Genomic DNA, 144,179 nt, shown 5'->3' on the forward strand with positions numbered 1-144,179 from the left:
GAGAAAAACAAGGTTGAATCATGATGATCACTGACATCATGATTCAGGTTGAAGCTCTAGAAAGAGGTCAGAGTTCCTGACTTGGAATTCCGAGTTGGATGACCAATCGAAATGTATTTTCCCAGTCGGAGTTCTTTTTTTTTAACGAGTTCTCAGTTGTCTTGAACTCACTGAACTCATTCCCCAGTATAATTTATGTCCTTTGGTCTGAGTCCAAATTTTAGATTTTTGGTTCCAAGCGCCGTGTCTTTGTGAGGCGCAGAGTAGGTGAACGGATGATCTTTGTGAAGCATGGAGGATGAGGTGTGATGGTGTGGGGGTGCTTGGCTGGTGAGTGTCAGTGATTTATTTACAATTCAAGGCACGCGTAACCATAATGGCTACCACAGCATTCTGCAACGATATGCCATCCCAACTGATTTGCGCTTAGCGGGACTCATTTGTTTTTCAACAAGACAATGACCCAACACACCTCCAGGCAGTGTAAGGGCTATTTGTGTAAGGGCTATAAGAAGGAGAGTGATGGAGTGCTGCATCACATGACCTGGTCTCCACAATCACCTGACCTCAACCCAATTGAGATGGTTTGGGATGAGTTGGACCGCAGAGTGAAGGAAAAGCAGCCAACAAGTGTTCAGCATATGTGGAAACTTCTTCAAGACTGTTAGAAAAGCATTCCAGGTGAAGTTGGTTGAGAGAATGCCAAGTGTGTAAAGCTGTCATCAAGGCAAAGGGTGGCTACTTTGAAGAATCTCAAATGTAACATATATTTTGATTTATGTAACACTTTCTTGGTTACTAAATGATTCCATATGTGATATTTCATAGTTTTGATGTATTCACTATTATTCTACAATGTAGAAAATAGTAAAAAATGAAGAAAAATGAGTAGGTGTGTCCAAACCTTTGACTGGTACTGTATAAGTAACAAAAAAGCTGTAGAAACAAAATAGCTATTTTTTTGTCCTCCAAAGAGGTGAATGGGTTAATTTAAAAAAAACAAGTAGGCTATTATTCCTCAAGTATAATTTCAGGTCAAAAAGTAAATTCCAGAGTTGGCCGATCTTGCTACCAAAATTCCTGATCCAGCCTGGCAATAGCACAGTTGATTATCAACTAATTGTGTGTTAGTGCTGGGCTGGAACAGAAGCCTGTACACTCAGCGCGATTGGCCTGCTCCAGTTGTAATAGGTTTATACATTGTGTGTGACTTTTAAACTGTATTTGTGTTCACAACATTTGCTAACATAAGTACACATATAAATCATGGTATACAAGGATGTACCCTTATTCTCTTGGGACAGTCATTGGGACCTCTTCATCTGAAGACAGAGTTTCACAAAAAAATTCACAATGAAAAAGGCTTCATTATACTTTAATTAGACAGCACTGAATGTTATGATGCTATATCTGTCCTCAGTTTTTTCTCGCTAGGGACCTGAACTGGAGAATATTTTCATAATTCCTCCCACAAAGGTACCTGCCCTTTCCAGAGTAGCCTACTCTCTCCCTTCTCTGACAGCTGGAGCTTCTAATTCTTTCACCCTCTTCCATGGCTGTTAGCTAGCTAGCTACAAATGCATTTCGAGTTTGTGTTTTTAATTTCTAATGATAAATACATTAGGATAGCTAGCTATAGCTAATATCAAGTTAGCTATCTGGTGATATTTAATTCTATGTAAGTTACGTTAGCAGCTCATGTCAACATTTTATCATATTACTCCAGTGCTAGCCTCTCTACACTGGCTTCCTATTAAGGCAAGGGCTGATTTCAAGGTTTTACTGCTAACCTACAAAGCATTGCATGGGCTTGCTACTACCTATCTTTCTGATTTGGTCCTGTCGTACATACCTACACGTACGCTACGGTCACAAGACGCAGGCCTCCTTACTCTCCCTAGAATTTCTAAGCAAACAGCTGGAGGCAGGGCTTTCTCCTATAGAGCTCCATTTTTATGGAATGGTCTGCCTACCCATGTGAGAGACACAGACTCGGTCTCAACCTTTAAGTCTTTATTGAAGACTCATCTCTTCAGTAGGTCCTATGATTGAGTGTAGTCTGGCCCAGGAGTGTGAAGGTGAACGGAAAGGCACTGGAGCAACGAACCGCCCTTGGGGCCTCCCGGGTGGCGCAGTGGTCTAGGGCACTGCATCGCAGTGCTAACTGCGCCACCAGAGTCTCTGGGTTCGCGCCCAGGCTCTGTCGCAGCCGGCCGCGACCGGGAGGTCCGTGGGGCGACGCACAATTGGCATAGAGTCGTCCGGGGTAGGGAGGGTTTGGCCGGTAGGGATATCCTTGTCTCATCGCGCTCCAGCGACTCCTGTGGCGGGCCGGGCGCACTGCGCGCCAGCCAAGGGGGCCAGGTACACGGTGTTTCCTCCGACACATTGGTGCAGCTGGCTTCCGGGTTGGAGGCGCGCTGTGTTAAGAAGCAGTACGGCTGGTTGGGTTGTGCTTCGGAGGACGCATGGCTTTCGACCTTCGTCTCTCCCGAGCCCGTACGGGAGTTGTAGCGATGAGACAAGGTAGTAATTACTAGCGTTTGGATACCACGAAAATTGGGGAGAAAATGGGAGAAAAATTTATTTAACAAAAAAAAAACAAAAAAAAAAAAAACGCCCTTGCTGTCTCTGCCTGGCTGGTTCCCCACTCTCCACTGGGATTCTCTGCCTCTAACCCTATTACAGGGGCTGAGTCACTGGCTTACTGGTGCTCTTCCATGCCGTCCCTAGGAGGGGTGCGTCACTTGAGTGGGTTGAGTCACTGACGTGATCTTCCTGTCTGGGTTGGCACCCCCCTTGGGTTGTGCCGTTGCGGAGATCTTTGTGTGCTATACTCGGCCTTGTCTCAGGATGGTAAGTTGGTGGTTGAAGATATCCCTCTAATGGTGTGGGACTGTGCTTTGGCAAAGTGGGTAGGGTTATATCCTGCCTGTTTGGCCCTGTCCGGGGCTATCGTTGGATGGGGCCACAGTGTCTCCCGACCCCTCCTGTCTCAGCCTCCAGTATTTATGCTGCAGTCGTTTATGTGTCGGGGGGCTAGGGTCAGTCTGTTATATCTGGAGTACTTCTCCTGTCTTATCCGGTGTCCTGTGTGAATTTAAGTATGCTCTCTCTAATTCTCTCTCTTTCTTTTTCTCACTTTCTTTCTTTCTTTCTTCAAGAAATTCCAGAAAATAATGTCATGGCTTTAGAAGCTTCTAATAGGCTAATTGACATAATTTTAGTCAATTGGAGGTGTACATGTGGATGTACTTCAAGGTCTACCTTCAAACTCAGTGCCTATTTGCTTGACATCATGGGAAACTCAAAAACAATCAGCCAAGACCTCAGAAAAATAATTGTAGACCTCCACAAGTCTGGTTCATCCTTGGGAACAATTTCCAAACGCCTGAAGGTACCACTTTAATCTGTACAAACAATAATACACATGTATAAACACCATGGGACCACGCAGCCATCATACCGCTTAGGAAGGAGACGAGTTCTGTCTCCTAGAGATGAACGTACTTTGGTGCGAAAAGTGCAAATCAATCCCAGAACAACAGCAAAGGACCTTGTGAACATGCTGGAGGAAACAGGTACAAAAGTATCTATATCCACAGTAAAACTAGTCCTTTTTCTACATAACCTGAAAGGAAGAAGTCACAGCTCCAAAACCGCCATAAAAAAGCCAGACTACGGTTTGCAACAGCACATGGGGACAAAGATCATACTTTTTGGAGAAATGTCCTCTGAAACGTTTGACCCAAGTTAAACAATTTAAAGGCAATGCTACCAAATACTAATTGAGTGTATGTAAACTTCTGACCCACTGGGAATGTGATGAAAGAAATTAAAGCTGAAATAAATCATTCACTATTATTCTGACATTTCACATTCTTAAAATAAAGTGGTGATCCTAACTGACCTAAGACAGGGAATTTTTACTAGGATTAAATGTAAGGAATTGTGGAAAAACGGAGTTTAAATGTATTTGGCTATGGTGTATGTAAACTTCCGACTTCAACTGTACCTCGTACCCCTGGACATCGACTCGGAACTGGTACCCCTTGTATATAGCCAAGCTATCTTGCTCATTGTGTATTTATTTATTCCTTATTATTATTTTGTAGTTTTTTAAAAAGTTTTTACATTGTTGAAGTAAGCATTTCACTGTTAGTCTACACGTGCTGTTTACAAGGCATGTGACAAATTTGATTTGATTTAACCCCCTCCATGTAGTCCAACTCACACCAGCACAAACATATATTTTTGTATTTACTGAGTATATCATGTACAAATAATAATTAGTATGCTTTGCTTATCTGATCGAGCATGCCTTTCTTGTACTTATATTGTATTTCTGTGGTGTGGTTTTCATATAAGCCCTTTTGGGTTTCCAACTCACCTGCACAACCTTTTTACCGGTTTGCATCTGTACTGTTGTAGGGCAGCCCCCCGAAGTGACTCTTACATGTATCTATACTCTATGCAAAAGGTTTGGTCTTTTCAGGAATTCAACCCAACCCCCATTGTCAAACCTCTGAGAAGCAAATGTTATTTTGCGATTTCATCATGTATGTCTGATATCTAATTAGAGATTAACTTTACAGTAAAACTATTGGTCAACAACTGAGATGCTTATAAAAAAGTTTTTTTTAGATTCATTGTTCTTTTCCTTATGTTCCTGCCTTGCTGTGGCCTGCCTCTCTCTCTCTCTCGCTCTCTGACCATGCTTAGAATAATGCCTTGTAATGCTTGTTAATGCTTTGTAACTTAAGCTTTATGCCTTGTATATTAATCCATTTATTTTACAATATAATTCCATTCTCAGACATTTCTTAATTGCCTATTACTGTAACTCATCTATAGTGTCCTTGCATATGGCTATTTATCTTATGGAGTCAGATAATTCCATTTAATGGGCTAATTGCTTACAGTACATGAGTCGTGAGAATCATATCACCTGACAAATAAAGCAAATAATTTATCTTAGACTTTAATCTTTAACGACACGTTTCATAAATATTCAAAGTAACAATAATACATTATTGCTTACCCTAATATCTATTTTCAGGTAATGTTAGTAGAGACTTGGTCATTGTGGCTTTGACTAAGGATAGTGCTTGCAGGACAGCGCACGAGACAGTATCTTGGGACCTTGTCAACAAAAAAAGCACATGTAATATCAATATAATATGAAGCTTATTTCTGTACTCAGTGTTTGACCTAGCAATAACAATTAAATAAGCAACATGATATTACGATCACAAAATGCAGAAAACACTTTTCTACTTGTTGACAGATAGTTTTCACAGGTCTATTGTAAGTAACATTGTATATTGTAACATTGGATGACTGAAGGACAACTTCTTACTAGGCGTTGTTAAAATAAACAAACATTCACAGTAAAAAAAAAAAGAAGCTGTGTGAACAAAATGTTCATTTAACACAAGACCATTTTCAATATTTCACTAACTTATATTTGTCAGCAAAACCAGAATGACCCTGGAGGCAAACAGTGAATCGAACAACACAGATCAATAAGTCAGGGAACATTAAGAGTCGTGCCGCTTATGGCTTCAGTAGGTAAAATAAAACCTCCGATGTACAGGACTAGGCGACTGTTGCACAAAGACAATTTCAAGAGAAAATTACATGAGTTTTTGGTAACACTTTAAATCAACTTTCATGAATAGGCATTCATAAACATTTGTATATATTTTTTTACCCCTTTGACTCCCCAATGTTGTGATATCCAATTGGTAGTTACAGTCTTGTCCCATCGCTGCAACTCCCGTAGAGACTTGGGAGAGGCGAAGGTGGAGAGCCGTGCATCTTCCGAAACATAACCCAGCCGAACAGCACTGCTTCTTGATACAATGCCTGCTTAGCTCGGAAGCCAGCCAGAAAGCGACTGTGTCAGCGTGCATTGCACCCAGCCCGCCATAGGAGTCGCTAGAGTGCAATGGGACAAGAACATCCCTGCCGGCCAAACCCTCCCCTAACCTGGCCAATGCTGGGCCAATTGTGTGCTGCCCCATGGGTCTCCCGGTCACAGCACTGTGCCACTCGGGAGGCCATGATTAACCATTTATAAACTTAAGTGTTATTTGTAAGCCTTTATAAGCATAATATTTTATAACATTTATAGTTTATAAAGCATTTGATGTTTTTTTTCATGAAAGATATTACAAAGTGTTACCAAGATTTGGAGGACAAACATGTACACCAGCTTTTGAGCAGAGTAACTATCCTAAATTAATCCATTCACAATGCCCATACCATAAGAATACACATGATTGGCGGGCAGAAAAAACTGTGTCTAGAGAATACACCACAGAAAGAGAAAAACAGGGGTGTATTCATTAGTGCATACCATTGAAAACGGTAGCGAAAATTAGTGTTTCTTATTGGACAAGTTCGTCCCTCCTCGTTTCGGCCCGTTGGATTCCTAGTGAATACACCCCATGCATGCATTTGTCAGGTTTATATTACCAGGGAAAGCATAACAGCAATAGGATTCAAAGTAGCCTGGTGGGCAGGTCAAAGTTCATGACCATCACTACCACCACAACTCTTTACTCCTCCCTTGTTCTTCACGGTGTGAGCTGAGACATCAAAGCTGGTTGGGTAAAAGGGAATCACTCCGCCTCACTCCTCCTTGAGACAGATCACAGTGTAGATAAGCATAAGAGGAGAAGAAAGAAAAAAACATGTTTTCTTCTGTGTGTATGTACAGTATGTATGACATTGACTTCTTTAGTGGACAAGGCAGTAGGCCTGCTGTGCTGTGGCAATATAGGCCTGCAGAAGCTGCCGTTTGGCAGTGGCTTGTTTCTGGGTTCCTTCCCCTCCCAGACACCACCCACAAATAACTTCCTCTTTTTATGAGAGTTCAGCTGTCTAGTTCTGACCAGCCCTGATGGCTGTGTCTCAATAGTCTAAAGCCTGTGTCGCACAAAGCAATTTGGACGCAATTTCTGTTGTAGACGTAAGTTGCAGGGTTGCATGGGGAGTAATTTATTACATGTAATCGAAAAGAAAAAAAAACATGTAACTTTGATCAGCGAGAAAGTAATCCGATTACATTACGGAGTTTGGGTAATCCAAAAGTTATTTTACCCGTACATTTTGGACAGGTAACTAGTAACTAACGGATTACATTTTGAAAGAAACCTACCCAACCCTGGTTGCAAGTGACATCTGAGTCCTGAACAGAACGATATGCCAAGTCTTGTAGCTCACTGGTTGGACATTGCATCCAGTCAGTTGGTGAAATAGGATCGATTTCTAGCACTTGCGATTGCAATGCAACTAAGTTGCTGGCCATTTTTGTGGGTTGACACACTGAGCAACCCAGACGCAGCTTTGTTGCAAGCATTAAAAAAAAATTCGTTCAGATTGCTTCGTGTGACTTCGGCTTAAAGTAACTTCCTGTCATTGTCTCCTTTCCTTCCTCTACACTAGGATTCAAGAGGTGACGGTCCAATGACGAGCTTTGTGCCACACTGCTTACTTACAACTGCCAAGTCTTCTCAGATCGGTGCAGAAAGGAAGGAGGGGACACAGTGAGAGGCAGTCATTAGGGCTGTGACGGTCATGTCATTTTGGGTGACGGTAATTAGTCAGCCAAATGACCGCGGTCATCGTTATATAACCATATGCAGAGCAAAACAAATTATATTTATATATCTTTTTTTTTAAGGGGCAATCTGCAGTTGCTACATTCATTTTGGGACTTGTGATTGAGTGATATGTACCCATTGATTCTTAAAGAATATAACTTACAAATGCCTCATTTAGTTCAAATGTTATACCTCATCAGAACCTAAAATATAAGCTTGTTTTACTCCAATGATTGTAAACAAAGTCAATCTAAACAAACACTTTACCCTAAAACATGGTTAAAACTATAATTCTGACATCATGGATGGTCAGTCTTTGCATCCATCGCTCTGTTTATGAATTTGAGAGGGGTTACATTTCTCTAGCCCCATCCCTTAGCTCTATACCAAAGCAGGGGCGCTTTTTTTATCGTTTCAACCGCAGATTGCCGCTTTAAAGACGCACATTGTCTTTCTCCTGACTGCTGCTGCAGGGAGGGGGGCGTTGCCTAGGCAACCAGATACTAGTTTGCTACAACATCCTGCTTGTTTCACCAAGGAGCAACAACGTTTCACCGTTGTCGAGTCCATGTTACAGCAGAAACCGACACAACGGCACAAATACCCAGCCGTCTCATCAGCTGTTCATTCCACCCCCCAAAAAAACATGATCATAATTTCAATGGTTATGAAGGTGATTTTATTTTCATGACAGTCTTCGTCCATAACCGTCAGTTACACGGTTATACGGTAATTGTGCCAGCCCTCGCAGTCACTCGACTCTGTTGAGGTCCTGCTACCCTGTGTACGTTGTGCATTCTGTGAATAAGGGTAAAACTCCATATCCCAGTGTCCTCAGCGGCGGTGGGGTTAGAGATCAACCCCCTTAATGAGGGCTGTCTCCAGGGTGATGGGGAACTCGTGGAGGGTATGGAGGATGCGAGAGAGGGAGTTGACGGCCGCGCGGTCCTGGACCAACGCCGACTCCTCGTAGAGACGTGCCGTCAGGTGGGACTCGGCCAACAAGGGGAGCCACTGGGGCAGCAGCTGGTCTCTGCCAACACAGAGGGTCAAAGGTCAAATCATAACTTTCTCCACAGGATTGTTCAGGAGGGCGCAATGCTACCTAACGTTCAGACAGAAATGCATTGTGTAAAACAAATCTGATTGCCTACCATGTGAAACAGAGGGATCAAGTCAGCTCTATTCATTACATTTCTATCTGCAATGTTCTGAATGTTTCGTCTTTCTAAATACATCCCATGATTACTCTGATTAGGACGAAGTTGCCCTAAGGCAACTGATCTAAGCAAAGTTTTGCATTTATGCTATAACGGTTAAGGATTGGAATTGGCGAGAGGAAGCTGATCCTAAATTGGTGCCTATAGAGGCAACTTGTACCTGGAGCTGTTAACTAGGTCCTCAGATCCAAGTTAGGCATTTTATTTCAAATTCAACAACATCAATTAAGTGAGCTCATTCGATATGGGTTTTATTTGATGCTTTTTCCAGTAGTGGTCAGTTACTAGCTAGGTGGTCCGTCTCAGGAAAATGTAGATACAATCTACAGAAGAGTACTATGTCAAAATAAAGCACCTCAGACCACTTACAGCCCAAACTCCTCGCCGAAATAACATCGTGTGATGTAAACGAGTCAGGTCGGTGACTGTGAGGCCTTGGTGGCTCCAGGAAGGGGCAAGACTGTGCTGAAGCCCCATCTAGAATAGTCCTTGCACATACACACATGTACCATATATTGCAAGCACTCGTATGCATGGACCAAGCTACTCCTTACCTGCCCCCAGTGAAAAATGTATAGTGCCGCCCCTGGGCCTTGGAGACCAGGGCCCGTATCCACAAAGCCTCTCAGAAAAGGTCCTAGGAATCCTGATAAAACCTGTTTTAAGACTAAAGAAAACTCCAAGCTCAGAGCTAGGTTATAGGATGATGTTAAGACTGCCCGGCCAAACTCTGAGCCAACTCATACAATGTGATATTGCGCTCCAAAGGGATAACTTGAAATAACAATGTAGGCAATGAAATAATCAAAATGTTGATTTATTAGCCTATTTGTTATAAGTATTTAGGTATAGCATGTGAAATCATTGTCAAAGGTTAGATTATTGATGTATTTAAAATTATGACATTTTAAAAATGTCGTATTCATTTAACCTTTATTTCACTAGGCAAGTCAGTTAAGAACAAATTTTTATTTACAATGAAGCCCTACCATATAGAATTATCAAACATTATTTTTAACAACTCCAAAGCAATTACATATGTTGCAGGAACCACTGACTCGCTGCATTTCTCTATTATCAAGACACGTGCTGGTAACTCTTAACTGGTTAGGACAGCTCATGAGGTGTGCTAAATATCTATCGACTAGGGGTGACTCTTATTAAAGAGGCTTCATGCATAGCTTTTATTTTACTCATAAGAGTAAAATGTTTATTCTCAGCACTTACGACCAATCTTCTACTTTGTGTGGATACGGGCCCGGTCCTGCTGTCTGAGGAGTGCTCAGGGGCTTCAGGGGGAGGGAAAGTGTGTAACTCTGACTGACACAATTAACACAACCACCAGAGGGCAGGGGTGACGTTCCGATTTTCATTAGAAGGCCCTGTTCAATGCATCTATCCAAGTCACACCTGCACAAGTGGGGTCTCAACTGGGGTTTACTCTGAAGGATGCAGCGTTCTGAACACGCAGATAGAAATATGATGATCAGAGCTGAAATGATTCCCTATTCTGCATGACAGTCATATCTGTTCTACTTGTTGGGTTCTGAGAATATGAAATATACTTATTCATGTCACTGAGGGAGAGAGGGTAATGTATAACGTTTACATGATATCAGGTATCCTATTGCAATATTGAGTGCTTAGGTTTACACCAGAAGTTTATAGTTATCTGTAGGAGGAAGGTATGTGGTGTGTGCAATTAAGCTTGGAATGTGCTGAGTGCAGGGAAAGCGATCCCATGCGGCAGGCATTGATAAGGGGAGAGAATCATGGATTAGTGATGAGGGGGGGGGGTGAGATCAGCTCAGGTCACGTTAAGGGAGAAAGAAAAGTTTATGGCCCGTATCACTTAGTGTCCTGCCTAGCAGTAAAGACAATGTTTGTACAGATGTGTAAGTGGACACTCAGCCTAGGAGGAAGGGTTAAATATCAGTGCTTGTGTGAAAAGGTTTTTGTCTAATGCAGCTGTATCGATCATCTGGGAAGAATAAACTTGGTTGAGCTTTCATAGTGTCCGTAGAGTTTGAACTCTGAAAATTTGAACCTAACAATGTAAAATATATTGACAGTATATCTGAATGTTTTGTGATGTGACGTTACATCCTCCTGGCCCCTAACATCTCCATTGCCGTTTGAACTTTCAACTTTGACCTCTCACCTGACTCCCAGGCAGACCAGCAGCTGGAACTTGCCCTCCTTGCCGATGTTCCGCGGCGAGGCGTTGATGGCGTTGGTATAGTGACACAGAGAGTCACACAGTTCCGTTGACCCCCGCAAGTCACCCATTTGATCCGCTGTCTCCATGGAAACCACCACCTTTTCTGTGGGGGAGAGATGCGGAGCAGGTAACACATTAGAACGACAGGGTTCATAGAAAAATAATGACTATTCCTACACTACAATTCTAGTAATTTTATTTCTATGGCAGGGATGACCTTTGGATAACTATGGAATAAGGATCTGAGCTAAGGAGTCGGCCAAATTGAGAAGTCGTTCTATGATTTCAGTAAGTGTAAGTACTGTTCTAGAAAAATAACTGTTTGAAGGCAAAGATGAGGCTGTTTACTGTACTGGATGAATCATGCTGTGCTGCACTAACAATGAATAATGTAAAAGTGAACTTGTACTAATCAGCCACTAGATTGAGACAAGTTATATGGACTTACATTACTACACTCCACAAAGTCTGTCCACGTCCACGTGCACACACACCCACACCCACTTACCCACAAAGTCCCATATGAACACACTCCTTTGGAATAAGCGGGAGGACTTGAAGCCATGTAGGAGGAACTGTTCCAGGGAGCGCACCAGCCCCTCCTCTCCACACAGCAGAGCAGTCAGGTTCCCCCTCTGAGGAGAGAGAGGTCTTGCATTCAGAAATGTTTGGGCATATCATCACAGAAATTGGAACGCAGGTTTAGTAAGCCAGGAGTCCACCACAATGATGACATCTGATGCACGAGTTCAATGGTATGAGAGTAGCTAATTTTCACATCCCATAAAGTGTCCTTGCAAATGAGGCACTATTGTCTCGCCTATGGTGTTGTACAATTGCCGGGCTGGAGTGTGGAGGAGTTGCATTATGGTTGCCAAGGTGACAAACCCCAACACAGGGCGATAGTATTTAGTACGCTTCAGTTCCAGAGGGCATTCAAAGTACCACGCTTCAGCTTTCCCTTCAGGTTCCAACGGCATATCAAGAATTAAAACAACCAAATCCAAAGCACTTGCTGTGACACAATCACCCAAAGCGGTGTGTTTTTATACATTATAATTGAATGGATTTTAAGGCACTTTCTTTCCAATTTTCTTTCATTTACAATTCACTGAGGGGCTGTGTAAATCTGCAAGGCTCCTCAGCTTCTGCTGTGCCAAGGAAAGGGTAATTTATTCAAGCTGATTGATAGAGGCGTTGTCCTGGTGGCAGGGGTTAAGTGGCATCCAATTAAAATGTTATTAAGGTGAGACACAGGCCCCATAGTAGAAATACTACCGTGATCCACCAACAGTCTCTACAGGGCTTGGTGTTTAAAGGGGAGGTCAGGGCCCGTATCCACTAAGCGTCTCAGAAAAGGTCCTAGGAATCCTGTTAAACCCCGTTTTAGGACAACAACAAAAAAACTCTTCGCTCAGAGTACGTTTTAGGATGATATTAAAACGCTGCTCAGAGAAAATCTGATCCAGGAGTAAAATCAACCCATAAAAGTTGAACTCGTAATCAGGACAGTTGGAGGTACGTAAAGGAAAGATTGTGGTGACGTTGTTGCAAATCATGGGGAATAACCAATCGCGAGGAGACATAGCCAGCTGTGAACTCTGTAGCACGCTACAGAAAACCAAGGTGAACCAAATGTCGCAATAGTAAAACATTTAACGGCCTATAATTTTCACCTGACACGAACACTTTGCCTACTTTTTATTTATTTTAATTTTTTTAAATAATGTGATGGGCCTATTGCACTGAATCATACAGTATTGCCTGTCTATGGTGCAGGACACACTGACTCTGAATCATCAAGACACCTGCTGGTAACATAATTGGTTAGGACAGCTCGAGCTCTCCTAAATATCTGTCGACTAGGTAGGACTCTTACGACTAAAAGGGCTTCATGAATAGCTTTTATTTTTAGCCATAAGAGTAGGAGTAAAACGTCAACTCTCAGACTTATGACCAATTCTCTACCCTGAGACACTGGGGATACGGCTCCAGAGCAGGCTTTTAAAAGGGGAGGTCAGAGCAGGCCATCGACTAGAGAGAAAAAAAAGGCAGTCTGCCTTTTAACTGTGAGAGATTCTGCCTTGCAGAGTGAAGGTCATGAATCGTGTAGAAGAAACACACTAGGGTTGGGCGGTATCCAGATGTTCATACAGTTCCTGTACCATACCGGCATACACGGTATTACCGGCAGTGGACACAAGGGATTTCTTTCCAAACGTAAAAAACACACAGAACAATTTAGGCAGCAGGGATCTTGATCCAGGAGGAGGTTGATTGTCTCTGTTGTAACCAAGAAGCTTGAGCTTGCAAACGAGCCACTTATCTAGCAAGTTAGCAAACAAAATGCAGAGCTGGAGCCCTGGGGGCTCATTTATAAACGTTGCTTACGTACAACATATACCCCAAAACATGGGTATGCCAGTTTTCACAAAAAAGTTGGAATTTATAAGAACTGAACTTGACGTGAGAATGTGCTTTTCTCCCCGCAAACTTTAGACCATGCGTACGCACAGCCAAGAAGCTAAAAATACACACTAAACAGTAGCCTGTTAGGCTTAAGCCTATATATAGCCTGCACGTTGTGTTGTTAAAATAATGCTGTACAAATAAAATGCATCATTATTTTGTATTATTCTTATTGTCACTTATTATTTGAGCTATTTTTACATTATAGGTTAAATATAATTTGTCACTTGGGCCTATGGCAATCCCTTATAGGCTAATCAATTCTCACTCATTAACATTTAACATTGATACATTTCACTGCACTGGTGCAAGCAATTACTCCAAATTGTCTCTGTTTATATAAATATACCCATGTCTGTTCTAGACTAGCCTCATCCAAAGACCAGGGCTGCGTTGGCAATCTTGGCATGGTTATTCTCCGCGAGCATCTTTTGAGATGAGCAGATTTTTTTTGGCCCACGATGATGACTGGCTTATGAGACAATACAGGTTTCCCAGAGCCATTCTGTTGGACCGATGTGCTGAATTTGGGTAAATGCTTACATGACCTACACGCCGCAATCAGGCAATACCTGTCCATGCACAGGTTTTGACCACTGTTGGGTTCCTAGCCACAGGGACCTTTAAGAGGGAATAGTGTGACAGATCGGGCATATCACAGCCCTCCCTCAGCCGCGTAATGCCAAGTGTTGGATGGCATCCTTCGTCTGTGTCCGAGGTACATACGGTTCCCCTACACAGCCAGTGAACAGGCAAACAAACTGCAATTTGTAGCAATGGAAGGTTTTCCAAATTGTGATCGCGGCGATCGACTGCCATCGTGTTGCAATATGGGCAACAGTGAGAACAAGTTTGTGTATGTGAACTGGAAAAACTTCCACTCCATCAATGTGCAAGTGATTTGTGATCTACAAATGGCACTCACCAATGTTGTTGACCATTCGCCCAGGTCAAGTCACGACTCGTTCATCCGGATGAACAGCAGTGTGGGCATCAGACTATATCTAAGCTAAATACAGTTGAAGTCGGAAGTTTACATACACTTAGGTTTGAGTCATTAAAACTAGTTTTTCAACCACTCCACGAAAGTGTTGCTACTACACTCAACAACATTGATGCCCTGAATTTAGCAGGCGCTATTGACAAAGATCAGTGGGAAAAAGTTACGATGGACTACTCTCTGCACACGATCAGTGTGAACCGGAGTGATTTGACACAACGCGGGCCAAACAAGCTGTACAAACAAAACAGACACGACACATAATGCCCTACTTAGTAACAGGGGTTCCAGTCTGCCGTAAAGCGATCATCCATGTATACGGGTAAGAGTCTAGCTACATTTTCAGTTATTATACGTTTCTAATTTTGTCAAAGTCATTTTCATTGCAAGTTAAAGCGTACTGTTAGCTATCCAGGGAACGTTAGCTTGCTGGCTCGCTAGCTAGCGTTACATGTATGATCTGTGTAATAATATTATTAGTATCTCAAATAGGTAAATAGGTGAATGCTGAATAGGTGTCAACAAAGGAGAGCTCTCCAGTAGGTGTACCAAAATATACAAGGGCCATTTTCTCAAAAGTGGAGTTTCAAATCAATCAACTTTCAAAGCAGAACTACTTTCCCATTGTTCCTCAACTGCAGGTTATGATATACCATTTTGTAGTGCGTAAAAATTTACTGGTCTCTATGTAAACTAAAAAACAAATATCCTGAGGCTGCATTTATTGTAGCTGGGGATTTTAACAAAGCTAATCTGAGAACAAGGCTTCCTAAATCCTATCAGCATATCAAATGCGCGACAGCGCTGGTAGCATTCTGGGCCATTGCTACTCTAAAGTCTGCGATGCATACAAAGCCCTCCCCACCCTCCCTTCGGCAAATCTGACCATGACTCCATTTTGTTGCTCCCAGCTGATAGACAGAAACTAAAACAGGAAACGCGCGTGCTCAGGTCTATCCAACGCTGGTCTGACCAATCAGATTCCACGCTTCAAGACTGCTTCAATCACGTGGACTGGGATATGTTCCGGTTAGCCTCAGACAACAACATTGACGTATACACTGACTCTGTGAGCAAGTTTATTAGCAAGTGCATCAATGATGTTGTACACACTGTGACTATTAAAACCTTCTCTAAAACATTTAAACGTGTTAACCCTCGCAAGGCTGCCGGCCCAGACGGGATCCCTAGCCGCGTCCTCAGAGCATGCGCAGACCAACTGGCTGGTGTGTCAACGAACATATTCAATCAATCCTTATCCCAGTCTGCTGTGCCCGCATGCTTCAAGATAGACACCATTGTTCCTGTTCCCAAGATAGCTAAGGTAACTGACCTAAATGACTATCGTCCCGTAGCACTCACTTCTGTCATCAGGAAGTTCTTTGAGAGACTAGTCAAGGATCATATCACCTCCACCCTACCTGATACACTAGACCCACTCCAATTTGCTTACCACCCCAATAGGTCCACAGACGACGCAATCGCCATCACACTGCGCACTGCCCTATTCCATCTGGACAAGAGGAATACCTATGTAAGAATGCTGTTCATTGACTACAGCTCAGCATTTAACACCATAGTACCCTCCAAACTCGTCATTAAGCTTGAGACCCTGGGTCTCGACCCTGCCCTATGCTACTGGGTACTGGACTTTCTGATGTGCCGCCCCCCAGGTGGTGAGGGTAGGAAACAACATCTCCACCCCTCTGGTCCTCAACACTGGGGTGAATTCTCAGCCCCCTCCAGTACTCCCTGTTCACCTATGCCTGTGTGGCCATGCACACCTTCAACTCAATCAGCAAGTTTGCAGACGACACTACAGTGGTAGGCTTGATTACCAACAACGACGAGACAGCCTACAGGGAGGAGGTGAGGGCCCTGGGAGTGTGGTGTCAGGAAAATAACCTCTCACTCAACGTCAACAAAACAAGGGAGATGATCTGACTTCAGGAAACAGCAGAGGGAGCATCCCCCCATCCACATCGACGGGGCAGTAGTGGAGAAGGTGGAAAGTTAAGTTCCTCAGCGTACACATCACAGACAAACTGAAATGGTCCACCCACACAGACAACGTGGTGAAGAAGGCGCTATCACCTTTACAGGAGGCTGAAGAAATTTGGCTTGTCACCAAAAACACTCACAAACTTTTACAGCTGCACAATCGAGAGCGTCCTGTCGGGCTGTATCACCGCCTGGTACGGCAACTGCTCCGCCCACAACCGCAAAGCTCTCCAGAGGGTAGTGCGTTCTGTACAACACATCACCGGAGTCAAACTACCTGCCCTCCAGGACACCTATAGCAACCGATGTCACAGGAAGGCCAAAAAGATGATTCCATTCCATACATTACAATGAGCCCTTTCTCCTATAGCTCTTCCCACCAGCCTCCACTCATCCAGGGGGTTTCAGACTGGTACAGAGCTGTTTATTTGGGGGGGGGGGGGGGGGGGGGTTGCGAGGGCATTTTTTAATGCTTGTGTACGAACATATCCTTCTTTAAGCCTAGGCATTGGGCTTGAGATTGTTTCTTTAGCAAACTCATACAAGGTAGAAAAGTGTGAGCGCGCATTAATAGAGGCCTGTTCTAATTGTGTTGTGTGTGTAGAAGGACCCCATGATGTCTGGGCGCTCAGTCAAGAATGACAGAAACTAACTGGTTCCTCTCAGCTTAACTGGAGACAGAGTAAAGTGTTATATTCTACACACCAGTGATAGAGCTGTTGTTCTGTTTGGAGCCTGTTTCTGGGCGAAAGGTTCATGTTTTGTGCGTATTTAGGGGTAGGACATACATCATTTGGGCCGACAGTCAAAGGCACTTGCTTTCCCAACTTGGGGGAACCGTTGAGCTGCTGTTAGAGGAAGTATGTCTGGAGTGACTTCCTGCCACTTTCGCACCTATTGTCCTCACTCAGTTGCGACAGACCGAGGCAACCATTTCAATCAGTCGTCACTGCCCCCACACACATAGATAGGGTCACGTGTTTTGCAGATGCTTGCATGAGATAACTTGACTATATAAGGCTTCTGTACTCTTTGTGTGCAGGCTCTCACTCCATTTCACCTGCGTGGGTGGTGCGACCAGCCTCCTTATTGTAATACGTTTTTAATAAAAGTAATACCTTGATTGATTATTGACTTTGCCTCTCCTCATTATTAGTTAAAAGGTAGAATTTCCACCACAGAGTACGGTATTGAAAATCATACTATAGGTACTTCTAAATTCCCCAAGCCTAGCGCACACACACCGGCCTGCGCAGACCAGCGCACACACACACACCGGCCTGCGCAGACCAGCGCACACACACACCCGCCTACGCAGACCAGCGCACACACACACACCGGCCTACGCAGACCAGCGCACACACACACACCGGCCTACGCAGACCAGCGCACACACACACCGGCCTGCGCAGACCAGCGCGCACACACACCGGCCTGCGCAGACCAGCGCACACACACACTATTCTCATCAGAGATTAGACCTCTCTGCTGTGCTCTCTCCATTTTCTGTTTTTGGAATCTCTCTCACACACACCTGCACACCTGCACACACCCACCCATACCTCCTGCTCTGCTTTGTGGAAGTGCTTGACGAGGTTGTTTACGGCCTCCCTCATTTCCTCCTGCACCTGGACAGAAGACAGTCCTGAATGAAGGAGAGAGAGAGAGCGAGGATAATGGAGAAGAGATGGAGGGATTGAGAGGAGGAAGAGACGTGAAGATGGACAATGGCATGAAAGACGATAAGGAGATCATTAAAAGTAAGGTATAGCAATGAGTGACTTAAAAAAAATGTTTTGCACATTTTACTCATGACAATAAAAAGAAAATATTATGGTTGACTGTTTATATAAAAAGTGAAATATCTGTTTTTGACTGTCGTTTTAACAATTACAGGTGCAAACTGTGTGTGTGTTTGTCCCCCATACATACTGTTGTTACTGTTGCTGCGCCCCAGTGACCCCAGACCCCCCATGTGTCCACTCTGAAGGGGCGAACCCTGCTCCGGGGGTGTCCCCGTCCACCTCCCAGACTCCTCCTCTCCTCTGGGAGACACCAGCTGACCAATCAGCACCCTCTCCAGGCTGCCGTCACCAACACCCTTCCCCAGCCAGCGGCCACACGGGAACCTGGAAGGAGAGCGTGGGTGTAGATAGATATAGATAATGGGGTCAGAGGTTAGATGTGAAATACGGCAAGCGAGAAGTCATTTGGGATTGGGCAATTCAGAATTTTGAAGGAGAGTCACATTCATTGCGCACCAAACAAAAAGGGAAGGACGATCTAAACTTGTCTAATAATAAACACTCATTTTCCTGTTGCAGAACGTTTTCAAACGTTTTCCGTTGCGCGCCCTGATGAACATGACCTAGGTGAGTGCAGAAATTAGAGCGACACTTTTCCGACTAACTTAGTCAAAAAGATGTGGAGCTCAATGCAGGTTTGACACACAACCAAAACAGTGTCCATACAGTATGTGTGTGTTACCTGTAGGTGTGTCCAGTGATCTCGTTGTACACAATCACACAGTCCACCAGACACTTAGCCAGTAGGCCAGAGTTCTCCTGCCCCAACTGCAGGGTGCTCAGCCTGCCCAGGTTCTGGCACTGACACAGAGACAGAGAGACCAAAGTGAGAACTGTGTGTGTGAGACAGTGATTTGTGAGAATGTGCGTACATGTAGATGTGTGCGTGTGTACATGCATGTGTTTGCACATGTGTTTGATGGAGAATTCCCGAAGCAGCCACCCAGCCCAGAGGAACGGAGCATCTCACCTGGAAGAAGATCTCCTGTGTGTTCTTGGGGATCTGCCTGACCCCAGAGTCACCCAGCTCTCCAGACACACACACCCAGGGGTTGGACATTGTCATGGCAATGCTCAGCTTCTTCATGGGTGTTATGACAACACGGTATGGAATGCCTGAAGGGACACAAGAGACAAGGACTTTTACATTTTGGTCATTTTGCAGATGCTCTTATCTAGAGCGAGGCAGTGAACACATTTCACATTTCAATGCAATGTTAGATGTTTACGGAGCTTGGCCTTACAGGTACCTCTAGTTCAGGGTTCCCCAACCTCACAGAATTTGTCCCGCGGGTGGTTTTATTTGCCCCCCCTCCCCCAAAATTGAACATAAAAAAAAATATATATAATCATTGTTGGACATAAGACTGTCGAAACCCCAGGAAATCATCTCCAAGTGATTTTATTTTAAGAAATCTGTAGTAATATTCTCACGCATAATTGAGCCACGGGATCGTCTACAAATATAAACAAGGTCTGAAATGATTATGGTTTTAGTCAAACATTATGTCTGTTTGGGCTTCTTGCGGTCAATTTGCAGTCTACACATTATTTATAATTATGTTCCAGACCCCTTATCATTTACTCAAGACAATTTTATTTATTTTAAAAACGGCCCGTGGCTGAATTTAGTTGATGATCCCTGCTCTAGTTTGAACCAGCTAACAATGTTCGGTTCCCTAGTGCGCTTGTGGTAACGTTCCACTATCCAGTGTTCTAAAAACATTCCTTCTTAAAACGTTTCAGGAACTGTCTAAGAACTGTTCTCAGAACTGCAGGTAGATGTTGACTTATGATATGAAGATAATGTTTCTGCAATATCATTCTAATAACTGTAACGCTCTAATAACATTAGGAAAACATTAAGGAACCCAATGAGAACACCCCCCGATATGTTCCAGGAACGTTTCTGGTTTCAGTATCTTGGAAGCTGGGATGTGTTCATTAGGACCCGCAACACATAAACACATTTAGCAGAAAACTAAATGGAACGCTTCTCATTGAACACAGCCCTGTGGAATCAGACTTACTGATGGAGGTGAATGTGCGTGTGAAGCAGAGGTAGTCCACAGTGTTGAGGGACAGCAGGTGGAACAGGAACTGCTCCCTCTCCTCCTCACACAGTAGGAACGCATGGGGCTTGTACAGCTGCCTGCAGGGAGGGGACAAGTGAACACACACACCTCACAGAGAGAAGAAAACGAAGCATACGTCTGAAGATTCATCTGTCATTGCCTTTTTCACCTCATGGTGACGACCCGAAATGTGCTGGCTCAAATATTTTCATTTTCACATGGTCCTTTCCAGCACGGTCCTAGCAACTATCGTGGATGTGCAAGCAAGCCAGCTCGGGACGGCTCGGCTTGGCTCTGCTCAGCTCAAGTTTCAACTTTCAATGGCACATGCACAAGTACAGTGAAATGCCTTTCTTGCAAACTCAAAACCCAACAATGCACTAATCAATAACAATTGAATAAAAAATGCGCAATAAAGTAAGTAAGTAAGCATACTATATACAGGAAAACAATTGTTAAGTCAGTTCCAATACAATATTTACAATGTGCAGGAATACTGGAGTGATAGAGGTAGAGTATATGGGGTAAGGTGACTAGACATCAGGATATATGATAAACAGTAGCAGCAGCTTTTATGTGAGTGGCTGTGCAGGTGTGTAGAGTCAGTATAAATGTCAGTATAAATGTATGTGCGTATGTGAGTGAGAAATTGATGGAGTGAGTGTTTGTGTGTATAGGGTGTTGGAGTGAGTGTGTATAGGGCCCTGTGAGTGTGCATAGAGACAGTGCACAAATAAAGGGTCAATAAAGATACAAGGTTAACGCAGACAGTCTGTGTAGCTATTTTGCTAGCTATTTATCAGTGGTATTGCTTGGGGATAGAAGCTGCTCAAGAGCCTGTTGGTGCCAGACTTGATGCACTGGCACCTCTTGCCGTGCGGCAGCAGAGAAAACAGTCTATGGCTTGGGTGGCTGGAGTCTTAAACGATTTTCCGGGCCTTCTTTTCAGACCGCTTAATATACAGGTCCTGGATGGCAGGTAGCTCAGCCCCAGTGATGTACTAGGCTTTCCGCACAACCCTCTGTAGCGCCATGCGGTCGAAGGGGGTGCTATTACCATACCAAGCAATGATGCAGCCAGTCAATATGCTCTCAGTGGTACAGCTGTAGAACCTTTCCAGGATTTGAGGGCCCATGCCAAACTTTTTCAACCTCCTGAGGGGGAAGAGATACTGTCGCGCCTTCTTCACGACCGTGCGTGTGTGTGTTTGGACCAGTGGTTTGGACACCGAGTAACTTGAAGGTGTCTACCTGCTCCACTGCCGCCCCGTCGATATGGATGGGGGCGTGCCCCCCCCCCCCTGTTTCCTGTAGGAGCTGGTGTAGTCCACCAGCTCCTTGGTCTTGCTGACGTCGAGGGACAGGTTGTTGCTCCGGCACCACACTGCCAAGTCCCTGACCTCCTCCCTGTATGCTGACTCATCGTCGCCGGTGATCAGGCCTGCCACCGTCGTGTCGTCAGCGAACTTGATGGTGCTGGAGTCATGCATGGCCACGCAGTCGTGGATAGAACAGGAAGTACAGGAGGGGACTAAGCACACACTCCTGTGGGGCCCCTGTGTTAAGGGTGGCGGATGTGATGTTGCCGACCCTCAGCACCTGGGGTCGGCCCGTCAGGAAATCCAGGATCTATTTGCAGAGGGAGGTGTTAATGCCCAGAGTCCTAAGCTTGGTGACGAGCTTGAAGGGGACAATGGTGTTGAATGCTGAGCTTTAGTCACTGAACATCATTCTCACATAGGTATTCCTCTTATCTAGGTGGTTGAGGGAAGTGTGGAGAGCAATTGCGATTGCATCGTCTATGGATCTGTTGGGGCGGTATGCAAATTGGAGTGGGTCTAGGGGGGCTGGGATGGCGGAGTTGATGGTGTGCCATAACACTCAAAGCACTTCATGATTACAGAAGTGAGTGCTTCAGGACGGTAGTCATTGGAGCATGGAGGTCGTAGGAACAGGAATGATGGTGGTCAGTAGTGTGAAGAGGGTATATGTGATATGTGTGTATACCTGATTAGGTTCTGGTTGGCCAGCAGCAGTTTGAGGTGTTGCGAGAGCACTTTCTTCTCCAGGGAAAGATGGATCCAGGCCCGTGCCTGACCCACCTCACTGAGACTCTCACTCATAGTCTGGACAAACCTAAAACAAACATTTTAAAAACGCTATCAGAAATTCAATGGTTTTCAAAGATAGCAGTGTTTTGGGTTGTGTTGCACTTTATTACCTCATATCCTGTACAAAGGAGCCCTTCGGGGGTGCAAGCCCCTCCTCTAGCCTCATGCTGTCCAGCCCATTGGACACTGTAACCAGAAAGAGAGAGTGATTGGCAGATGTGATCAGACTTGACAGAGTACACCTAACAGACAAACTATTATCTTGTTAATGACAGGTGACGCTAGCAGACCAGAACATAGAATGATTGAGGCATGATTAGATAGATAGATTACTGTACTACATTCCTAGTATGTGTCTAGCCTGGTCCCAGATCTGTTTGTGCTGTATATTAAATTCCAATGATCATTGTCATTGGCAGCACAAACAGGCTAGTATGTATCTGCTCTGACCTGGAGACTCGGCAGGTGATGGTGGCTCCATCTTCTCCCCATTGGCCTGGCAGTGGAGCAGGTGGGACCACAGAGCCGACCTTCCCTAGACGGTACAAACACTCAATCACACACTCAATCACGGCAAAACAGCAGTGTGTGATTACAGTTTGTATGAACGTGTGTTTGTGTATGTTTGTTACTAACCTGTTTGAGCAGCAGCCCGTGGCCCCAGGTCCTCTCCAGCAGGTCACAGAGGCTGTGGATCAGTGTGTTCTCCTGCAGGCCCGTGATGCTGGCCTCGCCCTGACCCAGCTCCACACTCTCCTTCCCCATCCTCTCCATCAACATACGCCTGGTCTGCACCACACAGAGACACACAACAAACACTAAATCTGGCCTAAATCCTTACTTCTTACTCTTAGGCTGCGTCCCAATTCTACACCCTTCTACCGAAGTGTGGACTTGATTTAAGGATTTTAAGTCTATGACGGGGGCTGTGCTAGGGCACACTTTAGGAGAAGTGTGGAGAATTGGGACGCATGTCAATACATGATTCATGCAAGGGTCAGAATTAAGCACCCGCAACTCAAGTTAGGAGGACTTGGGCCTCATTGAATGTAGTCTTGATTTATGTTATCATTTCAAGAATCAGAGGTCACAAAACTGACATTTTTCAGCTACAGATGCACTGCACACTCACACTGCATTTCTCCAAAAGTGGAGAACAATTTTTTTATTTTTTTATTTCACCTTTATTTTAACCAGGTAGGCAAATTGAGAACACATTCTCATTTACAATTGCGACCTGGCCAAGATAAAGCAAAGCAGTTCGACACATACAACAACACATGGTTACACATGGAGTAGAACAAACATACAGTCAATAATACAGTGAAAAATAAGTCTATATACAATGTGAGCAAGTGAGGTGAGATAAGGGAGGTGAAGACAAACAAAATATATATAAAAATAAATAAAAATATAAAAAGGCCATGGTGGCGAAGTAAATACAATATAGCAAGTAAAAAAAACACTGGAATGGTTGGTTTGCAGTGGAAGAAAGTGCAAAGTAGAGATAGAAATAATGGGGTGCAAAGGAGCAAAAATAAATAAATGAATACAGTAGATAAAGAGGTAGTTGTTTGGGCTAAATTATAGATTGGCTATGTACAGGTGCAGTAATCTATGAGCTGCTCTGACAGCTGGTGCTTAAAGCTAGTGAGGGAGATAAGTGTTTCCAGTTTCAGAGATTTTTGTAGTTCGTTCCAGTCATTGGCAGCAGAGAACTGGAAGGAGAGGCGGCCAAAGGAAGAATTGGTTTTGGGGGTGACCAGAGAGATATACCTGCTTGAGCGCGTGCTACAGGTAGGTGCTGCTATGGTGACCAGCGAGCTGAGATAAGGGGGGACTTTACCTAGCAGGGTCTTGTAGATGACCTGGAGCCAGTGGGTTTGGCGACGAGTATGAAGCGAGGGCCAGCCAACGAGAGTGTACAGGTCGCAGTGGTGGGTAGTGTATGGGGCTTTGGTGACAAAACGGATGGCACTGTGATAGACTGCATCCAATTTATTGAGTAGGGTATTGGAGGCTATTTTGTAAATGACATCACCAAAGTCGAGGATTGGTAGGATGGTCAGTTTTACAAGGGTATGTTTGGCAGCATGAGTGAAGGATGCTTTGTTGCGGAATAGGAAGCCAATCCTAGATTTAACTTTGGATTGGAGATGTTTGATGTGAGTCTGGAAGGAGAGTTTACAGTCTAACCAGACACCTAGGTATTTGTAGTTGTCCACATATTCTAAGTCAAAGCCGTCTATAGTGATGTTGGACAGGCGGGCAGGTGCAGGCAGCGATTGGTTGAAGAGCATGCATTTAGTTTTACTTGTATTTAAGAGCAATTGGAGGCCACGGAAGGAGAGTTGTATGGCATTGAAGCTCGCCTGGAGGGTTGTTAACACAGTGTCAAAAGAAGGGCCAGAAGTATACAGAATAGTGTTGTCTGCGTAGAGGTGGATCAGAGACTCACCAGCAGCAAGAGCGACATCATTGATGTATACAGAGAAGAGAGTCGGTCCAAGAATTGAACCCTGTGGCACCCCATAGAGACCGCCAGAGGCCCGGACAACAGACCCTCCGATTTGAAACACTGAACTCGATCAGAGAAGTAGTTGGTGAACCAGGCGAGGCAATCATTAGAGAAACCAAGGCTGTCGAGTCTGCCGATGAGGATGTGGTGATTGACAGAGTCAAAAGCCTTGGACAGGTCAATGAATACGGCTGCACAGTATTGTTTCCTATCGATGGCGGTTAAGATATCGTTTATGACCTTGAGCGTGGCTGAGGTGCACCCATGACCAGCTTTGAAACTAGATTGCATAGCGTAGAAGGTATGGTGGGATTCGAAATGGTCGGTAATCTGTTTGTTAACTTGGCTTTCGAAGACCTTAGAAAGGCAGGGTAGGATAGATATGGGTCTGTAGCTGTTTGGGTCAAGAGTGTCCCCCCCTTTGAAGAGGAGGATAACCGCAGCTGCTTTCCAATCTTTGGGAATCTCAGACGACACGAAAGAGAGGTTGAAAAGGCTAGTAATAGGGGTGGCAACAATTTCAGCAGATACTTTTAGAAAGAAAGGGTCCAAATTATCTAGCCCGACTGATTTGTAAGGGTCCAGATTTTGCAGCTCTTTCAGAACATCAGCTGACTGTATTTGGGAGAAAGAGAAATGGGGAAGGCTTGGGCGAGTTGCTGTGGGGGGTGCAGTGCTGTTGACCGGGGTAGGGGTAGCCAGGTGGAAAGCATGACCAGCCGTAGAAAAATGCTTATTGAAATTCTCAATTATAGTGGATTTGTCGGTGGTGACAGTGTTTCCTATCTTCAGTGCAGTTGGAAGCTGGGAGGAGGTGTTCTTATTCTCCATGGACTTTACAGTGTCACAGAACTTTTTTGAGTTTGTGTTGCAGGAAGCAAATTTCTGCTTGAAAAAGCTAGCCTTGGCTTTTCTAACTGCCTGTGTATATTGGTTCCTAGCTTCCCTGAAAAGTTGCATATCACGGGGGCTGTTCGATGCTAATGCAGAACGCCATAGGATGTTTTTCTGTTGGTTAAGGGCAGTCAGGTCAGGAGAGAACCAAGGGCTATATCTGTTCCTGGTTCTAAATTTCTTGAATGGGGCATGCTTATTCAAGATGGTGAGGAAGGCATTTAAAAAAAATATCTAGGCATCCTCTACTGACGGGATAAGATCAATATCCTTCCAGGATACCTCGGCCAGGTCGATTAGAAAGGCCTGCTCGCTGAAGTGTTTCAGGGAGCGTTTGACAGTGATGAGTGGAGGTCGTTTGACCGCTGACCCATTACGGATGCAGGCAATGAGGCAGTGATCGCTGAGATCTTGGTTGAAAACAGCAGAGGTGTATTTGGAGGGCAAGTCGGTTAGGATGATATCTATGAGGGTACCCGTGTTTACGGAATTGGGGTGGTACCTGGTAGGTTCATTGATAATTTGTGTGAGATTGAGGGCCTCAAGCTTAGATTGTAGGATGGCTGGGGTGTTAAGCATGTTCCAATTTAGGTCGCCTAGCAGCACGAGCTCTGAAGATAGATGGGGGGCAATCAGTTCACATATGGTGTCCAGAGCACAGCTGGGGGCAGAGGGTGGTCTATAGCAGGCGGCAACGGTGAGAGACTTGTTTTTAGAGAGGTGGATTTTTAAAAGTAGAAGTTCAAATTGTTTGGGAACAGACCTGGATAGTAAAACAGAACTCTGCAGGCAATCTTTGCAGTAGATTGCAACACCGCCCCCTTTGGCCGTTCTATCTTGTCTGAAAATGTTGTAATTAGGGATGAAAATGTCAGAATTTTTGGTGGTCTTCCTAAGCCAGGATTCAGACACGGCTAAAACATCCGGGTTGGCAGAGTGTGCTAAAGCAGTGAACAAAACAAACTTAGGGAGGAGGCTTCTAATGTTAACATGCATGAAGATAGCATAGGATGGAAGTCTATTTTTAGACACCTCGTGCGTTTCCGTCGGTAGATTAGTGGGGTTCCGTGTGGTAGAGGGGATCAATCCAATTGGCAAAATAGATATAGTGACCCAAGAAAAATTGTTCGATATACTTATTCAGATAGCAGCCGATAAGACAGCTAACGATTAGCGGGCCCCAGATGAGCGTTCAGGTAACGTTGCGATGGAGGTGCCAGTTGGATAACTCCCTCTGGCAGATAATGTCGGCAGTCAGTCGTGAAGGCCCGATGAGGCTCCGCATCTGCAGCAACAACAACAAAAAAAAAAAACGGGTCCGGATAGGTGACTGTAGCCCAGGAATGGCTGATGGAACTCCTCAGCTGGCTAGCTCCGGAATAATTTAAGTTTGCTCCGGGATCGACGTAAGCCAATAGTCACACGGTTTGCAGCTAGCTAGCTGCGAAATCAAGGTGCAAACGTCCAGAGCCTGCGGCTGAAATCCGGGGACACTGAGAAAAAAATAGGCCCGGTATGCTCCGGTCCGAGTCGCGTTGCACAAAAGTGCCGATAGATTATTGAGCTAAAGGAATAGCTGAAGACCACAAAACGTGGGCAGCTGAAACACCAACGCTAGCCAGCAAACCGGCTAACTTCTGGGCAGCTTCAGATCAGCTACTGGCTAGCTTCTAGTTAGCTTCTGGGTAGCTTCTGGCTAGCTTCTGGCTAGTTTCGGCCGGCTTCTGGTTAGCCTCTGGCTAGCTTCCACTGTGGATTTTCAGATTTGAGGTAAATAATACTTTTTTTTTTGTAATTGGTGAGGCGGGTTGCAGGAAAGCTTTTGTAGTTGAGTTCTTGGATAATAAAATATATAAAGATATGCGAAGAAAGGTGTAAATATATATGTATACAGGACACGACAATACGAGGACAAAAAAGACGTCTGAACTGCTATGCCATCTTGGAACGTATTTGGGAATAGGGTTCCATTTAGGACAATCACTCTGTATATCTACCTCTAATATGCTGTGTGATTAACTAGAGTCGATGCCCAACTGAAAGATGCTGTACCCCTGCTGTGGTGGGTCCGGAGACCCCTTACCTTCAGGCGACATTCACTCAGGAGCCCCTCCACGAACCCCCGCTGGATTTGAGTGACAGCTGAGGGGGAGGGGTCAAGAAGCTTGGACTGGTGTAGGCTCCTCCTCCCCGGGGAATACTTCTAACGGATAAACCCAGAGAGCACGAGCCAATCAGACACACAAAACAAAAAAAAATCTGAAAACAACCAATAACTCCTTTCCTAGCCCCTACCCATCCTGGGTTTGTAGATCGTACTAAAACAGAGAGGGACTACCTGGCTCATTTAATTTTTTCCACTTAATAATAAATAAATAAAAAGAATCCAGAATGATGGTCATGCGAAGAAATGGGAAGTCATCACCATATTGCTTACACCAGTTAAGGGAAAGGGCTAGTGGTTGATTTTGGACAGGGCAATAGGTAAAGCAGGTGTTTACCTCTCTCTGGTCATTGCCCAGGCCTGATGTCGTCTCAGTGGTCACTGGTCTCTTAATGTCGCTCCTGCGAGTGTTACGGCTTGACCACCTGCACACAGGGGCAACTGCATCAGACTCAATGTACATTGTGTCTTTGTGTGCATGCAGGTGATTTGTGTGCGTGTGTGCTTAGCTCATTCTTGTGTGTGTGTGTCGGTGTGTAGGTCATTCTTGTGTGTGTGTGTCGGTGTGTATGTTACTTACTTGTTGGTGTTATGTCCCTGTGCCAGTACATCAGCCTGCAGCCTGGGGAAGCAGCCCTGTTGGTGTCGACCCTGGCCGATCCTCATGTCCAACAGGTGGGGGTGGATGGCCGTGTGGTCAGCCTTCAGCAGTCTGCGTTCCATGGCCTGGGCTAGGGATCAGAGCAAAATAGAGGTGGGAGATGTGAGTAGGGCCTATTGGAGAATGCTGTAGGAAAGGCAGTGCCAATTAACCTTTTCACATTATAGTGCTGACCCAAACCGTACTGTGCTGTCTCTGGTATTATCCTTCCACATGGTCAATTCCAGAAACTATGGTAGATGTGTAACCAGGCTAGGGCAGTAAAATAATATGAATATATGCCATTTCAAAGTGACTTATAGACATGCGTGCATCGTTTTTTTGTATGGACGGTCGCAGCGGGGATCGAACCCACAATCCTGACATTGCAAGTGCCATGCTCTACCAACTGAGCCACACAGGGCAGCATTGTCACTTCTTCATTTCTAGCTTTTCATTCCTCCACATAGAAGTCTTACATTGAATGACCATTGTATAAGCCTGTTTTTCGAATAGAGAATTTCTGATCAGTGTCATACTGTATGTAAGTCTATGATCTGTAAAGCTCTTTGTACACCACGGTCATGTGTTGTTGTCACGATATGGAAGTGAACCCCATCTGGTTCCCTTTGAAAGTCACATTTCTGGGAAACCCAATGGAGAGATAAAGGGAGAAACAAACAGAGAGAATGAGAGTAAAACAGAGAGAGAGAGAGAGAGAGAGAGAGAGAGTAAAACAGAGAGAGAGAGAGAGTAAAACAGAGAGAGAGAGAGTAAAACAGAGAGAGAGAGAAAGAGAGAGAGAGTAAAACAGAGAGAGAGAGAGAGAGTAAAACAGAGAGAGAGAGAGTAAAACAGAGAGCGATAGAGAGAGAAAAACAGAGAGAGAGAGAGAAACAGAGAGAGAGAGAGAAAAACAGAGAGAGAGAGAGAAAAACAGAGAGAGAGAGAGAGAGAGAGAGAGAGAAAAAAAAACAGAGAGAGAGAGAGAAAAACATAGAGAGAGAGAGAGAGAAAAAAACAGAGAGAGAGAGAAAAAAACAGAGAGAGAGAGAGAGAGAGAGAGAGAGAGAGCTTGGCAGAGCACTTGGCAGTACTTCAAAGCCGCGAGTTTTGGGGCTCTCATTATAGGGAAAAAATGTACTGTTTTCTCCCTCCTCCTCTCATCATATTCTACTTATCCCCCCTCCCCATCCTCCACCGCTCTAAAGTATCCCCTTCTCAGTCTTACTCCCTTTCTCCCCCGCATATATCATCTTTTACCCTCCACTCCTCTTTTCTCTCCCCCCTCTTGTTTCTACCTTTTTTACAATTTGTTCTTCTCGCAGATTGATAGTGAACTTAATTTCCCCTCTAATTTCACCAGAACAAATATCCCCCATCCCTCACTCATCTTTTATTCTATGTCGCAGTCGCTCCATCTAAATCTTCCCTCTTTTGTTTCCCTCTTCGTTCAGTGGAACAGAGGGAATATAGGGAGTAGAAAGAAAAAAAGGCCAAGACGAATCCGCTAACCCATTCAATGCGAGTTGTATAATGGTTTGAAAGTCACATTCCGGGTTTTGGAGACGCTAGGATCTTTAGCTAATCCCTGCCTCTCAATATCCTCTAAGTATTGGACAGAGGACAACGCACGGACCGTGTTTATCAGGCCCCAGCAGACTACAAGAGTGAGGGACTATCTGAACTCATTTTCGTTTACTGTTGCAAAAGATTTTAAAATATTTTCCAATGCGTGCCCTAATGAACATAAACCAGAGATAGGTGGACTGGGGGGGTTCGCCCACCGGATGCAGTTAGCAATAATAATAATAATAATAATGGAAACGTGAGTACTACTGTAGCCCCCCTGGATCCAATTTCTACACCCTGCAGTCACCCACCCACCTGACTTGTGGAGCACGCTGCACTTCCTGTAGCGACGGTTGCCGGGGTCATCCTCGAACGTGTCGTAGAGGTGCTCCCTCTCCAGGCGGCCGTCGAACACACGCTGCAGCGGCTCCTGGTCGGCCCAGCGAGACAACACCTTGCTGTCCAAGAATGATGAGAACATGGCCGTCTCCAGGAACCAGGACAAGAAGTGCAGGTGCGGGGCAGGCTGCGCCGACAGGAAGGAGCCCTGGTGATACCACTAACCAGTTAAAGCAGTAACAGCGGGGGAATATTGCTTCCATCCTGAATGAGAGCTTCTTGTGAATGTATGTATGATTACTGACTGTGAAGGAGTAGCCTACGGATATAATGCGTGTCTATGGTATTCCTTCAGTGAGTGACTGTCAATCAATCTTCACCATTACCTTATCAAAGTTGCTCGTTCCGTCACGGTTGCCTAGCCAGGACTCCAGGTCAGGAGCGCTGTGGATCACAAACTCTTCGTACCTCCCGAAAATGGCGGCGAAACGCCCGGCGAACACCTCCCTCAGCTGCACGTTCATTTTGGCCGCATTCAGTTCCTCCTCTTCCTCCTGGAACGCCCGTCCAAGGGTCTTTCCCCCCTTCATCCCTCCCTCTCCACACCTCCTCGCCAGTGCCTGCAGTCGTTCCAGCACGGCCAACTCCTCCCCTCCCAGGTTCCCATTGCGCCTGTCTTCCATCAGGTCCTCCAGGACGAGGCTGCTGAGGCAGGGGGGAGCGGCAGGGGCGGGGTTGGTGGTGGCGCCACCATGTGGCTGGAGGCCGAAACGCAGCAGCACCTCATTCAGCTCCTGGATGAGCTCGGGCTGGTCTGGGAAGAGGGGCAGGTCCTCGGGTGGATCCACGCGGTGGTTGTCTATGTCCACAAAGCACAGGTTGGCCTGGAAGGGGGAGAGATCAAATAACATGTTATTCGTCATGTACACAATTTACAGCGGGTATAAAAAGGTGCAGCGAAATGCTTGTTTAAAATCCCTCTCTTCCCCAGATCACTCTTTTCCTCATTTCGCCTACGTCTCATCTCTCCTTTCACCTCCTCTCTCTCTTTCCTCTCTAAAAACCCTGTCTCTCTTGGCATTCTAGTTTCACGTAGCCTGGTCCCAGATCTCTTTGCGCTGTATAGTCAACCAGAACAATTGGAGTTGGCTAAACAGCAAAACAGATCTGGGACCAGGCCAAGTTCAAATCAAATTTTATTTGTCACATGCGCCGAATTCAACCGGTGTAGACCTTACAGTAAAATGCCTACTTACAAGCCCTTAACCAACAATGCAGTTTTAAGAAAATCCCTAAAACGTAAGAGATAAGAATAACAAATAATTAAAGAGCAGCAGTAAATAACAATAGCGGGGCTATACACAGGGGGTGCCGGTACAGAGTCAATGTGTCAATGTGCGGGGGCACCGGTGTCGATGTAGGTAGAGTTATTAAAGTGAATATGCATAGATAATAACAGAGAGTATCAGCAGCGTTGGGGGGGGGGGGGGTGTCTAGGTAGCAAATAGTCCAGGTAGCAATTTGATTAGCCGTTCAGGAGTCTTATGGCTTGGGGGTAGAAGCTGTTTAGAAGCCTCTTGGACCTAGATTTGGCGCTCCGGTACCGCTTGCCGTGCGGTAGCAGAGAGAACAGTCTATGACTAGGGTGGTTGGACTTTGACAATTTTTAGGGCCTTTCTCCGACACCGCCTGGTATAGAGGTCCTGGATGGCAGGAAGCTTGGCCCCGGTGATGTACTGGGCCGTACGCACTACCCTCTGTAGTGCCTTGATGCAACCAGTCAGGATGCTCTTGATGGTGCAGCTGTAAAACCTTTTGAGGATCTGAGGACCCATGCCAAACCATTTCAGTCTCCTGAGGGGGAATATGTTTTGTTGTGCCCTCTTCACAACTATCTTGGTGTGCTTGGACCATGTTAGTTTGTTGGTGATGTGGACGCCAAAGGAACTTGAAGCTCTAAACCTGCTCCACTACAGCCCCGTCGATGAGAATGGGGGTGTGCTCTGTTCTCTTTTTCTTGTAGTCCACAATAATCTCCTTTGTCTTGATCACGTTGAGGGAGAGGTTGCTGTCCTGGCACAAAACGGTCAGGTCTCTGAACTCCCTATAGGCTGTCTCGTCAGTGATCAGGCCTACCACTGTTGTGTCATCAGCAAACTTAACGATGGAGTTGGAGTCGTGCCTGGCCGTGCCATCATGAGTGAACAGGGAGTACAGGAGGGGACTGAGCACGCACCCCTGAGGGGCCCCGTGTTGAGGATCAGCATGGCAGATGTGTTGTTACCTACCCTTACCATCTAGGGGCGGCCCGTCAGGGAGTCCAGGATCCAACTGCAGAAGGAGGTGTTTAGTCCCAGGGTCCTTACCTTAGTGATGAGCTTTGATGGCACTACGGTGTTGAACGCTGAGCTGTAGTCAATGAATAGCTTTCTCGCATAGGTGTTCCTGTTGTCCAGGTGGGAAAGGGCAGTGTGGAGTGCAATAGAGATTGCATCATCTGTGGATCTATTGGTGCGGTATGCAAATTGGAGTGGGTCTAGGGTTTCTGGGATAATAGTGTTGATGTGAGCAATGACCAGACTTTCAAAGCATTTCATGGCAACAGACGTGTTCTTCAGCACAGGGACTATGGTGGTCTGCTTAAAACCTGTCTAGCCCCGGGGTGCCGCTAGCGGCACCCCCCCCCACCCCCACTGAAAAGGCAGAGCCGCGAAATTAAATTTTTTTTTTTTTTTTAAATATTTAACTTTCACACATTAAAGTCCAATACAGCTAATGAAAGACACAGATCTTGTGAATCCAGCCAACATGTCCGATTTTTAAAATGTTTTACAGGGAAGACACAATATGTAAAGATGTAAATCTATTAGCTAAACACATTAGCATAATCCACCATTTTTTCTTTGTCCACCAACACCAGTAGCTATCACCAATTCGGCTAAACTAAGATATTGATAGCCACCAACCAAGAAAAAACCTCCTCAGATGACAGTCTGATAACATATTTATGGTATAGGATAGGTTTTGTTAGAAAAATGTGCATATTTCAGGTAGATGTCATAGTTTACAATTGCACCCACCGTCACAAATGGACTAGAATAATTACAATGAGCAATGTGTTTACCTAACTACTAATCATCAAACATTTCGTAAAAATACACAGCATACACTAATCGAAAGACACCGACTGTGAATACAGACAATATTTCAGATTTTCTAAGTGTCTTACAGCGAAAACACAATAAATCGTTATATTAGCATAGCACATGTGCAAACATTACCCCAGCATTGATTCTAGCCAAAGAGAGCGATAACGTAAACATCGCCAAAATATATTAATTTTTTCACTAACCTTCTCAGAATTCTTCAGATGACACTCCTGTAACATCACATTACAACATACATATACAGTTTGTTCGAAAATGTGCATATTTAGCCACCAAAATCATGGTTAGACAATGAGAAAAGTAGCCCAGCTGGTCAGAAAATGTCGTGCGCCATATTAGACAGTGATCTAGTCGTATACATAAATACTCATAAACGTGACTAAAAAATATAGGGTGGACAGCGATTGATAGACAATTTAATTCTTAATACAATCGCGGAATTACATTTTTTAAATTATCCTTACTTTTCAATACAGTTTGCGCCAAGCGAAGCTAAGTCAAAAAAAATGGCGTCCTAAGCCACTAACATTTTTCGACAGAAACACGATTTATCATAATAAATTGTTCCTACTTTGAGCTGTTCTTCCATCAGAATCTTGGTCAAAGAATCCTTTCTTGGGTCTAATCGTCTTTTGGTCGAAAGCTGTCCTCTTGCCATGCAGAAATGCACATTGCGTTCGGCATGAACTGGAACGGTGCCCAGAGATTCACAGTGGCTCAGAAATAAATGTCCCAAAATCGCACTAAACGGATATAAATTGCTATAAAACGCTTTAAATTAACTACCTTATGATGTTTTTAACTCCTATAACGAGTAAAAATATGACCGGAGAAATATAACTGGCTACACTAATGCTTGGAAAAACAGTAGGTCGGTATCCTCCGTGCGCATGACGCACCTAGAAAAGAGTTCCTACCTACAGGATTTTTTCATTTATAGTGGCTGTGATTGGGCAATCGATACCATTCAAAGCGTCATCACGTAAAGGCATCCAGGGGAAGATGTAAGCAGTGTCCGTATACTCATAGGAATAACAGTGGCCTTAAAACTGACTCCAGAACAGGGGCCAAAATGTGTGAAATCTGACTCCATGTCAGGGAAATTGCTGTAGAATGAGTTCTGTTCCACTTAGAGACAACATTTCAACGGCTATAGAAACTATAGACTGTTTTCTATCCAATAATAATAATAATATGCATATTGTACGATCAAGAAGTTTGTAGGAAGCCGTTTCAAAAATTACACGATTTCCATAAATAGTGACAACAGCACCCCCTAGCCTTAACAGGTTAAAACATGTTGGTATTGCAGACTCGGACAAGGAGAGGTTGAAAATGTCAGTGAAGACACTTGCCAGTCGGTCAGCGCATGCTCGCAGTACACATCCTGGTAATCTGTCTGGCCCTGTGGCCTTGTGAATGTTGAACTGTTTAAAGGTCTTACATACATCGGCTGCAGAGAGCGTGATCACACAGTCTTCCGGAACAGCTGGTGCTCTCATGCATGTTTCAGTGTTATTTGCATCGAAGCGAGCATTGAAGTAGTTTAGCTCGTCTGGTAGGCTCGTGTCACTGGGCAGCTCTCGGCTGTGCTTCCCTTTGTAGTCTGTAATGGTTTGCAAGCCCTGCCACATCTGATGAGCGTCAGAGCCAGTGTAGTACGATTCGATCTTAGTCCTGTATTGACGCTTTGCCTGTTTGATGGTTTGTCGGAGGGCATAGCAGGATTTCTTATAAGCTTCCGGGTTAGAATCCCGCTCCTTGAAAGCGGCAGCTCTAGCCGTTAGCTCAGTGCGGATGTTGCCTGTAATCCATGGCTTCTGGTTAGGGTATGTACGCACAGTCACTGTGGGGACAATGTCCTCGATGCACTTATTGTAAAAGCCAGTGACTGATGTGGTTTACTCCTCAATGCCATCGGAAGAATCCCGGAACATATTCCAGTCTATGTTAGCAAAACAGTCCTGTAGCTTAGCATCTGCATCATCTGACCACTTTTTTTTAGACTGAGTCACTGGTGGTTCCTGCTTTAATTTTTGCTTGTAAACAGGAATCAGGAGGATAGAGTTATGGTCAGATTTGCCAAATGGAGGGTGAGGGAGAGCTTTGTACAGGTCTCTGTGTGTGGAGTAAAGGTGGTCTAGAATATTTTTCCCTCTGGTTGCACATTTAACACGCTGATAGAAATTAGGTGAAACTGTTTCACGCACCTCCCCTCGTTCACTGACAAAATGTTTGTCAATGCGGAAAACAGTCAGAGAAACGAGTCGACCTCTGGAGAGAAGCTTAGCAAGCACTGGCGTGACACAGACTATGTCAGAGAACGACACCATGAAATCCCATAACAGCATCAACAGTGAGCTCTGCTTAAGTGACACTCTGTTGGTCCAAATTCAGCACTGACATTATGCCATGGTCCAGTTTGTTTCCTAACTGCATGTGATGAGACAGATTCACACAGACCAACGTTTGTTAACAGTTCTAGTTTAAAGGCCCACTCCTCAACTTAAAAAAAAAGACAGTGATATTCGTCAAGAACGGGCATGAACAATGGGTATCATTCATTTAAATGATCAAACACGTCTGTAAATATCAAAGAATGTGCCTTTAAAAGTTCATAGGATTGAAGCATCGTCGCTCCACTTCTCACGGGAACGCTTGCAACGTAAACCACGCCCTCGCCTTCCCCCTCGGAGTATGTTGACCCAATTCACCATGACAAAATATGTTGACATCCCACTGTACTGTGACACATCAGCTAAATGCCATCAAAAGCTATGTGCTTTTTAAAAAGCCATGACTTTGGATAAGGATACAGATAAAAACGCACTTAATCCTGCTGGAAAAAAGGGGTTGTAGATAGATAGATATTTAATACACAGTATAGGGTCAGGATGCGTTCTACAATCTGCTAAGTGTGCATTCTATTGCTGCCTCCTGTACCCCCCCCCCCCCCCCCTACCCTCTCACATACATCCAGAAATAAACTGCAATTCTTAAACCTTAATTATTCACGTTGTCTGATTTCTTTAGAAATGTGTTGCTCGGTGCCTTCCTCCTCCCACCTCTCGCTCTCTCTACTGATGTCTCCTGCTCCCTCTCTCTGGGCCAGCTCTTCCACTTCAAAGAAAACTCCTCATCTCTGTGTCCCAAATTGCACCCTACTTAGGGAATAAGGTGCCATTTGGGACGTGTGCCCAGCGAAATGCTTATCACGGCGTGATCTTTCGTAGAGGGATGGAGAATTGGATTTGGGGAGAGAAGGTAGAAGCGGAGGAGCTCGCCAGAGGAGCTATGTGAATTTCTATGTTCTCCAGCACCAGAGAGCTCGGGGGGTTATAATGCAACTAGAATAGGATGGATTAGTGCAGGCACTGCAAGAATGCAGCAAATGTTACAAAGCTCTTTTCACTGCCTGTTACATTGCGTAATGGAATGCCTGTAATTAGAATGCACGTTACAGTGAACGTTACATTGTGTTCAAATGCTTGTTGGAATGTTTTTGCAAGGTCAGTGAATGCAGACCACATTTACACCCTCCACACTCTAATTGATAAACAAGTTAACCAAAACAAAGGCAAAATCTACTCGTGTTTTGTAGATTTCAAGAAAGCATTTGATTCAATTTGGCACGAAGGTCTTTTTTTATAAACTAATAGAAAGTGGTATTGGAGGGAAAACATGTGATTTTATTAAATCAATGTACACTAAAAACAAATGTGCGGTTAAAATTGGCAACAAGCAAACAGACTTCTTCTCTCTGGGGCGGGGAGTGAAACAGGGCTGCCCAATAAGTCCAACATTATTTAACATCTACATTAATGAATTGGCATAAACATTAGAAGAATCGGCAGCACCAGGTATCACCCTACACAACACTGAAATCAAGTGTCTGCTGTACGCAGATGACCTGGTGCTGCTGTCTCCCACTAAAGAGGGGTTACAGCAGCACCTAGATCGTCTTCACAGGTTCTGTCAGACCTGGGCTCTGACTGTTAACCTAAAAAAAACTAATATAATGATATTCCAAAAAAGGTCGGGAAATAAGGATGACAAATATAAATTCTATTTGGACACAGTTCTATCAGAACACACCAAAAACTACACATATCTAGGACTAAATATCAGCAACACAGGTAGCTTTCACATGGCTGTGAATGAGCTGAGAGACAAAGCAAGAAGAGCATTCTATGCCATTAAAAGGAACATCAAAATTGAAATTCCAATTAGAATCTGGCTCAAATTTTTTCAATCAGTTATAGAACCAATTGCTCTATATGGCAGTGAAGTATGGGGTCCACTCTCTAATAATGAATTTACTAAATGGGACAAACATCCAACTGAAATATTGCATGCAGAGTTTTGCAAGACTGTATTGCAAGTACAAAGAAAAACTCCAAATAACGCATGTAGGGCAGAATTGGGCCAATACCCCCTCCTCATTCGAATAGAAAAAAGAGCCATCAAATTTTACAACCATCTAAAAACAAGTGACCCTAAAACATTCCATCACACAGCTCTACAATGTCAAGAGATGAAACCAGAGAAGAGTCCCCTCAGCCAGCTGGTTCTGAGGCTCAGTTCACCAACCCAAACCAACCCCATAGAGCCTCGGGACAGCCCTCAGAAAATCTGGCCCAACCAAATCATCACAAAACAAAAAGAAAAATATATAACCTATTGGAAAGACACCACAAAAAATCAAAGTAAACTTCAATGCTATTTGGCTCTAAACAGACAGTACATGGTGGCAGACTATCTGACCACTGTGACTGATAGAAAACTGAGGAAAACATTGACTAGGTACAGACTCAGTGAGCACCGTCTGGCTATAAAGACCGGTCGTCACAGACAAACCTGGCTGCCCAGAGAGGACAGGCTGTGCTCACTCTGCTCCAGGGGAGAGGTAGAGACAGAGGTGCATTTCCTACTACACTGTGACAAATACTCAGACCTAAGAGCATATTTCTTTCCCAAAATTATAACTCAATACAAAGAATTTGAAACTATAAAAAATGAAGAAAAATCTAATATTTATTGGGTGAAAAGCCAAAATGTGCAGTTTTGGCAGCCAATATGTGTCCTCCTGCCACAACCTGAGGGTCAGCCAGTGATGTTGATAATATAGTAATGTAGTAACAGTATAACTTTACGTCCGTCTGCCTTATAACATTATCAAGTAATGTTGATAATATTTCCCATTTAGCTTAGTTTTGTTTTGTCTTTCATACCAGGTCATATGTCTTCTCAAGTCATATTGACACTGGTCTACAACCATTGATTTAATGTATTGTTGTTCTGATTAATATTGTTGTTGTAGTTGTTGTTAATGGTAATCCCATGTCCACTACTACTATTATTGCTGTTGGTCCCACCATTTATTTATATATAAATATATATATATTTTGTATATATATACATATATATTTGATTTTTATTTTTCGATATGTATACTTTGACAATGTAAGTAATAATGAACTTGCCATGTCAATAAAGTCAATTGAATTGAATTGAATGCCTGCTAGAATGCCAGACAGATTGTGTATCAAAATGCCTAGTAGAATGCCACAGAGAATGAACTATACTGAACAAAAATATAAACGCAAAGTGTTGGTCCCATGTTTCATGAGCTGAAATAAAAGATCCCAGAAATGTTCCATATGCACAAAAAGCTTAGTTCTCAAACTTTTGGGGACAAATTTGTTTACATCCCTGTTAGTGAGCATATCTCCATCCACCTGACAGGAGTGGCATATCAAGAAGATGATTAAACAGCATGATCATTACACAGGTGCACCTTGTGCTGGGGACAATAAAAGGCCACTCTAAAATGTGCCGTTTTTCACACAACACAATGCCACAGATGTCTCAAGTTTTGAGGGAGAGTGCAATTGGCATGCTGACAGCAGGGATGTCCACCAGAGCTGTTGCCAGATAATTTAATGTTCATTTCTCTACCATAAGCTGCCTCCAACACAGTTTTCGAGAATTTGGCATTATGTCCAACCAGCCTCACAACCGCAGACCACGTGTATGGCGTTGTGTGGGCAAGCGGTTTGCTGATGTCATCGCTGTGAACAGAGTGCCCCGTGGTGGTGGGTTTATGGTATGGGCAGGCATAAGCTACAGACAATGAAGACAATTGCATTTTATAGATAGGCAATAGGCAATTTGAAAGCACAGAGATGCCGTGTCGACATACTGAGGCTCGTTGTCGTGCCGTTCATCCGCCGCCATCCCCTCATGTTTCAGCATGATAATGCACGGCACCATGTCACAAGGAAATGTACACAATCCAGCAACTTCGCCCAGCCATTGAAGAGAAACGGGTCAACGTTCCACAGGCCACAATCAACAGCCTGTCAATCAACTCTATGCAAACTAGATGCGTCACGCTGCACGAGGCAAATGGTGGTCACACCAGATACCGACTGGTTTTCTGATTTTTAAAGGTATCTGTGACCAACAGATGCATTGTCTATATTCCCAGTCATGTGAAATCCATAGATTAGGACCTACTGAATTCAATTCAATTGACTGATTTCCTTTTATGAACTGTAATATCAGTAAAACCTTTGGAATAGTTGCATGTTGTGTTTCCATTTTTGTTCAGTATAGAACGCTTCAAAGTCTATGGTATAGCCAGGTGGTATAGCCAGTTGAATTGTAATTGAATAGTGGATTTAAAACTAACTAGGTGTTTGGATTCAGTAACCTCCCATTCTTATTAAAGAAATATGAACTTTGGACTACATGAGAACATCGTTTGTCCTACTGTACCTCCAGTTCTGGTCAACTTCAAAAGACTTTAAAATTGTTGCTCCCTCTTGGCCAGGTCGTACTTAAAGAAGAAATGTGTTCTCAATAACTTGACTGGTTCAATAAAGGCCTTTTGAGGGTCAAATTATTACTTGTTTTTTTAAAGCCTCCGTTACATGCCTACAGTTCCAAACACAAAGCACTAAGCAGGCACATACAATAGATAGGGCTCTACCTGTGCAGAGCTCATGCCCCTTTGCCCTTCCAGTCTCCAAAGTGCCCTTTTGGGTGGTGGTATAATGTCCCCCAAAATGATATTTTTTGTACAAATGTTTTGGTCATTGTTGTTCAGAACCCACTGCCCGTAAGTCGTGGTCATGTTCGCCATCCCCCATCCCGTCCGTTGGCTGCGCTACGTAGCTCTCGCACGCCCGGTTGCGCCCGTTCTCCCCCCAGTCTGCCCTGTACTGAGATTGCACATGCCCGGTAGTTTAAATATCAACAGTACTGCCACAGCGGCGTAACATTCGATTAACACTGCCTACATCGTCGTCAATATTAGGTCTGGTTGGCTGATACGCGCAGCAGCAGAGAGAGACAGAAACACAGAGGTAAATCTTAACCAGTCAAAGAAATGGAGCTAGCTAACTAGCAGGTTTACATCAATCATCAACAATCAGCTGATAGCCCACCCCTTTTCTCCGATGTCAATCATATCATGTGACGATGAGTGTGTTCTTGCAGAAATAAATAGGCCTATGCTTAAAAAAATGTAACAATGTTCACTACAGAGGAATTTGGTATGTTAGGAAGTATGGAAGTATAATTTTTGCTCAAAATGAACCCCCCCCCCCCCCCCGCCCCTGAAAAAATGATACTTTCCCCCTCTGAAAGGTCTGTTTATGGCCCTGGTACTAAGTACATATCATTCAAATACCTCATGGGACAGATCCAGAGTGGAGCATTGGGAGAAATCCTTCCGTTGGATGCCCATCAAGTAAGGCACGGGGGCATCCAGGAGATGGTGCAGGGGCACGGGCAAGATGGGCAGGTAGACGTGCTGCCACTGGAATGGAAACAGTAGGTTGGTGATGCCCTCTGCCACCGTCATCAACCGCTGGTAGTCTGGAGACAGAGAGACGCATGATGGGAAATTAACAAGTGCACACTTTTGGGTTACATTTGAAAAATGATCGAAATGATGGTCTTTTGGTCCTCACCCTGTGAGTAGAGCAGGACCTGGGTTTCCAGCAGCACGGAGGTGAGCAGCCTCACCATGTTCTCCACCCCCAGCAGGGAGAAGGCCTCTCCCAGGGGGTAGTCCCCCAGCGGGAGCTCCTCAGGGCCGGGCTGCTGGCACACGATAGGCCCCTGGACCCCGTGGAACCGGAGCGAACGACCGGGCGGCGGCACGGGCACCTCGTACAGGATGTTGTGGATGTAGCTCTCCAGCGGCAGCGGCGGGGCCGTGTGCGATGTCACCGCCTGGTGCAGCTGAGACAAGAAGTGGCGGGCGGCGTGCAGGAAGGGGAGGGGCGTGAGGAGGCAGAGGGCCTTGGAGGCGTACAGGGTGTCCCGGGCCGGCTGGAAGGAGCCCGCCACGCAGCCCAAACAAGCTGACAGGGGGCGCGCTGCCAGGGAGTCAGCATCCAACTCATCCAGGCTGCTCACCAGAGAGTCCGTGCTGGATGTGGAGGGGGAGGAGGCGGAGGAAGATGACGAAGAGGAGGTGGAGTAGTGCTCCACATGGTGCATCTGATGAAGGGTCTGCATCGCCGTGGTGATCTGGGCACTCGTCACCGCTTCGTAGTAGGTGTGCACGAAGCCGTAGGAGCGCGTGCCGTCGTCCAGGGCGACCGTGAAGGAGTGGAAGTGGTGCTCGCGGCCGTCCGCCTGACTACGGAACGACAGGCCGTGCGGCATGCAGAGCTGGGGATGAGAGAGAGAGAGAGAGAGAGAGAGAGAGAGAGAGAGAGAGAGAGAGATGAAGGAGGAAGATGGAGAACGAGAGATGAAGAAAGGAGAGAGAGGGTGAGGAGAGAGACATGAAGGGAGGAAGAGAGACATGGGAAGAGGAAGGAGGCGAGGATGGGAGAAAAAGAGCGAGAGAGATGATTGAGAGGATGGTGAATAGAATAGAGGTGGGAGAGATGTCGAAGGAAGAGCGAGTTGGGATGTTTTAGAGGACATAGCAGAGGAAAAAGGAAAATAAAGGGAGAGAGAGAGAGAGAGAGGAGAGGAAGACGAGGTAGGGGAAGGTACAGGAAGAGTGGCAAACAATCTCAACTGCCTTCAATAGCATGTTCTTAAATCAAACACACGTGACTATGGACAGGGATGAGAGGGCTCAAATCATTCTGAAGAGCTTTCATTCTGATAAACAACATTAAAGACTAGCGGATAAAAGGGCCCTTATTTGTGGAAAGAGCCAGAGTGTGGCTCCATGAAAAGACGCTCTGTCTGCTACAAAGTACTTTAGCGTCTGTAGGGAGACTACTCACAACAAGTTTGAACTTTTCACCAAAAACAACTCAAGTTTTTTTTGGGGGGGGGGGTTCATCTAAGTTAGTAGATTGTGTTGAGTTCCTGCCCTAACGCTTTTATCATCCAGACTTGTTAATACGAGAGTGTGCCATAAAAATAAACACTTAAAACCGGAAAATATTCTCTCATTCGCATTAAAGATAAATGCATTACGGTACCGGAGAACAGAACAAAGACGTGACGGCGCACAGCACTTAAGGCTGTTGCAGTGCCAAACAATCAAACATTTGCCCAACCACTTTCAAATGGTTCAATTAACGCTAGTTAGCATTGCGCTAACGCTAGTTAGCCACTTCCTTCGAACTGCACGCAGAGACATAATACTGGTCCACACCAGTTCATCTGACTCTGGGGAAGTATATGAAGGGCTTCACTGCCAAAATTCCAAACTATCCCATCAACAAAACAATAGTGCACATACAACAAATGTAAAGTCCTTTATTCTGTGTAAAATATGTGCACAACAGAAGCTATACTTTCTTGTGATGAATGCATGAAACGAGGCCATTTTCACATGTTGGCACAACAACCATCTTTCCATAAAGGGCTAAAACAGCCAAAATGACATAAAAGACTGACTTAACCTTTTGCTAAGTTCTCTAAATGTATCCTAGCCCCACTGTCTTACCATGTTGACTGCATCTCTGTTGAAGGGATTCCTGTCTGTGCTCTCAGGGTAGTGGGCCAGAACCTTGGACTTGAAGGACCTCCTTAGGGGGCTCTGCTCAAAGCTCTCACCTAGGAAAGACAGAAAGGGGTTGAAAATGAGTGGTGGGGGAGAGAGAGAGAGAGAGAGAGAGAGAGAGAGAGAGAGAGAGAGAGAGGGTAGAGACAGACAGATGGAGAGAACGAGTATGTCAGCATTGCAATACTGGCACAGACAAATTCAGAGGGACAAGTGACCTTCATTCCCGCACTGAATTCTTAATAAGGGGACAGGGCGGAGAGCAACCCTGCGGTTACCAGACAGAGTCAGGATTTAATATCTGAGACAGCAAAACTTTTTGCCCATCATCTGACATCAGCTAAAAACTCTATGTGTGTTGAATACCTTTAATGAGCCAGAGGTGAGATGGTAGAGGGGTGAGACAGACATGGTGAGACCAGAGATGGAAATTAAGTTAGCTAGAGGCTAGTAATTTTCAAACCGGGCTAGTAGAAAATGTAGGGAGGTGAGACAGAGTTGGGCAACAGCAGAGAGAAGAGATAGTAGAGAGGTGAGATATCAGTGAGACAGTAGTGATACAATAGATGTGACATTACTGAGACAGTAGAGCGGTAAAGGAGTAGAGAGGTAAGGCAGTAGAGAGGTAAGGCACTAGAGGGGTAAGGCAGTAGAGAGGTAAGGCAGTAGAGAGGTAAGGCAGTAGAGGGGTAAGGCAGTAGAGAGGTAAGGCAGTAGAGAGGTAAGGCACTAGAGGGGTAAGGCAGTAGAGAGGTAAGGCACTAGAGGGGTAAGGCAGTAGAGAGGTAAGGCAGTATAGGGGTAAGGCAGTAGAGAGGTAAGGCACTAGAGGGGTAAGGCAGTAGAGGGGTAAGGCAGTAGAGGGGTAAGGCAGTAGAGAGGTAAGGCAGTAGAGGGGTAAGGCAGTAGAGAGGTAAGGCAGTAGAGAGGTAAGGCACTAGAGGGGTAAGGCAGTAGAGAGGTAAGGCAGTAGAGAGGTAAGGCAGTAGAGGGGTAAGGCAGTAGAGAGGTAAGGCAGTAGAGAGGTAAGGCAGTAGAGGGGTAAGGCAGTAGAGAGGTAAGGCACTAGAGGGGTAAGGCACTAGATGGGTAAGGCAGTAGAGGGGTAAGGCAGTAGAGAGGTAAAGCAGTAGAGGGGTAAGGCAGTAGAGGGGTAAGGCACTAGATGGGTAAGGCAGTAGAGGGGTAAGGCAGTAGAGAGGTAAAGCAGTAGAGGGGTAAGGCAGTAGAGGGGTAAGGCAGTAGAGAGGTAAGGCAGTAGAGAGCTGAGACCGTTAGTGAGACAACAGAGAAGGGAGACAACAGGGGTGGTTCTGCTGTGAAGCCCCTCTTCACAGCAGAACCACCCCTGTTGTCTCCCTTCTCTGTTGTCTCACTAACGGTCTCAGCTCTCTACTGCCTTACCTCTCTACTGCCTTACCCCTCTACTGCCTTAAGCCCATAAGCCCTGCCAAGTCCAGACTTATGTAACGACCAACTCTGAGGAGCCTTCAAAGCAGCTACAGTGCCCTCATTTCCTCACACTGCACCATTGTCAGAAAGTCAGATAGAGAGAGAACAGGGGGACATGTAGGGTTGTCATGATCCCAGCCATACCATGAAGTATCGTGGCAAGGAGACAAAACATTAAGCTGACTTTCTGTTGTCACCCAGAGTCACTTTTGTTTATTTTTGAAAGCTATATCACACAGTATTTAACATAGAGCTGGTTTGTAAAAGACCATAAAGTTCAGTCTGCTTCATGAAAATCCAGTATTGTCGCGGTATAGCAATATTGGTATCGTGCCAACCCTAGGGGATAGGAGAGTTGATTTGGAGAGGGAGATACGTGAGGAAGGGCTAGAGGAGATGAGGGGGATTTGCTTCAAGAATGATTCAAGATGTTGTAGAAGCAGGAGCAATGCACGGAACGCATCCCAACCCTCTGCAGGGTGAACCTAACTGTTTACGGTACGCGGACACAAGATGAAACTGGGGCTTGATAGCAAAGAGGATCTTTGGTTTGGCTGGAAATAAGAAAACACACTACAGCGCACCATCCATGTCATAGTTTCAGCAAAGTGATTGGATGTTTTGTTGTTTGTGTAGCAGACTATCAAATGGAAAAAAAAGCCAACTACATCCACAACCGTACTACATTTTCTGACACACGTATGGTATGTGTACATGCACTGAAGGGAAGGAGAGAATTCAGTGACATACACTTCCCCTGACCTTGATGTATAACGTTGTCTGCCTGATGCATCTCCTGCCTCTCTCACTGTCCCCTGTGTCAACTGCCTGCTCCAATTACATACAGATAGCTCTCTCTTTGTGTGTGTGTGTGTGTGTGTGTGTGGTGTGTGGTGTGTGGTGTGTGGTGTGTGGTGTGTGGTGTGTGGTGTGTGTGTGTGTGTGTGTGTGTGTGTGTGTGTGTGTGTGTGTGTGTGTGTGTGTGTGTGTCATGCAAGTCACTGGTGTGTACCAGCGTTGTGCTCCATCCAGAATTTAGGAATTGACTCCCATTCAACTCATGAGTTGAAATTCATATTGGCCACACCCCACATGATGTAGAATTTGAGTGACAGGAAGTAGAATTTAAGTGCAATTCAAAGACATTCCACTCAGTCATAGAACATGAGTTTCATTGAGTCTGACAGGTCGCACTTCCAGATACCAAAGAATATAACACTTTTCTCTGCGAACAATGTTCATATACTCTTTTAACGTTTGTGCTTAGAATAGCCAATTATATGTCCACCGACCGTAATATTTGTGGTTCTCTTTTTGAAGGCTTTAGGGTCAACTTGAGGGTTAAACTTATGCATTCTGGGAAATGTTTTATTTTGATTAATGAAATAATGAAATAGTGATGAAATATAACAACTTGGAATATTTGCATGGAAGTTGTTTTTATTGATCATTCATTAAGAGTTTGTCCTGAAAATCAATTGTTTCAACAATATTTTACATGCATTTTTACATGTACAAGATGTATATTGTATGGACTAGACCTAATATAGAAGAGTCATTTACATTTGATTGAATTTGACTGAATTCAATTCCCTTTCATTCAAATTCGAATTGCAATTCTGCATCCTGTTCACTACTTCAATTCAAATTCAATTGGAATTGATCAGGCATTCTCAATTCAATTCAGAATTGAGCACAACCCTGGTATGTACACTCAAACTACCTCATTGTTGAAGGAACACCATCATTCCCTAGAGTGCATCACTAGGATCTGCCTGGGATTTGGATGCGCACATGCACACACACACACACACATCCCTGCACTGTCAAAACACCCATGGACAATAACATGGTGATAAAAGCAGGAAGAGTAACACTCGTGCTTAAAAACAACGCATTTTACAATCTAACGCTTGCTTTGACGCATATCCACTATCCACCCAGATTATAGTATTCCACGTACTTCTCCAATGACGCATGGAAAGCCGAGAACAGAAAGGATGCCGAAGGCAAGAAATGGATCACCCGAACTAAGAGGGTTGCTTTGCTTTGAAACAGGCTGGTGGGTGTGTAGTATGACTGCAGGCTGGTGGGTGTGTAGTATGACTGCAGGCTGGTGGGTAGTATGAAAGCAGGCTGGTGGGTGGGTAGTATGAATGCAGGCTGGTGGGTGTGTAGTATGACTGCAGGCTGGTGGGTAGTATGAAAGCAGGCTGATGGGTGGGTAGTATGAATGCAGGCTGGTGGGTGTGTAGTATGACTGCAGGCTGGTGGGTGGGTAGTATGAATGCAGGCTGGTGGGTGGGTAGTATGAATGCAGGCTGGTGGGTGTGTAGTATGACTGCAGGCTGGTGGGTAGTATGAAAGCAGGCTGGTGGGTGGGTAGTATGAATGCAGGCTGGTGGGTGTGTAGTATGACTGCAGGCTGGTTGGTAGTATGAAAGCAGGCTGGTGGGTGGGTAGTATGAATGCAGGCTGGTGGGTGGGTAGTATGAATGCAGGCTGGTGGGTGTGTAGTATGACTGCAGGCTGGTTGGTAGTATGAAAGCAGGCTGGTGGGTGGGTAGTATGAATGCAGGCTGGTGGGTGTGTAGTATGACTGCAGGCTGGTTGGTAGTATGAAAGCAGGCTGGTGGGTGGGTAGTATGAATGCAGGCTGGTGGGTGGGTAGTATGAATGCAGGCTGGTGGGTGTGTAGTATGAATGCAGGCTGGTGGGTGTGTAGTATGACTGCAGGCTGGTTGGTAGTATGAAAGCAGGCTGGTGGGTGGGTAGTATGAATGCAGGCTGGTGGGTGGGTAGTATGAATGCAGGCTGGTGGGTGTGTAGTATGACTGCAGGCTGGTGGGTAGTATGAAAGCAGGCTGGTGGGTGGGTAGTATGAATGCAGGCTGGTGGGTGGGTAGTATGAATGCAGGCTGGTGGGTGGGTAGTATGACTGCAGGCTGGTGGGTAGTATGACTGCAGGCTGGTGGGTGGGTAGTATGAATGCAGGCTGGTGGGTGGGTAGTATGAAAGCAGGCTGGTGGGTGGGTAGTATGAATGCAGGCTGGTGGGTGGGTAGTATGAATGCAGGCTGGTGGGTGGGTAGTATGACTGCAGGCTGGTGGGTAGTATGACTGCAGGCTGGTGGGTGGGTAGTATGAATGCAGGCTGGTGGGTGGGTGGGTAGTATGAATGCAGGCTGGTGGGTGGGTAGTATGAATGCAGGCTGGTGGGTGGGTAGTATGAATGCAGGCTGGTGGGTAGTATGACTGCAGGCTGGTGGGTGGGTAGTATGAAAGCAGGCTGGTGGGTGGGTAGTATGAAAGCAGGCTGGTGGGTGGGTAGTATGAAAGCAGGCTGGTGGGTGGGTAGTATGACTGCAGGCTGGTGGGTGGGTAGTATGAAAGCAGGCTGGTGGGTGGGTAGTATGACTGCAGGCTGGTGGGTGGGTAGTATGAAAGCAGGCTGGTGGGTGGGTAGTATGACTGCAGGCTGGTGGGTGGGTAGTATGACTGCAGACTGGTGGGTAGTATGAATGCAGGCCGGTGGGTGGGTAGTATGAAAGCAGGCTGGTGGGTGGGTAGTATGAATGCAGGCTGGTGGGTGGGTAGTATGAATGCAGGCTGGTGGGTAGTATGACTGCAGGCTGGTGGGTGGGTAGTATGAAAGCAGGCTGGTGGGTGGGTAGTATGAAAGCAGGCTGGTGGGTGGGTAGTATGAATGCAGGCTGGTGGGTGGGTAGTATGAAAGCAGGCTGGTGGGTGGGTAGTATGAATGCAGGCTGGTGGGTGGGTAGTATGAAAGCAGGCTGGTGGGTGGGTAGTATGAAAGCAGGCTGGGTCCTATTCACTAAAACATCCTGATCGTTCTTATTTCTCTCAGATATAGGACAGACACTTCAGAACAAACTTCCTTTAGATTTTTTTGAGGGGGGACTATCTGTTGTTCCATGTAATGAATATGTTATTGGGCTAATAGCAGTAAGGCCAAATCATTTTTTTGATATATATATATATATATACACTTCAAGGGGTCTTAACATTCCAAATCAAATAGCAAAATGATCCTTGGTATGATCTTAAAACAATTCCATATAGCTTAGTAGCTCGGCCCCAGTTATGTACTGGGCTGTCCACACTATCCTTTGCAGAGCTGTGCGGTCAAGGGCGGTGCAATTGCCAAACCAAGCGGTGATGTAGCCAGTCACATGCCAGATCTTTTCAGCCTCCTGCGGGGGAAACCCTCATTTACGTTTTGCTATGGTGTGCACTATTGAAAACGACCCTGGTGGGTGGGAGCCATTGTACGAATGCGATGTTATGAGAACAGGGCAGCTAATGTTGGATATCGGTGTGATAAGGAAGTGAATCAGAGCTGGTATCAAAAGAACTCAACAGTGACACTATCTTGCTGAGCGTTCTACCATACTGGTCCTCTATTTGTATTATAATCAAGGGACATGACATGCAGAGATAAAATCAAAATCTAATTTTATTTGTCACACACGCCGAATACAACAAGTGTAGACCTTACTGTGAAATGCCTACTTACAAGCCCTTAACCAACAGTGTAGCTCAAGAGATGTGACAAACACTAAGACCACACTGTGACGCGTTATCTACCAAGCCTTGATCTTCCTCAGGGCAACAAAAAAAAGGAAAGGGAGGGAGAAACCAGAAGACCCTTGAGCCTAGCCGTCGAGAAGAGAGGGACGTCTGGCTGCCATGGTCACCATTTCTGCCGGCATTAAGTTTGCCGGGGCCTTGGAGAGGAAGTCAGTCGCTACGTTTCATTAGCTGACCCAGTTAGGTAGGTTCACATTCTCACTACACACACACACACACACACACACACACACACACACACACACACACACACACAAAGGCAACATCAAACATCTGTGCGAAATTCACAGGAGGCTGGTGAGGGAAAGATGGCTCCAGAGCCCGTCCTACCCAATTAAGGTGCTGCCAGCCACCTGTGGTCAAATCTCTATTCACTCCGTGCCTGGGAATGGGTTTCACTGATCATGTCCATTCACTAAACAATAAGCACTTGAAATGAACAGTCCACTGGTGAATGAATGGTACACTGTTGTTTTTGAGCTGTTTAGTGTCAGAGATGGAAGTCAAATATTAGGAAGTTGCTGACCACATTAAAGACAAAAGGTAAAGAGAGAGATAATGGTAGGAGATGAAAGGGTTCAAGAGACAGAAAGGGAAGAGGGATAGGGAGATATGGGAAAAAAGAGAGGGAGCTAACAGGATGGTGAAGCAGGAAGGGGGAAGGGAGGTTGGCTTGTTTTGGTTCTGTGGATGAAAGATTAAAAATGGGGCCTCGGTTAGGCTGTGCGACTTTCATAATCATCATTGCCCTAGCTAGACATCTCCCACACAGCACTGTGTAATCAGCTCAGCTCACTCCAGAGACAACCACAACAGATCTGCTGGCCATGTTAAAACACTACAAACATGCATTTATCCTACCTAGAAGTAACACCATCGGATAGGTGAAAGCAACATTCTACTATGTACATGTATGCTAACACCAATTCTGCCATGACGGATCAGTGATTACTCAGAGGAAGGAGGGAGGAACAGTAGAAAGAATTAAGACGGCAGTTCCTTCGCATTGGAACAGGCCTTTAGTCTCACGGTTCCACTCCAGGGACTGAAACGTCTCTCTGTCTCTGAGACACTGCTGCAAATCTCAACATCACAGGATCCCTCTTCAAGCATGGCTAGATTTCGGGGAGTTCAGTCAGTCACATCAGTTCTCAGGACAGGAAGAGGACGATGCCATTTTATGCCACATATAACCCTTTCATTGTCAAACCTGAGTCTGGTTCAGTAGGCCCACTTACGGAAAGAAAACAATCAAAATGGGGAGGCACTACCAGACCTTGTCCAATAAGAAACTCTTGACTTGGTTTACTGTTGCGAAACATTTCAAAACATGTTGCTATGGGGTGCCCTAATGAACATTGCTGATTGGATCACAGGATGACATCTGGTTTTCATTGGTCTATAGCATTGGTGATGTTAAAGAAGAGTACAAACGCATACAATTTCATTGGATGCTAGTAGGCATTCTGTAAAAATCCCCCAATTTTCTCATACAGTAGATACGCAGACGAACAGAGGAGTGACCCGAAACCTAAAAGACAAAGAGGCCTATGATAAAGCAGCTGACATTTCATGATTGATCCATATTTAAAATGGGTGATTAACAGTCGTACGCAGAGTCCCATCCTTCAACACGGACAGATTGAAACAGGGATGACTGACTATATAAAGAGCGACGTAATTTCATCTTCGCCCAACTCAATTGCCCCACCACATTCAATTCATCACACGCTCGGACGGGGAGAGGAGAAGGAGAGAGACGGAGGTGGGTAGAGTGATAAAAAGACAGAATGACAACTGGCTTTCATTCAAGGAGCAGACACTCTGTCTCAATTATAAGAATCTCCTATGGTCTTCATCTCCTGAATAAATGTAGTGGTTTGCTGAACTATGCTTGGTGAAATGATATGCAACACTGCCCCCACACTGGAGAACTTGCATGAAGGATTTAGCTCAGAGGGATAACGCATTCACGAGAATGGACGACTCGGGTTTGATCATTGATTGGTTACAGAAGCAACCAAGAGTTCATGTGAGGTCAAAACCGACTGTACAAGCATAACCACCAGCTTTTCAATGTGACTGAATATAGCCTAATAGGACTTCAATAGGTCTTTTTACAATACAGCCAACAGGAGCTAAGTCCATCCTTGTCTTCCGTCACACAAACTAATCACAGGCTGCGTTCATGATCACTTTAAGCAAGGTTGTAATATGCTCTAAAAATCAAAACTTCCCTTAACACCTGTTCAATGTCTATTCTGCAAAAAGCCTTTTCCAATCCAGCAATATCACATGTTCCAAACCAGACGACAGTTCGGCGTCCCTGTACAGCCCACTGTGGGGTTCCCTCTCCGACACTAATGTCCTTCCGTGTGACAGTCAGCCGGCCGGGAGCAGCCGGGAGGTGAAACCACGGCGATCCGGCATTCCAGCTAGGAACGTCATGCGACATTTGATTAGGGCTACAGAAACACAAGTGGCATCTATTGAGAGGCCAACAAGAGCAGATTGTCTCTCTGCAGCCTCTCTCCAATTACACACATGACATCTCTCAAAAAACACATTCACCATCGACAGACACACACACCCCTCAAAGGAACACACATTTGTTCACCAACACAAACACACCTCTCAGAAAACACCATCCACAGACACACACACACACACACACACGCGAGGATGGCCTGCTGTTACATAAGCAGATTGGTGAAGGCCAGATTGCAGAACCCTGTCCCACCCAGCAGGGAGCAGAACCCTGTCTCACCCGGCAGGGAGCAGTACCCTGTCTCACCCGGCAGGGAGCAGAACCCTGTCCCACCCGGCAGGGAGCAGAACCCTGTCCCACCCGGCAGGGAGCAGAACCCTGTCTCACCCGGCAGGGAGCAGAACCGTGTCCCACCCGGCAGGGAGCAGAACCCTGTCCCACCAGGCAGGGAGCAGAACCCTGTCCCACCCGGCAGGGAGCAGAACCCTGTCTCACCCGGCAGGGAGCAGAACCATGTCCCACCCGGCAGGGAGCAGAACCCTGTCCCACCCGGCAGGGAGCAGAACCATGTCCCACCCAGCAGGGAGCAGAACCATGTCCCACCCAGCAGGGAGCAGAACCCTGTCCCACCCAGCAGGGAGCAGAACCCTGTCCCACCCAGCAGGGAGCAGAACCATGTCCCACCCAGCAGGGAGCAGAACCATGTCCCACCCAGCAGGGAGCAGAACCCTGTCCCACCCAGCAGGGAGCAGAACCATGTCCCACCCAGCAGGGAGCAGAACCCTGTCCCACCCAGCAGGGAGCAGAACCATGTCCCACCCAGCAGGGAGCAGAACCATGTCCCACCCAGCAGGGAGCAGAACCATCTCCCACCCAGCAGGGAGCAGAACCATGTCCCACCCAGCAGGGAGCAGAACCATGTCCCACCCAGCAGGGAGCAGAACCATGTCCCACCCAGCAGGGAGCAGAACCCTGTCCCACCCTGCAGGAAACCTGCTATCACTACTGTCCTTACTTGGAAACGCTACACCAAGACACACACACGCGCGCCTACCTCGAAAAAAACACAAGCATGCATAAAAAAAATATAATCTAAAACACATGCATGCCCACACATCCATTTATCGAAACACACACACACACACACACACACACACACACACACACACACACACACACACACACACACACACACACACACACACACACACACACACACACACACACACACACACACACACACACACACACACACACACTATAACTAATAACAGTAATACTGAGTTCTGTCCTTTCCTTTGCCTGCATGGTCTGGATAACGTGATCCTCAGTGAGTAGGGGGGCTGTTGTGAATGTGAAGGGGGGTAAGGATGGGGTTTTTCATTTTCATAGCCTGAGACAAAGCACTAGGCTATGACGACAGTCACAGAGGGATAAATGTGTCCGGTTACCACCCCGCAATGTTCCCTGTGGACGTATTCTACAGAGAATATTCTGCCTTTGATACTCCCTCCCCTGTCATTCCCCCCCAACTCCACAAGGCAAACAGAATACAGGGTGTGACTGTGTGTGTGTGTGTGTGTGTGTGTGTGTGTGTGTGTGTGTGTGTGTGTGTGTGTGTGTGTGTGTGTGTGTGTGTGTGTGTGTGTGTGTGTGTGTGTGTGTGTGTGTGTGTGTGTTTTTTCTCTGTGATTTAACAATGACAGAGAGGAAGTGGGAAGATGGTTCAAATTGTTTTATTCTAAATAGAACACACACACGGACACATGCATATGTGCACGCACGCACGCACGCACGCATGCACACACACTTCCTTGCCTCCTCCTCACCGGGGACATAGTATGGAGATTCCAATATACAAGAGCCGGCAATATACCAGTTACACACCATAGGCCAGGGACTCTCTGGAGGTGGCCACTCCCTCTCAGGTTTCAGGCAAGACAGCATCACTGTGGCTGACTGTCACGGTTGCCGTGGCAACGTGAAGCACGCCATCCACTGCATCCGAGTGACCTGACCAGGAAAGGATCTGGCCCCTAGGTAGGCTACGACAACCACAAAGGAGTTGGCTACAGAAGAAACAGGCCGTATCCACTACAAGGCACGAAACAGTAGGACCTTTTAGGAAGGCTTGTTTTTTTGTGTCGTGTTGCACAACATTTTGTAAACATTTTGTGCCATAATCAATGAACATGACCCACCACACCCATTACACCAGAGGATGGGACAGGGAGATGGTTGTCTGTGATAAGACAGGACTCATCAGTGGAGGAGATTATCCCTCGAGAACCGCCATGCACCACCTTTGACCTCACACGGCCAGAGATCTATCCTTGGCAGACGAGATACCGCGCACACCTGACAGTGCCATGTCTAATTTGGTACCAAGCACAGTCCAGCAAGACGGCTTTTGTTAATCTGGTTGAGTGTACATCCACCCTGTTCCAGCTACAGAAGAGTGCAGATCAGAATAAACATGTCTGAGATGTTAATTCACTTGTTTATCCCTGTGTGTAGGCTACTCTGCAGCAGCATCAACACGAGTGAGCGGGAGTGGAATAATATACATGATTGGTATCCGCCTTCCTCCGCTAATAAATGCAGAACATTTTTCACGTAAATAAAGTGATTTTGTGTCTTTTATAGCGATGGTGGTAAACGGCACTACACAAGTTGAAAAGAAGTCAAGAATTGATGGACGTCATTGTTTTTGCAGCGGAACTATTTCTGGGTCTAAAATATTTAACATCAGATGAACTACATGGAATACTGTATCGTGCAATTCCACCCTCTCAGGCCCCAGAGCCTGAGTAGGGTATTTGAGTTTTCAAATGACTGAAGTAATGGGAATATATGTTATTTATACAAATTGTGTTAATTATTTTTGTAGTTTGTGGAGTCTAATGTTCATTTCCCCTACTCCGTAACGTAAATACTTTTTTTGTGAGTTTTTTTACCACCGTTCGGTTGGTGGCGGCAATACGCCTTTTTGAGTGTATTTCGCCATAAAACCACAGCGAAGAAGAAGAAACTGTGTGTTGGCTGGGTCAGTGCTAACCTTAACCATAACCCTTACCTGGACTGTGATAAACCAGGGGTTTATTCATTACGTCTGGCAACGGAAAACGATTAAGAACCAAATGGAAGCAAACAGAGCAAACTGTCATTTAGACAATGACTAACCCAGTTAGCGCTAGTTTATGCTAACTTGCTAGCTAGCAATTTCACTAGCAGTAAATGCTAGCCAGCTAGCTAGTTAGCATAAGCTGCTAAGAGTGCTAGCTAGCAACCTTACTGTTTGATCGTCTGAGGTAAAATACATTAAAAAGATAACGTAACTTGATTGCAGTTGTAAATGTTTCCACTAGTTACTGATATCTTTACAGTTAATGTTACTTTATAGCCTTTGAGCTATTTTACACATTTTATGTCATATAGCTAGATAGCTAGCTACGTTTTTAAGCGAGCTTTTCAATTGGCATCTCTCCCCCTGTTTTCAGTCACAGGTGGGGACTGGATTAGGTGTGAGCAGTGCAAGAGGTGGGCTCATGAGTTGTACTCCAATTTTCCTGGGGATAGCTTTATTTGTGACCTATGTACAAATTATAATCGGGCAGTTGCAGAGCATAAGAGAGTTTCCACATCAATTTTACACTGAGTTTTAGTTTTATTAGTTATATTCCATTCCAATTCATATTTTTTTTATGAATTAAAGACAACTATTGAAAACCTTTCGCTGCTGAATGCAATTTTAAAGACTGCTGGGATTTAAAATCTTGCATTATGGCCTCCCGAGTGGTGCAGTGGTCTAAGGCAGTGCTAGCTGTGCCACTAGAGATCCTGGTTTGAGTCCAGGCTCTGTCGCAGCCAGCTGTGACTGGGAGGCCCATGGGGCAGCGCACAATTGGCCCAGCATCGTCTGGGTTAGGGGAGGGTTTGGCCGGCAGGGATGTCCTTGTCCCATTGCGCACTAGCGACTCCTGTGGCGGGCTGGGCGCAATGCACGCTGACACGGTAGCCAGGTGCATGGTGTTTCCTCTGACACATTGGTGCGGCTAGCTTCCAGGCTAAGCAGGCATTGTGTCAAGAAGCAGCTTGGCTGGGTTGTGTTTTGGAGGATGAATGGGCTCTCAATCTTCACCTCTCCCAAGTCCGTACGGGAGGTGCAAGACTGTAACTACCGATTGGATACCACGAAAAATATATATAAAATCTTGCATTATTCAAATAATTTTTTGTGCAATTGTACATAATGGATTGTAAGGAAAAGGATCAACAAAGAAAATGTATGTACAGGTGAGTTAAAAAGAGGGACTTAACATCAAATCCCCTCATAGTGTGGATATTAATGGTGACATGTGCAACACAATACCCCCCTCATATTTTATTAAAATGATTAAAATAAGATAATGAAAAAATAAGTCTAGTTATTACTTACAAAATCATTTCTAAATAAAACTCATTAAATTGATTTTAAGACACTTCTGTGAAACCCTATGGCATAATCTCCTACCGGGGTTACCCCGATACTTTAAAAAACACCCCTTTCCTAAAAACAACATTTCATAAAATAACCCCCAAAAAAGTGTAAACTGTAGCCATTTGTTTTCCTTTATAGTTTATTCATCTAAGTATGACCTTCATCCACATACCAATTTTCTTCCAAACATTGCTTTTTGCGTCAGAAATTAGACATTGTTGTTAGGGGGGGGGGGCTAGTTACCCCATAGTACCCAACTAGGGGCTTCATATGCACTCAGCTGTGACTGTGACAACAATAAACACCGCTCCCAGTCTCATCTGTTTCCCCGACGTTGTCTCACGAGATGGAACCGCACTTCTCACATGACACTGGACTTGCTGCCAGACACAAATAAAAAACCCTCGAATGTCACCCAAACACTTTGATAAATAAATTGATCAATCAATCAATTTAAGGTCTCTCGGCGTTTTCGCCTTTAATTGCGTAAGCTAATTCTTAAGTTTAAGATACATTTTTTATTCTATTAATTAGGCAATTATCAATCAACAACAGAATATTTACCTGCTAATTCTTCGGGTTCTAGACCAGTCTCCGTGTCCAATCCACACACCACGAAGTAGTGGGCAAGGCGGCACGAAACCGAGCCTGTGCCCGAAGTAACCCCGCTCATCATCGGTTTAGATATGCTACTCGGTTCGTCTCTAATTCATACTTTGGACCTCCATCCTGTAGCCTATACGCAGGGCAAATTAGGACACGCTGTAGTCTAGACAGTGTGCTAATGTCCGTTTTAATCAAACGAACACCGTGTATTCTTTTCGGGATGAAATTGTCCTTTCTGTATGTTCTCCGTCCACGGTCGGCAGTCAGCCTAGTGTCAGCCCGAAATGAATGTGTTGTGTAGGAGGCAGCCTACCTCATTGTGTGAGAACTGAGAGAGAGAGAGCGAGAGAGAGAGAGAGAGAAAATCTCATAAAATGTTCTCATCAGGTATATTCAGATTCACATTTAAGCTGGCCAGATGCTGACTAATGTTTGATGTGATCTAATTATGACAATGAAGCTCATTAAAATCCCCATACAATTAAAATAGGTAATTGTGCTGTGCAAAACAGGAGCAGAGTCATCGTCAGTGATGAGTAGTGCTCTTTAAAGGGCCTTGTTCGAATACTACAGACATACATCCTTACTTCCCTGAAGTTGGATTGGTGTTGGTTGAGTTCTATATGGAACCCTAAAGCTAGGCATACATTAGACTAGGACTAAAATCTTGACATCTTTGGAGCACTCACATTATGCAAAGTGTCTGCATAATCTGGGAACCGTGAAGTCTGCAACCTGTGTGCTCATATTACACGAGTTTGCTCCAATTTCGACCTGTCTAGACCCCTCTCTGGTCTTGCGATTTCCAGATGTGTCGTAGCGCTAAGTGTAATCATTACCCCTTCTTCTCTGTGGCTGTAACTGAGCGACTGCATACAAGTTGCACAAAGTCGCATGGTGGCACCCCCATTATGAGCGCAAGACCCATAATCGCATGTCTTTGACCTGCTCATTTTATGTGACCTACGCAGTGGCGATTTAGCATGTAAATCTTGGTGGGGCAAACTCCCCCCCCAAAATGTTTTAGAAGCATGCCAGCAAAGCCACAACACAACACGAAACAATATATTAATTGCACTATAACGGTGACAAACAATGCCCACAAACTGTTAGTGCCTACATAAAGCTGTCCCAACAACAGAGCTTTCTTTCCAGCACCACCCTGGACGTTTCCGACCTAGAATATGTGGACAACTATAAATACCTAGGTGTCTGGCTAGACTGCCAAACTTACCCTAGTAAAACTGACTATCCTACCGATCCTCGACTTCGGCGATGTCATCTACAAAATAGCTTCCAACACTCTACTCAGCAAACTGGATGCAGTCTATCACAGCGCCATCCGTTTTGTTACCAAATCACCTTATACCACCCACCACTGCGACCTGTATGCTCTAGTCAGCTGGCCCTCGCTACATATTCGTCGCAAGACCCACTGGCTCCAGGTCATCTATAAGTCCATGCTAGGTAAAGCTCCGCCTTATCTCAGTTCACTGGTCACGATAACAACACCCAACCATTCCAGCAGGTATATCTCACTGATCATCCCCAAAGCCAACACCTCATTTGGCCACCTTTCCTTACAGTTCTCTGCTGCCAGTGACTGGAATGAATTGCAAAAATCGCTAAAGTTGGAGACTTTTATTTCCATCACCAACTATCTGAGCAGCTAACCGATCGCTGCAGCTGTACATAGTCCATCTGTAAATAGCCCACCCAATCTATCTACCTCATCCCCATACTGTTTTTATTTTATTTACTTTTCTGCTCTTTTGCACACCAGTATCTCTACTTGCACATCATCATCTACTCATTTATCACTCCAGTGTTAATCTGCTAAATAGTAATTAGTTCTCCTATGGCCTATTTATTGCCTACCTCCTCATGATTTTTGCTCACACTGTATATAGACTTTATTTTTTCAACTGTGTCATTGACTTATTTACTGTGTTAATTGGCTTGTTTATTGCTTACTCCATGTGTAACTCTGTGTTGTTGTCTGTGTCACACTGCTTTGCTTTATCTTGGCCAGGTCGCAGTTGCAAATGAGAACTTGTTCTCAACTAGCCTACCTGGTTAAATAAAGGTTAAATAAATAAATAAAAAACCATGGAGTGAATCCTTACCACTGCTACAACTGGCTATCAGCGGAGCCTTGTCTGGCAGCGAAACAGTTCATTCAGCCTCATTTACTGCCTTTTAAAAACATAGCTGATATGGCTGACCATTTCTCCCTGGGATATTACATCATTTATGCAGCAGGTTGTTCAAGTTAAACTCTAGGGGGTTAAGACACCAATTGGAAGGTGTGCACTGCACATTGTTCTCCTTGTGTGAACTGTAATGTTTTCCAATGGTGCCTGGTTTTTCAGGTGTCTGGTTGATGCTGTGTTGACGGGCTCTAGCTCCCAGTTCCTGCCTCACTCCCAGGAGCACAGCTTAAAATCCAGCTGGGGGCCTTCAGATTCCAACAGCAGAATGCTGGCTCTTGAAGCAACAGAAACACATGGCAAGAAAAAATGGACCAGATCTATATAACCTGAGCACAAGGCCTGTTCCTTGGTCAACGGGTAAGTGTTTTTAATTTTTTCTACGCTGTGAGATATAGGTTGTGTTTATTAGAGCAAACTGTTTCAAATGTTTTTGCAATGGAAGCAGGCATTTCTTACTGGACCAGAAGGATGATACCTCAATGTTTTTAGTTTAATCTGTCCACAACTGTGATAAACCAAGTTTTGAGTCACTGCCTTGCCCATTGTAAACTAGACAGGGCTGGAGATGACAAGGTGTGTGGCTGCTGTGACTCCACCAACACTATGAGAAAGGCCAGAGATATCTCCATTGAGTCAGCTATATATATATATATATATATTGATATATATATATTGATTCAGGTATGACTTGAGTTTTCAAATTCACTGGTTTAACATTTTAGCTTCCTTAAAAGGTTCTTCAACACAATTGATCTGGCAAGTGGAGGCCTGTTGGGCTCATATCCTAACAACCCTTACCATTGTGCCCTTGAGCAAGGCACTTAATCCACAACTTGCGCTGCAAGTTGGCACTGCAGCTTGACCCTGTGCTCCTCAACTGTGTGATGTGTGCTATTCATAATTTAATTTGACGTAAGAACTTGCCCCTTGAGGGAATTTGTTTTGCACATTCAAAAGCATTGGTAATGTAAAAATGTGCTTTATATGATCATTCTACTCCCATTAGTTTACTTTTCTTTCTCCCAAATGTGCAGTGTGAAGGCGACGCTGTCCTCAGCCCCATATCCATCCAGGAGTAGCTTGAGAGTTGATATGATCTACCTAACTCATGACACTGAATAAGCTATACAAAATGCTTTAAATGAATGGACATGGGCTGCATGCTGCTGCTTTGTTTCCATGTCCGTATATAATTTTAGTAAAATTTTGGGAAATGGTAGTATTTGTATTTAAGTACTACTTAAGTAGTTTCTTGGGGTATCTGTACTTTACTATTTATATGTTTGACAAATTTTACTTCACTACATTCCTGAAGAAAATGATGTACCTTTTACTCCATACATTTTCCCTGACACCCAAAAGTACTCGTTACATTTTGTATGCTTAGCAGGACAAGAAAATTGTCCAATTCACGAACTTAAAGAGAAAATCCCTGGTCATCCCTATTGCATCTGATCTGGCAGACTCACTAAATAGAAATGCTTTGTTTGTAAATTATGTCTGAGTATTGGAGTGTGCCCCTGGCAATCCGTAAAAAAAATATACATACATACACACACAACTTGCCGTCTGGCTTGCTTAAAATATGGAGTTTGAAATTATTTATATTTTTACTTTTGATATTTTACTATATTTTAGACTTTTACTCAAGTATTTTACTGGGTGACTTTTACTTGAGTCATTTTCTATTAAGGTATCTTTCACTTTTACTCAAGTATGACAATCAGGTACTTTTTCCACCACTGAAAGTTTCTTGGAGGTTCTCAACTAAGAAGAAGAGAGCATTATGTGAATTAATATCACAAACAGAATTAGTTATAAGCTGTTTTAAGAGGACCCCCCCCCCCCCCCATCCCCCTCATTCACTGCCAGTCAGCCTGTCATGGCCCATCGAAACTCACCCTAGACTATATAGAAATTAATTTTACACATAATAGTTAGCCTAAAGACAACCTTAAATTGACAATAGTCTGATGGGTGACAATGATCAATTGTCAAACTGTACATGAAGAGACGGGCACAGCTTCGAATTGACAGAGGCAAGGGAACAGAGCGCCAAAAAGTCACTTTTACAAATACTCCCACAGTCACATGCAGGTAAGACATTTTGATTTCTATATAGTATCAGAAAGGGCAGATTCTGTAGTTTCTAAAACACCTTTTAAATAACTCAAATTGAAGAGGTGAGCTTTTTCAAAATATCACTTTTCCAAGAATAACCGCTGTTCCAAGCGTCCAACATGTGATCACTCGCAGCAGAATTGTTCAGGCTTGCACAGCTTAGTAACATAAAAGAATAGGCTATTCTGTTCTTTTGAAATGTTTACATAATGTTTCTTTGTAAAATGCCATTTTGATGGATTTCTTTAAAATAATTCAACTCTTGAATTGTTGCGTTTTTTGTTTTTTTTTACATATAGCCCACAGCAGGGGTAGACAACCATATTCCTAAAGTTCTGCAGGTACCAAACTGAGCTACTTGTGCTGGTCATACATTCAGTGTTGCCAACTAATTTTCAGGGTAAATTGCTAGAGGCAGGTTGATTTGTTGCTAAAAGTTGCTAAATGACGTTGTGATGTCATTGCGTGATAACGTAAAACTGCGTCATTACGTAGAACACAATAACGTTACTCAAATTGACTGGCCAGCTCGGCAAAAAATATGATTTGACATTTGTTCAGGTACAAGCTCCCACTCTTTTCTTTGATTGAGATATGTTGATTGACGTAAGTTTGTTCAAGATCAAACATTCATGACCACCTATATTCATTGGGTTTGGCTCGCCGAACCCGTACTACTGCTGCTGAAGTCAGCCAACAATGATTTGCAATTTGCTGAAATTGCTGCTGCCTGGGCACCGGCTGAGCGCCTGCTGCTGACGTCACGCACAATGCACTTTTGCAGCCAGGCACGTGTGTTGTGACTGAGTGTGTGACAGAGAAAATCGTTTTTGTGTCATTTAGACGGAAAATGCGTACATTTTAGCATTTGAGTCAGTTCCAAATACATTTTTAAAAGTTGCTAAATTTGTTGCTAGGTGCTGTTTGAAAAAAAAGTTGCCAGTGTAGTCTGAAAAGTTGCTAAATCTAGCAACAAAATGGCTAAATTGGCATCACTGCATACATTACACAATCGTAACAACTTGGACGTGCTCACGTTTCCTGATTTCCTTGTCACAAATCTTTAATTCAGTCCATTCTCAACCCTTGGATGTGGGCGCTCACATTACGCGATTATTCCCTAGTTGATCCTGCCCTGCGTTTTTCAGTTGTCGGGAGGAAGAAAAATCGGACACAAACAGCAAGCTGCTTCATTAGTGTGCATTACTATGTGCAGAAACAGAAAAAAGAGAATGGGGAGTAGAATATGGACCCACAGACATGGAGAATATGGACTGTCTCTCCTACGGCGGGAATTTGAGGCAAAATAAAACTTTTTTTAAATAAAGTTATAGCCTAAAGCCGGTATGTGTTGTTGCTTTCCTCCTTGCTGTCATTGTTTTGGTCTCACATGCTGAGTGCTCATTGACTACTGAAAAATGTTGTAGATATATTCCAATGAAGTTAGATCAATAATTGTCATTTAAATATACACGTAGGAAAGCCTTGAGAAAAAGAATCCACTTGTTTAGAGAAAAATTGTTAATTTTTGAGTAAAGTAGTAATATGTTGGATGAGTGTGTTGGGGGCAACTCGCCCCCCTCCGGGGGCTAGGTACCCCTTTATGGTAATGAGGGTGTTTAGACAATGACTAGCCCAGTGGCGCCCAGTTTATCCTAACTTGCTAGCTAGCAACTTCACTAGCAGTACGAGATATCACACAAAAGAAGCCATTAACGATAAGTAATAAACTAAAGACGTCAATTCAACAAGCATATTTCACACCACAGGCTGCTGAATTTAAGATAACTTTTCTTAAATTTTGATTTCGGCACAAATGAAAATGTGGCACCCCAATTTATTGATGTTTCAGCATTGTCTCAATATGAACAGTCCGTCGTTCAACTAGCCACGTGCGACACTCACACGCCGTTTTAAGCCTACTAGAGTTAGCGGCAAGCGGACAAGCAATATCCTCCGTCATAGTAAAGATGAAGCCTGAGCTGGATAGTTTTAGAAAAATGTATCTATACCTTATGTCATGCCTTATTGGAATGGATTTATTGATAATATCTGTTGGGGAAAAGTTTGGATGTTGCCACACACATACCTACTGGTCAACAAAATTAAGGAGGTTTCCTTTAAAATTATTCATAAATATTATCCTGCCAACCACTATATGAATAAGTTTAAGGAAAACATCAACTCAAATTGCTCCTTTTGTAATGACCACCCCGAAACAGTGTTGCATCTTTTTTGGCATTGTATACATGTAAGAAAATTGTGGCAAGACATCAGTAGATTTATAATTGAACACATTTATGAAGATTTTACACTATTGTGGAGAGATGTACTGCTTGATTCTTTACATAAGATAAAAAATAAGCTGAAACATGTAATTCATTTCATTATTCTTTTGGCCAAATTTCATATACACAAATGTAAATTTACTAACAAAAAAAACAAATTTTCTTACCCTACAAAAATAAATTGAACTGTATTAAGACTATTAAATACTCTAACAAAAAAAGCTGTTAGAATTGTAAGTGTAAGTATGTCACTTAAGGTCCTTGTGTAATTGTCATGTGATATTGTACCCCCTAGCTCGATCGTCCATTATATATAATCTATATGTACTTGTGTTCCCTTATGTACTTTCTGTATTGATTTGTTGTTAATAAAAAAAATGAAAAAAATAAAAAGATAGCTTTAGAAAACCCTAAGTAGATCTAGCTTCAATCCCAGTATACCTATCAGGGTAGCTTAACCATTGCCTACAGTAACAAACTAATAAAAATCCTATTATGTTCTTTAAAAAAAATCTGTATTCTGTTACCTAAAACCTAAATAAACAACCACATTTTTTCCACTAGCAAATATTACATTTATTTGACTTAAAATCTTGACATCCAAAAGACTCATCATTGGCTCGAAGTGGGGTACCTTGAGGCTAAGACCATAGTACATATAGTACATGCTGGAGTTCCGAAAACACCTCTAATCAGTTTAGAGGTCCCTGTCTTGACAAGACTGTCTCCAAGACCTATGTTAAAACTACACAATTGGAAAGACAACTGACCTTGAGTAGTTGTCGTTCCAAGTGTGCATTTTTTATATGCGCCTTGGATACTAAATTGCTCCTGCTGCCATCTTGAAAAGAGGTTGTGAACATGGCCTTTGCACAGGTATATTATGGCTATTCATCACCCCATACTGTTTGAAATCATAGCTCATTGCATTTTGGGGGGGATTTGTGCAGGAAATGTAAAACATGCTAACTTGGGTGATGATGACTTGCATGGGATTTTTAGGACAGAAAAGCCAGATGAACAAAACCAACGCATAGCTTGCCATCTCTCCTTGTCCAAAGCCTGCTTACCAGGTAAGCGGAAAAACATTTAAAGTTTGTAATTTGGATGAACTATCCCTTTAACGTTGAAAAAAAACGATCCACAAAGCAACACAAGCAGTGAGTGACATTTTACGAGCCATCATTCATCAACAGCGGGGTCTATGGGTGTCTGTGTGGAAAAGCCTCTTGAGGAAGAAGAGCTGCAGGTAGCCCACCATGATGATGACCACACTCTGTACCGCAGACCACCAGGTGACGTAGTTGTAGTTGAAGAGGAGAAGGTAATGGTCCGCACCTCTCCTCATGCGAGCGTAGTTGTAGTGCCGCCACATGTGTAAAATGTGACCTTGTATCTTGTTGGTACTCTCCTAGAAAAAGGTTAAACATAATTGATGACATGTTTTCTAATCTGTTCAAATTGACATTATCAACTATAAGCTATAAAGGCTCAGTGTACGCTCCGGTTGTACAACTGATGTAAAAGGCATTGGACACAATGGTTGTGATGCATTATATTTTTCAGGAATTGTCTGCACAACAAAATGTTTACACAAGCACTGTGGCGACACCACACGAGTAGTGTAAATATTTGTGTGCAGACAAACTGATCAGAAATATCCTTCAGATTAATTGTAAAAGTCCAGAACCCTCTAGTGCAAGGACAGCATGTACCTCAATGTTGGACAAAGTGTTGTTGAGGACTTTTTCTCCTTCCTTTGTCTCTCGCTGCATCTCCTCAGCACCCTCATAGTACACGCCGAAGTTGAGAAAGACTCGGACGCCACCAAAGTGGTTCTTATAGTTCCCCAAGCACATCTGATAAAAACCTAGAGATCGCAAATGGTTAATTCTCATCAACATGACAATTAGCTTATGAACATAATACAAATGAAAGATCACAGATGTCTGTGACTTTACCGGTCATTTCAGTTCGGAAGTTGATTTCGCCAATGGTGTTGTCTGTTGAGGCCATGAGGGCCCCTTCTGGGGAAATGACAGTCACGTAAAGATGGTTGTCACTGGCTAGTCCTGTCACCCACTGAACCTGCACACACACATGGGACATTGCACAGCCATAATTACCTGATGTCCCTTGATAAAATGTGTTATTTATGCACTACTTGGTCTTGGTAAAGCTACTGTTAAACACACACACACAGCTACCATTTTATCACAAAATGTATTTTTAGTCTTCCATTCAGTTATCTTAGTTCTACGTTGAAGCTAGGCAAAGATAAGAAGATAAGGAGTAAAATGTTTAGCTAGCTGATAAGTCCAAGGTCATGCAATACAAGCCAGGTTCTATAAAGTTACTGGGGTATTATTACATGATAGCTTGTTCCTATACTCTTCAACAACTAAAAGTTATCTTCAAACAATATTATTGTAGCACATTATATTGGCACAATACTGCGCAGATCATTTAGCAAAGGCAGGGAGTAGTCCCGAAAAGGGGGTTTGAACTTGGGACCTTGTAATTGTCAACCCAACACCAGCTGTTCCCCCAACCTCTTGATGAGGTCGCTAGATGTTGGGTTAAGACAGTATGGACGTTTGGGCTCCCGAGTGGCGCAGCGGTCTAAGGCACTGCATCTTAGTCACTACAGACCCTGGTTCGATTCCTGGCTGTATCACAACCGGCCATAATTGGGAGTCCCATAGGGTGGCGCACAATTGGCCCAGCGCCATCCGGGTTTGGCCGGGGTAGGCTGTCATTGTAAAAAATAATTTGTTCTTAACTGACTTGCCTAGTTAAATAAATGTTAACTTAAAAAAAAAATGTAAAATGTGCTTACCATGTAGGTTAGGTAGAAGTTCCCACTCTGGTGTGCAAAGTGCCAAAAGCACTCTAGCCCCGAGGCTGGCACCACGATGGCAAAGGCATATCGATCGGACCCTCGGAACAGGTTGTGGTCCTTCAGGCCTAAGCGGGGTTCTGTCTTTTGTCCGCCGCCCCCATGCCCCGTAAGGAGTATGACGAGAACAGAGTACCACACCTCAACTTGCATGGTCTGCATTCATACACTCACAAAACTCATACTGTTTGGGAGTGGTAAACTAGAGGTAGCTACTTTTTGTTTGAGCCAATTATACAATACTGTATCACGCCCAGGAGAATGATTAACCACAGTTGTGTTCATTAGGCACCAAACAGAAGAAAACTGAGTAAAACAGGGAGGAACTACCTGGACCAGTTCAAATAAGAATTGCTCATTTTCATTTTCCATTGCGTACTGTTAAGCTTGTCCCATAATGAACACGACCTAATTGTGTAAAATAAAAAGGTGCTCAACGGTAACGCGCTGCTAACCATCACTGAGTCAGAACACAGAAACTCAAATCCACACCAAATATATGCACTGGAATGACATTTGTCAAAATGTGTGCGACTTTAATCAATTCCAACATAGATATATAGGAAGCAGATCCCATTAGTAACACTTACATTAACAACAGGGTCGGGGTCAATTCGATTTTAATTCAGTCAATGTAATGGAATTTAAGGCTGCGATTTTATCCGATCAGTGGTAGATCAGCGTAACTGCGCACTTGAAATTCAAAGGTCATTAGAGATTGAGCCAACATATGCAGTATTTACCATGAATGCAGTCTCCACAAATGCAGGAACATTGCCTTTAAAAGGTGCATAGCCGAAAAGGGGCGATCGGATTGAATCCCGGCCTTAATTGTTGACGGCGTTGTTACTGGTTGACTGAATTAAAATGGAATTCATCCCAACCAGGGCACGGAATACCAAAAGCACCCAGGGACTCAGCAGCGAGATTTCTCTGGTGCTTCTGTAGTGGGCTTGGTGTTGAAGAGCCTCTTGAGGAAGAAGAGTTGCAGGTAGCCCGCCATGACGATGACCACACTCTGGACCGCAGACCACCAGGTGATGTATTTAGAGTTGGAGAGGAGGAGGTAGTAGTCGGCGCCTTTCCGCATGCGGCCAAAGTTGTAATGTCGAAACATGTGGAAGACGTAACCCTCCACGCGATGGGAAGTCTCCTAAAAGTGGTTTGGAGAGTAGTGTTGTTAAAACGTTATTATTATTTAACACCAACTGACATGGTTAATGCTGGAGATATTACTCAATGAATGTATTAGGCCTATATCCAGACATATATTACCGTCAATGACTAAGTCAAATTGTGTAAATGTAAAAATGACATTTTAGCAAGTAGTTACACTTACAAGTATTTTAACAGTATGTTGTCGTTTGTTTGGGCATGTTCACATTTTAGTAACGTATGATATTGTCACAGGTGTGACGAATGCCCTTATTACTTACTGTCCATGCCCATATATTGAGAGTAATGTGACTGGTTCTCTATGTGATTGTCTCTCTTCAGAACCCTTGTTTCCGTTGTTGGAGGTGTGGTCGCCCAGGTGCAGGGCTTAGTGGCTGAGGAGGTGTTGGATTTTCTATCATTAGTATTATGTTGATGGAATGATGACTAAAGATGTGTTATGCTTTCCCTGCACTGAAACAGGTTTTCTGTTTGATTGTTTTGTCTTATGTCCTCCCTCCATTTTGTTTGCAAACCTAAAGTTATCCTAAACCTAAAGTTACCTAAAGTTATTGTGCAAGCTGAAACTCGGAGGGGAAGGGAACTGTTACCTGCCTTGGGGTGTAGGCGGATCTATGGTACTGAACTGAGTTTAGTCACAGCCCTCAGTCACAGCCCTCAGGGTGTCACATTTAGCAGCAGTCGGCAGGGTTTGGGACTCAATGAGTGGCATAATATTGAACTGTGCTGGCCATGTAAGGTATAACCCCTGGGTAGTCTACTGCATGTTGTCGCCCTACAGGTTGTTGAAGCCTCAGGCTGGTGGAATTGGTTGCTCCCTCCCCCCTTTGCAACCACTCAGAGCATAAACAGGGGCCCTATGGGCAAGTTATTATACTAAGATACAACAAATCATGGAAACTATTTACTAAACTGAAATAAAATGATTACCAAAAAAATGTAGTAACCACAAAAGCTTGTTTTTTAAGCTTTTGGGGAGTAAATCTGCCGGGTAAATGAGGCCAGGATATGGCAACGATTCAGGAGATAGCTTGTCTATCAATAGCTAGCGGGGAAAATTTGTCTAGGTAGCCAACTTGATTCTTCGTACCTGTACTACTAAAGTTAAAAAGCATCCGTTTGGTGTAAACATGGGTGAGATTTCTTCCATCATATTTTTGTTGCACCAGTCTTGGCACTATTCCTTTTAAATCCATGTCACATTGAGATTGACTTTCTAATTTAAATCTAACCTATGGCCTGACCCATTACTTTATTTATTTCTGCCCACACCCCAGTTGCATGAACTGCCATCCCAAACAACAGCAGAAATGAACAGGGTTCACAGGATGACAAAGGACACAAGATCAGTTGGATAACAAAGCAAGCACCATCGTGTAAGAAATATCTTCCTTTGTGTACAATCAGTGAAAGCATTACCATGTTTCTCTCAATACCACAAGGATGACTCAAGTAGCAGTTGGTCTAGTGCTGTAGGTTGGTTCTTTGAATGCAGCAGGTAATCATTCTTAGTCATTACTTAATGTATTTGGTTTATTTATCAATTCTGGGATCAATTTCATTCATTGTTTATGTTAAGATTTGTGAAATTTTAAGCGTTACTGTATTTCTTATATTGCGCTGATCTTTGAATTCTGATACTTTGTCAATCTGTGTAAATTATTCAAATCTGATGGTACACCTCTTCAATACGTTCAGACCACATAATAGGTCAACAATATGTGATTATACAGGTATACTAAAATCGTGATTTCAACTGGTTATTCAGTACAGCACCGTAACGTAAAAACGCAGCCATCGTGTTCTGGAGTCGGGTCTGTAAGAGGAGTGGCCTGGAGGCTGGGCCAAGGAAAAGTGAGCAAGTGGAGCTAAAGCCATGCACCCAAGGTCTCAGACAACACAAGGAGGGGTGTTGCAGAGCTCCCAATCACATAAGGGAGAGAGCGAAAAATGAGCCTGTTACTGACTGAACCATAACGACTTTAAAAAGAGGACATTTGAAAGAAACGGACTGATTTAAATGTGATTTTGAGTAAGAACTTAAGCCAATTGCTTTGTACTTAATTGCCCTAAATTTATATTTACAAAAAAATGTGGAAACGTTAAATTTTTTATGGGCAAGTTTGTCACAGGTGTAACAATTAGCCTCCATTGCTTATCACACATGCATCTGCCTTCTTGATTGATTCTGTAATTTCATTGGCTGTTTCTTTAAATACCATCTTTTTTTGTTTGAGGTGTTGCTGTCTAAGTTGAGAGAATATATTTGATTTATCTTGATTTGAAGTTGAATTCATGTTTAGGTAGTGCTTCCCTCGAACTTGCAATAAAACCTGTTTTTGTTTGTATATTTCATGACGTTCTCCTGTGTTCCTTGTCCTTTGACCAGGCTTAAAAACGAGTAGTCTGAGGTTGGTGCAGAAGGAGAAAATGCAATGTGTAAACTTGCAAGTTGTTGTTGACCTTGATTTTGCCACTTAACCCAAACTTTTAAGCACAGCATTTGTAACATATTGTACGAATTGGATGATGTAATACACAAAAAACGGGGACCTGTTTTGGCTCGTGAGCACCACTTTCAAAACTACTGGCTGAAATTATACAAAAGTTCCTGAGCATCACTTTAAGAACCTGCATGATAGTCAGAGCTCCCCATGCTCTTCTTTAAACCTCACAATATATGATGCATGATATTGGACAATAAGATTTTGTTGTGTGTATGCTGACCTCATTAATTTCCATGTAAATGGACAAAAGTTATCATAACATATTGGATCGCACATGCAGTCAAACCCCAAATAGAGCATTACCTCTATGGTGGACAGAGTGTTGTTCAGGTCTTTTTGGACTTTCTTCTTCTCCTCCTCCTTCTGTTTCTGTTGGTCATCAGAACCATCGTAGTACACCCCAAAGTTGAGGAAGATCTGCATGCTGCCAAATCGGTTGTGGAAGTTGCTGAAGCACATTTGATAGAAACCTAGAATTCAAAATAAAAATAAGTTACATACTTCCACATTTCAAAGCGTGTACTACGTTTTTTTGTTATGCACCTCGTGTGTGTGTGTGTGTGTGTGTGCACGTTCAAAAGGAGTTACAATGTACCGGTCTCCTCGGCTACAAAGTTGATTTGACCGGTAGCTTCGTCAATTTTGGACAACAGCAAGCCTTTAGGAGAGTTGACAGTGACGGATAAGTGTCTGTCGTTGCCAACACCAGTCACCCACTGGACCTAAACGCAGACAGATGGCTCTCGTTCACTGTCATATGGGACGACCATGTGCTGCAAACCATATGTTGGGGGCTCTGTAGACTGCCTCAGTAAATGACAATGGAGTAAGCCCTGAACAGATTGACTTTTTATCTGAATATTATACATTTTAAAACTTTTAATAAAATGTTCAGGCCAAGCCAGGCAATAATTATTAGGCATAACTGTCCATGATACATATTTTGCACAAAAATATATCCGGTTATTGTACTACTAAACTGGAATAACGTCTTACCATGAAAGTCAAGTAGAAGCGCTCCCCTTGGTGTGCAAAGTGCCAGAAGCACTCCAGTCCGGAGGCACGCAGCACGACAGCAAAGTCATACTGGTCCGCTCCCCAGAACAAGTTCTTGTCCGCTGGTAGGTCCGGATGGGGGTCCGCCAAACCCTGACCCCCCAAACCCAATAGAGCCAGGAGCACAACTAAGGATACCCCACATAACATGGCTGGTCCTCTTGAAAGGATACGTATTTATAGCAATGAGGTGCAGGTTATTACTGTCTGCCAGTGTGGATGTGTCGTGGCTTGTGGGACAAGAAATGATTAACTACAACCCATACGTCTGCTTCACTAAAAAGGTGGGGCTCCGGGGTGAAGTTTCCCAAGGTACAGATCTAGGATCAGCCCCCCCTTTATACACAACCAATAGTGGGGGAAGTGCAAAACTGGCCCACGGTCAGCGTCTAGGGGCAACTTCATCCTACTCCCTATGATGGGTGGAGTTGTGTGGTATGGGAAAATACAGGTCCTTTCACATATGGCGTTGACTAAGCTGGTTCCAGTTCCCTCCCTAGCCTTTCCCCTCAGCCATAACCCTTTAGTGTTTGCAGATCTGAATCTGACAGGTATAAGCAGTGTAAAAGCTGAAGCTTCCATTATATTGCTTCCACCTTAGAGATCTGCCAACATTAAAGGGCTACAAGAAGGGGAAGGGAGCGAATTGGGACCAGTGCTTCACATACGGCTTTCTGTGTACAGCAAATCATTCACCAGTTCCAAGTGGGGCTTTTTGAAGTGCTGCATACTGGATTACCACTCTTATCTTCTATACAGTAATATTGACAAAGAAATCAGGATTTTACAGGTAGAAATTAAGTTCATTTAAAATGGGAGCCCGGTAAAAGTTAGCAAGAAAGGGTTCAAAACAGAAGTACATAACATACTCTATAATCTCATAACAAGAGCATTTAAAAACAGCCAAGTCCTCATACATTACTTTATCCAGTCCATCAAATGTCCAATGAAAAAATCATAACGGTTAATCAGAATTATTTTCAGATCAGTTAGATAGGAACTTCCCCTGTATACATAGGAGAGTATAACATAGGAGTGTATAGCATGGAATACTTGAGGGAGGCACATGCACATACTTTTGTGTGAAAGCTCATAAGGTTGTGTACAGTACTGTATTTAGACTTGATAAAGTAAATACCATACAGTACCATGTAAGCTTTTGACTGTTAAGAGATAATCATGGACTCTGCTGGAGTCACATAGTCCATTACACACAAATTACAATTTTAAAAAGGTAGACTCAGCGTTTTGACGTTGCCACGACCAGCACCGCAGACATTGAGATGAGTGTGATGCAAGACTTGGCTCTCAGAGACACACAGAGTATCTGCCAATATGCACGGGTGTGCTTCACGCTGCTAAAGTGGTAGCTACGACATCACCAAAACAGCAGAAAAGTTTAGACTCGCGCTGCAACGCTCTTAGTTGTTGCGGAAACTGGCCCAATATTGCTGTTCACTTCGTGCAACACTGAGTTTACCTTTAAATTAGAGCAGTTTAAGAAAATGATCATAGCATTCTTACTTCCTATTAAAAGAACCATGATGCTAACGTTTGGCTAATGAATCCAGTTCCTATGCCTTTAAAAATGGTCAACTTCACAGCAAATTTGTCAGACACATTAGTAAAAGTTGATGTGATTGCCTCATGCAGAATTCAAACTGCTGATTATAGTAGTTCTCTACCATCTTGCTGCCATTAATTATTCATATGCCTCCTTCCCCACCCCAACTCATCGAACTCCTACAAGTGGTAAACACACTTTTTTTGGTATGCAAAACCAGGATTCGCCAGCAATATATCCAGCAATATACTGTTTTCATAAAAAAAGTATGATATAGTAGTGGTTAACACCAATTCCAGCACATTGTTTTTCCAGAGGTGCAGCAATCTACGGCCAGGGAAGGACACTTAAGCCTAATTCATAACCCTACATACGGATGCAAGATCTCCAATTAGCTACGTAAAATGGCGAACCCTACATAGATCCGTAGCCAAAATACACAGACGTGTGCAGTCCAGCAATTTGTAACTCGATACAAGTACAAGATTGTCATTTTGAGTAGCTAATTGAGTTCTTCTGTTGCGTATGTAACGTGAGGTATAAATTAGGCTTTACTCACTCACCCCCCAGAGTGAGGAAGAGCAGAAAACAACAAGTGTCTTTAAAAGGAAGTCAATAACTAAACAACAGAACAGTCCTCTTGAGATACAGTGGATTCTCCCTTTAGGCGTCAATTCAGGAAATGTTTACTGTGTAGTATGTTGTGTTTCAGTCTGTTTTAGGACTACAGTACACTTTCATTTGATCTTTAAACAGTTTTCGATGGGTCTCTTGCTCTTTTGATTCCTGCTCCATGTCAGCTACAGGGAGACGTGATGTTCAGAAGCACCATTGTCCATGCGGATGTATAGAACTTGAGTCTTCCTGGTAGCTGGCTCGTGTTCATTAGGGCACGCAATGGAAAATATTTAGCAAAATAAAACTAAAATGTACGTTTCTTATTGGACAAGTCCGCATAGTCCCTTTCCTGTTTCAATCCGTTTTCGTCTGTTTGATGCCTAAATGAACAGGACCCTGGTGTCAGAGACCGGTTCCTTAGATTGTTCCTGACAGTTCCTGTACGAAGCTGCTCATAATGTGAGAGGTCAAACTGAAAACTCGGCGCCGGCTTTCCGGGAGCTAGTGGTGAGTAGCCGGCGCAGTCGGAGACCGGCAAACGGGTTGATCCACAGCAGTGACGGCTGGCCCCCAAACACGCTCCTCATGCCCTCCCAGCGAACTTGCCTCTCCCACGTGGGCTTCTCATTCTTCAGACGCTCAATCTCCTAGTAACACACACACACACACACACTTTTTCAACTTTTTCAATAAAAGTTCAGCTAATGGGCAAATAACCACAATGGTAAATTAGCTTGCCATAGGTCACGAGTCTCATCAACATCACCACCACTAAGTTTCTACTTTCTTACATTTTTAACAGTTTTATGAAGGAGGCTGATGTCTCATTTGTAAATAGGCCCCATTTCCCTCCTGATTCTATTGACAAATGGGACTTCACTACCATGGCCATGTGCTTGTTCAGAGGGGCAGGACACTTGGAAACAAATCCCAATCATGCAGAATAGAGAATCTTATTGCTGATAGAACTGGTCAATGTAGAATGGCGTTCTGTAATGCCGTTGCCCTACTGAATAAGCCCTGCATGTCTATCTATGGTTTGTCTATGTGGTTTGGCTCCTCACCGTCTTGTTGCAGATGGAGTGGACCTGAGAATGTAATGTATAACATGGAAACAATTCTTAATCATGCACAATACTCTATCTACATTGTATATCTAAGGTCGTGTGTTCAATTCCCACAAGAATCACATAACACAAATTGAAAACGTAGGCAATCACCGTGCAGAAACTTACTTAGGATAAAAAATGTAATTTAAAAAAAACATCTGCTAAGTGGCATATACTGTTAATCTCCTCACTGTCTCATCATTGCAGATGGAGTGGACCTGAGTGCCAAACATGATAGCTGTGAAGCTGAGGAAGAGGAGGCCCTCCAGGCAGAGGAAGATCATCAGCATCACCGTCACCGGAGGGGAAAAGTCACTGCACTCTGGAGGGGCAGAAACATCATCCAGCATAATGACATCAACACTGACCCTCAATGTAGTTATATTTGAAGCTGCAATCCTGAATTTGAAAATCAAAAAACGGCTGCCCCGCCACTTGGTTTGCTATAAAGCTGAGGGATGGGGCAAAAGAAAAATAACCACTATCAAATTCATAGATGGAGCTATGGATGCAAAGAATGATAGTCCACTAAATTAAAATGGTCATTTTAAGCATATTTTGAAGCTGTGACATTTTCTGAACAAAGACTTTGTTTACAAGCAATCTTACAATGCTTATCATAAATAGTCACCCACTTGGATTTCTTCACATTTTATTCTGTTACAAAGTGGGATTAAAATGGATGTAATTGCAATTTTTTGTCAACGATCTACACAAAATACTATGTAATGTATATATGTTATTACATTTTTTTTTTTTTAAATGTTATACATACAGTTGAAGTCAGAAGTTTACATACACCTTAGCCAAATACATTTAAACTCAGTTTTTCACAATTCCTTACATTCAATTCTAGTAAAAATGCCCCGTCTTAGGTCAGTTGGGATCACCACTATATTTTAATAATGTGAAATGTCAGAAAAATAGTAGAGAGAATTATTTCTTTCAGCTTTTTTTTCTTTCATCACATTCTCAGTGGGTCAGAAGTTTACATACACTCAATTAGTATTTGGTAGCATTGCCTTTAAATTGTTTAACTTGGGTCAAACATTTCAGGTAGCTTTCCACAAGCTTCCCACAATACATTGGGTGTATTTTGGCCCATTCCTCCAGACAGAGCTGGTGTAATGGAGTCAGGTTTGTAGGCCTGACTCGGAGTTTAAATGTATTTGGCTAAGGTGTATGTAAACTTCCGACTTCAACTGTACATACACACAGACACACACAACCAGTCAAAATTTGACACACCTGCTCATTATTTGTCATATTTTATACATTGTAGAATAATAGTGAAGACATCAAAACTATGAAATAACACACATGGAATCATGTAGTAACCAAAAAAGCGTTAAATCAAAATGTATTTTAGATTCTTCAATGTAGCCACCTTTAGCCTTGATGACAGCTTTGCACACTCTTGGCATTCCCTCAACCAGCTTAACCTTTCCAACATTCTTGAAGGAGTTCCCACATATGCTGATCACTTGTTGGCTACTTTTCCTTCACTCTGCGGTCTAACTCATCCCAAACCATCTCAATTGGGTTGAGGTCGTGTGATTGGGGAGCCCAGATCATCTGATGCAACACTCCATCAAAATCCTTCTTGGTCAAATAGTTTTTACACAGCCTGGATATGTTTCGGGTAATTGTTCTGTTGAAAAACAAATGATAGTCCCACTAAGCCCAAACCAGATGGGATGGCATATCGCTGCAGAATGCTGTGGTAGCCATGCTGGTTAAGTGTGCCTTGAATTGTAAATAAATAACTGACACTGTCACCAGCCAAGCACCCCCACACCATCACACCTCATCCTCCATGCTTCACGGAGATCATCCATTCACCTACTCTGCGTCTCACAAAGACACGACGGTTGGAACCAAAAATCTCAAATTTGGGCTCATCAGACCCAAGGACAGATTTCCACCGGTCCAATGTCCATTGCTCGTGATTCTTGGCCCAAGCAAGTCTCTTCATACTTTTGGTGTCCTTTAGTAGTGGTTTCTTTGTAGCAATTCAACCATGAAGGCCTGATTCACACAGTCTCCTCTGAACAGTTGATGTTGAGATGCGTCTGTTACTTGAACTCTGTGAAGCATTTATTTGAGCTGTAATTTCTCAGACTGATAAGTCTAATGAACTTATCTCTTGGTCTTTTTAGCATTCCAAGTGACGCTGGTTGAGAAAATGCCAAGAGTGTGCAAAGCTTTCACCAAGGTGGCTACTTTGAAGAATATAAAATATATTTTGATTTGTTTAACACTTTTTTGGTTACTACATGATTCCATAGTTGTTATTTCATAGGGCTCCCATTTTATGTGTTGTGTTGGATTTTCACCGAACTTAACACCTTGTATTTAGGACTTCACCATGCTCAAAGGGATATTCAGTGTGTACTTTTTATTTTGCCCTTCTGTGCGAAGCATTGGCGAGGCTCTCTGTTCTTTGTGGTTGAATATGTGCTTGAAATTCACTACTCGACTGAGGGACCTTACATATAATTGTGTGTGTGTGGTATACAGAGATGAAGTAGTCATTCAAAGATCACGTTAAACCCTATTATTGCACACAGAGTGAGTCAATGCAACTTGTTGTTTGATAATTATTTTAAATGTTTTATTCACAAACTTCTCTCATCGCTGCAACTCCCCAACGGGCTCGGGAGAGGAGAAGGTCGAGTCATGCGACGCTTCTTAACACCCGCCCGCTTAATGCGGAAGCCAGCTGCACCAATGTCCCCACCACAAGGAGCCGCTAGAGAGCGATGAGCCAAGTAAAGCCCCCCCAGGCCAAACCATCCCCTAACCCAGACGACGCTGGGCCAATTTTGCGCCGCCCTATGGGACTCCCGGTCACGGTCGGTTGTGACACAGCCTGGGATCGAACTGGGTCTGTAGTGACGCCTCAGACCGCTGCGCCACTCGGAGGGCCCATTGTGTGATTTGTTAAGCAAATTTGTGCACCTAAATTTATTTAGGCTTGCCATAAGAAAGGGGTTGAGATACTTGTACACCCATGACATTTGAGTTATTTATTTTTTATACATTTGTGAACATTTATATACATTTTCTTTTAACCTTGACATTATGGTGTATTTTATATAGATCCGTGACAAAATAATCACAATTAAATCAATTTCAATCCCACTTTGTTATGCAACAAAATACTTATGATGGGTACAGTATTTTGGCAAGTAAATCCCAGATTGTGTCTTTAAACAGGGCACATTGAAGTCAATGTAGTTGTATTTAAAAAGGAACAGTATATTTAGACAACGACTCATATAATGACACTCACCACTCCACTGGACTTTGACACAGGTTACGAACTGGTACCCACTCAGGGTGAGAGCGTGGGTGGAGATCATCGCTATGTACATCTGAAAAAAAGAGAAGGAATTATGATGTTTCCTTGTAGCAAACAGTTAACAGGGACTGTTTGGTTTACGGGCTTTTATGATAAGCAAGGGGAGAAGATGCCACAAATAAAGAGGACAGCCTAATAGTTGTCAAACCCATTGTTCCCATGCAAAACTACACAATAGCACAAAATAGGGATGTCAGTCGCAAAAAAAAATATATATTCATCATTTTGCCCTATTAGTTGATTAATTGGACTGATGTACTAGAAATGCATTTCACCATTTCCATTGTGCATCTGGACTTAAACAATGTGGATCTGAGATGGAACTCACAGTGAAGAGGACAAAGAAGCGCTGGTTGTTCTCTCCGACACAGTTGTTTACCCATGGACAGTGGTGATCCATCTTACGGATGCAGCGCTTACAAATACTACAGGAGAAGGAAACAAAACCATGGTCAAACGGAAGAAAATTGACTGAAACTGGCAGGGACTACTTGGACTGCTCCAATATGAAATTTTCCTTTTTGTTTTCCATTTCAAAAGTTTTTCTACAGTGTGGACTAATGAACAGGACCCAGCATATTGGTCCGAAATAGGGAATTTTGCCTAGTTACTCAACCAGGAAAAGACCCTGGCCCTAGATAACATAAAGCATAATACAGAAAGCACACAACGCATTTCTTTCTCACCTGCAGTGGTGGGCTCTCTCAGGTTTGATGCTGCAGCATTTGGGACATTTATAGATGACTTCTCCTGGTTTCAGCTTCAGGCTCTCCATGTATTTCTTGGTGGCGTTGCCTTTGGGCACAGCTCCCTAAAAAACAGACACAAGGATGGACAGAATGGAAACATGCAGACTGAGGGGGGCATGCTTGGACAGACTCATTCAAAACTTCAAGGAAACTCCTCGAAAGTCAGTTCTTTCATTGCTAATAGGACAACACACGGTTCCTATAATGTGCCCATGAACATCAGAGTGCTCTCATATGACATTCTTTCTGACTGCTTAGTTTACTGCTTATATGGTCCGTCTTGCCCTCCATTCAAAGTCACTCCCTTTTTCAAGTCACCCAACATTACAATGCATCCTCGCTTCTTTGTTACGGTGGGCCCTAATGAGCACGACCCTGCAGTGGTCAGTTCACTCACCGGGTCGGTGAGCATGGTGCGCAGGTGCGAGCTGAGTGCCAGCACGGCCAGGCAGTTGAAGACCACGCCGTTGACCACAGCGTACCAGAAGCTCTTGGAGGGCAGCAGCATGACAAAGGTGACCACAAAGTCGGCGTAGAGCACCAGGAACCAGGTGATGAAGGCACAGACCATGCCACAGCCGTCCTGGATGAACCACACCCGTTCCACTTCCCCTACTGCGGAACCCGCTGCAGCCTCCTCCCTGTCCAGCAGGGGGTGCTGTTGCTCTACATCTCGCAGCCGATGACCTGAAGACATGCTGCCCTGCAGGGAGAGACAGAAGAAGGGAATATGAAAGCGCAGAAAGAAAAATATAGTATTTGTTCAAATAAAACACTTTGGTCTAATTGTGGACATAGGCTATTAAGCCCTACTTCGTGCCCCTTGACTAATTAGGCATACTTTGTACTCACTTTTTGTTAGTGTCCTTTAGAGTGCCATTGTGTCCAATCTTCAGCACTACTGATGAGAGCATCCAGGGCCTGACTTCTCAGGCCACATAGTTGAAAGTGAAACAGCCTTGCTGTAACAGGGGTGTATTCATTACAGAAACCATTTACAGTTTAAGAATCAAAAGGAAGCAAACAGAGAAAATGGTTCGAAAGGGGGAGTGCCCTACCTGGGGTGTATTCATTACAGAAACTGTTGACCGTTAAAGAACCATACGGAAGTAAACAACAAAAATAGAGTTTCTATTGGACACATTCAGGTAGGTCCCTCCCCGTTTCGGTTGCTTCTGTTTAAGCGGAATGAATACACCCCTGAATTTGTCCAATATAAAAACTCTCGATTGCGTTTACATTTGTAATAATTTCTCCAAACAATTGCAAAACTAGCGTTTCTATTAGACAGATTCAGGTAGGTACCGGCCTGTTTGCGGAACCTGTCCAATAGAAACGGACATTTTGGTTCGTTTGGCAACTGTTTTGTGTAATGATTACGGTGACAGTTCAACAATCCATATCTATAAATCAGAGGTCAACATCTGATTCAGTAACAATGTTGTGTGCACAGCAGATGGAATACCATTTGCACATAATTTTTAAATAAAGACCTTTGAGAATATGGCATTATGCAGCTTGCTAGCTAACGACGTCGTAAACACATAAAAAGACAGCTAGCTAGCCCTCCGTGGTGGTTGATGTTAATAGGTTGTGCAGTAGCAAAGTTCATTCAACTACTTACGAAACAAACGATTGACATCCGACAGTAGTAAGCTAGTGGTGTCAAACTTATCTCCTTGACTGATAATGGTTAGCTAGGTAACGTTAGCACTTCTAGCCAGCTGTCGGCTAACATTTACAACTGTCTAACATTAGTGAGCAGCTGTAGGTATTTGCGCTAGCATTATTAACGTTAAATATTAAGTAACTAAATGCTTACCCTTAGACAGTTTACAAGTTTCCTTCTGATGGAATAAGGCTTCAATTTCATTCATGACAGAGCCCCACTCAAGGCAAGTAGCTAGGCTAACGCTAGCTACACAACAATGTTTGGGAAGGTGCATTTCCGGTATTGTAGAATATTTTGAGAACTGTCCAATTTTGTTATGATCAGATTTGTATACTTTTTAAAAATGTTTTAATCATTTAGCTACTTATTTAGTTGATTAAATCAGAAGTTTTTGTGCAACAGGCAAATATTTGCTTTTTGTAATTACAAAATGTATGTAAAGAGACTACTCAGTAAACCTACCTGTGTACTGTAGGGTTTAGCCACTGGGCCCCTCCCATATTTATGTTACCCATGTTACTGCATGTGGTGGGGTCCCAGGCAGTACTAAACAAGGTGCTATAAAATCTTGAATTAAGAACATGTTACATTTTGGAGGATCATTCCTGTAAGAATGTGAGAATGCATAAAGCAATAACACATTTTGAAACGGGCCCTGAAATAGTTTGAACATACATTCACATAATTTAATTACAATGTGGGACTTTAATTCAATCATTCCTTGGTTATGGAAACCTAGTTCTAAAAAAATGAAGGGATGAAATTATGTGGAAAATTCAGTTTTAGACCAATACCTTGACTCTGTGTATGTATTTTTCTAGTGTTTTTCTAGTCAGTAGACCCGTTATCACTGAATCTGATTGTGTGTCGAAACCTGCTTGGGATCTGCTTTTGTTTTGGTCAGGGGCATTGGTATAGCATACATTGTTCACTGACTGTAATTATTATTATCTTACATGATGTATGCTCTGGCAGTGAGCTAGCTCGAAGGACAAGATTAATGTCCTGACGCCAAGACTAATGTACTGCATGTATTGTAGCCTAATCTTCTTAGAAATTGTTAAACAAATATGTGGCATTTCCTGTCTGAAATGTGCTAGTTATTGTTTTCCCAAATTAGTGTCATCCCAAACTAATGCAATATGGTGTAATTACAGACCGCAATTCGGGGCATTTCTTGATGTGGTTGTTCCTTGGTATCAGGAAATGCCCATTGGTGCTTGCCATTGGTCAATTCCGGTGTTTTGAGAGTGATGGTTTCTCAACACTGATGATTTTTGTACATCGCAGGTTTGGATAATGAATGTGGCAGGTTAGGATAATTGACGTTGCAGGTTAGGATGGCGGGTTAGGAGAATGAGGTTAAGGTTAGGAAAAGGGTTAGGCGTAGCTACAACGATACAGTTGTCAACAACTGTTGTCCCCGACGCGAAAGCAATGACCACGGACCAATGGCGAGCATCAATGGGTGTAACTTGATATTAAGAAATGCCGATATCAGAAAACGCCCCCTAATTGCAGTCTGTAATTACATCCTTCTCAACTAATGTGCTAACTAGGTTTAAAAAAAATCACACCTGGGTTCAAATACTATTTGAAATAATTTCAAATACTTTAGCTGGGATAGTTTGAGCTTGCCTGGTGCAATGGAACCAATAGAATAGTCTTCCCATCTGGGACTCCAGGCAGGCTTAGGCAATCGCTAAAAGTATTAGAACATTTGTAAATACTATTTCAACCCAGATCTGTTAAACATAAATAGAAGGGAGTATGTCAATCACAGGAGGTTGGTGGCACCTTAATTGGGGAGGACGGGCTCATGGTAATGGCTGGAGCGGAATGGGTAGAATGGTATCAAGTATATTCAATTTGTATCATTCCGTCCGTTATTATGAGCCATCCTCCTCAGCAGCCTCCACTGAATTGTCAATGGGTAATATAAAAATCCTGATAAAATGGTAATAATTTCATAACATAATGGCATATGGTGACCACGCTGTTCTGTGTCAAAGGCCCAGCTATGTTGACTGACTAAAAATCACAGTCTCTATCTGTCATGTCTCTATTTGAAAGTCCCAAAATAAGATTTAAAGTTACAAAAATTATACTTAGCCAAATTCCAATAAACTGGTAACAGTCCTGCATAGTCAAAATCATGTTTTTCTTTAAATTGGATAATATTTGGATGAAACCAGATCAAAGTAGGATGACCAAAGTTTGAAAAATGACTATTTCTGGTACATTGATAAAGTTTGATCATAAAGTTACTGGTCCCCTCCCCCTGTTAAAAACTTGATTTCAGGAGGCGGGATTATAGGGACATCACATAAAACCTCTCATTTTAGTTCACAAATGGTAACGTCTTATTCTCATACATAATTTAAACAAGTACCGTCTTGTAACCAGAAGGCGTGTTGTAGGGGAAAACCTAGTTAACCCTGCATTTAACCCAACCCCTCTGAATCAAAGAGGTGCAGGGGGCTGACACATCCATGTCTTCAGCACCCGGGGAAAAGTGGGTTAACTGGGGAAGAGGACAGATTTTTACCTTGTCAGCTCAGGGATTCCATACAGCAACTTTTCAGTTACTGGCTCAACGCTCTAACCACGAGGCTACCTGCCGCACTGTGTTTACAGCAGGGTGCGGTTTACATAGCTAGGTAGCTAGTCTACTGGTTCCAAAAATGTACCTCAAAATATCAGCAATTAGAATTACAGATTTTTCCTATTAATTTAAGGCAAGGATACTTATAGGTCTCCCCTTTCATCTGTGTCTGGTGAGTTACTGTTTAGCTTGGTCTTCAGCCAGCATGGAACAAACGAGGGGGAAGGGTCGCTCAAAACTCAGATACAGTTATGTCAACACATGAAGAGATGCCAAATGGAAGTATAAAAGTTCTTGATATCATTGATAGTCATTGTTTATGAATATTGTCTGGCAGTCTATATACTACCCAGACCTCATCCTGTCCAATTCTTACTGAAAAAGTCCAAGATTAAACATAGCTGACAATTCCATTTGGGCAAGCTAGCTACTTTAAACAGACAACATTTTGTCTATATTGATGCTTTTATAATAACCAAACAATTGCATAAAACAACACAAATCATTTGTGAAACCATGATGTGATGTGGATTTTGCATACAATTTCAATGTGCTTGAGATGACCTCACTGTGTCCATGTGGCTTGTTGACATAGGTGTTTCAAAGAACTGTCAGTCAAAGTGAGCTCCCTGCACACTCAGCTATTAGCTCCCCTCCCACTCAGCCTGTCTTTTCAGACTTCCTGATAGTTAGACATGAGAGAAAATGTACATTTTCTCAAATTCATAGAATTTGTATTGGGAAAAATGTTATGGGGGATGTTTTGGTCACTCAAACGGCTATTTTACATAGAAATCAGGATGACTGTGCGGGACCTTTAAACCATATTAATAATCAATCAATGCAGATTATGTAAATGCATGCCGTCTCCAAAAACGTATTGTGATTGTCTCCAAGAGCTTGTTGTTTTTTAAAAGCAAAGATGGATGGTGGATTGATGGGGGTCAAGGTTTTTTCACAAAACACACAGGAACATGAGGATGGCTGAGAAGCGCATTTACATTACTGTACGTAGTCACAGAGGAAGATAGATGGCAGTAGAACACTTCTCAAAATCTCCCTTGCAAGCTACCTTCCCTCATGCTTTACTGTCAGATAGCTACATAACACAAATTAGCACCACAATTCCACTGGCTCCTAACCCAAAACTTCTGAGAACTGCCAAACAAAAAGGCTGCATTTACACAGGCAGCCCAATTCTAATATTTTTTTTTCCATTAATTGGTTCTTTGACTGGTATTTGATTGGTTGAGATCTTTTCACATCAGATCTTTTTTTTTTTTAGAGCTGATCTGATTGGTCAAAATACCAATTGTTGAAAAAAATATCAGAATTGGGCTGCCTGTGTAAACGCAGCCTAATTGACCCCTTCTCTCCACTTGCGTTTTCAGTAACCATGTTTAGATTTGGTCAGGCAAACAAATGTCTTGCCACTCTCCAAAAAGCATAACTTAAAATATTCATAACACCACTGAATGAAACCGCTGAAGCAAAGGGAAAAAATGTATATGACTTTAGGTGTATGGATATTTTAATGTTTGACCATGTTGCCTAGCTTCACATAAACGTGATACATGACCAAGTAGCTATTGACACATTAAACTGCAGTACTGCTAATCATACAAATCATACAAAGCCTTTATACTCTAATTCATATCATACACAGAAAATTGGCCAGTGTTACCTAGTGTTGATTTTTCAGTGTAACATTTCTCGTGTTAATTCAGGTGTTAAATTAACACCCATCATTATCATATTTCCCATCATTCAGGTAGCTATATTTTTTAGGATTTAATTAATTTTCAGTTTTTGCATGTACATGGTTTAATGATAAATCATATGCTATACACGATAAATAACATACATTTTTCTAAACTAATGCAATTTTCTAAACTAATGCAATCAATTCTGATAGTAATTCTAAATGCAGGTTGCAGGTAAATGTCTAGCTGTTGGATAGCTTAACTCTAGCTGGATTCTGATTGAAATTGCACATCACTTTGCAAGCCAAAATAATGTTGCTTGGCGGCCTGATGTAGCCTGTGAACAAGGAGTGTCAGGCCACTGTACTAGGGTAAAACTAGGCCTCAAAATAATGCCATATGAGATATGTAATGTACAGTGCATTCCGAAAGTATTCACATCCCTTGACTTTTTCCACATTTTCTTACATTACAGCCTGATTCTAAAATGTATGAAATATTTTTTCCCCTCATCAATCTACACACAATACCCCATAATGACAAAGTGAAACAAGTTTTATAAAAACCCGACAGAAATGCCTTATGGACATAAGTATTCAGACCCTTTGCTATGAGACTCGAAATTGAGCTCAGGTGCATCCTGTTTCCATTGATCATCCTTGAGATGTTTCTACAACTTGACTGGAGTCCACCTGTGGAGAAGGGTACCAAAAAAGTCTGTGGATCCAATAGGACTCTTCCTAGAGCTGGCCACCTGGCCAAACTGAGTAATCGGGGAAGAAGGACATTGGTCAGGGAGGTGACCAAGATCCCAATGGTGACTCTAACAGAGCTCCAGAGTTCCTCTGTGGAGATAGGAGAACCTTCCAGAAGGACAATCATCTCTGCAGGACTCCACCAATCAGGCCTTTATGTTAGAGTGGCCAGACAGAAGCCACTCCTCAGTAAAAGGCACATTACAACACCACTTGGAGTTTGCCAAAATGCACCTAAAGGACTCACACCATGAGAAACAAGATTATCTGGCCTGATGAAACCAAGATTGATCTCTTAACCTGTATGCCAAGCGTCATGTCTGGAGGAAACCTGGCACCATCCCTACGGTGAAGCATGGTGGTGGCAGCAGCATCATGCTGTGTGGTGATGTTTTTCAGCGGCAGGGACTGGGAGATTAGTCAGGATCAAGGGAAAGATGAACGGAGCAAAGTATAGAGATCCTTGATGAAAACCTGCTCTAGAGTGCTGAAGACCTCAGACAACGACCCAAAGCACACAGCCAAGACAATGCAGGAATGGCTTCGGGACAATACTCTGAATGTCCTTGAGTGGCCCAGCCAGAGCCCGGACTTGAATCCAATCGAACATCTCTGGAGAGACCTGAAAATAGCTGTGCCAACCTTGTAGCGTCATACCCAAGAAGACTCAAGGCTGTACTCGCTGCCAAAGGTGCTTCAACAAAGTAAAGGGTTTGAATAATTATGTAAATGTAATATTTCCATTTATTTTTAATACATTTGCAAAAATGTCTAAAATGTCTGTTTTTGCTTTGTCATTATGGGGTATTGTGTGTAGATTGGGGGGAAACAATTGAAACAATTTCAGAATAAAGCTGTAATTTAAAACATTTTGGAAAAAGTTAAGGGGTCTGAATACTTTCAAAGTATAAAAATAAATGGAAATAAATACAAGCATTACGTACTTGTATTTAAATTGCACTTCTCTCGATATGTACACAAACTCAAGTTCAAGTACAGTATCAATGAGCACAAAATACAGAATCTAAGGCCTTGATAACCAAACATTGTATATCTTTGTAGTCCCAAATACAGTATTTCTGGTACAATGCATCTCACCACCATTGATTTAGTTTTGAACTGATATTGGTGGTATATGTTGAATTTGTCAGTCAATAGCATTTATATAGGTCCTCTTTTCCTGTTAGGCTCTAGTCCCAGCCCAAGTCCCAGGGTAAGAGAGGCCACTCTTTTACAGTAGTTGACATTAACAGGCTGACTACTACGCTCTCATCACGTGCGCTGCAAAATAAATTTAGACATCTGTTACTCAATTATTGCACCCACTGCTCGCGCGCATCAGTCGAGCGTCTGCGTTGCCAAGGGCTAAAATAGAAGTCAGTTCTATTTCTGACACAGATCGCACTGCAAGTCCTACCTCTCCCATCTCATTGGTTTATAGAAGCAGGTACCCACGTGCCATCTCATTGGTTATACCCATGTGGGTGACTGAAAGATGAACAAAGTCAGTGGCGGTAATGCACCTAATTTATGAAAGTTGCCAATCGCAATATAAAGTCAAGAGAAGAACAAGCCTGGAAGGAGGAGAGATGACTAGAAACGATTTGGTTGACCGTCTGTGTTGATTAATTGGTGGAGTAGAGGACCTTGTGCATTTCAGGTAAAATAACACGATGTTTATATCCCAGGACAAATTAGCTAGCAACAGCAAGCTAGCTAAAAAGGACAAATTAGCTAGCTAGCCATAAATGTTTAATGCTTTTCGACCTGTCCCCAAATTAATATAATTGTTTCAGAGTTTGTTTTGAAATTTTAACCTGCATGTCATGATCGCGTTTGGTGTGGGGGGGACAAAATATTTATGCACGATGGCGCACAGCCAGTTTGGGTTCCGTGTAATTCCAATTGGAATCCAGCTAGTGGGAATATCCAGCATTTGGAATTTTTATTCACCTGCAACCTGAATTAAGAATGACAGCTGGGTTGGGAAGATAAACATATGAAACAAGGAACAACCATTTCAGTAACAGGTGCAATAAGACCAAGTAACAGATTGGATTAGAAAAATGTATGTTATTTATATTAGAGAAGCATAAGATTAAGTAATGTACATGCAAAAACATAGCTATTGAAACAAACAATTAAAAATCAACCTGCAATAGAGCATACTAGGAAATATGACAATGAGCGTGGTTTTGGTTTAACTCTGGTTATTAAAACCAACACTTGGTGTTTTACACCAATGAATGTTAAATTAACTCCGTAAGTGTTAAATTATGACCTGAATTAACACTAGAAATGTTGGACTGAAAAAATCCAGATACTTCTTATCGCTTCCCTCTGCCGCTGCTTTCTTTCATTCACAGTGGCATGAAATTCATTTCCTGCTCCATTGGCTTTGTCCATCCTTTCCCCTACACAGGAAGGGAATGCTCAGGAATAGCACCTCAGTAGATTCTCAGCCAGCCAGACACATAAAAAAAGTACCTGGCATTCACTAGATTGACACTCCTCTTCTCTGCCTTACTCAAGTTTGTCTGAGCAGGGTGGCCTGTAGATGGAGTCCTTAGCGGCTCTCCCTGCTTGGAGAGTTAGCAAAGCATAGAGCTGTGGGAGAGACCATGGAGACCTGCGGCGGCGGCGACCGTAACCCTGCGAGCTGATCTTATCCTCCGGGGCTCTGTTGACCTTTAACCTGTTGTTGAGGATGTGCAGCCGATGGACCAGGTTTTGCAGGGTGCATGTTCCCAGAGAACAGCCAGGTCTTTTCACTGAGGTCACAATGGATCTTTTGGACCTGAAAGAGATGAGACAAGAAATCAGAGATTTACGAAGATTTCTAAAGATTAACTGAAATGTAAATGGGCTTGACCAAAAAAAGTGAAATGTGACATTTATAGCAGTAAAACCAAAACAAGCGACAGTGACCATTATTTAAATATAATATAATTACCTGGAATTAAATACAGAGGAGTCTGTCTCCTGTCTCTGCCCTGGTCCACTGAGAATCCCTGAGTCTAAGGCAGAGCTGCTGTGGAGAGCTGCTCTCATGCGACTCGGTAGCCAGCCTCTAAATCTATCAAACGAGAAGGCATGGTTAATGCAGAACTAACCCAGTTCTCCCAAGACATATCAAAGACAGAGCACACACCCTATCCAATAATCCTGTACACTCTATTGAATTAGATGGTGGCCACTGGTCTTTGGTCAAGCAGCTTACCCCTTTTTCAAGTTGGAGTTGAGGCCAACTTTGGTGCCTTTCACCAGAGGTAAAATTGTGACTAGAACACACAAGCAGATGGTGGTTTGAAGCACCACTTTCATATTGGCTAGAACCTGTGAATAACAATGGAATGAATTAGCATGATTTTCAGAACAGTACAATTCTCACCTTTCCCCACGAGTAGTTGAGACAATCTCCTGGCTCCAAAAGCATACCTGGATTATACCATGCTTACATAAGAGGGTCCAAAAGGCAGGTTCCCTCCAGCCCCTGGTCATTCCTTTATTTCAGGGTTACATTTTGCCTAATGTAATAGCTGGACAAAAACTGTATTGGCTAGAATTCCTCTGTGTTCAGGAATACCATACATTCTAAATGGATGAGACTGGGCTATTTCCTTCAGTAAGAACAATATAGTAAGAAAGTTGCACCCCTGTATATACACACACAAAACTGCTTATCTTGGACAACAAAGACAGCACCCCTGTCTATACATTCCTGCCTTGACTTAAGAAAAAAATATGTTTTACCTAATACAAGTCAGAAACAAAAGATACATTCACAAGTTCAAATGACAGAGGTGACTTACCTCAGTCTCAAAACAATTTTACTTCACCGGGAGGTTGTGAGGAAAAAGAGTAATATGTATCCCAATGGCTCCCAGTTGCATACAATCGATCTATCCAGTTGGCTAGGTGTCTTTTTCAAGGCTATAGAGTTACCTATTAGTCTGAGTGTACACAGCCAAGTGAGAGGCTTTATAGGGGGGATGGGAGGGACTTATACCTGAGTGACAGTCAATGTGGGAGGGGCTTGTGTATGTGAAAGCTTTTCCCATCTCATTCTCCAGCAGACAGCGGGATAAACCATTGCCAGGCTCGTGAGGCCCATGTAATGTAGCACAGCTATACACTGAGTGCACAAAACATTAGGGACAACTGCTCTTTCCGCGACAGACTGACCAGGTGAAAGCTATGACCCCTTATTGATGTCACTTGTTGAATCCACTTTAATCAGTGTAGAGGTTAAAGAAAGATTTTTAAGCAGGTTAAAGAAGGATTTTTAAGCCTTGAGACAATTGAGACATGGATTGTGTATGTGTGCCATTCAGAGGGTGAATGGGCAAGAAAAAACATTGAAGTTCCTTTGAACGGGGTATGGTAGTAGGTGCCAGGCGCACCAGTTTGTGTCAAGAACTGCAATGCTGCTAAGTTTATCACGTCAACAGTTTCCTGTGTGTATCAAGAATGGTCCACCACCAAAAGGACATCCAGGCAACTTGACACAACTGTGGGGTGCATTGGAGTCAACAAGGGCCAGCATCCCTGTGGAATGCTTTCGACACCTTGTAGAGTCCTTGCCCCGACTAATTGAGACTGTTCTGAGCGCAAAAGAGAGAGGGGGGGAGTGATGAGTGATGAGAGTGACATTCATATTGACAGCCAAATGAGTAACAGTGTTGATGTGTGCCACTCGTTGTTCTCAGTTTTCTAAAACATTTTGTTACTGGTAACCTGTGCTGTGTCTAGACTTGACAGGTAGCCTACCCCTTTCCTGCAGTCAAATCACCCAATCGCTCTGTAGTGCCTCATTGGTGAAATGTTATAAATGTTTTTCATAATTAATAAACATTGTTTTTAAAAACCTGCTGAAAATCTGGTGTTTCTAAGTCAAATGGTTTTGTTATATTTCAGTCTTCTGTGAGGTATATGAAGTGTATTATTGGGATGCAAACTCAAAATGTAACACATTTCAACTCTATATCTGAGATGGTACAGGTGTCAATTTTTAAAAAAAGACCATAACCATGTGTGTGAAGTGTATACTCTTGTTTCAAAGTAGATTTGTTTAAGACCTCCAAGAAACACTCTGTGTGACCCTGATTTACAGTAGTACCCTGGAGGAAATTAGGGTTAAGTGCCTTTTCACCTTGTCGGCAAGGGTATACAAACCAGCGGTTTTTCGGTTACTGGCCCAAAGCTCTAACTGCTAGGCTACCTTCTGCCCAAGCATCAGCTGTAACTCATTGCTGATCAGACTCCACACTTGTCCCCACTCTCCTTAATCACCACTGCCACCCTACTTAAACCTGAACAAACTAACATTCCTCCTCTTTGTTCTGCAGTGCATGTCACGTTGCACAATGCTGCGGTGCTAGCCTTATCAAGTTTTACATCTCTCCTCCTATATAGTATCTCTAAGGTTCTTCCAAGGATCTCCTGAGGGGATTGCCATCACCACGGTAGCCTAACTACCACAGCCTGTGTCTACCTGTAACTCCAAGCCAAACTCTAGAGTCCACTCCCAGGAGCCTTCATCCGCGAGCCTTCATCCGCAGACCTTCGTTTCATCCGGTCCATTCCCATCCCGAATCCTCATTCTCAATGTATTGTCCTTAAAGTCGTGAAATATCAGGAAAGGCCATTTGTGCCTGACATTGGTCAGTTCCGGTGTTATAAGACTGATGGTTTCTCAACACAGACATGTTTACATCGCAGGTTAGGATAATTAATGTGGCAGGTTAGGAGAATGAGGTTAAGCTTAGGGAAAGGGTTAAGTTTAGCTACAATACTACAGTTGTCAACAACAGCCATGGACCAATTGGAGAATCAATCAAGAAATGCAGGTATCAGAAATGCCCCTAATTGCAGTCTGCAATTACACACTTCTCGATATCCCCACTCTGGCTGGATTCCAATAGGAATTACACATCACTTTGCAAGCCATCATAATGTGACTTGCATGCCTGAAAACAATGAGTTTCAGACCACTGTATTAGGGTACAACTAGGCCCTCAAAATAAGGCTTTATTAACTACTAATTTCACTTTGTGACAGCCACGGGACAACTTTTTATTTATTGCAACAACCATGTCCCTGTCCATAACACACACTATCATGGGTGGTAACTACAATTCTAATAAAAAGCATGAGCTGGCGCACACCCAGAGAAAATGATTTAGTGTAGAGGTGCTGACCAACGGCGAATAAACTGTAAGCTAGAAAAATAAAGTGAGTCGCACACTCTATATACAGTGGGGCAAAAAAGTATTTAGTCAGCCACCAATTGTGCAAGTTCTCCCACTTAAAAAGATGAGAGAGGCCTGTAATTTTCATCATAGTGGAGTTTGGAGGGTGACTGTTTGAGGTTGTGGACAGGTGTCTTTTATACTGATAACAAGTTCAAACAGGTGCCATTAATACAGGTAACGAGTGGAGGACAGAGGAGCCTCTTAAAGAAGAAGTTACAGGTCTGTGAGAGCCATTTTTTTTTCTCATTTTGTCTGTCATAGTTGAAGTGTACCTATGATGAAATTACAGGCCTCTCTCATCTTTTTAAGTGGGAGAACTTGCACAATTGGTGGCTGACTAAATACTTTTTTGCCCCACTGTAGATAAACTCCCAGTAATTTATTTTGGAAAAACACACATTTTTTGGTATCACAAGGCGTTCTTCAGGGTTACTGGTAACTACAATTCAACAGAAAGGCATGGCACTCTGGGAAATTTCCAGATAAGGCTTTACAACTAAGCAGTGTGTTAATTTAACACTGAGAAGTGTGGACCTATATAGAAACTAAACATGACGGTGTTCTCCTTAGCAATCTCACTGGAATAAAGACCTCCATTTCTGTTATTATTGAAATAGATTGTGATTATACCGCACGTATCAAAATATGACAACTTAATGTTAGATCCCTCACTTCCAAGGCAGTCATAGTCAATTAACTAATCACTGATCATAAACTTGTTGTGATTGGCCTGACTGAAACATGGCTTAAGCCTGCTGAATTTACTGTGTTAAATGGGGCCTCTACTCCTGGTTATACTAGTGACCATATCCCCTGTGCATCCCGCAAATGCAGGTGTTGCTAACATTTCTGACCAAAAAACGGACTGCATTTTCATATTTTGAGGTTCTAGTCATGAAATCTATGCAACCTACTCAATCACTTTTTATAGCTACTGTTTCAGGCCTCCTGGGCCAAATAGTGTTCCTCACTAAGTTCCCTGAATTCCTATCGGACCTCAAAGTCACAGGAGATCTCATGACAGACCCACTACAAAAGGCTTTGGGAGCCATCATCAACTCAGTGGGTTTTGTCCAACATGTCTCGGGACCTACGCATTGCCACAATCATATCCTGGATCTATACTGAACAAAAATATAAACACAACGGTTGTGAGGCCGGTTGGACGTACTGACAAATTCTCTAAAACGACTTTGGAGGCAGCTGTCAGCCTGCAAATTGCATGCTCCCTCAAAACTTGAGACGTCTGTGGCAATGTGTGGTGTGACAAAACTGCACATTTTAAAGTGTCTTTTATTGCACCTGTTCAATGATTTCTCAAATGAAAAATGCTCTCAAACAGGGATGTAAACAAATTTGTGCACAACATTTGAGAAACATTTTATTTTTGTGCATATGGATAAAAAAATAGTATTTTTTATGTCAGCTCATGAAACATGAGAGGAACATGAGAGTTTATATTTTTGTTCATTGTAGTTTTGTCCCGTGGAATAGATATTGTGGATCTACAGTTATTGTCTTTCCTCATGATCCTGGACTATGGGACCACCATCTTATTTCATTTGCAATCGCAAAATAAATGATTTGCTTAGATCCCAACCAAAAATTACCAAAGCCGCGCTATAAATTGTTGGACGACCCAAAGATTCCTTGATGCCCTTCCAGACACCCTCCGCCTAGCCAAGGATGTAGGCGTACCAAAATCAGTAAACCATCTAACCAAGGATCTAAACATACCTACACGTACGCTATGGTCACAGGACCGTGGAATGGTCTGCTGATCCACGCACAGCAAAATCAATGATGTACATTTAACTCTCAAAGTGTAACATTTTCAGTGCACATATGAGTCCGAACGAACTGGAGTTAAAATAACACCTTTGAAAGTGTCAAAGATTGAACTCTACAGTGTTCCTCATTTAACTCAGAAAGTGTAAAACTTACACTATTTTCAGGGAACATATGAGTCCCACTGAACTGGTGTTAAAATAACACTTTTGAAAGTGTTAAAGATTTAACTCTGTTGCAGTCTTCCCCATTCAACTCTTAGTGTTCAAATTAACTTGATTATGGCGTTTGTCACGATTGTCGTCGGGAGGAGAGGAGGACCAAGGTGCAGCGTGGTAAGTGTTCATATTTTTAATAAAACAACTGAATACTGAACAAAACAACAAAAACGACAAACGAACAGTCCTGTAAGGTGACGAAAAAACACTAAAACAGAAAATAATCACCCACAACTCAAAATGGGAAAACAGGCTACCTAAGTATGGCTCTCAATCAGAGACAACGATAGACAGCTGCCTCTGATTGAGAACCATACCAGGCCAAACACATAGAAATAGAAAACCTAGACCTACAACATAGAATACCCACCCACATCACACCCTGACCAAACTAAAAATAGAAACATACAAAGCAATCTACGGTCAGGGCGTGACAGTACCCCCTCACCCCAAAGGTGCGGACTCCGGCCGCAAAACCTGAACCAATAGGGGAGGGTCTGGGTGTGCATTTCACCGCGGTGGCGGCTCTGGTGCGGGACGTAGACCCCACTCCACCTTAGTCCTGGCCCACTTATGTGGCGCCTCTGGAGTGGCGACCCTCGCCGCCGACCCCGGACTGGGAACCCTTACAGCGGGCCCCGAATAGGCGGGAGGCTCTGGCAGCGCCGGACAGGCGGGAGGCTCTGGCAGCGCCTCCGGACTGACGTTCGGCTCTGGCAGCGCTTCCGGACTGACGGGCGTTCTGAGCCCTCTCCTGTACTCCCTGTTCACCCACGACTGCGTGGCCATGCACGCCTCCAACTCAATCATCAACTTTGCGGACGACACTACAGTGGTAGGCTTGATTACCAACAACAACGAGACGGCCTACAGGGAGGAGGTGAGGGCCATCGGAGTGTGGTGTCAGGAAAATAACCTCACACTCAACGTCAACAAAACAAAGGAGATGATTGTGGACTTCAGGAAACAGCAGAGGGAGCACCCCCCTATCCACATCGGACAGGACAGTAGTGGAGAGGGTCACAGGAAGGCCATAAAGATCATCAAGGACAACAACCACCCGAGCCACTGCCTGTTCACCCCGCTATCATCCAGAAGGCGAGATCAGTACAGGTGCATCAAAGCAGGGACCGAGAGACTGAAAAACAGCTTCTATCTCAAGGCCATCATACTGTTAAACAGCCACCACTAACATTGAGTGGCTGCTGCCAACATACTGACTCAACTCCAGCCACTTTAATAATGGAAATTGATGGAAATTGATGTAAAAATATATCACTAGCCACTTTAAACAATGCTACTTAATATAATGTTTACATACCCTACATTACTCATCTCATATGTATATGTATATACTGTACTCTATATAATCTACTGCATCTTTATGTAATACATGTATCACTAGCCACTTTAAACTATGCCACTTTGTTTACATACCCTACATTACTCATCTCATATGTATATACTGTACTCGATACCATCTACTGCATCTTGCCTAAGCCGTTCTGTACCATCACTCATTCATATATCTTTATGTACATATTCTTCATCCCTTTACACTTGTGTGTATAAGGTAGCTGTTGTGAAATTGTTAGGTTAGATTACTCGTTGGTTATTACTGCACGGTCGGAACTAGAAGCACAAGCATTTCGCTACACTCGCATTAACATCTGCTAACCATGTGTATGTGACAAATAACATTTAATTTGATTTGATTTGAACTGAAGTGTGTCTTCCGCATTTAACCCAACCCCTCTGAATCAAAGCTGCGGGGGGCTACCTTAATCAACATCCACGTCTTCGGCGCCCGGGGAACAGTGGGTTAACTGCTTTGCTCAGGGGCAGAACGACAGATGGGACATGGTTATTGAACTCTTTCCTTTTAAAGGCCTATGGCTTTTACCAAGTGAGCACTTAGGCGAATGCTATAATTAAAATTAAACACCATGAAAATACAAACATCAAAAGGCCTTACTTTGATAGCCTAGTTTTGTCCTGTGGTAAATTCAGTTGATTGGACATGATTTGGAAAGGCACACACCTGTCTATATAAGGTCCCACAGTTGACAGGGCATGTCAGTGCAAAAAACAAGGCATGAGGTCAAAGGAATTGTCCGTAGAGCTCCGAGACAGGATTGTGTCGAGGCACAGATCTGGGGAAAAAAATCTGAAGCATTGAAGGTACTCAAGAACACAGTGTCCTCCATCATTCATCATTCTCCTAGAGCTGGCCACCTGGCCAAACTGAACAATGGGGGGAGAAGGGCCTTGGTTAGGGAGGTGACCAAGAACCCGATGGTCATTCTGACAGTGCTCTAAAGTTCGTCTGTGGAGATGGGAGAACCTTCCAGGACGAAAACCATCTATGCAGCACTCCACTAATCAGGCCTTTATGGTAGAGTGGCCAGACGGAAGCCACTCCTCAGTAAAAGGCACATGACAGCCCACGTGGAGTTTGCCAAAAGGCACCTAAACACTCTCAGGATTTTATGATGTGATGAAACCAAGATTGAACTCTTTGGCCTGAATGCCAAGCGTCACGTCTGGAGGAAACCTGGCACCATCCCTAGGGTGAAGCATGGTGGTGGCTGCATGTTACCGGATTTTTGTGTTTAATGACTAAAATATGTATACATTTGACTTAGAATTATAACTCATAAATGTTGAATGTTATGTGTTCCTTGTTAAAAAGAATGGGTTTATCTTCAGACAGGCTAGAATGATGTCTCTACCCAGGGAGGGGAAAGACCTTGGGTTGGTTGTAGATAGTTTAACAGGTGGCAGACAGTAATGAGAACTCGAACTGTATTGCCATTGTATCCGAGAGGAGGTTGGACATTAAAACCTATGACATCATCTTTATTATATAACCTGATGTAAAATGTGTTATGATCAGTACTCTCGAGAATAAACGCTATTGATTGATTGATTTTAAGACTGGTTTCTGTCCATTTAATGCTGATAATTATCTTACAAATTCTTATTTATGGGCAGAGTGTTTTAATTGAATTGGTTGATAAACAGGAATTAAAATTCCTTAAACACTGCATCATGCTGTGGAGATGTTTTTCAGCGGCAGAAACTGGGAGACTAGTCAGGATGGAGGCAAAGATGAACGGAGCAAATTACAAAGAGATCCTTGATGAAGACCTGCTCCAGAGCGCTCAGGACCTCAGACTGGCGTGAAGGTTCACCTTCCAACTGGACAACGACCCTAAGCACACAGCCAAGACAACGCAGGAGTTGTTTTGAGACAAGTTCTTGAATGTCCTTGAGTGACCCAGCCTGTGCCCGGACTTGAACCCAATCGAACATCTCTGGAGAGAATTGAAAATAGCTGTGCCGCAATGCTCCCCATCCAACCTGACAGAGCTTGAGAGGATCAGCAGAGAAGAATGGGAGAAACTCCCCACATACAGTTGTGCCAAGCTTGTAGCATCATACCCAAGAAGACTCGATGCTGTAATCGCTGCCAAAGGTGCTTCAACAAAGTATTGAGTAAAGTGTCTGAATACTTATGTAAATGTGATATTTCAACAACAAAAAATTATCAAACATTTCTAAGAATCTGTTTTTGCTTTGTCTTGATGGGGTATTGTGTGTAGATTGATGAGGGGGGGGGGGACTATTTTATCAATTTTAGAATAAGGTTGTAACGTAACAAAATGTGGAAAAAGTCAAGAGGTCTGAATACTTTCCGAAGGCACTGTATACAGTGGTGGAACTAGAGTTTTCTACATGGGGTGGCCAGGGGGTGGTCGAGGCTACTTCAGGGGGTCCATAGACCATGACATAAAATGTGTGTGTAACCCTAACCTGGCATCTAAGGAGCATGAATTAATCCTATGATTGCTGATTAGAGGTCGAAGTGATAATTCACTGAACCCGGAGTTCTTCAATGTGGCAGATAATGTGGTCCAAAAGGGTTACTTTACTAGAATTCTTTAACATACTATGAATAGTCAGTGTCTCTGCCTCGGAACTGCAGCTCAATTTCTTTCTTTCTTTCTCAGGCACGCACGCCCACGCACACGCACACACACACACACACACACGGGTCACTCTGTTTTCATGAATATATAATCTGGTGTTGAGCATCCAAAATATTTTCTGAAAATGAAGCTCAAGCACAAAGGAGATAAGAGAGCATTTGTGTGTTACATAAATTGCATAGTTTATTTACAAAAAAAATGTATTTACAAAAAAACACTGCAATTTGACATATCAGGTATCAAGCAGAAATCGACTTGAAAAATAGAAATAATTTTGATGCCCATCAATATTACAAATTTACAGAATTATATTTATGCTCATATATATTATGTTTTGGAATTGGCCTAATCAAGACCAAATTAAATCTGTGTGGCATGATACCCTTTGGATTTATAATTTTAGAATGTCAGTGTACTAGTTAGTACACAGTGCAGGTTTTAATCACGACCAGAGGGAGCGCCTAAGTGCCAAATGATCCTAGGTCGATTTAAAACAGCATAATTCTGCGGTTCTGGTGAGAACTGGCAAAATGTTTCACAAACTCATCCATGTTGAAGGAGCGTGCCCACCTTGACTCAACACTGAGAATTCCGAGGTGACTTAACTTGTCATCAACCATTGTTGTCCTACGGTGGGTTTTAATCCGTTTTAAAGCTGAGAAGCTTCTCTCGCAAGAAGCACTGCTGACTGGTGTAACAACAGAATTCTTACAAAGTCGAAATAGCTCATGGAAGACCTCTTTATAAGGTTCTAGAAACACAACAAAGTCAAGGAGAGTATGCGGTCTGTTCCTTCCACTTTCCTATCTAGAAGCCGCTTGGTTTGATGAACCTCATGTTTGAGGTCCTCTAAATCTGACTCAAAGGTCTGAGCAAATGCCAACAGAGGCTCTTCGTTCAAGAATGTTGTACACTTTTTGTTGAGAGACTGGACCCTTTGCATTATCTCGCAATTCTTCTTTGAAAAACACCTCTGCAGCTCAGCTGTGAGACTGTCAAGCACCTGATAAAAGATAGCTCTTTGGAAGCTATCCCCATCACTTTGGTCACTATTTTTCTATCCTACAGTGCTCATCATCAATGAGTCGTGAAATCTTAAGCTTGTTTTAGGCTGTCTTTTACACACTGTTTGTACACTTATTTTGCAGTGCTCTGCAATCTCTTCAACCTCTTTCCATAGTTCTCCAAAGTAACCCCCACTCTGTAGTCCTGTAATGTGTCTGTAAGGGCACCTACTAGATCCACAGCCCTTGCTAGGTCAAGAGAGCTTGATTGGAGCATGTCAGGAAGACATTTGGCATCACCAAGCACTTTACGAAAGGTAACCAAAAGCCCTATGAAATGTAAATCTATCTGAGAAAGAAGGCCCCTTGCCTCCACTGATCTATCACTACTATTTTCAAGTGTGATATTCTGTAGCACTCTCAGACCTGCTGGAAGACTGTCCCTCAGATCACGGCATGCCATGTATCTGCATGTGTAACAGTATAACTTTAAACCGTCCCCTCGCCCCGACCCGGGCACGAACCAGGGACCCTCTGCACACATCAACAACGGTCGCCCACGAAGCATCGTTACCCATCGCTCCACAAAGGCCTCGGCCCTTGCAGAGCAAGGGGCAACACTACTTGTAGGTTTCAGAGCAAGTGACGTAACTGATTGAAACGCTAGTAGCACGTACCCGCTAACTAGCTAGCCATTTCACATCCGTTACACATGCCCACCTTACATCCGTAAGTCTCTGTAGTTCCCTGGGCTGCTGCTGTGGATACAGCTCTTTCTGAACTGCAAGCCACTTGAGATGAACGTACGAGCCAGATACAAAGTTGGAGCAGGAGACAAAAAAAGTTAACTGCCTCAGGCACTGATTTTACAGCATCGACAAGAACCAAATTTAAACAATGTGCATTACAGTGGACATAAAATCCAAATCTTGCACTGTTCTTAATCCGTGCAGACACACCAGAATGCTGTCCGCTCATGACGGATACACCGTCATAGCCTTGCCCCACAAGATTATTTCTGTAGTCCAGACCATGTTTTTCAAGGCAATCAATTATCATTTTTGTGAGACCTGTTGCATCTAAGCTTTCAGGCGGCGCTGGACAGACGGCGGCTCAGGCAGCGCTGGACAGACGGGAGCGCCTGGAGGAAGGAAACGGAGAGACAGCCTGGTGCGTGGGGCTGCCACCGGAGGTCTGGTACGTAGAGGCACCGGATAGACCGGACCGTGGAGGCTCACTGGAGGTCTCGAGAACCGAGCCTGCCCAACCCTACCTGGCTGAATGCTCCCCGTAGCCAGGCCAGTGCGGCGAGGTGGAATAGCCCGCACTGGGCTGTACTGGCGAACCGGGGACACCATGCGTAGGGCTGGTGCCATGTACCTCGGCCCGAGGAGACGCACTGGAGACCAGATGCGCTGAGTCGGCTTCATGGCACCTGGCTCGATGCCCACTCTAGCCCGGCCGATACGAGGCGCTGCTATGTACCGCACCAGGCTCTGCCTGCGCACTGGGGACACCGTGCGCCTCACGGCATAACACGGTGCCTGCCCGGTCCCTCTCTCTCCACGGTAAGCACGGGGAGTTGGCGCAGGTCTACTACCTGACTTCGCCACACTCCCCGTGTGCCCCCCCCCCCCAATAAATATTTGGGGCTGCCTCTCGGGCTAACAGCCGCGCTGCCGTGCTGCCTCCTCATACCGCCGCCTCTCCACTTTCGCTGCCTCCAGCTCAGCCTTAGGGCGGCGATATTCTCCAGCCTGTGCCCAGGGTCCTTCTCCGTCCAGAATCTCCTCCCAAGTCCAGGAGTCCTGCGATCGCTGCTGCTGCCTGTTATCACGCTACTTGGTCCTTTGTTGGTGGGTGTTTCTGTAATGCTCGTCGTTGGGAGAAAGAGAGGAGGACCAAGATGCAGCGCGGTGAGTATTCATAATGCCTTTTAATGAAAAAACGAATACTCGAACAAAACAACAAAACTAACGAAAAACGAGAATGACACGAAACGAAACAGTCCTGTCTGGTGAATTACACAAAGACAGAAAATAAACACCCACGAAACACAGGTGGAAAAAGGCTACCTAAGTATGATTCTCAATCAGAGACAACTAACGACACCTGCCTCTGATTGAGAATCATACCAGGCCAAACGCAAAAACCAACATAGAAAAACTAACATAGATAACCCACCCAACTCACGCCCTGACCATACTAAACAAAGAAATAACAAAAGAACTAAGGTCAGAACGTGACATATGCTTAGATATGCAGAAAAATTGACATATTTCTGGCATAGAGTTAAGCATAATGAATATGGCTCTAGATTGCAGGAACAAGTTGTTCCAGGTGTTTGAAAAACTCAAAATTATCCAAGACGGGAGGCCTAGTACCCCTCTGGACCACCCCCCAGCCATCCTCATGTACTTTGTGCCCCCTCAGATGTTTAGGGTGCATGACGCCCGTGCGAGAAAGTGTAGGCTATATAGAAATAATGACGCTCAAATAGAACAATTTTATCAGCCTAATCGGAGTGTTGATGACAATTCACATTCCAGTGTTTGACCTTCTAAACAAAGCTGCATGGGATTTATCTTAATGTGATTCCGTGCAGCCAATGGCAATGTCCTCTTTAGGTATAATGCCTGGAGCCGCTTGTGGATTTGACAGCTGTAACGCAGTCCCACCTCCGACACTGCCAAAACAACCACCATGCGGATGTCGGCTAAAGCTTGTCTGATTGAATAGAGCCCTTAATCTAGTTAGTCAAGAACTACATAGCCCAGAAATTAGTACTCTGAAGTCAATGTCTCAGAATTGTTTTATTTATTCTGAATTTATTAGAATTAGGCTGTCACAACTTCTACCGAAGTCGGTTCCTCTCTTTGTTCGTGCGGTGTTCGGCGTCACCGGTCTTCTAGCCATCACCGATCCATTTTTCATTTCCATTTGTTTTGTCTTGTTTTCCCACACACCTGGTTTTCATTCCCTCATTACGTGTTGTGTATTTAACCCTCTGTTCCCCCCATGTCTTGTGTGGTATTGTTTATTGTAAGTGCTTGTGCACATGTTGACTGGTGCGCAACGGATGTTGTACCCATGTCATGTTATTCTTGATGCCGTTGGTTTTGCTATTAAACTGCCTCCGGCTATTACCTAGTTCTGCTCTCCTGCGTCTGACTTCCCTGCCACCGGTTACACACCCCTTACATAAGCCTAGTCCTGATTTAATTTAAGCTCTGTCCAAGAAATTGCACCCATGTATACCCAGAAACATAATGATTTAGTTTAAAAGATGGCAAGGGACATTCACTGCAACATTGCAAATATGCAGTTAATTTTCTGTGGTTATGACAACGGCACTTTAAATGCTCCATTAAGTATTATGGATGTATTTTAAACAGGCGATAAGAAGCTGTGAACGTGCCAATTGAGATGCACTGCCAGTCTGCACAGTTTCCACTAAATAAAAACACTTTGAAACCAAATTGCATGCACTGCATTTCTACAGAATGGAGATGAAGGAACTTTGGGCAGGATAACCCCTGTGGCTTATTTCATTGGGTTGTATTGTATTCGTCAGGATTCGTAGCATGAAAAATTCAACTCACTTAATGAATCAATCAATCAATCAAATGTATTTATAAAGACCTTTGTACATCAGCAGTCACAAAGTACTCTTCAGTAACCCATCCCAGAATTCTTCTGTTGAACAGAGCAGTGTAAATTTAAAGCAAGCCAATGTGTTCACTAGAAAGTTGCCCAAAGTTGTTGAAAAGCATTGAGATGACAGATTATGATAGTTACGGAGAATTTTAAATTCTGCAAATGAGAAATATGGTCAAAGAAGCTGGTTGCCAACAGGTAATATGATCTGATATTGGAAGACAACTATCTGTGTTACAAAGCCGGAGAAAAAAAATCTAGATTAACTAGATAAGAAGTGTCAAACTCGATTTTCTTGGGGGCTTCAACGAGGTCCGGAGGGCCACACTGAAAATTGGTTATATTCCCCTGCTGTCAAAATTAGCAAAGAATAGTTGTCTATCCATCGTTTTGGGAATTTGAAATGCTCTCCGACTCTTTGGTGATCATTAGTAAGCTGGACAGTCAAGAAACTGAATGAATATAGATCCATTATAATTTCTAAACAGTTTTGATTTAGTAATTTGAAAGTATATTGAGTTAGTTTGTCCCCCCACAATTGTTTTATTATTATTTATTTTTTATCTATATTTTTTTACTCAAACCACCCTCGGGTCGGATTGGACCCCCGCGGTCCGCATGTTTGACACCCTTGAACTATGTACAGTTCCTTCAGAATGTCTTCACACCCCTTTTCCACATTTTGTTGTGTTACAGCCTGAATTTAAAATGGATTAAATTGAGATTTTTTTGCCACTGGCCTACACACAATACCCCATAATGTCAAAGTGGAATTATATTTTTCGAAATGTTTACAAATTTATAAAAACTTAAAAGCTGAAACGTCTTGAGTCAATAAGTATTCAACCTCTTTGTTATGGCAAGCCTAAATAAGGTCAATAGTAAAAATGTGCTAAACAAGTCACATACATTAGAAACTTATAGGACTCATTCTATGTGCAATAATAGTGGTTAACATGATTTTTGAATGACTACCTCATCTCTGTACCCCACACATACCATTATCTGTAAGGACCCTCAGTCGAGCAGTAAATCTCAAACACAGATTCCACCACAAATACCAGGGAGGTTTTCCAATGTCTTGCGAAGAAGGGAACCAATTGGTAGATGGGTGAAAATAACAGACATTGAATACTCCTTTGAGTATGGTGAAGTTATTAATAACACCCAGTGACTACAAAGATCTCAGTGGCCGGAGAGGAAGGAAACCACTCAGGGATTTCACTATGACGCCAATGGAGACTTTAAAAGAGTTACAAAGTTTAATGGCTGTGATAGGAGATAACTGAGTATGAATCAACAACATTCTTGTTACTCCACAATAATAACCTAAATGACAGAGTGAAAAGAAGGAAGCCTGTACAGAATAAAAATATTCCAAAACATTCATCCTGTTTGCAATAAGGCACTAAAGTAACTGCAGAAAATGGGGCAAAGAAATGTACTTTATGGCCTGAAAACAAAGTGTTATGTTTGGGGCAAATCCAACACATCACTGAGTACAACTCTATAATATGTTCAAGTATAGTGGTGGCTGCATCATGTTATGGGCATGCTTGTCATCGGAAATTACTTTTTGTAGGATAAAACTAAACAGAATCGAGCTAAGCATAGGCAAAATCCTAGAGAAAAACCGGGTCCAATCTGCTTTCCAACAGACACTGGGAGACAAATTCAATTTTCAGCAGGACAGCTAGTTTCCGTCCTCCTCTGGGTACATTGACTTCTATACAAAACCTAGGAGGCTCGTGGTTCTCACCTCTTTCCATAGACTTACACAGTAATTATGACAACTTCTTCCAACCTATCAGAGCTCTTGCAGCATGAACTGACATGTTGTCCACCCAATCAAAGGGTCAGATAATTAATCTAGTATTGAAAGCATAAGCTACAGCTAGCTAGCACTGCAGTGTGTAAAATGTTGTGAGTAGTTGACTCAACAAATTAGTACCTTAAAAATGAAAGAGAGATAGGGACAGAGAGAGCGAGAGATAGCTATATTTCGTTGTATTTTTTTCACTTTCACTTACATAGCTAGCGAATGCAGCTAGCTAGTTTAGACTACTCAAATACCTGGCTCAAACAGAGAGGGATGGTATGTTAGCTAGCTGGCTATGGCTATCCAACAATGGGAACTATTCCAAGTCAGGGTAAGCTTTTGGTTTTATGAATTTATTGCCACCAGGGCCCGCCGGTGGCAATAAACTGCTTGCTGACTGTACAATGTACTGCATGATTGTAGCAGGTTTACTAACGTGTTAGTTCTAGTAGTTATGTTGACTATGACGTTAGCTAATATGGTGACAAAGATGCAGGCTGTGTGTAGAGGTTAGCGGTATGAAACTTTGGTTTGGAAAGTTTTTTTCGCCTGGTCAGACAGCTGTGTTGTATCAACCTAGCCTATGATGGGTATAGGTAAAATTCAATTATCATGTAGTAGCCGAAAGCTGACAGTCATCCAATATGCTGTCATAGAAATCGTCTTGAATGGCACCGACCGCTCCTGCTGTGTATATTGACTGTCAGACCACGTTGATATATAATGACTATCAATGATGTCAAGAAGTTTGTATACATTTTTTGTTTGACATGTCTCTTGATGTAATGACATGACAACTGCTTCAGAGTTTAGGGCAACCTTTCCCTCTCTTTAGTTCCATACTGGCTGAAGACCTAGCTAGCCAGTTACTAGCTAACATCAGACACCGATAAAAGTGTAAACCTATAATTATCTTTGCCTTAGATGAATAGGGGAAACCTCTAAATAAACACACTGCAGTCATTTTGGCACCAGTAGACTACCTACCTATCTATGTAAACCACGTCCCTCTGCGAGCACGCCTTCTGCGATGTTGGTTACAAGGCGGTACTTATTTAAATTAGACAAGAGAATAAGACATTACCATTGGTGTATTCAAATGTAGCTTTTGTGATGTCACAAAAAAAACGTAATAATCCCGCCTCCTGAAACCAAGTGTTTGACATGGGGGGGAGCAGTAACTTTATGCTCAATCTCCATCAATGTAGAAGCAAAAGCCATTTTTCACACTTTGGTAGTCCTGGTGTCTTCCAAATATCATCCAATTTCATGACAAAGTTGATTTGACTGTTTGGGACTTTTAGCACAATACCCTACCTGTTTCCTAAGGCCTTATTTTGATGGCCTAGTCTTAAACCTATGCAGGGGCCTCAAACTCATACACATCACTTAGAACCAAAACCACACCAATCATTATTATATTTCCCAACATGCTCTATTGCAGGTTGATTTTGAGAAGCGTATGTTTGTGCATGTACATTGATTGTGCATGTACATCAATATGATTGATTAATTAATTAATATTGTGCTTCTCAAAATTAAACGTTTTTGTGGTGTCCAATAGGTAGTTACAGTCTTGTCTCATCGCTGCAACTCCCCTACAGATTCGGGAGAGGCGAAAGGTCGAGAGAGATGTGTCCTCCGAAACACAACCAGTGCCAAGCCGCACTGTTTCTTGACACTGCTCGCTTAATGTCCAATGTCCAATCGGCGAGTCAATTGCAGGGATGCTTGAATTGTATTACTGGAGTGAATTTGAAGAATCATCAGCTGACCTGAACAAGTTGACTAACGTAATATCTGGCTACATTGAATTCTGTGTTGATTTGGTGATCCCCAAAAAACATGTAAGATATTTCCTAACAACAAACTATGGGTGACCAAAGATTTGAAAATGGTGCTAAGCAAGAATAAACAAGTGTTTGCCTCCGGGAATCCACTCGAAAGAAAAGAGGTACAGAGAGAGGTGAACAAAGAGATAAAAAAGGCGAGATGCCAGTACAAGGATAAGGTGCAACAGACACAGCGAGACTCTCGGTCTGCCTGGTTGGGCATTAAGAATATGGCAAACACCCCCTTCAAAGGGAGGCAATGTATCGATCCCTACCTGGACGAGAGGGGGTGCCTTTCTACAACCATTTTGACTGTTTTGAAACAGGGGTGCCCCCGCTCCCCTGGCCTGTCTGGAGGAGGATGTCATGCCAACCGAGAGCGCGCTTGTCATCATTGAGGAAGTCGTACAACGAGTGTTCAAAAGCAGTGGAGCACAAAAGAGCCCGGGGCTTGATAACATAAGTGGTTGTGTCTTGAAACACTGTTCCACTCGGCTGAGCAGTGTCTTCTGCTCTGTCTTTCAGCGATCCCTGGATACATTGGAAATTCCATCTCTATGGAAAAAATATGTTGTTGTACCTGTCCCAAAAACCTCTCATCCATCTGCATCAAATGATTACAGACCTGTCGCTCTTACCTCTCTCTTGATTAAATCTCTTGAAAAGATCATCAAGGCAGAGATAATCAACACCACCAGACACCTTCTTGACCCCCTCCAATTTGCATACCGGTCAGAGAGAGGGGCAGATGATGCCATCCTCTCGCTCTTACATCTGGTGTACATGCATTTGGAGGGCAGTAAAACCCATGTATGTATCATGTTCGCAGATTTCTCCTCGGCATTTAACACAATCAATCCATTGGTCCTCGCGGACAGACTGAGAGGAGACTTCAGACTTGATGCTGTGCTTATCACATGGATCACCAACTTCCTAACTGATAGGTCTCAGCAGGTACGAGTTGGCAACACACTCTCTTGAGGTGCGCACTACTTCAGTTGGAACCCCCCAGGGCAGTGTTCTTTCACCAGTACTATGCATACTGTATACAGACAGCTGTCGGAGCCGGTTCCCAGAGCACCACCTGATCAAATACTGTATGCTGACGATACTGCTTTGGTCAGTCTCCTCGAAGGGGGTGAGACAGAGCATGGACCGGCTCTGAACGATTTTACTGTCTGGTGTGAGTTATCCCATCTAAAATTAAATACATCAAAAACGAAGGACCTGGTGATTATCATTCAAGGGAACACTACCATGCACACACCATCACTGATAAAAGGTGAGCCCATTGAAATAGCGGAGGAGTACAAATACCTTGGGCTAGTCATTGACAACAAGCTGTCCTGGGATCAGTGTACTGACGCTATTTTTAAGAAAGGCCAACAGAGACTGTACTTCCTACAGAAACTGATCTGACCATCATGGTTCTCTTTTACAAATCATTCATGGAGAGCATTCTGTCCTACTGCTTGACCTGCTGGTTTGGGAATATCAAGGTTGCACAGAAAAAGTGGTTGGGCAAGATAGTCAGGACTTGCGGAAAATATCTGTCATCTCTCTACTTGGGCAGAGCACTCCATAAGGCAAATAAAATAGCGGTTGACTCTTCCCATCCACTCCACCCTGAATTCCAGCTGTAACGGCTGACGCTCTCCTCATCCTCGGATGAGGTGAGGAGAGAAGGATCTTCAGACCAAAACGCAGCATTTGGGAAATAAGCCATCTTTATTATAAAATACGATGGCAACACGAAACGAAACAAAACACTTTCAAAACTACAAAACAAGAAAACGACGTTGACGAAACCTGAACATAAACTTACATAACTAAACATAAACTCACGTACAGGAAACAGACGACATCGAAACGAAACGAAACAAACAAACGCTACAGTCCCGTGTGGCACGAACATACATACTAACACAGGAGACAATCACCCACAACGAACACTGTGACAACGCCTACCTAAATATGACTCTTAATTAGAGGAACGCCAAACACCTGCCTCTAATTAAGAGCCATACCAGGCAACCCAAAACCAACACAGAAACAGAAAACATAGAATGCCCACCCAACCTCACGTCCTGACCAACTAACACACATAACAACTAACATAAATAGGTCAGGAACGTGACATTACCCCCCCCACAAGGTGCGAACTCCGGACGCACCAGCACAAAGTCTAGGGGAGGGTCTGGGTGGGCATCTAACCACGGTGGTGGCTCAGGCTCCGGGCGAGGTCCCCACCCCACCATAATCCATCCTAGCTTCCTCCCTCTAAGAATGTCCACCCTCTTTTTACCCCCACAAAATCCTCTTAATAACCTCACTAATAAGGACAGCACCGGGACAGAGAGATAACTCAAGACAGAGGGATAGATAAGAATATAGAGGTAGATCAAGATAGAGAGGGGAATCAGGATAGAGGGGCAACTCCGGACTGAAAGGCAGCTCCGGACAGAGAGACAGCTCTGGACTGATGGGCAGTTCTGGGTATCTAGCCGTTTCAGGCTAAAGGGCAGCTCATGGCTGACTGACGAATCTCGACGCTCATGGCTGGCTGACGGCTCTCGACGCTCATGGCAGGCTGACGGCTCTCGACGCTCATGGCAGGCTGACGGCTCTCGACGCTCATGGCAGGCTGACGGCTCTCGACGCTCATGGCAGGCTGACGGCTCTCGACGCTCATGGCAGGCTGACGGCTCTCGACGCTCATGGCAGGCTGACGGCTCTCGACGCTCATGGCAGGCTGACGGCTCTCGACGCTCATGGCTCTCTGACGGCTCTGGCTGCTCATGGCGCTCTGACGGCTCTGGCTGCTCATGGCTCTCTGACGGCTCTGGCTGCTCATGGCTCTCTGACGGCTCTGGCTGCTCATGGCTCTCTGACGGCTCTGGCTGCTCATGGCTCGCTGGCGGCTCTGGCAGATCCTGTCTGGTTGGCGGCTCTGGCAGATCCTGTCTGGTTGGCGGCTCTGGCAGATCCTGTCTGGTTGGCGGCTCTGGCAGATCCTGTCTGGTTGGCGGCTCTGGCAGATCCTGTCTGGCTGACGGCTCTAGCGGCTCCTGTCTGGCTGACGGCTCTAGCGGCTCCTGTCTGGCGGATGGCTCTGTAGGCTCATGGCAGACGGGCGGCTTTGCAGGCTCATGGCAGACGGGCGGCTTTGCAGGCTCCTGGCAGACGGATGGCTCAGACGGCGCTGGGGAGACGGATGGCTCAGATGGCGCTGGGGAGACGGATGGCTCAGATGGCGCTGGGGAGACGGATGGCTCAGATGGCGCTGGGGAGACGGATGGCTCTGGCCGGATACGGTGCACTGTAGACCTGGTGCGTGGTGCCTACTAGTGCGGGGAGCAGGGACAGGGCACACTGTATTCTCAAAGCCCACTCTATAACTGATGCGTGGTACCGGCACTGGTGACGCCGGGCTGAGGACAAGCACATCAGGATTAGTAGGGGGAGAAGATACAGTTTGTACAGGGCTCTGGAGACGCACTGGTAGCTTAGTGCGTGGGGCCGGAACTGGAGGCACCGGGCTAGATACACGCACTACAGGGAGAGTGCGTGGAGGAGGAACAGGGCTCAGGATACGCACTGGTAGCCTAGTGCGTAGTGTAGACACTGTAGGTACTAGGCTGGGGCGGGGAGGTGGTGCCGGAAATACCGGACCGTGGAGGCGTACTGGCTCTCTTGAGCATTGAGCCTGCCCAACCTTACCTGGTTGAATGCTCCCGGTTGCCCGACCAGTGCGGGGAGGTGGAATAACCCGCACCGGCCTATGTAGGCGAACCGGGGAAACCATGCGTAAGGCAGGTGCCATGTATGCCGGCCCGAGGAGACGCACTGGAGACCAGACGCGTTGAGCCGGCCTCATGACACCTGGCTCAATACTCAATCTAGCCCTACCAGTGCGGGGAGGTGGAATAACCCGCACTGGGCTATGCACTCGTACAGGAGACACCGTGCGCTCTACTGCGTAACACGGCGCCTGCCCGTACTCCCGCTCTCCACGGTAAGCCTGGGAAGTGGGCGCAGGTCTCCTACCTGCCCTTGGCCCACTACCTCTTAGCCTCCCCCCAAGAAATTTTTGGGAATTACTTACGGGCTTTTTTGGCTTCCGTGCCAGACGCGTTCCCTCATAACTCCGGTTCCTCTCTCCGGTAGCCTCTGCTCTCCTCAGTGCCTCCACCTGTTCCCATGGGAGGCGATCCCTACCAGCCAGGATCTCCTCCCAAGTGTAGCAACCCTTTCCGTCCAATACATCATCCCATGTCCATTGCTCCTTTCTCTCCTGTCCCTTACTCCGTTTAGTTTTCCCTTGCCGCTTGGTCTTAGCGTGGTGGGTGATTCTGTACGAGTGCATAGCCCAGTGCGGGTTATTCCACCTCCCCGCACTGGGAGGGCTAGATTGGGTATTGAGCCAGGTGTCATGAGGCCGGCTCAACGCGTCTGGTCTCCAGTGCGTCTCCTCGGGCCGGCATACATGGCACCTGCCTTACGCATGGTTTCTCCGGTTCGCCTACATAGCCCGGTGCGGGTTATTCCACCTCCCCGCACTGGTCGGGCAACCGGGAGCATTCAACCAGGTAAGGTTGGGCAGGCTCAATGCTCAAGAGAGCCAGTACGCCTCCACGGTCCGGTATTTCCGGCACCACCTCCCCGCCCCAGCCTAGTACCTACAGTGCCTACACTACGCACTAGGCTACCAGTGCGTATCCTGAGCCCTGTTCCTCCTCCACGCACTCTCCCTGTAGTGCGTGTATCTAGCCCGGTGCCTCCAGTTCCGGCACCACGCACTAAGCTCCCAGTGCGTCTCCAGAGCCCTGTACAAACTGTATCTTCTCCCCCTACTAATCCTGATGTGCTTGTCCTCAGCCCGGCGTCACCAGTGCCGGTACCACGCATCAGTTATAGAGTGGGCTTTGAGAATACAGTGTGCCCTGTCCCTGCTCCCCGCACTAGTAGGAAGGTGCTTATCCTTAGCCCGGTGCCTCCAGTTCCGGCACCACGCACCAGGTCTACAGTGCACCGTATCCGGCCAGAGCCATCCGTCTCCCCAGCGCCATCTGAGCCATCCGTCTCCCCAGCGCCATCTGAGCCATCCGTCTTCCCAGCGCCATCTGAGCCATCCGTCTCCCCAGCGCCATCTGAGCCATCCGTCTCCCCAGCGCCGTCTGAGCCATCCGTCTGCCAGGAGCCTGCAAAGCCGCCCGTCTGCCATGAGCCTGCAAAGCCGCCCGTCTGCCATGAGCCTACAGAGCCGTCAGCCAGACAGGAGCCGCTAGAGCCGTCAGCCAGACAGGAGCCGCTAGAGCCGTCAGCCAGACAGGATCTGCCAGAGCCGCCAACCAGACAGGATCTGCCAGAGCCGCCAACCAGACAGGATCTGCCAGAGCCGCCAACCAGACAGGATCTGCCAGAGCCGCCAACCAGACAGGATCTGCCAGAGCCGCCAGAGAGCCATGAGCAGCCAGAGCCGTCAGAGAGCCATGAGCAGCCAGAGCCGTCAGAGCGCCATGAGCAGCCAGAGCCGTCAGAGCGCCATGAGCAGCCAGAGCCGTCAGAGCGCCATGAGCAGCCAGAGCCGTCAGAGCGCCATGAGCGTCGAGAGCCGTCAGAGCGCCATGAGCGTCGAGAGCCGTCAGAGCGCCATGAGCGTCGAGAGCCGTCAGCCTGCCATGAGCGTCGAGAGCCGTCAGCCTGCCATGAGCGTCGAGAGCCGTCAGCCTGCCATGAGCGTCGAGAGCCGTCAGCCTGCCATGAGCGTCGAGAGCCGTCAGCCTGCCATGAGCGTCGAGAGCCGTCAGCCTGCCATGAGCGTCGAGAGCCGTCAGCCAGCCATGAGCGTCGAGATTCGTCAGTCAGCCATGAGCTGCCCTTCAGCCTGAAAAGGCTAGATACCCAGAACTGCCCATCAGTCCAGAGCTGTCTCTCTGTCCGGAGCTGCCTTTCAGTCCGGAGTTGCCCCTCTATCCTGATCTCCCTCTCTATCTTCATCTACCTCTATATTCTTATCTATCCCTCTGTCTTGATTTATCTCTCTGTCCCGGTGTTGTCCTTATTAGGTATGTTATTAAGAGGATTTTGTGGGGGAAAAAAGAGGGTGGACATTCTTGGAGGGAGGAAGCTAGGATGGATTATGGTGGGGTGGGAACCGCGCCCGGAGCCTGAGCCACCACCGTGGTTAGATGCCCACCCAGACCCTCCCCTAGACTTTGTGCTGGTGCGTCCGGAGTTCGCACCTTGTGGGGGGGGTAATGTCACGTTCCTGACCTATTTATGTTAGTTGTTATGTGTGTTAGTTGGTCAGGACGTGAGGTTGGGTGGGCATTCTATGTTTTCTGTTTCTGTGTTGGTTTTGGGTTACCTGGTATGGCTCTTAATTAGAGGCAGGTGTTTGGCGTTCCTCTAATTAAGAGTCATATTTAGGTAGGCGTTGTCACAGTGTTCGTTGTGGGTGATTGTCTCCTGTGTCAGTATGTATGTTCGTACCACACGGGACTGTAGCGTTTGTTTGTTTCGTTTCGTTTCGATGTCGTCTGATTCCTGTACGTGAGTTTATGTTTAGTTATGTAAGTTTATGTTCAGGTTTCGTTCTACGTCGTTTTCTTATTTTGTAAGCTTGTTAAAGTGTTTGTTTTCGTGTTGCCATCTTCATCGTTGTTATAAATAAAAAGATGGCTTATTTCCCGCAAGCTGCGTTTTGGTCTGAAGATCCTTCTCTCCTCACCTCATCCGAGGATGAGGAGAGCGTCAGCCGTTACACCAGCTCCTTCCCTCTGGTTAAGAAAATAGGGCCAAGTACTCTTTAATTTCCGAAAGGAATTCTGTAACTTAACAAAAATGTTGGACTAATTGCACTTAGCACTTGCACTATGAAACTGCACTTACCCTGCCTATTTGCTTGTAAATATCCTTTGCTATTTATTTTACATTTTTAGACGTGATATGTTTTATGACTGCTGCAAGATGAATTGTCTCTCTGAGAACATTAAAGTTTTCTGAATCTGAATGTTACATGGACTTATTGCACCCGTTAACCTAAAATGGTTGTTCCAGTTAAGATGCTTTAGGTCACATATGTCAGAGTCAAGGCCCGCGGGCCACATCCGGCCCGCGAGAAGGTTTTTTACGGCCCCTGGGATGATCTTGATTTATTATTAGAACCGGCCCGCAGACCGCAGCAAGCCGGCAGCCCGCAGATCTTTTACACGCACCAATACTACATTTCCCACAATGCAACGGTGACGCACCGAGCAGTAGGCTGCTTCATTTCAATATTTATTGGCACAGCAGTCGTCAGCATCACAGTAAAATTAACTTTCAGATACCCATCAAAAATGGCAAAACGGAAGGTGGACACTGAGAACCGGGGGTTTCAAACAAGGTGGGAGTCGGAGTATATGTTCACGGAGGTAGCTGGAAAACCTGTGTGTCTTCTGTGTGGAGAAAGTGTGGCGGTACTGAAAGAGTATAATCTGAGACGACATTATGAAACGAAACACGCGGACAAAAACAAGAATATGGACATGGAACAAAGGCTACAAAAGGCAGAGGAATTAAAACGAGGCCTCAAATCTCGACAGGCTCTGTTCAAAAAAGCCAAATCACAAGGCCAGGCTGCTGTCAAGGCCAGTTTTATTTTGGCAGAAGAGATCGCTAAATCAGCCCGGCCATTTACGGAGGGGGATTTCATCAAAAACTGCATGATTAAAGTTTGTGACGAAGTTTGCCCAGAAAAAAGGCAACTCTTTTTAAATGTGAGTCTGAGCAGAAACACCATTGCCGAGAGAGTAGACCAGTTGTCCATCAATCTAAAAGAGCAGCTTGTGAAAAAGGGAAAAGATTTCATTGCATATTCCTTGGCTGTGGATGAGAGCACCGACATTTCTGACATTGCCCAGTTGTCAATTTTCATCCGCGGAGTGGACTCCAGCCTAAGCGTGACAGAGGAGTTTTTGGCTTTACGTCCTATGCATGGCACAACTACGGGGCATGATTTGTATGAAGAGGTGTCAAGATGTGTAAATGAGATGGAGCTGCCTTGGGAAAAACTCGTGGGTTTGACAACCGACGGAGCACCTGCGATGTGTGGACACAGGAGCGGACTGGTGGCGAAGATACGGGAAAAGATGCAAGAGGAAAACGCGACAGGTGAGCTGACAGCTTATCATTGTATCATACACCAGGAAGCGTTGTGCGGTAAAGCCTTGAAAATGGAGCATGTAATGAGCATCATCACGCGCACAGTTAACTTTATCAGAGCCAAAGGTTTGAATCACCGCCAGTTCAAGGCATTTCTGACGGAGTTAGAAACGGAGCATGGTGATTTGCCTTATCACACAGAGGTGCGATGGCTAAGCCAGGGAAAGGTGCTTCAAAGATGTTTCGAGCTTCGTGAGGAGATTTGTCTGTTCTTGGACAGCAAAGGGAAAGACACAACACAACTCCGAGACGAAATGTTTCTGTGTGAAATGGCTTTTCTGTGTGACATTACGAGTCATCTGAATGCAATGAACTTGCAGCTGCAGGGTCGGGATCATGTCATCTCTGATATGTACAGTACAGTGAAGGCATTTAAAACCAAACTGACTCTGTGGGAGACGCAGATGCGGAAAGAAAATTTGAGCCACTTTCCCAGCTGCCAGACCATGAAAGAGAAGCTCTCTACCAGTGCGTTCCCGAGCGCACAGTTGGCTGATAAAATAGGTATGCTTGCCGCTGACTTTCGACGCCGATTTGCTGACTTTGAAGCACAAAAAAGCAGGTTGGAACTGCTCGGTAACCCATTTGCTGTTGACGTGGAAAGCTCACCACCAAACCTCCAAATGGAGTTGATTGACCTCCAATGCAATGATGCACTGAGGGCAAAATATGCGGCAGTGGGTGCTGCGGAGTTCGCCCGTTTCCTCCCCGACACAATGCCCCAGCTGCGCATCCAGGCTGCTCAAACGTTGTCTATGTTTGGCAGCACATACCTGTGTGAACAACTGTTTTCTTTGATGAACCTGAACAAAACATCACACAGAAGTCGACTTACTGCTGAACACCTCCACTCAATTCTGAGGATTTCCTCAGCTCAGAGCCTTACCCCGAACATTGATGAACTTGTGGAAAAGATGGGACACCACCAAGTATCACCCTCAACCTCAAACAAGTGAACATTACTGTGCAATCACATATTTAGAGTTTTTACTCAGTTCAAGTTTAAAAGTTAAAGTTTAATATTTGTTTTCACTGCATGTTACTTCTCCTTAAACAAAGTGTTGTTTTTGATTAATAGATTTTTGCACTTTATTTTATTGTATTTCAATCCAATTATATTTTAAAAATATTTCAGTTGAGTGGATGATAGAAAATTGCTATTATTGTTTTTTTCTTTGAAGTAAATTTAGCCCACTTTTGCTAAAATAGAAAATATAGGCTACTGATGGTGCCTTGAATACCGGTTTCTTTCATTTAATGTTCATGTTATGAGGATTTTTATATAAAGGAAATTTGTCTTTTGTGTCTGTTGAAAATTAAAGATTACTGACAGAGCCATAAGAAAATATTGCTTTATTTATCTGATCATATTGGAATATATTTGTTAGGTTTTCAGTAGGTTCAATTAGGTTCACTAGACTATATGCGTCATTTAAAAATTTTTCAATGAACATTCGAACAGTCCGGCCCTCGGCTTGTAGCTAAATTTTTTATTTGGCCCTCCGTCCATTTGACTTTGACACCCCTGCTTTAGGTAGTCTCGTAGCTTAGACTTACCAACCTTGGCAGTAATTCTGAATACAGGTTGTGGGTGATATCCCCACACTGGTTGGATTTGAACAGGAATTACACATCACCTTGCAAGCCAGCATGATGTGACTTGCAGGCCTAATGTGGGCTGTAAACCATGAGTTTTAGACCATTATATTAGACTCACAGGAAAAAAAAGTTTAGATTTGTTCCTAAAGGGGTGTAAACACTCGTCACTGTAGTGGTAACCTGTAGTGGGCTCCCAGAGTGGCGCAGGGGTCTAAGATACTGCATCTCAGTGCTTGAGGCGTCACTACAGGCACCCTGGTTCGATTCCAAGCTGTATCACAACCGACCGTAATTGGGAGTCCCATCGGGCGGCGAACAATTGGCCCAGCGTCGTCCGGGTTTGGCCGGTGTAGGCTGTCATTGTAGATAAGAATTCCTTCTTAAGGTCATCCTTCGTACCTATAGTTATAAGTGCTTAATTGTGACCCAATTCATACCTCAGGCAACATCAGGCCTGCAAGCAGGATTGCAAACTTCCTGTAACTTTCCCAAAATCGCCTGATTTCCTGTTTCCGTTTCTAGCATATTGTAACCCTACCTGCAAGTCACATTATCCCGGTTTGCAAAGTGATTCCTATTGGAATCCAGCGAAAGTTAGCCTATCCAACAGTTTGAGTTTTTATTCACCTGCAACCTGTATTCATAACAAGTGCCAGGGTTGGGAACATTGTGAGGAGACTACCTAAGAAATTTAGACTGGAACAAACATTTCATTAATGGTGCAAATCATCTAACTAACTGGGTTGGATTAGTTTTGAAAAATTGGTAGCACTTTACCTGACACCCAGCATCATAACACATTTTGACACGGTCATAACCATGTCATAACAGCTGACATAACTTGTCATAACCTGTTATAATATGGTCATAACACTGTCATGACACATATATTTAGACCTGTTGTGACATGTATTGTGTTATTTTATGGTTGGTTATGACACCTACATAAGAGTGTCAAAACCTACCACACAAGGCAAAACATTCCCTTACACCATAGCCTACATGTCAACAGTATGTTTATGTTACATAAAATTGATCATATTAAATTCTCATTATAATTGCATACACATTGCACCTACCCGAACGCTCTGTTGCTGATGACTGTGATGAATGCAGGAGCAGATTTCAGGAGCAGGACAATGATTGACATAAGGGCACGTACGTGATATGCCTATCTGAATTTAAAGGTTATGATGGTCATAATGCTTCCTGACAGTGTCATAAAATGTATTTTCTTAGTCCATGTACAGTGACACAGGATGGTCATAATGCTTCACGACAGTGTTACTTAAAATATTATGAAAAAACATGACTGGAAAGAATTCGTTATAACAACAACAAAGGATTTAGGAAACACTCTTATGTAGGTGTCATAACCAGCCATAAAATAACACAATACAGTGCCTTCGGAAAGTTTTCATAGCCCTTGACTTTTTCCACATTTTGTTACGTTACAGCCTTATTCTAAAATCCATTAAATCGTTTTTTTCCTTCATCAATCTACACACAATACCCCATAATGACAAAGCAAAAACAGGATTTAGAAATGTTTGCTAATTTATTAAAAAATAAAAAACTGAAATATTACATTTACATAAGTATTCAGACCCTTTACTCACTACTTTGTTGAAGCACCTTTGGCAGCGATTTCAGCCTCGAGTCTTTTTGGGTATTACGCTACAAGCTTGGCATACTTGTATTTGGGGAGTTTCTGCAGATCCTTTCAAGCTCTCAGGTTGGATGGGGTGTGTTGCTGCACAGCTATTTTCAGGTCTCTCCAGAGATGTTCGATCGGGTTCAAGTCCGGGCTCTGGCTGGGCCACTCAAGGACATTCAGAGACTTGTCCCGAAGCCACTACTGCATGTTGCAACCACTATGCTTCACCATAGAAATGGGGCAGTTTTCCTCCAGACGTGACACTTGGCATTCAGGCCAAAGAGTTCAATATTGGTTCATTCAGACCAGATAATCTTGTTTCTCATGGTCTGAGTCCTTTAGGTGCATTTTGACAAACTCCAAACGGGCAGTCATGTGCCTTTTACTGAGGAGTGGCTTACGTCTGGCCACTCTACCATAAAGGCCTGATTGGTGGAGCGCTGCAGAGATGGTTGTCCTTCTGGAAGGTTCTCCCATCTCCACAGAGGAACTCTAGAGCTCTGTCAGAGTGACCATCAGGTTCTTGGTCCCCTCCATGACCAAAGGCCTTTCTACCCCGATTGCTCAGTTTTAAGAAGAGTCTTGGTGGTTCCAAACTTCATCCATTTAAGAATGATGGGGGACACTGTGTTCTTGAGGACCTTCAATGCTTCAGACGTTTTTTGGTAGCCTTCCCCAGATCTGTGCCTCGACACAATCCTGTCTCGGCGCTCTACGGCAATTCCTTTGACCTCATGGCTTGGTTTTTACTCTGACATGCACTGTCAACTGTGGGACCTTATATGGACCGGTGTGTGCTTTTCCAAATTATGTTCAATCAACTGAATTTACCACAGTTGGACTCAAATCAAGTTGGAGAAACATCTCAAGGATTATCAATGGAAACAGGGTGCACCTGAGCTCAATTTCGAGTCTCATAGCAAGGGTTTGAATACTTATGTAAATAAGGTATTTCTGTTTTTTATGTTTTATAAATTAGCAAAACTTTCTGCAAACCTGCTTTCACTTTGGGGTATTGTGTGTAGATCGATTAGGAATTTTGTTTATTTAATACATTTTAGAATAAGGCTGTAACGTAACAAAATGTGGAAGAAGTCAAGGGGTCTGAATACTTTCCGAAGGCACAGGCTTTTTGAAATGTTTGCTAATTTAAAAAAATTAAAAATAAAAATGAAATATCACATTTACATAACTGTTCAGAACCCGTTAGTCAGTACTTTCTTGAAGCACCTTTGGCAGCGATTACAGAATTGAGTCTTCCTGGGTATGACGCTACAAGCATGGCACTCCTGTATTTGGAGAGTTACTCCCACTCTTCTCTGGAGATCATCTCAACCTCTGTCAGGTTGGATGGGGAGTGTTGCTGCACAACTATGTTCAGGTCTCTCCAGAGATGTTCAATCGGGTTCAAGTTGGGCTCTGGCTGGGCCGCTCAAGGACATTCAGAGACTTGTCCCGAAGCCACTCCTGCTCCATTTTAGCAGAAGGCTGTGACGTAACAAAATGTGGAAAATGTCAAGAGGTCTGAATATTTTCCGAAGGCACTGTATATGTCACAACAGGTGTAAATATGATAGTGCTATGACCATATTATGACAGGTTATGACAAGTTATGTCAGCTGTCATGACATTTTATAACATTGTTATGCCAAGTAAAGCGTTACCGAAAAATGTGTTATTTCTCTTTGTGTATTATAAGATTAATCAATCAATTGCACAAACATAGATATTAAAATAAACAATCAAAAATCTACCAGCAATACAGCACGCTGGGAAATATGATAATGTTTTTGGTTAAAAGTGAAAAGGTTTCAGGCACCTGCATTTTGGTAAAACTAAGAAATACATATAGCATTGTGATAAAACATTTAAATAATTTATGATAACATATTCTCTTTGCACTGAAAATGAATGAATGCAACAACCATATCTATGTCACTAACTAATACAGTCATGGGTAGTAACCAATTATTTATATATACACTAGATGACTGACAGGGGGCGCAGTTTTGAAGCCACCGCGCTTCCGCAATCCCCAAACGTTGTAAAAATATTTTTGAAACTATAGAAATGTTTTCTGTCTACATTTGTTTTTGCCATCTTTATTCTATTTCAGACACCTTAATGCATACTTTGAAATTGTATTATGTTATTTAAACATACAAATGAATAATAAACAAATATATAAAAACATTTTCCTTAAAGTATAATTTTTAGAATGTACAAATGTCATGGTCCCCACTACAACTACAAAATATTAAAATACATGTAATTTTGGCCTTGAAAGATTTAATGGGGGACTCAAACATCTATGGAGGACTCCCTTGAAACTCCCCTTCTGGGGAGTGCCAATATGGCTGACCTGTGGCTTCAAAGCCTCTCAATGGCCAATACATAGCATCAGCACACATGTATACACAACATGACCAAAAGTATGTGGACACCTGCTTGTCGAACATCTCATGCCAAAATGATGGACATTAATATGGAGTTGGTCCCCCTTTTGCTGCTATGAAAGCCTCCACTCTCCTGGGAAGGTTTTCCACTAGAGGTTGGAACATTGCTTCGGGGACTTGCTTCAGCCTCAAGAGCATTAGTGAGGTCGGGCACTGATGTTGGGCGATTAGGCCTGGCTTATGGTCGGCGTTTCCATTCATTCCCAAGCTGTATGGACCTCGCTTTGGATATCACATGGGTGTTGTCATGCTGAAACAGGAAAGGGGCTTCCCCAAACTGTTGCAACACATTTGGAAGCACAGAATCGTCTAGAATGTCATTGTATGCTGTAGCGTTAAGATTTCCCTTCACTAGAAGAGGCCTAGCCCAAACCATGAAAAACAGCCCAAGATCATTATTCCTCCTCCATCAAACTTTACACTTGGCACTATGCAGTCGGGCAGGTAGCGTTCTCCTGGCATCTTCCAAACACAGAACCGTCCGTCGGACTGCCAGATGGGGAAGCGTCATTCAATCACTCCAGTAAATGTGTTTCCACTGCTCCAGAGTCCAATGGGGGCGAGTTTTACACCACTCCAGACGACGCTTGGCATTGCACATGGTGACCTTAGGCTTGTGTGTGGTTACTCTGCCATGGAAACCCATTTCATGAAGCTCCAGATGAACAGGGCTGACGTTGCTTCAAGAGGCAATTTGGAACTCGGTAATGAGTGTTGCAATCGAGAACAGACAATTTTTACCCACTACGTGCTTTAGCACTCAGCGGTCCAGTTCTGTGAGCTTGTGTGGCCTACCATTTTGTGGCTGAGCCGTCGTTGCTCCTAGATGTTTCCACTTCACAATAACAACACTTTCAGTTGACCGGGGCAGCTCTAGCAGGGTTGACATTTGACGAACTGACTTGTTGGAAAGGTGGCATCCTATGACGGTGCCACGTTGAAAGTCACTGAGCTCTTCAGTTAGCCCATTCTACTGCCAATGTTTGTCTATGGAGATTGCATGGCTGTGTGCTCGATTTTATATACCTGTCAGCAACAGTGCGATTGAAATAGCCGAATCTACTAATTTGAAGGTGTGTCCACATACAATATCAGTCAAAAGTTTGGACAAACCTACTATTTCAAAAACCTTTTTTTTACTACTATTTTCTAAATTTCTACAGAATAATAGTGAAGACATCAAAACTATGAAATAACACATATGGAATCATGTAGTAACCAAAACAGTGTTAAACAAATCGAAATATTTTTGTTGTTGTTGAGATTCTTCAAAGTAGCCACCATTTGCCTTGATGCCAGCTTTGCACACTCTGGCATTCTCTCAACAAGGTTCACCTGAAATGCTTTTCCAACAGTCTTGAAGGAGTTCCCACATATGGTCACCACTCTGATGCAGCACTCCATCACTCGCCTTCTTGTCCAAATAGCCCTTAAAACAGCCTGTAGGTGTTTTGGGTAATTGTCCTGTTGAAAAAAAACCTGATAGTCCCACTAAATGCAAACCAGATGGGATGGCGTAGCACTGCAGAATGCTGTGGTAGCATTTATTTGGGCTGCAAATCTAATGGTAACTCTAATGAACTTATCCTTTGCAGCAGGGGCAACACTGGGTCTTCCTTTCCTGTGGCGGTCCTCATGAGAGCCAGTTTTATCATAGCGCTTGATGTTTTTTGCGACTGCACTTGAAGAAACTTTCAAAGTTCTAGAAATGTTCAGGATTGACTGAACTTCATGTCTTAAAGTAATGATGGACTGTCATTTCTCTTTGCTTATTTGAGCTGTTCTTGCCATAGGGCTATCTTCTGTATACCACCCCTACGTTGTCACAACACAACTGATTGGCTCAAACGCATTAAGAAGGAAAGAAATTCCACAAATCAACAAGGCACACCTGTTAATTGAAATGCATTCCAGGTGACTATCTCATGAAGCTGGTTGAGAGAATGCCAAGAGTGTGCAAAGCTGTCTTCAAGGTAAAGGGTGTCTACTTTGAAGAATCTCAAATATAAAATATGTTTTAATATGTTTAACACTTTTTTGGTTACTACATGATTCCATATGCGTTATTTCATGGTTTTGATGTTTTCACTATTATTCTACAATGTAAAAAATAGTCAAAATAAAGAAAACCCCTGGAATGAGTAGGTGTGTCCAAACTTTTGACTGGTACTGTACTTTTGTATATACAGTTGAAGTCGTAAATTTACACACTTAGGTTGGAGTCATTAAAACTCGTTTTTCAACCACTCCACAACTTTCTTGTTAACAAACTATAGTTTTTGCAAGTTGGTTAGGACATCTACTTTGCATGACACAAGTAATTTTTCCAACAATTGTTTACAGACAGATTATTTCACATATAATTCACTGTATCATAATTCCAGTGGGTCAGAAGTTTACATACACTAAGTTGACTGTGCCTTTAAACAGCTTGGAAAATTCCAGAAAATTATGTCATGGTTTAGAAGCTGCTGATAGGCTAATTGACATAATTTGAGTCACTTGGAGGTGTACCTGTGGATGTATTCCAAGGCCTACCTTCAAACTCAGTACCTCTTTGCTTGACATCATTGGAAAATCAAAAGAAATCAGCCCAGACCTTAGAAAAAAATTGTAGACCTCCACAAGTCTGGTTCATCCTTGGGAGCAATTTCCAAACGCCTGAAGGTACCACGTTCATCTGTACAAACAATAGTACGCAAGTATAAACACCATGGGACCACGCAGCCGTCATACGCTCAGGAAGGAGATACGTTCTGTCTCCTAGAGATGAACGTACTTTGGTGCGCAAAGTGCAAACCAATCCCAGAACCACAGCAAAGGACCTTGTGAAGATGCTGAAGGAAACAGGTACAAAAGTATCTATATCCACAGTACAATGAGTCCTATATCGACATAACCTGAAAGGCCGCTCAGCAAGGAAGAAGCCACTGCTCCAAAACCACCACAATAAAGACAGATTATGGTTTGCAACTGCACATGGGGACAAAGATCGTACTTTTTGTAGAAATGTCCTCTGGTCTGATGAAACAAAAATAGAACTGTTCGGCCATAATGACCATTGTTATGTTTGGAGGAAAAAGGGGGAGGCTTGCAAGCCGAAAAACACCATCCCAACCATGAAGCACGGGGGTGGCAGCATCATGTTGTGGGGGTGCTTTACTGCAGGAGACACTGGTGCACTTCACCAGATGTGAATAGATGGCATCATGAGGATGGAAAATTATGTGGATATGTTGAAGCAACATCTCAAGACATCAGTCAGGAAGTTGAAACTTGGTCGCAAATGGGTCTTCCAAATGGACAATGACCCCAAGCATACTTCCAAAGTTGTGTCAAAATGGCTTAAGGACAACAAAGTCAAGGTATTGGAGTGGCCATCACAAAGCCCTGACCTCAATCCTATAGAACATTTGTGGGCTTAAAAAGCATGTGCGAGCAAGGAGGCCTACAAACCTGATTCAGTTACACCAGCTCTGTCAGGAGGAATGGGCCAAAATTCACCAAACTTATTGTGGGAAGCTTGTGGAAGGCTACCCGAAATGTTTGACCTAAGTTAAACAATTTAAAGGCAATGCTACCAAATACTAACTGAGTGTATTGTCACGCCCTGGCCTTATTATTCTTTGTTTTCTTTATTATTTTAGTTAGGTCAGGGTGTGACATGGGTAATGTTTATGTTTTGTTGGTTTTGGGTGTTTATTTGGTAAAGGGGTTATGGGGTGTAATATATGGTTTTGTGTTGAGTGTAGATGTCTAGCGTTGTCTATGTTGGTGAGTGATCTAGAAGAGTCTATGGTTACCTGAATGAGTTCCCAATTAGAGACAGCTGATTTCGGTTGTCTCTGATTGGGAGCCTTATTTAGGGTAGCCATAGGCTCTCATTGATGGTGGGTAATTGTCTATGTAAGAACGTTTGTAGCCTGTTTGTATGTGCACAACGTTTGTAGCTTCACGGTTGTTTTGTTGTTTGTATAGAGTTTTGTGTTGTGTTCATCTTCGTGTTGTTAAATAAAGAAGATGGCTTATTTTCCAACAGCTGCATTTTGGTCCGTCAATCCGCCACACGATCGTGACAGAATTACCCACCATAGGACCAAGCGGCATGGAAGGCGGCAACAGGACCTACCTACACAGGATCTCTGGAGTTGGGAGGACGAATTGGAAAGAGATGGACCTTGGGATCAACCTGGAGAATATCGCCTCCCTCGTGAAGAGCTGGAGGCAGCGAAAGCCGAGAGGAGGCGATATGAGGAGGCAGCACGGAGACAAGGCTGGAAACCCGTGAGTACACCCCAAAAATTTCTTGGGGGGGGCCTTAAAGGGAGGGTGGCGAAGTCAGGTAGGAAACCTGCGCCTACTCCCTGTACTTACCGTGGAGAGCGGGAGTACGGGCAGACACCGTGTTACGCAGTAGAGCGCACGGTGTCTCCTGTACACGTGCATAGCCCGGTTCGGTACATTTCAGCTCCACGTATCGGCCGGGCTAGACTGAGCGTTGAGCCGTATGTCATGAAGCCGGCCCAACGCATCTGGTCACCAGTGCGTCTCCTCGGGCCGGCGTACATGGCACCAGCCTTACGCATGGTGTCCCCGGTTCGCCTACATAGGCCGGTGCGGGTTATTCCACCTCCCCGCACTGGTCAGGCGACGGGGAGCATAGAACCAGGTAAGGTTGGGCAGGCTCGGCGTTCAAGGGAGCCAGTACGCCTGCACGGTCCGGTATTACCGGCGCCACCTCCCCGCCCCAACCCAGTACCACCAGTGCCTCCTCCACGCACTAGCTATATGGTGCGTGTCTCCAGCCCTTTACCACCAGTGTCTAAACCACGCACCAAGCCTCCTGTGTGTCCCCAGAGTCCTGTGCGTCCTGTTGCTGCTCCCCGCACTAGCCCTGAGATGCGTGTCCCCAGCCCGGTGCCACCAGTCCCAGCACCACGCACCAGGCCTACAGTGCGCCTCAGCCGGCAGGAGTCTGCCGTCTGCACAGCATTGACTGAACTGCTCGTCTCCCCAGCGCCATCTGAGCCATCCGTCTCCCCAGCGCCATCTGAGCCATCCGTCTCCCCAGCGCCATCTGAGCCATCCGTCTGCAATGAGCCTGCAAAGCCGCCCGTCTGCCATGAGCCTGCAAAGCCGCCCGTCTGCCATGAGCCCACTGAGCCGTCCGCCAGACAGGAGCCGCTAGAGCCGCCAGCCAGACAGGAGCCGCTAGAGCCGTCCGTCAGACAGGATCTGCCAGAGCCGCCAACCAGACAGGATCTGCCAGAGCCGCCAACCAGACAGGATCTGCCAGAGCCGCCAACCAGACAGGATCTGCCAGAGCCGCCAACCAGACAGGAGCAGCCAGATCAGTCAGCCAGCCATGAGCAGCCAGATCCGTCAGCTAGCCATGAGCAGCCAGATACGTCAGCTAGCCATGAGCAGCCAGATCCGTCAGCTAGCCATGAGCAGCCAGATCCGTCAGCTAGCCATGAGCAGCCAGATCCGTCAGCTAGCCATGAGCAGCCAGATCCGTCAGCTAGCCATGAGCAGCCAGATCCGTCAGCTAGCCATGAGCAGCCAGATCCGTCAGCTAGCCATGAGCAGCCAGATCCGTCAGCTAGCCATGAGCAGCCAGATCCGTCAGCTAGCCATGAGCAGCCAGATCCGTCAGCTAGCCATGAGCAGCCAAATCCGTCAGCTAGCCATGAGCAGCCAGATCCGTCAGCTAGCCATGAGCAGCCAGATCCGTCAGCCAGCCATGAGCAGCCAGATCCGTCAGCCAGCCATGAGCAGCCAGATCAGTTAGCCAGCCATGAGCAGCCAGATCCGTTAGCCAGCCATGAGCAGCCAGATCTGTCAGCCAGCCATGGGCCGTCCCTCAGTCCGGAGCTGCAGTCCCTCAGTCCGGAGCTGCAGTCCCTCAGTCCGGAGCTGCAGTCCCTCAGTCCGGAGCTGCCATTCCTCAGTCCGGAGCTGCCCCCTACCCTGGTGCTGCCCCTTCCCCTGGTGCTGCCCCTTACCCTGGTGCTGCCCCTTACCCTGGTACTGCCCCTGACCCTGGTACTGCCCCTTACCCTGGTACTGGTCCTTAGTCCGGAGCTGTCCCTTAGTCCGGAACTCCCCCTTAATGCAATGGAGTTAATGTGGAGGGGGGTCGTTTGGAGGAAGCCTAGGAGGTGGTTAGGTACTGTGGTGACGTGGGGACTACGACCAGAGCCGGAGCCGCCACCGTGGAGGGGAGCCCACCCAGACCCTCCCCTAGACTGTGTATGGTGCGCCCGGAGTTCGCGCCTCAAGGGGGGGGTTATGTCACGCCCTGGCCTTATTATTCTTTGTTTTCTTTATTATTTTAGTTAGGTCAGGGTGTGACATGGGTAATGTTTATGTTTTGTTGGTTTTGGGTGTTTATTTGGTAAAGGGGTTATGGGGTGTAATATATGGTTTTGTGTTGAGTGTAGATGTCTAGCGTTGTCTATGTTGGTGAGTGATCTAGAAGAGTCTATGGTTACCTGAATGAGTTCCCAATTAGAGACAGCTGATTTCGGTTGTCTCTGATTGGGAGCCTTATTTAGGGTAGCCATAGGCTCTCATTGATGGTGGGTAATTGTCTATGTAAGAACGTTTGTAGCCTGTTTGTATGTGCACAACGTTTGTAGCTTCACGGTCGTTTTGTTGTTTGTATAGAGTTTTGTGTCGTGTTCATCTTCGTGTTGTTAAATAAAGAAGATGGCTTATTTTCCAACAGCTGCATTTTGGTCCGTCAATCCGCCACACGATCGTGACATGTATGTAAACTTCTGACCCACTAGGAATGTAATGAAAGAAATACAAGCTGAAATAAATCACTCTCTACTATTATTCAGACATTTCATATTCTTAAAATAAAGTGGTGATCCTAACTGACCTAACACAGGGAATTTTTACTAGGATTAAATGTCAGGAATTGTGAAAAACTGAGTTTAAACGTATTTGGCTAAGGTGTATGTAAACTTCCGACTTCAACTGTATGGTGTACATCATTGCTGGTAACTCTTCAATTTACTTGAAAGGCAAGGCACGGGGAAATACTTGAATAAGGCTTTACACTATGCATTGTGTTAATTTAACATTTTTCTATAGTCTATATGGGTCCACAGACTCAACACTTTCAGTGTTGATTTAACACACAAAAAAGTACACTGTAGAATTTGCTGTGCAGTATGTCAAGATACGGTATAAAGTTTATAGTTAGAAAATTATTTAATATGCAAGGGATATCTTCCATTGTGTATAACCAGCATTGACTTGATGAAAACGGAGAAAATTGTTGGGTGGTAGTGTCTGCTCTCTTCTTATCTACAAGAGTCTCATCATTATTAATTGTCAGGGAAGGTGTGGCGTGTGCATTGTTGACACAGAAGCTTAAGGCGGAATTAGGTAATGATACAAATGTCAAGTGTGTTTTGATAGCATTTTGAACGACCTGACAGTAAGTCAAGTCCTCTAGAATCTATACAGAGACAAGGCAGTGAGTAATTAATTGGACACATGCCAAAACGTAGACACACTATGCTGCCATGGTAAAAATGTGTTCTTTGGAATAGCCAAACCATGATTCAATGGTGTGTGTTCAAACATGACTGTGCAGTGTCTCGATTCAAAAAAATCAATACTGCCGATGTAATCCGTGTTCCTTTCCTCTTGGTCCATTCATCCCTGGGGCGGCAGGTAGCCTAGTGGTTAGTGTTGGGCTAGTAACCAAAAGGTTGCTAGATCAAATCCCCGAGCTGACAAGGTAAAAATCTGTTGTATTGCTCCTGAACAAGGCAGTTAACCCACTGTTCCTAGGCTGTCATTGTAAATAAGAATTTGTTCTTAACTGACTTGCCTAGTTAAATAAAGGTAAAACAATCCCCTCTCTCTTCCCCATTCACCTGCTGCTGCTGTTGATGTGGCATTCAGTGACTTATTGAGTGCTTAGATGAAGCTGTTATTATTTTTTAAACAACAATGACATAGTGGATAATGTGATTCTACATAACTGACCGCATTGGCCAGGCATTCGAGGGTCTTGTGTTGAATCAGATCCCCCAGAAACATTCCCTGGGATGTATCATGGTAAAAGTGCTAATTAAACCTCAGCCCATACACTATATTAAGGAACCGCACATCAACGGCCTACTGATTTAGGTAATCATTTCTTGTTCCCTTCTCTTTTCTGTAACATGCATTTAACAAAATAATGTGAGGGCCCCAACATTCCACTTGGGTACACTTAAAACAATGGAAATTCACTGGGTCGGTTGTGCTCCGTGGGAAAATACAGGTCTGAATGTTTGGGGGACACGGTTCGCTTCTGGATAATCCTGTTTATGACTCTGTAAGTAGGGCCAATGGAATAAAACTAAATAGTGGATTTATTTTTGTATTGGTGGTTTCGATCTACAACACACTGTTCGGTCAGAATTACATTTGTTTTTTAGAACAGTAACATACACTATATATACAAAAGCATGTGGGACACCCCTTCAAATTAGTGGATTCGGCTATTTCAGCCACACCCGGTTCTGACAGGTGTATAAAATTGAGCATACAGCCATGCAATCTCCATAGACAAAACATTGGCAGTAGAATGGCCTTACGGAAGAGCTCAATGATTTTCAACAGGTCAGTTCATCAAATTTCTGCCCGACTAGAGCTGCCTGGGTCAATTGTAAGTTCTGTTATTGTGAAGTGGAAATGTCTAGGAGCAACAACGGCTCAGCCGGGAAGTGGTAGGCCACACAAGCTCACAGAACTGGACCGCAGAGTGCTGAAGCGTCTGTCCTCGGTTGCAACACTCACTACCGAGTTCCAAACTGCCTCTGGAAGCAACATCAGCACAAGAACTGTTCAATGGGAGCTTCATGAAATGGGATTCCATGCCATCTTATGTTGATTAATGGATGGAGCCAAACACTCTCCAGTGGTCTTCTGGAAAGGTTTCACTGAGAGCATGGAAAGCTTGAGAAGAAGAAAATAGAAAGGTTCTTATACTAGTTCTGTGTAGGTTTCACTGAGTCCATTTTTCCTGACTCTGAGCCAATGGCACAGATTAACATCACCCTTGGGATAGCATATCTATAACATTTTGAGTAGCAAATCCATTTCTTTTGAGATACCTCTACTCAGTTATCTGAAACTCGTGGCTCGGGTACTACATCTGGCCCGTGGATCTCATGTACATGTAAGTGACAGCCACATTGCAAAGGGTCAACTTTGAAGCCACAGATCAATCAAATCAACTTTTTCATAAAAAATGCAATTATCTTCCAACTATTGGATCATGGAGGAATCCATCACAACACCAGTTGGGTAAAATATTTGTCACTAAGGCAATAAGCGGCACAAATGCGTATCACATTTCCCAGATATTTAGGACTTGACTCTGAGGGGTACACTACAAAGCAGGATCAAGGAGTTAGCTAGCTAACCTGCCTAAATATTATGAAATATATATGTACACTACCGTTCAAAAGTTTAGGGTCCCTTAGAAATGTCCTTGATTTAGAAAGAAAAGCCAAATTTTTTGCCCATTAAAATAACATTAAATTAATCTGAAATACAGTGTAGACATTGTTAATGTTGTAAATGACTATTGTAGCTGGAAACGGGTGATTTTTAATGGAATATCTACATAGGCGTACAGAGGCCCATTATCAGCAACCATCACTTCTGTGTTCCAATGGCACGTTGTGTTAGCTAATCCAAGCCTACCACTGTTGTGTCGTCTGCAAACTTGATGATTGAGTTAGAGGCATGCATGGCCACAGTCATGGGTGAACAGGGAGTACAGGAGGGGGCTGAGCACGCACCCTTGTGGGGCCCCAGTGTTGAGGATCAGCGAAGTGGAGATGTTGTTTCCTACCTTCACCACCTGGGGACGGCCTGTCAGGAAGTCCAGGACCCAATTGCACAGGGCGGAGTTGAGACCCTGGGCCTCAAGCTTAATGATGAACTTGGAGGGTACTATGGTGTTGAATGCTGAGCTATAGTCAATGAACAGCGTTCTTACATAGGTATTCCTCTTGTCCAGATAGGATTGGGCAGTGTGATGGCGATTGCATCGTCTGTGGACATATTGGGGCAGTAAGCAAATTGAAGTGGGTCTAGGGTGACAGGTAAGGTGGAGGTGTAGGTGATATGATCCTTGACTAGTCTCTCAAAGAACTTCATGATGACAGAAGTGAGTGCTACGGGGCAATAGTCATTTAGTTCAGTTACCTTTGTATTCTTGGGTACAGGAACAATGGTGGCCATATTGAAGCATGTGGGAACAGCAGACTGGGATAGGAGAGATTGAATATGTCCATTAACACACCAGCCAGCTGGTCTGCGTATGCTCTGAGGACGCGGCTAGGGATGTCGTCTGGGCCGGTAGCCTTGCGAGGGTTAACACATCAAGTTTGCATATGAAGTGGCTATGTTGAGCGTAAAAGTGATAATTTGCAAAAGGTCCTATAGGCTAGATTTAGAGTTATTTGGCAACTTTAGTTGCATGGTGTGACTATAGGCTATTGATGATTTGAAAGAGTAGCAAAAAAAGCTTGAGCTCTGTTCCTTGCCTCAGGCTGCAGGCTGCACAGTTGATCATATTTTCACCCATCAGACTATTCTCAATTTAATCTTGTATTTACTATTTAGAATGACCCATTATCAAATGGGCAGGAACAGGGGCAGGGGGAAAAAAAGATTTGTCATCTGTTGGATATTCCGCCCAAACTCTGTATACCATGGGCTCTCAAATCCTTAGCTTAGTGATGAGCTTTGAGGGCACTATGGTGTTGAACGCTAAGCTGTAGTCAAAGAATAGCATTCTCACATAGGTGTTCCTTTTGTCCAAGTGGGAAAGGGCAGTGTGGAGTGCAATAGAGACTGCATCATCTGTGGATCTGTTTGGGCGGTATGCAAATTGGAGTGGGTCTAGGGTTTCTGGGATAATGGTGTTGATGTGAGCCATTACCAGCCTTTCAAACACTTCATGGCTACGGATGTGAGTGCTATGGGTCTGTAGTCATTTAGGCAGTATACCTTAGTGTTCTTGGGCACAGGCACTATGGTGGTCTGCTTAAAACATGTAGGTATTACAAACTCGGACAGGGAGAGGTTGAAAATGTAAGCGAAGACACTTGCTAGTTGGTCAGCGCATGCTTGCAGTACACATCCTGGTAATACGTCTGGCCCTGCAGCCTTGTAAATGTTGACCTGTCTAAAGGTCTTACTCACATCGGCTGCGGAGAGCGTGATCACACAGTCTTACGGTACAGCTGGTGCTCTCATGTATGTTTCAGTGTTATTTGCCTCGTAGCGAGCATAGTAGTTTAGCTCGTCCGGTAGGCTCGCGTCACAGGGCAACTCTCAGCTGTGCTTCCCTTTGTAGTCTGTAATGGTTTGCAGGCCCTACCACATCCGACGAGCGTCAGAGCCGATGTAGTATGACTCGATCTTAGTCCTGTATTGACGCTTTGCCTGTTTGATGGTTCGTCGGAGGGCATTGCGGGATTTCTTATAAGCTTCCGGGTTAGAGTCCCGCTCCTTGAAAGAGGCAGCTCTAGCCTTTTGCTCAGTGCGGATGCTGCCTGTAATCCATGGTTTCTGGTTGGGGTATGTACGTACGGTCACTGTGAGGACGACGTCATCGATGCACTTATTGATGAAGCCAATGACTGATGTGGTTTACTCCTCAATGCCATTGGAGGAATCCCGGAACATATTCCAGTCTGTGCTAGCAAAACAGTCCTATAGCTTAGCATCTGCTTCATCTGACCACTTTTTTTATTGATCTAGTCACTGGTGCTTCCTGCGTTAATTTTAGCTTGTAAGCAGGAATCAGGAGGATAGAATTATGGTCAGATTTGCCAAATGGAGGGCGAGGGAGAGCTTTGTATGCATCTCTGTGTGTGAAGTATAGGTGGTCCAGAGTTCTTTTCCCTCTGGTTGTACATTTAACATGTTGATAGAAATGAGGTAAAACTGATTTAAGTTTTCCTGCATTAAAGTCCCTGGCTAGTAGGAGCGCCGCCTCTGGGTGAGCGTTTTCTTGTTTGCTTATGGCGGAATGCAGTTCATTCAATGCTATCTTGGTGCCAGCCTATGACTGTGGTGGTATGTAAACAGCTACAAAGAATATAGACGAAAACTCTCTTGGTAGGTAATGTGGTCTGCAGCTTATCATGAGAAACTCTACCTCAGGCGAGCAATGGCTCGAGACTTCCTTAGATATCGTGCACCAGCTGTTGTTTACAAAAATACATAGACCGCCGCCCCTTCTGTTACCATACGCCACTGTTCTATCCTGCCGGTACATCATATAACCTGTAACCACCATCATATAACCTGTATAGTGATATTGTCGTCGTTCAGCCATGACTCCGTGAACCATAAGATGTTAGTTTTTAATGTCCCGTTGGTAGTTTAATCTTGGCAATAACTTGTCCATTTTATTGTCCAAAGATTGCATGTCTGCGAGCAGAATTGAGTGGAGTGGGGGTTTATTCGCCCACCTCCTACTCCTCATAAGGCAGCCTGCCCTCTGGCCTCTCTTTCTCCGCCTCATCACGCAGATCACTGGGGTAAGGGCCTGTTTCCGAGGGAGCCGTATATCCTCCACCTCGGGCTCGTTGGAGTCGTGTGTAACGGTTCTCGTCTGGTGCAGGAGAAGAGGACCAAAATGCAGCGTGGTAAGTGTTCGTCATATTTTATTAATAACCGAACACAACAAAATACAAAAACCACAAAGAGAATGATAACAAAAACCGAAACAATCCTGAATGGTGACACAAACACAAAAACAGGAAACAAACACCCACAACCGAAATGGGGAAAACAGGCTACCTAAATATGATTGTCGATCATTGTCTCTGATTGAAAACCATATCAGGCCAGGCATAGAAATAGAAATACAACAACATAGAAAACAGAACATAGACTACCCACCCCAACTCACACCCTGACCAACCGAACACAAAGACAAAAAGAAACTAAGATCAGAACGTGACATCGTGAAAGAAGATAAAGGATTCTGCTGGTCCGTGGTAAGTAATCGCAGTCCTGATGTCTTAAGACATGAGGATTCAATTGTAGCCTACTCACGAATCCTTATGCCATACTGTATGACAACTGGCACGAAGGTCTATGTTAATTTGGCACATTTACAAAATGGCACATCTGTCTATATTATTTTGTATAATATGAATGCACCCTCAACAAGTGTTGTCAAGAAGTTATTTTCAGTCATAAGAGACGGTAACATTATGCACAAAAATAGTAAAAAAAAAAGTTACAAACACAGATAAACGAACAAAAAACACAATCGGTTGGGGACACGTAAAACGTCTGCTTTCTGTTCCGGCGCTACTTTTTGATTTGTTGAGCAGGCAATTAAGGAATGAAAGAGCAGTAACAGATAAATCCTGTTAATTTGACATTGTTAAACACTGGGCCAGAGCCCTTGGATAGAAGGGGGATCGATGGACATTGCGGTCAAGGTTGTGTGTAATTCCCTTCTCTGAGTCATAACTTTTTTGGCACAAGAACAAAGCAGTCAATATTGTCTTAATTCATAAATAGCAACTGCTGCTCTACCTGTATGACACACTACTCCCACAGGGCACAATACTTATGTGCTAGGAAACGAATGATGATACAGTAGCGCACAGATAATTCTACCTTTAGGCACTGCCACATCAAGCTCACAGCCTTTCACTCACTAAAAGAAAGCCTCCCTGAACTGTTAACTTCGTCCTCTTCTCCCTTATACTGCTTTCAGGTATTTTTAGACAGATATTCAGGTATTTTTAGAGAGTCTACTTTTTTAAAGGATGCTGGTATACAATGCGTTGGTCAACTCAACTTTGGCTTATTCAACTCCAGCCAGAAGAAATCAATAGAGAAGTGTAACAGCTGTAAATCGTACTCTCCCTGCGTTGTGTTTTGTCCAAGTAAATCACATCAGCCAGTGGTCCCAGTTGAGTATCATTTATTTCTGTTGCTGTTGTTAAATGGGAAACAGCACGTTAGTTGTGCAGGGCTTAACGATATTGATGGCTGTCGATGGCAAAATCTGTAGCATGAAGACAACTGTGTTAGCAGTGGGCTTATGTGACCATTACGTCTGTGTATGCTAGCTAACACACTTATTTACAGCAATCATATGCCCTTTTTGCTGAGACACATTTGCTGAGACACATTTGCACACATTCTTCAGTGTTCTTGGGGGAGGATGAGGAGAGGAGAGTCTCGCTTTTAAAGCTTTGTGTCTTGTCACGTATACAACATTCCACACACAGATACACAGCGAACAGAGTAGCACCCCATTCCATGTCCACTTCAGACTGCACAATTACCTGTACCTGTGTGTGCATGTGTAACCTCTAACCATAAACCTAATATAAATCCTGCTGTAGAAGGGTGAATGGCACACCCCTCACCTTTTACTTGGCTCCTTTAATTGTCCAGGGATATTTATAACTGGAATAAACAATTGAAAAAGATGGGTTTAATTTTCCTGCTGGCCTTGGGCATGACCTTCCTGTAAGAGAGCAGGGTAGACTGAAGTTAGAAACTCTGATTGAAGCCAGATTCCTTTGTCCCAAACGTTGAATCTTTGCCTCCTCACAAATTCCATATATATTTTTTTCAATGTTATTTCACCTGTATTTAACCAGGTAGGCTAGTTGAGAACAAGTTCTCATTTGCAACTGCGACCTGGCCGAAATAAAGCAAAGCAGTTTGACACATACAACAACACAGAGTTACACATGAAATAAACAAACATACAGTCAATAATACAGTAGAAAGAATCTATATACAGTATGTGCAAATGAGGTAGGATAAGAGAGGTAAGGCAATAAATAGGCCATGGTGGTGAAGTAATTACAATATAGCAATTAAACACTGGAATGGTAGATGTGCAGAAGATGAATGTGCAAGTAGAGATACTGGGGTGCAAAGGAGCAATATAAATAAATAAATACAGTTTTGGGATGAGGTAGTTGGATGGGCTATTTACAGATGGGCTCTGTACAGGTGCAGTGATCTGTGAGCTGCTCTGACAGCTGGTGCTTAAAGCTAGTGAGGGAGATATGAGTCTCCAATCTCAGTGTTTTTTGCAGTTTGCTCCGGTCGTTGGCAGCAGAGAACTGGAAGGGAAGGCGGCCAAAGGAAGAATTGGCTTTGGGGGTGGCCAGTGAGATATACTTGCTGGAGCGCGTGCTACGGGTGGATGCTGCTATGGTGACCAGTGAGCTGAGATAAGGCGGGGCTTTACCTAGCAGAGACTTGAAGATGACCTGGAGCCAGTGGGTTTGGCGACGAGTTTGAAGCGAGGGCCAGCCAATGAGAGCGTACAGGTCACAGTGGTGGGAAGTATATGGGGATTTTGTGACAAAACGGATGGCACTGTGATAGACTACTCAACAAATTGGATGCAGATTGTAGGGGGCTATTTTGTAAATGACATCGCCGAATTCGAGGATCAGTAGGATAGTCCGTTTTACGAGGGTATGTTTGGCAGCATGAGTGAAGGATGCTTTGTTTGCGAAATAGGAAGCAGATTCTAGATTTAATTTTGGATTGGAGATGCTTAATGTGAGTCTGGAAGGAGAGTTTACAGTCTAACCAGACACCTAGGTATTTGTAGTTGTCCACATATTCTAAGTCAGAACCGTCCAGAGTAGTGATGCTGGATGGGCGGGCAGCGATCGGTTGAAGAGCATGCATTTAGTTCTACTTGCATTTAAGAGCAGTTGGAGGCCACGCATTGAAGCTTGTCTGGAGGTTAGTTAACACAGTGTCCAAAGAAGGGCCAGAGGTATACAGAATGGTGTCGTCTGCGTAGAGGTGGATCAGATAATCACCAGCAGCAAGAGCGACATCATTGATGTATACAGAGAAAAGAGTCACCCGAGAATTTAACCCTTTGGCACCCCCATAGAGACTGCCAGAGGTCCGGACAACAGGTCCTCCGATTTGACACAGTGAACTCTATCAGAGAAGTAGTTGGTGAACCAGGCGAGGCAATCATTTGAGAACGCTATAACCTTGTGTTTTTCTATTCCCTTATTCTGAATCTTTGCCTCTTCACATAATCCAACACAACGCTATAACCTTGACGTATTCCCCTTATTACCTAAATGATAACTGAACACATACACCGAGTGATAACTGAACACATACACCGAGTATACAAAACATTAACAACACCTGCTCTTTCCATGACATAGACTGACCAGGTGAAACATATGATCATGATAACTGGTGATGATAGTAGGGTCTACATGACCCTTAGTTCTGTATGATCTCTGCCTATATTTCATGGTTTGAGGGGCAGTATTTCTGTTACATGTATTTGAAATACGTATTTTAAAGTCCTTACTCTAGTCTCCTTTTCAGCTCATTTACCACAGTCCCTGTGCCCAAGAACACCAAGGCAACCTGCCTAAATGACTACAGACCCGTACCACTCACGTCCGTAGCATGAAGTGCTTTGAAAGGCTGGTCATGCCTCACATCACACCATTATCCCAGAAAACCTAGACCACTCCAATTTGCATACCGCCCAAACAGATCCACAGATGATGCAATCTCTATTGCACTCCACACTGCCCTTTCCCACCTGGACAAAAGGAACACCTATGTGAGAATGCTATTCATTGACTACAGCTCAGTGTTTAACACCATAGTACCCTCAAAGCTCATCACTGAGGTAAGGACCCTGGGACTAAACACCTCCCTCTGCAACTGGATCCTGGACTTCCTGACAGACCGCCCCCAGGTGGTGAGGGTAGGTAGCAACACATCTGCCACACTGATCTTCAACACTGGAGCCCCTCAGGAGTGCGTGCTCAGTACCCTCCTGTACTCCCTGTTCACCCACGACTGCGTGGCCAGGTACGACTCCAACACCATCATTAAGTTTGCAGATGACACAACAGCGGTAGGCCTGATCACCGACAAGACACCCTGTAGGGAGGAGGTCACAGACCTTGCCGGGTGGTGCCAGAATAACAACCTATCCCTCAACGTAACCAAGACTAAGGAGATGATTGTGGACTACATTAAAAGGAGGACCAAGCACGCCCCCATTCTCATCGACGGGGCTGCAGTGGAGCAGGTCGAGAGCTTCTAGTTCCTTGGTGTCCACATCACCAACAAACTAGAATGGTCCAAACACACCAAGACAGTCTTAAAGAGGGCACGACAAAGCCTATTTCTTAAAAAAATATAATGATTTTGGCAAAGATTTGGCCTCAGATCCTCAAAAGGTTCTACAGCTGCAACATCGAGAGCATCCTGACTGGTTGCATCACTGCCTGGTACGGTAACTGTACGGCGTCCGACCGCAAGGCACTACAGAGGGTAGTGCGTACGGCCCAGTACATCACTGGGGCTAAGCTGCCTGCCATCCAGGACCTCTACACCAGTGTCAGAGGAAGGCCCTAAAAATTGTCAAAGACCCCACTCACCCCAGTCATAGACTGTTCCCTCTACTACCGCATGGCAAGCGGTACCGGAGCTCCAAGTCTAGGACCTTCTCCAAAGCTTTTACCCCCAGGCCATAAGACTCCTGAACAGGTAATCAAATGGTTACCCGAACTATTTTCATTGTGTGCCCCCCTCAACCCCTCTTTACACTGCTGCTACTCTCCGTCTACCATATATGCAGTCACTTTAACTATACATTCATGTACATACTACCTCAATTAGCCCGACTAACCGGTGCCACCACACATTGGCTACCCAGACTATCTGCCAATCCCTCTTTTACACTACTGCTACTCTCGGTTTATCATATATGCATAGTCACATAGGCTTTTCTCTTTTGCTTCTTTATTCCTCCAGGAAGGGGAGGCCGATGACAGAGGGCACCATCAGGTCAACTCCTTGAATGGCCTACTCTATGCAGTTAACTTGTCTAAAAAACATTTTTTACCCTTAAAGTACAATTCCACCACTTTTCAACCTAATTTCCATTCTCCAGCACAATAACAGTGTAATACTGTGCATATATACACACACATTACCAGTCAAAAGTTTGGACACACCTACTCATTCAAGGGTTTTTCTTTATTTTTACTATTTCCTACATTGTAGAGTAATAGTGAAGACAAACTATGAAACAACACATAGGGAATCAAGTAGTAACCAAAAAAAGTATTAATGATATGCTGTAATATATAAACACATTACCTAGCAGTCATTGCTTGCACCAATCCCATGGATATATGGTAAAATACAAACCCCATCTCCCCTCAATGAATGTAATTTATTAATACCTTCACTACAGTGACCATAATACGATAACAGTAATGCACTGCATTTTGTATTTTATTTTGGTACATTTAGGGTATTTTACATTTTGTACGAAGATACATTTTGATGTATTGTTACTCATCTCCATTTATGAGCTGAGCAAGGACATATGAATCATTGACCTGAACAAAAATTCTCTGCAGACTTTTTAACCTAAACCTACCTTAGAGACTAATGATGTACACATACTCTGATAAACTGTGTCTCGCCAGATGCTTGGTTAAGGTCACAACTTTTACTAAACCAACAATGCCTGAGAGGTTTATTGTCTCCAAGGACACTATGGCGTAGCCCCTTTATTTGAGTATTATAAACTCAAAACAAACAGAGCATGTCCAGAGACACTTAAGGCTCCTTAACTTGGAGTACCCCTTCACAGCAAATACCTGAAATTCCTTCGTTTTTACATTTCCAGGTATTTGCAATACCTGGGAGTTGCGGTTTCTGTTAAGGTGTCTTTACTCAAATGTGTTACTTTTTCCACCACTGATAACCATCACATCGAAGTAAAGTTCTAGTCACGCAATGACGTGTGGTCCTCTTACTATGGCTCGTGGGGAAAGCGTGCAGTTTATTAGGCTACAGATTAAATAAATGACGATGGTTTTCATAGGGTGGTGAAAGTGCAAAGGTATGAGCTTGATGCGCCTTTACAAATAAATATCGAGGGTCTTATTCTGGTGACTTTATCGATGCTTGGCTGCCGCTCTTTTGGCCATAATAATCTCAGGTCATATCTGCGATCTGTTGGCTAGATCGCATGTGTCAATACTAAGGTGGGAACACTCGCTGTATAACACAACATCAGTAGAGTTGAAAATGTATTTTTACGTGCACTACATCATAACGGCACAGCCTTTTATCCACAACAGGTCAATTGGATAAACACGTCGCTGGTGGGACAACGCGAATATTGTCTTTATTCGGAATTGTTAATATTGCCATGAAAATCTGTGGCCAATTGGATGGAAACCTAGCTACGGACTAGAGACACTTCCAAAAAATCTATAAAAACGATTTATTTCAATATGAACGAAAGTTAAAGTTTCTCGGCAGATAAATACAACACTTATGCAGATAATCTTGGTTTACGTCTCACTGTAGATTATATTTTAGAAAGTGGAGGGTTTGTGCAGTGAAGTAATGGAAATAGGGACCCCAAACACACACACACTGTTAACAGCATAACATGTATTATCCATGACATAAATTAAAGTCAATTATGTGTAGGAGATGACCAAATGAAGAATAACCTGCGTTTTTAAAACTATAGTGCCCCCTGGAGTACATAATTTGAAAGTACCATACCATTCCCCTTGTTTCAATGGCAGCATCATAGCAATTAGAGACTGGGGTCTTGTGTCTATTACGTTCTATTGTGAATATTGTTACATGATATATCAACAATCAGTTCTCTACTTACGTGTGCATCCTTGCAACAACTGCATACAATTATTGTTTAAGATTGAACCCTGTAATAAAACAATCAGTCTTCAGCTATTTAAAACACATTAACGACTACAAAATACAAGAAGTTGTATACTGACAATTTCACAAATGACAACTCCATCCCCCACCATGAGTGTGGTTCTGGCACCGTGCTACAAAGCCCTGTAATTTGCTACACTGTAAAGGGGTTGCTGTGAATTTGGCAGTTACAGGCAGCTCAGTGGCAGGTAAAAAAATCTGTATTTCATATTCCAGTACACCTACAGTAATATAAATACGGTATAAAAGTACTGTGTAATGACAGAGTACAATACCTTAAAATGTACTATTATAAAATAAAATAAATAAATGCTCCCGTAATCTGAATGAATGGATGATTGAGGGGAGGGGTTTGTATTTCACAGTACTTTACGGTAATTACAAAGGATTGGTGCAAGCGGGTGGTTGCTAGGTGAAGTGTTTACACATTACAGCCTATCAATGAATATTTGGGTGTTTTATATCATACTTCTAGGGGCCAACAAAGGCTTTTAAACTGGCTGGAACTACAGGGCAAAACAGACCAAAAGGACATGAAGATACAATGCTTAACCATTTTTGTGCCACTCCAATCTGTCCCCTGTAGAATTTAAATAGAGATCAATAGTAATGATGTCTTTTTGTAGGCACCAACTCCGCCATGGCTCGTTGGCCAAAGTCTTTAGAGAAATTAATCAGGTTTTTGGAGGTGTTTTGGATAAACGCTGAAAATAAAGTCTGTGGTAAACACAGGTTTACGACCTTACACGTTTTGTTCTATGAGATATTCTTCATCGGGTAAACGTCACTGTGAATTTTGAAGCATTTCTGTAATCAACACAAGCATGACAGCACATAGGTTATGGTACCCGACTGATATCTCATAGATTAAAACATATAAGATCTCCGAAGCCTGTGTTAACGTCAGACCTTATCCCAAAACCCCATTAATTTCCCCCATAAGGATGGCAGTAAATCATTTTCAGTATTTAGGACTACAACATGGGGAGTTCTATTGATGGGACACTATAACCATATAGGAGTTAAAGTGATAGAGCACACTTGCTCACAGGTGCAACAAATACAGCCTTTACAAGGCATTCCTCAAAATATTTGTTGAGGGCTGCCGAGTGGCGCAGTGGGCTAAGGCACTGAATGTCAATGCTAGAGGTGTCACTACAGACCCTGGTTCAATTCCAGGCTGTATCACAACCGGTCGTGATTGGGAGTCCCATAGGGCGGCGCACAATTGGCCCAGTGTCGTCAGGCTTGGCCGGGGTAGGCCGTCATGGTAAATAAGAATTTGTTCTTAACTGACTTGCCTAGTTAAAGGTTTAAAAAAATAAAGGTGTTTTGGTGCACCAAAGATATGATACGGTACTGTATTCTGTGTGGTGAAATTACAGTAACATTTGAAATACAGCAATTCTTTCCTAGCCCATAACATTTTCCCACAATGCGCCATAATGTACAGTATGTTGCCGTAAAACTTTGAGTATTTTAATATTGATAATACCTCCGATTACTGTACAATTTTTCATTACAGTGTAGCAGCAAAGTTTCAAGTGTAACACCGCAAATGTCCCATTTCTCAGTATGTGTATGCAAAAATTACATTTAATAAAATGGGAGTAGTACACTATGATGGCTAGTTATTTGATTATTATTTTCATGAGTAATGAAATTTGATGATGTTAACATGGAGTTTTGTTCATACTACTTTATGGGTTATTAAGTGCTATGACTTTGGCAATGGAACCAAACATTGGAACCTGATTAAAATTATGCAATTATACATTTACAAAAGACACAAACAATTGTGAAATCCCTTAGGAAAAAAATGTATAATCAAAACACGGTCAAAAACGTTTTGATTAAAGGAATCTAACGTGTCGGACCACACTCCACCTTCCTCAGACATTGAATTACTAGTGTCAAGCGTGCAGCTCCTTCAGTTCCTTCATATGAAAGCAATTTGAATCTGTCTGTTCATTTTACTATCAGGCTATGCAGGTAGTATAAAGATCTGTGCTGCACCTGCTGTGAACTGGGTCGTGTTCATTAGGGCACGAAACAGAAAACGTTTCAAATCGATTTGCAATGGAAAAAGACAATTTCCTATTGGACAAACAGCCTAGGTAGGCCCTCACTGTTTCAGTTTGTTGACTTCCATTTGGTGCCTAATGAACACAACCCTGGTATCTGTGTAAAAGCGAGCCTGCCTTCCCTGTTCCCTTTTGAGTTAATGAATGCTGAAGACGCAACATTTCACACTGAGGGCAAAGTTGCATCAATGTTCCATCAATGTTTCAGCAACCATGAGTGTGTTGAATGGGGGCTCTACTGGGTCTGGGCGGGTCGGTTCTTCCTCTCCTGCCAATCTTTCTTCCTCAGGCTTAGTTCTGCCTCAGTGAAGGCTGCTGGGCCCCAGTTAGTGATATTCTGAGGCCCCTTTGAACCTGAGAAAACAAAAATCATAAAGGTCTTTCACATCACTGCAGACAAAGGAAAGGAAATGAGGAGAGGAAGCCACTTTAGATTATTGAGATGCGCCCAGGCCACAGATGGTGAGAAAGAAAAATACCAGAACAGACAGAGAGGAAATCTAGCTAAATGAAGAGAGTATTGATAAAAGGAGGAGAGAGGGAAAGTGCGCAGTAATATAGTGTTGTGTTACCTGGTTGAATGAGGCGGACCAATCCCTCATGGTGGGCCACTTTATGTTTCCAGGTCCTGGTGTTGTTCGCTGCGTCCTCCAGTTTCTGCATTACCTCCTGTGACAAACAAAGAAGAGACGATCTCAGTCGATTTGTACAAGTAAGTCATCTCATTTTCAAATTAAGTGGAAGTTGGTTTTTAATACTGAAACAGGACAACCCACGGCTCACCTGTAGAACTCTAGTGCCCCCTACAATTGCCGTCTGGTAGTAGTTGCCTAGACACCGCTCTAGCACCCCTTAAACATCTAATTAGGCATTGTTCTAGCACCACAACTAAAGCACCTTAGTTCTAACAGACCCAAAATTAGTCCTACTCCTGAACTGAAAAGCATGCTCAATGAAGAACCTCTGTCGAAAGTACATTTTAGTCCAGAAGCAGGCCGTAAATCTTCAATCCTGGAAACCGACCCTAATACATGTCTCACCTGGTACTGCTCCAGTGCCCCCTGCCTCTCACTCTCTAGTTGCTCCAACTGCAGCATGGCAGCTTGCAGGGCACTTTCCTTGGCCGTTCCCTCCTTCTCCAACTCCTGTTTCTCCGCCTCCGTCTCAGTGATGGTCCTCTGCTGGTGGAGGTGGATCTGCTCCAGCTCAGCCCTCTTGGTCACCTCCTCCTCCAGTAACCTGGAGAGACGTGGACAGAAAGTCCAGGGAACAGATAGTACAGAATGTGTCACATTCGAAACAGGGAAAAAAGAGATGCGTTGATCAAAAAGCACAATTACACTGCAAACATAAATCCACCCTAGCGTATATACGCAACGCACGCACACCCACACAAATTCCCTACTCAGAACACAATGTGAGAAGTGCTGAGCCCAGAGAAGCACAAATGTCAGCAGAGGAAGGAAGGAAGTGTTTCTGTACTGGAGGGACTGTTGCCCACGTGTGTGTAGCCCCCTCGTGAATCCATTGGGGGGCTTTGTGTGTGTGCGCGTTTCCCTCTTCCTAACTGACAAACTCCACTTGTCAGACAATTACAGTGACTCAGCCAGAGAGACAATGAAGTCCATCACTGTACATTCATCTCAAGAGTGCATGCATATATGCCTGCTTTTCTGTGTGTGTGGAGCACTGACCGGGCCTGGAGCCTGCGAACCGTCTCCTCGTCCTGCCTGGCGCCTCTCTCCTCCTCCAGTGCGTCCTCCAGGCGGTGGTACATGTCCTCCAGCTCGCGGACGCGCTGCAGGTACTGCTCCAGCTCAGTGGACTTCTGAGCTACCTGCTCCTCCATCTCCTGTCGCACCTGAGGACCGGCGAGAAGACACTTGTATAAAGAGCCCTACAGGTATCCAAGACTAAATCTAGTGGTGCTCTTGGACCGGACGACCCATTCACTAGGAGTCGGCGCTTAGTAGGCTGTA

At 44.1% G+C, this 144,179-nt stretch overlaps 5 protein-coding genes and 1 pseudogene across 8 annotated transcripts in view; all 6 read right to left on the reverse strand.

Annotated features, from left to right (window-relative positions):
• Positions 1-4,965: 4,965 nt before the first annotated feature.
• Positions 4,966-57,792, reverse strand: LOC129862756 (DENN domain-containing protein 5B-like). Of its 2 annotated transcripts, none has more exons than XM_055934703.1 (21): positions 57,389-57,792; positions 43,738-43,847; positions 41,786-42,494; positions 41,503-41,690; positions 31,026-31,523; positions 30,616-30,847; positions 28,669-28,819; positions 28,426-28,513; positions 28,008-28,124; positions 23,149-23,301; positions 22,963-23,047; positions 22,623-22,698; positions 22,409-22,537; positions 20,357-20,478; positions 19,297-19,442; positions 19,009-19,127; positions 18,454-18,650; positions 18,084-18,166; positions 11,560-11,686; positions 10,992-11,154; positions 4,966-8,643 (listed from the first exon to the last, which is right to left on the reverse strand). In XM_055934703.1, exons 1-21 carry the CDS (start codon positions 57,498-57,500, stop codon positions 8,460-8,462), a joined length of 3,789 nt encoding a protein of 1,262 aa, XP_055790678.1. In that variant the 5' UTR covers positions 57,501-57,792; the 3' UTR covers positions 4,966-8,459. The 2 variants fall into 2 exon arrangements, with proteins under 2 accessions (XP_055790678.1, XP_055790677.1); XM_055934702.1 differs by having other exon boundaries at positions 28,008-28,127; positions 57,389-57,791.
• A 6,868-nt stretch (positions 57,793-64,660) lies between these two features.
• On the reverse strand, positions 64,661-67,266 carry LOC129862772 (transmembrane emp24 domain-containing protein 6-like). The gene is made up of 4 exons (XM_055934732.1): positions 66,892-67,266; positions 66,014-66,140; positions 65,768-65,922; positions 64,661-65,463 (listed from the first exon to the last, which is right to left on the reverse strand). Exons 1-4 carry the CDS (start codon positions 67,111-67,113, stop codon positions 65,242-65,244), a joined length of 726 nt encoding a protein of 241 aa, XP_055790707.1. The 5' UTR covers positions 67,114-67,266; the 3' UTR covers positions 64,661-65,241.
• Positions 67,267-67,466: 200 nt separating this feature from the next.
• Positions 67,467-72,375, reverse strand: LOC129862771 (transmembrane emp24 domain-containing protein 6-like). Its single transcript, XM_055934731.1, has 4 exons — positions 71,631-72,375; positions 71,230-71,356; positions 70,938-71,104; positions 67,467-68,104 (listed from the first exon to the last, which is right to left on the reverse strand). The coding sequence occupies exons 1-4, from the start codon at positions 71,838-71,840 to the stop codon at positions 67,868-67,870; spliced, it is 741 nt and encodes a 246-aa protein (XP_055790706.1). The 5' UTR covers positions 71,841-72,375; the 3' UTR covers positions 67,467-67,867.
• A 106-nt stretch (positions 72,376-72,481) lies between these two features.
• LOC129862768 (palmitoyltransferase ZDHHC7-like) lies at positions 72,482-81,172 on the reverse strand. Of its 2 annotated transcripts, none has more exons than XM_055934724.1 (8): positions 80,917-81,172; positions 79,947-80,052; positions 79,492-79,797; positions 79,032-79,156; positions 78,674-78,770; positions 78,277-78,358; positions 75,173-75,303; positions 72,482-74,519 (listed from the first exon to the last, which is right to left on the reverse strand). In XM_055934724.1, the coding sequence occupies exons 3-8, from the start codon at positions 79,789-79,791 to the stop codon at positions 74,340-74,342; spliced, it is 915 nt and encodes a 304-aa protein (XP_055790699.1). In that variant the 5' UTR covers positions 79,792-79,797; positions 79,947-80,052; positions 80,917-81,172; the 3' UTR covers positions 72,482-74,339. The 2 variants fall into 2 exon arrangements, with proteins under 2 accessions (XP_055790699.1, XP_055790698.1); XM_055934723.1 differs by having other exon boundaries at positions 79,947-80,056.
• Positions 81,173-84,677: 3,505 nt separating this feature from the next.
• Positions 84,678-89,767, reverse strand: LOC129862773 (pro-adrenomedullin-like; annotated as a pseudogene).
• Positions 89,768-138,363: 48,596 nt separating this feature from the next.
• swap70b (switching B cell complex subunit SWAP70b) overlaps positions 138,364-144,179 on the reverse strand; it is a 26,097-nt gene continuing 20,281 nt past the window's right edge. For both annotated transcript variants that reach the window (XM_055934718.1, XM_055934717.1), the window contains 4 exons: positions 143,895-144,061; positions 143,241-143,439; positions 142,773-142,869; positions 138,364-142,554 (listed from right to left, as the gene is read on the reverse strand). In XM_055934718.1, coding sequence (XP_055790693.1) covers positions 142,436-142,554; positions 142,773-142,869; positions 143,241-143,439; positions 143,895-144,061 — 582 coding nt within the window. In that variant the 3' untranslated portion in view covers positions 138,364-142,435. The remainder of the gene's footprint in view (positions 142,555-142,772; positions 142,870-143,240; positions 143,440-143,894; positions 144,062-144,179) is intronic.

The sequence above is a fragment of the Salvelinus fontinalis genome, chromosome 9, assembly GCF_029448725.1.
Source record: "Salvelinus fontinalis isolate EN_2023a chromosome 9, ASM2944872v1, whole genome shotgun sequence".
NCBI classification, from domain to species: Eukaryota; Metazoa; Chordata; class Actinopteri; order Salmoniformes; family Salmonidae; genus Salvelinus; species Salvelinus fontinalis.

Coding starts and splice junctions, on each gene's coding strand:
- LOC129862756 (XM_055934702.1), bottom strand. CDS start 57,500: ATGATGAGCGGGGTTACTTCGGGCACAGGCTCGGTTTCGTGCCGCCTT. Junction 28,514..28,668: donor CAGGGACATAACACCAACAA/GTAAGTAACATA, acceptor CCCTGTGTGCAG/GTGGTCAAGCCGTAACACTC. Junction 18,167..18,453: donor GCGCAGCAACAGTAACAACA/GTATGTATGGGG, acceptor TCCTTCATTCAG/GACTGTCTTCTGTCCAGGTG.
- LOC129862772 (XM_055934732.1), bottom strand. CDS start 67,113: ATGCAGACCATGCAAGTTGAGGTGTGGTACTCTGTTCTCGTCATACTC. Junction 66,141..66,891: donor ACTTCTACCTAACCTACATG/GTAAGCACATTT, acceptor GTGTGTGTGCAG/GTTCAGTGGGTGACAGGACT. Junction 65,464..65,767: donor ACACTTTGTCCAACATTGAG/GTACATGCTGTC, acceptor ACCTTTTTCTAG/GAGAGTACCAACAAGATACA.
- LOC129862771 (XM_055934731.1), bottom strand. CDS start 71,840: ATGTTATGTGGGGTATCCTTAGTTGTGCTCCTGGCTCTATTGGGTTTG. Junction 71,357..71,630: donor GCTTCTACTTGACTTTCATG/GTAAGACGTTAT, acceptor GTCTGCGTTTAG/GTCCAGTGGGTGACTGGTGT. Junction 71,105..71,229: donor CTTTGTAGCCGAGGAGACCG/GTACATTGTAAC, acceptor TTTGAATTCTAG/GTTTCTATCAAATGTGCTTC.
- LOC129862768 (XM_055934724.1), bottom strand. CDS start 79,791: ATGTCTTCAGGTCATCGGCTGCGAGATGTAGAGCAACAGCACCCCCTG. Junction 75,304..78,276: donor TGTCAAAGTCCAGTGGAGTG/GTGAGTGTCATT, acceptor CTGCCCCTCCAG/AGTGCAGTGACTTTTCCCCT. Junction 74,520..75,172: donor CCATCTGCAATGATGAGACA/GTGAGGAGATTA, acceptor GTGTGTTACTAG/GAGATTGAGCGTCTGAAGAA.